This window comes from Scyliorhinus canicula, chromosome 19 (assembly GCF_902713615.1).
Source record: "Scyliorhinus canicula chromosome 19, sScyCan1.1, whole genome shotgun sequence".
In the NCBI taxonomy this organism is placed as follows: Eukaryota; Metazoa; Chordata; class Chondrichthyes; order Carcharhiniformes; family Scyliorhinidae; genus Scyliorhinus; species Scyliorhinus canicula.
In genome coordinates, this window is record NC_052164.1 from 74856543 (window position 1) to 75000721 (window position 144179).

General features: G+C 45.4%; 1 long non-coding RNA gene across 1 annotated transcript; it reads right to left on the reverse strand.

Moving 5' to 3' along the window:
- Window positions 1-38228: 38228 nt before the first annotated feature.
- On the reverse strand, window positions 38229-113028 carry LOC119954115. Its single transcript, XR_005458168.1, has 2 exons — window positions 112845-113028; window positions 38229-39099 (listed from the first exon to the last, which is right to left on the reverse strand). It is a non-coding gene; the product is annotated as an uncharacterized LOC119954115 (long non-coding RNA).
- Window positions 113029-144179: the final 31151 nt, after the last annotated feature.

Sequence of the window (144179 nt, forward strand, 5' to 3'; positions counted from 1 at the left end):
GGGCAGAGCTAGCCGGCAGGGGCTTACCGGAGGAATCTGTATTACAGGTACAGCCATACATCCCCCTACTGCAAGTACACATATCTACAGTGGTTATATCACCACAATAGTGACCGTTGATACTGTGCCATTGGTAACCTCAGTGAATTAATGCTCTTTGTAGACTCTGTGAGGGGTTAATTTACTATGCATTGATTTATATCTTATTGCAAACACAAGTCTGAAGGGAGCAGGAGTCTTGATGTATAATTGAGTTGTGCGACTTGAGAGAGCAGTTAATTATATGTCAAAGATTATTTTAACTGTATTATTCATTGGTAAGGTGGAGCATTGTGTGAAATGCCACACCACATTGCTTTCTAAAAATGCCGATTCATCGGCTAGAGTTCAGAGGTCAGGCAAGAATGACTAGAGTTTATGAAGCAAAATGCCCAAAGTTGAACTGATGGAAGACCAAGATTCATGTGTGAATGAATGCATAATTGTAACGTGGCAATGAAAGTGGCTTCTTGAATCTGAACTGTTGTTACTGAATTTTTAAAAATGTTAACAGGTCTTGACTGAATTGTGTTAATTGCTTTTGCTTCACATGGAGTAAGAGATATCAGCTGTGGATTGAACTGAAGCAATTCAGTCCTCAAAAAGAAGCTGGCTCAGCATTGTTTTGAGACTGGATTATGGGTGGAAAAGATAATCATGGAAGCAGATGGTCAAATGCCAGCTCCTGAACAGTTGGGAAAGCCTAGTTGCGCAATGGAGTTGGTCAGGATTCCATTAGGAATGCACTGTTTATTGGTTATCCTGGACTGTTTACCCTTGGGATCAGGAGGACATTTTACTGAGAGATATCCATCTGGACCTTTGGCCTTTGGTTATGCGTTTCTTTCAGGGGCTTGAATTGGGCAGAGTTCAGGTTGATCAAATTTACAGCATTTCCTCACAACATTTAAGAAGCATTTAGATGAGCACTTGAAACATCATACCATGTAAGACCAAGTTCTGGAAAATAGGATGAGGGCAGATAGGAGTTTGATGACCTGCGCAGACATGATGGGCCAAAATGCCTCATTCTGTGCTGTAAAATGGCAATGATACGTTCTATTGGAAGGGGTGGACTGAATGACTTCTTCCTCAAGATGCATATCATACTCAGCCATTCTTTGAGAGATGACCTGATGTAGCTGTACTCATTTTAACTGGATATTTCTGCCTGAGGTCTCTTTCTGATTCCTGATTAGGTCCATTAATGTTCATTATAAATCAATGAATCAGGTTCTAGCCACTGGAGTTCTGGCGTTTGCATCAAAAAGCTAGTTTTTCATTGTTTGTGCAGACGCCATTAACATGAAAGGATAAATATAGTTTCCAACATACTCGCTTATTGACTGTTACCCCATGAGCTGAACAAAATAAACTGCAGCAATAATTCACCAGTTTCACAGCAATCCATTCAACCAGTTCCCTAATTACGTCATCATTCGCCGTTCAAACAAACACATTTTACAAAAGGGAAAACAAGATGAAAGGATGTTAAAAATCAGACATGGTTCCTTTTCAGAGATAAAAAAAAACATAATTATAGGCTAAAGAATATCTTCTATAAAAGGCGCTTTGGAATATTCGGGACAAGTGCAGACTTTGGTCAGTGTTTCTCTTCCAGCACCTTCCTTGTGATACATTTTTTTCTAGAGGCAAATTAATGAATAAAACTGGTGTGAAGATAGATGAAGTGAGAAAATGAATAGTGACTGAAGAATTTAGTGCATTCAATATTGGGAAGATAAATGAATTTTGCGACTGGAATGTTGGCAAAAACGTGTCAATAAGGATGTAATAAAATAATTCAACAAGCAAAATATTCCATTTTTCTATCACCTTTGTCACAGAAAACATTTTCTTCACAAGTGTGATATCAAATAAACTGAGCCACATATAGATTTCTTAGGGTTGGTGACCAAATGCTTAGTCCAATTGGCAGGTTTCAACAAATTCCCGAATGGAGGAGAGAGAAGTAGGGCTGGATGACTCAGGAGTCCTTTAAAAATGGTGGGTGGGGGGGGGGGGGCTTCAGTGACGACATGTATTTAGAGGTTGCACGTTGGATGGCTAGAGTTTCTAGTTCTTGGCCCTTTATCCCCTGTTTTGGGGGGATTTTTTTGAATGATTAGGTGTTGTAATGTCTGAGGAGGTTGTGGAATATTGAAGTCCCAGAAGAAGAATCAGGAGTGGAAGGGAGCAAGAAAATGTCCATTGGCGAGTGTGGCTGTGAGTCCAGCAGCAGGAAAGATAGCGGGTGCTAGTTCTTTGGGAGGGGTTGCTCCCGTTACGGTGGAAAAGCTGACTGAAGTGGAGTCAGGAGAGATGGAGCGCTGTTCTTCAAGCACTTTGACATGCATCGGAAAGAGATGGTGGCCTTGCTAAAGGAGAAGGTGATAATAATAATTGCTTAGTGCCACAAGTAGGCTTCAATGAAGTTACTGTGAAAAGCTCTGGCAGAGGTCACCTTGCTAACCAACGCAGGTAGCGCCTGCCTCGTTGTTATTGGAGGAGATGCTTGCAATAATGGGTTGGAGGGTGGGATCTTCTCGGCGATTAATGGGATGATTTTCGAGGAGGATAAAGGGCGGGATTCTCCCGTACCCGGCGGGGCGGGGGGCCCCGGCGGGACGGAATTGCGTGAACCACTCCGGCGTTAGGCCGCCCCAAAGGTGCGGAATCCTCTGCACCTTCAGGGGCTAGGCCCACCCCGGAGTGGTTGGCGCCCCGCCGGCTGGCAGGATAGCGGCTTGGCACCACGCCAACTGGCGCCAAAGGTCCTCCGCTGGCCAGGGCGAGTCAACACATGCGCGGGAGCATCAGCGCGTGCTGGCGTCATCCCTGCGCATGCGCAGGACGGTTCGTCTCTGCATTGGCCATCGCGGAGGACCACAGCGGCCAATGTGGAGGAATAGAGTGCCCCCATGGCATAGGCCCGCCTGCAGATCGGTGAGCCCCGACCGCACAGGCCACCATGGGGCACCTCCCAGGGCCAGACTCCCCTCGACCCCCCAGGAACCCTGGAGCCCGCCCACGCCACCAGGTTCCACCGGTAAGGGACCTACTCTAATTTACGCCGGCAGGACCGACTACAGACGGGCGGGACTTTGGCCCATCGCGTGCCAGAGAATTCGGGCTGCCCCGGCGCCCATTGAGTCGCGCCGGATCCCACCATTCTCCGAGCCGGGCGGTGCGACTCATGCCGGGCTGGATTTTGGGGGGGGTGGAAGAATTGAGAGGACGGCAGGGGCGGGATTCACGCCGACCCCCGGCGATTCTCCCAACCGGTGGGCGGTTGGAGAATCCCGCCCAAGGTATCTATGGAGGCGGTTAAGGCAAAGTGGGAGGAGGAGTTGGGGATGGTGTTGGAGGAGGGATGTGGTATAAGGTTTTGGGGAGGGTGAATGCCTCAACCTCATGCTCTAGGCTAGGGTTGATACAGTTCAAGGTGGTGCACAGGGCGCATTTGAAAAAGTCAAGGATGAGCAGGCTGTTTGAGGGAGTAGAGGCTACTGACGAACGGTGTGGGAGAGGTCCGGCTAATCATGTGCACATGTTCTGGTCCTGCCAGAGTTGGAGAAATTTTGGAGGTGGTTTTTCAGCACCATGTCGACGATCCTGCATGTGGATTTGGAGCCAGGCTCCCTGGGGGCCATATTCGGGGGGTCGGACCTGCCGGAGTTGAAGACGGGGGGAGGGGGGCAGATGTTTTAGCCTTCATCTCATTGTTTGCTCGCAAGCAGGTTCTGTTGAGGTGCAGGTCAGCTTGTCCATCCTGTGCCTTGGTGTGGCTGGGGGATCTATTGGAGTTCTTACATCTTGAGAAGGTGAAATTTGCCATAAGGGGGGCAAATAAGGGGTTCCACAAGAGACATGGTTTGTTTATTTTGCATTTCGGAGAGCTAGTTACAATCAACGTTTAGGGGTGGTGGGTGTTGGGGGGGGGGGATTGTTGGTTCAGGGTTTATTATATTTGGGGTGCAATATATTTGTTTTGTTCTGTTTTGTAAAATGTCAAAATACTACAAATTTGAATACAAATGCTTTTCAAAAAAATGACGGGTGGGTTCCAATTCGGCGATTCCCGACCCCATTCCCAGGGCTTCTGATTTTCGGGAGTGCCTGTTAAGGATGTGGGCTAGTTCAAGATGCGAGGAAGTACCTTGCTGTCTTGATCTGGCAGGCTCAAATGTGGGTTAGGCATGTCCTGGTCCTTTGGGCCAGCTTTATAAAGAGTCGTGGCTCATGGCACCTCCGACTGGTTGTAAACCAGCTTCTGCAAGAGGGAATCTTTTGGAAGCCCCCAGATCACCCTATGTCCCCCCATCTACCACCTCTAGCTCTCAAGCATCCTGATGCCAAGATATGCCTCCAAACAACCCCTACAGCCTCTCATTATGTATCCTTGGTTGAGAACTAGGGCATAGCAGCCAATGGTGCTGCGATTGAGATTGCTAATGTACAAAACATCAGAAATGCAGGATCATTGTGACCTTCGAGAGATGCAGACTGGACATTTTTTTTCATCATAGAATCAGTAAAGTGCAGAAGGAGGCCATTCAGCCCATCGTATCACCACCCACCCAGTGGGAACCCGCGTAAACATGGGGAAAAGACTCCACACTGTAACCCAAGGCCTGAATTGAAGTCGGGTCCCTGGTGCTGTGAAGCAGCAGTGCTAACCATTGTTGAACCGTGTCACCCCTATATGCCATATTCATAGCACATTGACAAATTGTCAATAATATATACAACATCAACAAAAGAGTAAGAACGTTGAAATATACCATTGTGGCAGTTTTTCAGTAAACTGCAAGGATCCTTGTGGTTGAATTTCCAGGAGGCTGGTTCTCAGATGAACTTGATGTTGGCATGTGTTGGAGAAAGTCCTTTCTTTTAAGAATCTCCACTTTCCAGGTTATTACCTTGGCTATTTAGATGTTTCACAGCTGGTTGATGTCTTTAGTGGAATCTATCTGCAAAACAACTTCTTGCCGTTTTAAAAGCAAGGAACAAACATATTTCTCTCACCATATGGCCTATTAAAAGTCTAATTAAGGTGAGTGACAAGGTCGAACATATATTCTGTGTGATAACTTTCATACGTTACGGGCGCGATTCTTCGGTTTCAAAAGTGAGTGTTCCCGTCAGCAGTAAAATCGGAGTGATTCCTGTGGCACTAGCAGCGACCCCATCGTGCCATTCCATGGCACTTGGAAAAAGGTTTTTTTGGAAATCGGGTTTTCTGTGCCATTTGTTGCCTTTTTACCCTTTAGGTGAACCACAAGCTGTTTCTTATATTGACCAAATGACCACATAAGCAGTATGTTAGCGCAAAAACACAGTTTATTAATAACACAGGACTTGTATCGCTATGCAATAATACACACGGGTCAGTACTAAACTACACCTAATAACTAAGGTAAACTTAACTTCGAGTGACCGGCACTGTTTCAGATAAGGGGCAAAATTCTCCCCTACCCGGCGGGGCGGGTGGTCCCGACATAGCGGAGTAGCGCCAACCACTCCGGCGTCGGGCCTCCCAAAGGTGCAGACTTCTCTGCACCTTTAGGGGCTAGGCCTTCGCCGGAGTGGCTCCCGCTCCACCGACTGGCGCCAACGGCCTTTGACGCTACGCCAGCCGGCGTCGGGGCTGGCGGAAAGGCATTCGCCGGCCGGCGTGAGTCCCCCCATGCGCTGGCCGCTGACGCCACCACTGGCACATGTGCGGTAGGGGGGGGTCTCGTCCGCCTCCGCCATGGTGGAGGACGTGGTGGCGGCGGAAGAAAAAGAGTGCCCCCACGACACTGGCCCGCCTGCCGATCGGTGGGCCCCAATTGCGGGCCAGGCCACCGTGAGGGCACCCCCGGGGTCCGATCGCCTAGCGCCCCCCCAGGACCCCGGGGGCCCGCTTGCGCCGCCGGCACAGAGGTGGTTTAAGCCATGTCGGTGGGATTGGCCTGTCAGCAGCGGGACTTCGGCCCATCACAGGCCGGCGAATCGACGCGGGGGGCCCGTCGATCGGCGCGGGGGGCACGCCAACCGGTGGGGCGGGATTCCCATTCTCACCGATTCCCGGGTGGCGGAGAATTCCGGCCAGCACGGGGGCAGGATTTCGCCGGCCCCGGACGATTCCCCAACCTTGCGAGGGGTCGGAGAATTCCCCTCAAGGCCTTTGTCTGAGTCCACGTGGTCGGTTGGAAGTTGTTAGGTTCGTCTCAGCTGGGCTCATCCTTTAGGAAATGGTCGCGGGTCCTTAAACTTGGTTGTCCTGCTACAGTTGGTCGCACACAGGCCGGTTCCAAACGAGGCCGATCCCTATTGCGCAGGGCTTTTTATCCTTCGTCTATTTCGCATCCTTTTGGGCAGTCCTCACAGCAGCTCCAATGGATCGATAGGGTTTCGATCACCCTCATCGATCTTAGCCAATTAGGGGGCAGATACCTCGACGGCTGGGCGGATCCTAGCTATCATTGTCCCAGGCACATAGACCTTTCCAAATAAGGGGGGTGGCGCTGGTTAGTCTGCTATCGTTGATGGTCCTTAATGCAAATGCTATTGTTTTGGGGAAAATGGTGATCGATCTTTAATGAACTGGGAGTTTCTTACCAGGTCTGGTTTCTTTGCACAATACACAGAGGATGTGAACCTGTGTGTGTCCCAAATTGACCACAATTCCCATAGTCCTTTGCAGGTGGCCATTTTAAATGGCTACGTATTCCATGGCAGCCGCTGCAACTGAGAGGGATGGGACCATCACTCGAGAGCACTCCGATATTAATTATGTTCTGCAGACCCCCGCTATCCCCTAGATCACAGACACAGCAGCCCCCACCCTTATCTATGGCAAGCCTCTCCCCCCCCGCCCCCACAGAGCTACCCATTTAGCCCCCTCCACTACCCCCCCCCCCCCCCCCCCCCCCCATTTTCCCCACTCACTCTTATCCACACCACAAACTCATTGCCGTCATCAAGATGGCTCAGAGAAAACTTGCTCCCCGAGTTTGGGAGTCCAAGGTGGGCCCACAGCTCCATGCCAGTGAGGAGTGAAGGGGCATCCCATTCCCCAGTGTAGGCCGCAGACTCAAGCCTGCCATCCTGAACACTGCCTGGGAGGTGGTGGCACAGGCAGTTAACGCTGCCAGTCTCACCAGGAGGAGGCACCTGGTTATCCAGATGGCTGGGAGACACTGGTGAGTCCTCTGCCGGAGAGGGGCAGAGAACCTGGAGGCTTCTGTAGGCCACGCTGCAGGTATCCATTGGTTGGAGTGAACTCTGATGATCCCCTGCTTCCTCCGCAAAGGGGCAGTGCTTCTGAGGAGTGCCAACACCTGGTGGGTTCCTGATTGAGTCTGACCCTTGATGACATATCTGGCGTATTATGGTGCCTAGAGGGTGGCCTGGGTGGGCTCCCAGATGACCAGAGGCCTTTTGAGCATTTAAAGGACACAGGTAACACTCGGCAGTGTGAGTAGTCAGTAGCCTGTAAGTAGTACCAAAGAGGTGCATTTAAAAGTCAGACTGCGGCAATGAAGGTCTGAGCCTGGCCACCTCAATCCCAAGGGGTGCATCCCACATGGCAGCAAGTCACTACATAGATTACATAGAATTTACAGTGCAGAAGGAGGCCATTCGGCCCATTGAGTCTGCACCGGCTCTTGGAAAGAGCACCCTACCCCCTATCCAAGGTCAACACCTCCACCCTATCCCCATTACCCAGTAACCCCACCCAACACTAAGGGCAATTTTGGACACTAAGGGCAATTTATCATGGGCAATTCACCTAACCCGTACATCTTTGGACTGTGGGAGGAAACCGGAGCACCCGGAGGAAACCCACGCACACGGGGAGGATGTGCAGACTCCGCACAGACAGTGACCCAAGCCGGAATTGAACCTGGGACCCTGGAGCTGTGAAGCGATTGTGCTATCCACAAGGCTACCGTGCTACCGTACTACGCACTGGTCCGGGCAGCCATCCCCCATCAAACCAGGCAGTTTTCAATGGTTTTTCAGTGTTTTTCTAGCCTCCTGCTCCCCCTCCACAGCCATGGTGCCCAGATCATGTTTGTAAATTTTTGTAGTAATTCATGTCTGTGAAACCTCCACCTGAGTGGAGTGGGTCATCATGGAAGGGTGGATCATGGCACATTTAAATGCATACATCTGCCTGTTTTGCATGCCACCGCCGGTGCAGGATGCAAACTTTGTTATCGACACCAACGAGCGACATGGTGCCCGAATCGCCACTGGGCGGGGACGTCGATTTTGGCCAGACCGCTCAATTCTCCACCTGATCGCGGTTTGCATTAGCGGCGGGGCGGGGCGAAGAATTTTTGCCCATTATCTCAAAACACATCCCTCATAATAAAGTGAAGGTGTTCTTATCTCCACCCCAAATTCCTCTAAACAACAAGTCAGTATGTAAGAAATATAATGTTATCATAATAAAGTGAAAGTAATCCCATCTGTACCCCTAAGCTCTTTAAAAAGTCTGTCATTGTGCCAAGTTTAATGGACTGTGAGATGAAGGTGAAAGTTAAGTCTTTAAAGTGGTGGAAACATTGAAGTGGTTTTCACGCAGTCAATTTCAATTTCAAATATTGAAGGCAGTGTGTATGGCTAAGAGGCTGAATGCTTTGAACTGGATTGTTCACATTGAAATTCATACCTCATTGCCTGCTAAAAGCTTTGTGATTGACAGTTCATTGGAACTTCAAGGGATAGAATCAGATTGGTTATTTTTAGAGCTCTGCAATGATCCATTAAGTCAGGGGAGCAGTTGTTTCCCAAGCCACAATTTTTTTCTGAATCTATTTTTTTGTTCTCGAGGAAAGCACAGCTGTGGGGACTGCCACTCACTTTTTAGGAAGCACTGGGTTTAAAGCCTACAGATGGGGAGAGCAGCCAAATGAACCCCATCTCAAGGAAGACCATTGATCTGAGCCCCTGCAGCCAAGCACGTCTCCTTGACCCCCACCTTCCAGGAAGGACCCCCCCATGGCACTTGGTCAGGTAGTTGCCTGTGTTAAAATTCTATTGGGACAGCATGGCTTACGGTACCTCCACAATGACTAAAATGTTTGCAATTTGACGATCTGTTATATGAGGTTTTCATTTGATTGACAATTCAGTGTAAATACCTGCTTGTCCTGTTCATGGTAATTGATCCTTTAATTGACAGAGGTGTCACATTTTGTGATGCATCACAGATGGTATTTTACAGTGAAAACATTGAAGACTTCATCCTCTCCAAAAGCCTCAGCTAGGATTTGATATATTTGTCCAAAGCTGCAACACTGGGTGCTGAATTTAGATTCACATCATGTCAACATGTGCCATGTACCTAATTTCCCTGGACGCATCAGTATCATTCAGTCAGCTGAACTGATTGCATAATTGTCTTCAGTTGTCAGTACTGTCTGTGCAGTAACTTTTCTTCAAATCATTTTGAACAGCAGGATAAATTTCAAATGCATCACCAAGGTAAAATTGATCACATCTTTGTTTTAATAGCAGCAGTGAGGCAGTGTATTCGTGTGTGGGTGTAAAAGTATGTTCTTATGGCTCATCTGTTTTTGCTACATCCCTGTGTTAACAGAAAAGGTCACTGCTAATTGAAAATAATTGTAAGCTAGAAGTTCTAATTCCTGTCACCTCGGAGACAGAGAGATTCAATTTGACTGTCAGGCGATCAACTTGTATGTCAGTCATTCATCAAACTACAGAGAGAAACATCAACCATTAAATGCATGAGGCAACTAGTTTCAATTCAAAATGGCAGATTAACTCAAAATGGCACTGGTTGCATTGTCAGTGTCAATAGAACGATCGACCACATTGTGAGGCTGTCAATGCCTGGTCAACGTCAGGTGCAACAAGCTAAAATCACCCAATGAGAGAGAAAGAGATCCTTTCTTCATTCTAATTTGATTTTTTTAAACCCTGGGAGGGGGCAAGTGAGAGCAGGAGAACAGAGAGAAAAATACTGGTCAGGTAGACCTGGGCAAGAGGAGAATAGTTTCAAGGGCATGAGGTGAGACAACTGAGGGAGTCAGCGGGGGTCGTCATAAAAGGAGAAGGTAATGTGAATGTTGAATAGTAGGATCCACTGAGAGTTAGGGGCAGGGGCAAGTGGAGGCAGGAGAGATGCTCTGGCGGTTTACACATTCTCCACATTCCCACACCCCAAGTGGCCACTGCTCTTCCTTTTCCTGCTATACCACCCACCCAACTGAAACAGGGAGAAGATGAAAAGGAGAATGGAATGATGTTAGAAAGAAAAGTAGAGTTTGAGAGAAAAATAACATTAAAAATAAGGACAAGAGGAAAAGGGAAGAGTGTAAAACAGTAACAGAAGAAACTGGGGCAGCTAAGAGTGCTACTTTGTGCAAAGATACAGAGGTTTGATTAGTAGATAGCAGAATGTAGGACTCTCAAAGGAGAATTGAATTAGGTTAATTTAACGTTTGCTCGAACCCTGCTTCAGCCAAGGACCACATTTGGTCTTGATTACCCATTTGTGTTTGATTAGCATTTTTCTAAATGTATTTAAGTTGAAAAGGCCATAGAAAAAAACTTACGGTGTCATTGAATCTTTTTATCTTAAAGTGACAGATAATCAAGATAACCTGCAGTTAAGCTGAAGAACGATGAATGAATTCAAAGTTGATTTAGCAGATCTACACCCAGCTTTGGCATATTGTTATGGATCTGAGCTTGTTGTCCAGTTTTGGGAACCAATCTCTGGTTTTGCTATATATCCGACTTTGAATTAAATAGTAAGTCGGAAGAGGTCCACTCAAAGCATCGTTGAGGTGTATTGAAATGTTCCAGTAAAACCTGAGGAGCATTTGATTTTGAAGATGTTTCCCGAACAGGTAAATGCGTGCATCACATAGCACTAGATTGATTGACGGGAGGGCATGGATATTATTGTAGGTTAAGGGGCAGCATGGTTGCGCAGTGGTTATCACTGCTGTCTCACGGCGCGAGGTCCCAGGTTCAATCCCTGCTCTTGGTCACAGTTTGTGTGGAGTTTGCACATTCTCCCCATATCAATGATGAGGATGTTGAGGCAGCCAGCCATAATATGCATGCTGTGCCAGTGTAAGGTGCACCAAACTAGATAGTTGACCATGTTTGTCTCAACATCCCTGCCTAAGCTCCTGGGCACAGCTGATATCAAACTAATCTGGTCATCACAGCTGTTAGGCCCAAGCTCATGCAGTACAGGCAGAATACTCTAATTCAGTTTAATAACTCCTATGTTCAGCAGGCAATTAAATGATTCTTTAAGGAATGGCCGGGCTAGCATGGTGGCGCAGTGGTTAGCATTGCTGCCTACGGCGCCAAGGTCCCAGATTCGATCCCGGCTTTGGGTCATTGTCCGTGTTGAGTTTGTACATTCCCCCCGTGTTTACATGGGTTTCGCCCCCACAACTCAAAGATGTGTAGGCGAGGTGGATTGGCCACGCTAAATTTCCCCTTAATTGGAAAAAATGAATTGGGTACTCTAAAATACAAAAAAAAGGAATGGCCCACAGGCATCACAGTGCTGTAGGCAGGCATTCTGTTCATGGCACTTAAGGAAATAGTTGTGTGGGTGTATTAGAATCCACCATATCCAGCAATTTGCATGTTTAAATGGTACTATTAATTCTTCTACAATAATACTTCTGTGCTTCAGCATAACAAGGGGCTGTGAGTATTGACATAAATGGAGCACCAGATGGTTAATACCAGCTTTCAGTATGGGACGTATTACCGATCAATGTTGAATGTGCTCAAAAAAAAAAATCCCCAAATGTTGCAGTTCTTTAAAAATAGCTTAAGTTGCAAGACATTGCAAGATGCCATTTTTTGCTTCTGGAAAAAAAGTGTTAACCATTAATTTCCCTATTTTATCTTCCCATAAAAACATGGTCCCTGCAATCAAATCCCCAGAGACATAAGTATTACTTGAATCGAAAGTCACACATGTGCAAGTGCACGTTGACGGTGTGTCACAGAATCATAGAATTTACAGTGCAGAAGGAGGCCAGTCAGCCCATCGAGTCTGCACCGGCCCTTGGAAAGGGAACCCTACTTAAGTTCACGCCTCCACCATATCCCTGTTAGCTAGTAACCCCAACTAACCTTTTGGACAATAAGGGGCAATTTAGCATGGCCAATCCACCTAACTTGCACATCTTTGGACTGTGGGAGGAAACCGGAGCACCCGGAGGAAACCCATGCAGACACAGGGAGAAAGTGCAAACTCCATACAGACAGTGACCCGAGGCCGGAATTGAACCCGGGTCCCTGGAGCTGTGAGGCAGCAGTGCTAACCACTGTGCCACCCGTATTCTTTTGTACAGACTTACCGATTAGCCACATCATATGAGCCCATCCTCCTGTCAATTGACACAGAACATCAATACACTTCTGCCTCCTCCCAGAAGCTGCACATAGTGCTCATTTGTTGTTCAGTGCCATGGAACAAAGAACAAAGAAAAGTACAGCACAGGAACAGGCCCTTCAGCCCTCCAAGCCTGCGCTGACCATGCAGCCCTTCTAAACTAAAATCTTATATACTTCTGGCGTCCAAGCTGCCACTCACGGCAACAGTGAAACGACCCGAGTTATGGAACTGTTCCCATTGAAGGTTTGTGACATTGGGTACAAATCGATTTGGAGGATTCCGAATTATAACGCATTTGTTGAGTTTTGTTTGACTGCAAATGTGCTTCTTCAGCAAAGCAGCGAAGACCACACCATGCAAATTTGATTGAAGCAAATTGGACTGTCATATTGCTCCCTGGGTTTTTAAGTGCTTGGTTAGTATGTCAAATATGCAAATACTTATTGTGTCGGTCTAAAATTACAAATAATAGTTAACTCCTGGCTTGGAGCTGTTTATACTTATTAAAATTAGCCGCGGGTTGTAGATAAACTGCTTCTCTTCATGTTGTTGGCATATTAAGAAACATGAGTGTCTTTCTAAATCCCCTTCCCATTCTTATTTGCTTTGATATGAAATGTGAAAATGATAGTGTCTGAGTGAGGTTCAGGAGGCTTCACGTTGAAACCGCATTGCCATCCACCTGCATTTCCTGCATCAAGTTGTGTGTGCCCCCATCAATTGGAACAGAGACACAGCAGCCTTTTCAAACTCAGTTTGCTTTCATCAGTGTAATCTTTATTCATGTACTTTCTCATCTGTTTCAATCGTGCTGTTGGGCTGCTCATTTCTACTCTTGTCTGTTGTGTTATTACCACTTGTCTGTTTTCTGGCCTGCTGTCAGTCTTGGCTCGATTTCAGGCTTTGATAAATTTCAAACCTTCCTGTGCCCTTGGCGTGTGGAAGCTCTGCAACAGTGCTCTTTCCCAGTGCAGTGTGATTCATGTTTTTGAGGTGTGTCTCTTCAAAGTATCTTCTTTCTCCTTTGCTTTCATGCCTCATTCAGCACTTTCTGTAGAATGCGTGGGCAACTCGCTCCCTATGCATAAACAATGAATGTTGCTAAACATTACATTCTGTGGAAAAGCAACCCGTAGATGGACATGTGGGGGCAGCAGACGTGTGGGGTCTACTTGGCATTAGGAGCTTCATGGGTCCAAGTAGTGTTATTGGCAGATGCTGTTTTCTTAGTTTGCTCAAAATCTCCATGTGAGACTGATGGAAGCGCACTTGATCAAATTTAGGTTATCTGGCTTCAATTTGAGGGCAAATCACACTTGTGCACCTTCCAGCATGGTCATTCTACATTTCGATACTAACCTAGTTCAAGTAGCTGAAAATAGGAACTGTGTAAGGAACAGACATTCAAACCTGGCTTTCAGAAGGGAATTGGATAAGTGTCTGTAGAGAACAGAAATGCAGGGCTGTAGGGAAATGGGATTGGGGCAAGCACAAACATGATAGGCCAAATGGCCTCCTTCAGTACTGTGATCCAGAGACAGTGAAATGACCTTGTATTCATTCATACACATTCCACTGCAGCCTCCACTGATAGTAGCCCTACTTTTAGTGACAGTGCTGTGGGGTAAATGATGCACTTCAACCCCTGGAGTCCTCTGGCTGGTCTAAAAAGGTGGGTCTGGATTCTCCCAAAAAGGGACTATGTCCCCACGTCGGCGTAAAAATGCTGGTGTTTTACTCCAGAGATTCATATCAAAAAGATGAATGAATTCAATGCCCTGCAGGGGGCTAGAAGAGACCCAAATGATTCTTGCAGCTTTAGCATGCAGATACAGGACCCCGAACGTCCGGTTTGGTGTCTGCACATGCGCACAGCGGTGTCCTCCAGCGGCCGTGCCGAGCTCCATGGCGCTCGGACCGTGGAGGCAGACTCAGAAATTTGACCCTCCCGATCGGCCACGCAACCGATCATCGAACTGCGCGGATCTAACGCCTGGCTGCCTATAAGGCCCCCCCCTCCAGTGTCCGATCGCCCCCACCCCCAACCAGAGCTATTACGGACTGAGTCCACAGCCGCTAGGCCAACATCACGACCGGCGATAGGTGGTTAGTTCCACGGCGTTGGGAACTCGGCCAGTAGGGAGCGGAGTATCGCTGGGCGGACCTCTGTATGCATGCGGCGTACTCGTCGTCACACCGATTTCCGGGCCCCGGAGAATCGCCGGACCGGCACTGGGCCCGATTTAGGCATGAATGTGCATTCTCCGCCCCGCACCGAATGTGATTTTGGTGCGGGTCTGCGGAGAATCCAGCCCATGGTCTTTGCCAGTGTTTTCAGTGGTTGTTATCAGGAGCAAGGAATCACTATTTTTTGGTGCATGTGGTGGAGGCTCCATCTGCTTTCATTGGCCACCATTGCTTCTCTTGCCCCTCTCTCGCCCCTTCCAGCTTTGCAAACATGTTTCCACCTGGAAGCCAAAATTTGATGTTTGAAACTTCCAAACAGCTGTCCACACACAAGTTAGTTGTGTGCTCTAATGCAGTGGAGCCTGTTCCACAATTTAAATGGTCCATAGCAGCTGCAGCCTTTGGCTGCCGTACAGGATTACAGCTTCTTGCGTCTCCATGACATTGAAGGGACTATCACTTGAAAAGTATTGATCTCTGTGAGTGGAAAATTCTCCCTGCGTCCAGACGCAAATAGTGGTGATCATAGGGAGAACAAATTTTGTAGGATTGTCAAATATCCCAGATTGGCTGGGAGTCTGCCAACATCGTCATCCATCTCCCGGTGACTGCTAAAAGCAATCCAAGAGATGTTAATAAGATATTTTAAGAAAATTAATTAATACAGCATTTATATGTCTAGAAAGACATGCTGTTAGGTGAATTGGACATTCTGAATTCTCCCTCTGCGTACCCGAATAGGTGCCGGAATGTGGCAACTAGGGGTTTTTCACAGTAACTTCATTGCAGTGTTAATGTAAGCCTACTTGTGACAATAAAGATTATTGAAAAAAAAAATAATTATGATATAGCTGAGTAGCCAACCAATTCCCCTGGCTACGCCATTTTCATTTTCAGGTTTGGTTGTTGCTCGAACGATTGGAGTCGGCTTGAGGGTGTGCACGCAGCCAAGTTTGCGCAGCCATGTGATTGAACCTTGTGAACACTCTCTCGGACCAGCGGCACAAGTTGCAGCAGCAAGGATATGGCCTTTGATGACCAACAGTAGGTTGGGGTTTGTGTGATTGAATGAGTAATCCATTTATTCCAAGGGGTTGGTGTTCTGGGTAGATAATTTAGTGCATTTTAAAATTTTTATCTGGGGATGATCAAATTTTCTTCTGGTTGCACATACCTCAGAGTTTAACCTTCGTCCGGATTTCTGCCTGCTGTATGCTGAGGGGACAGGATGCTGTCTAGGGATGTAATCTCTTTCCATTTTCCTTTCTCCTCGGGCTCCCTGGCACTATTGATACTCTTAAAATCCAGTCCCAGCAGGGTAGGAAGGAGGGTTCCTTGCTAAAAGGTTGAATTAAGCTTCGGTGGGGTTCAGGTTTTGACTCCGAGGGAGTCCTGGGTGGCTGTTTGTTTCTCTGCCACTACCAAATTCCTGGGAGACTGTGAACAAATTGAAAAGCCTTGGGAAGGTGTTGCACGTTTTGGTATGTGGGCAAAACGCGTTTATTGGGGTGTATTAACTTCCAAGTGCTTAACACCACTAGGCTCTGTCTTATGTATTTATTCAGCTTAGGAGTCGCCAGTTGCCATATAGACAACGTCACGAGTATTCCAAGGTCAAGTTCAAAGTAATAAAGACGATACACCGATTAGTAAGGTCCAAACGATAATATTTATTATACAGTAATAATAAATATTCATGCACACACTAAGAGACTAAGCTATGACTAAACTAAAGTAATCAGAATACTTATCTAACAGGAACAGGCAAGGTCAGGGAGCGAGGCCTTCGTCCTGGTCTTGGGCTGCAACCTTCAGCAAGCGTTCTGGTCACTGGGGGTTCTAGCGGGCTTAGTTCGCGTAGCGAGCGTCGTACTGGCACTTACGGTTCGGCGGCTGGTGCTCAACGGCTGGAGTCAGAGTGGATCTTCAAGTTCTTGGTCAGGGCCGGAGCACGGAATAACAGACCGGACAACACGAGGTCCCTGTCTTTTATAGGGATCCCATTGTCCTTCCCTCTTCTTGGGCAGGCTTTAACCTTCGGATATCTATTGGGTCAATTCCTCATCGATACTGTTTTAATTCCCCAATGCGAGGGGGTCTCCGTGATGGGGGGGGGCGTTTCTTATGCCCTTTTGTTTGGAGGTTTCTGGTGCCTCGATGTCTGGGCCTTGATTCAAATGTGTCCATTCAGAATCAAATGTATCTATTGTGTGGGTGTTCAGGTCTGATTGCCTCATTAGCATGCAAAGCGTTTTGCCATTTGCACCTAGCTAAGGTCTTCTCACCTGAGCCCAAACTAGTTTCTGTTACTTGCAGAATGCAAAATGCTCTCTTTGCAGACTGCTGGTCTGGCTAAACTGCCTGTTTCCCTGCAGACTTAGCGCTTGGCTTATTTTGTAGCTCAGCGTCCATTTTAGGTGGCTACAAAGGCAGGGCTCTGTGATGATGCACATGTTGGGTGAACAATAGCAGGAGTCTGGGGAGAGCCCTGTCGGAATATGCACAGTTAGAATTGGCAACCTTAAACACACTCCATTTCAAACGAGTGGTCGCACTTTAGCCTACCATTAATTGGTAGAAGAAACGTGTCAATGGCGGTTGAGCATTTTCTGATTCTGTGCAGTGAGGAAGGAGTTAAACAAATTAAAAATACACTTTCCATGAAACTTATGTTTTTAGTTAAAAAACCCTTGATAGCTGCTGATTGTGTCTAGTCTTCCAGTTTTACTTACATTGGGAAAGATACAATAGATTGAATGTTGAATGGACCCAATGGCAGCACTTAACACTTGTGAAAGTACACTTAACTTTTTTTAAATGACCTGGTACTAGTACTTAAATTTATCAAAACATCTATGGAGGCACTGCTTAGCAACTGGGCACTTGATATTATAGAAGTGGTGCATTTTTTTTCTCTAATGCTGGTTCTTGGTTTTTGCAGACTGATAATGGAAACATTGATACTCAGTTTCATTCAAATTCCAATTTATTGCATAATTGCAGTTATTAAATCAGCAGTCATGGCCTTAGAATAACAGTGTGGGTTATTATCTATTTACTTGTCGGAAGTCAGAAAATATGAAGCATAAATTGTAAAGGAAATGTATCCTTGCGGGAATGCAATGCCAAAACAGTGCTAGATGCAGGAGTTATCGCCGTCCATTATCAATCCTGTACTGTCCTTGTTACAGTCCTATGTATAATGAAGTATTCGGTACTCACTGGCATGTTAATGTTGTTTCTGTTTTCATTCTTTATTAATCTTTGTGTGGGAGTGATCTCAGCAGTAACTGGCCTCAACACAGAGCTGGCTTCATTAATAATCATTCCTCTTGATTTCTTTCTCAAGAGGGTTCCAGCTCCCAATCTGTCCCAATCTATCACGGCATTGACTTCAATTCCCGCATGTCTACTTGGCCATAACCAGCATACATCAAACACTGGCTTAATGTCATTTAGCCTTGTTTATGTTCAGACTGGCAAGGTTAAAGACAGTGCACAAAGGTGAAAGGCTTTTTGCTTCATTTTTGATCGGGCATTGATGTGGGATCACTATTGTAGGTGAATCACTTTGAACCATTGACAGTTCTTATTTTTCCCAAAGGCTGTTAAGTCATTAAAAATGAATGTCATCTGGCTTTGTGCTCATGTATCTGACTGGATTCAAAATGTGAAGAACCCGAATGACTGAAGAAAATAGTAATGTTGCAGCATGTTAATCCAGATGGTAGTTACTGTACGTGGGTTTGTGCTGCAGTCTGCAAACTGCTCTGGGAAATTTATGTAAAAAAAACATTTCCGTGAGCGCCTGTTAGAGCTGAACTGAGATGTGAAATTCTTTCAACAAAAGCTAGAAATTTTAACTGCTTAAAATGGAAGTGAACAATTATGTAATCTTAATACCTCATGTAAGGCACCATTTTAATACCAACATGCCTTCTTGCTTAGATTGAAGCTCCAGACAACGGTGGAGTTTACAGGTCAAGGCCTGGCCACTGAGCACAGCATCGGGTGTAGTCATCGTGTTTTGCCAAGTAGTGGGTGGTGGGTTGTGGCTGCGGAAGCGCTGACCGAGATTTCTGGAACTTTCCATAATTATGGTTGCATCTGCTCAATAAGATTAATATTCCACACACTGACAGGTAACAAAATCCTAAGCAGCAAGTTCTCAACTGTAAGTGACTCTTGGGATTGTTGTGTTATTTTATAAATTGGTTCAGCATTGCTTTACTGATTTAAGAGGTGGAATTTTGCAGCTGATTTGTAACACAATAAGGAAAAACAGCAAGCGCCATATCAACTCCATTCCTTGATAAGTAATTAGCATTCCTCACATGATGCTGGAGCTAAACCATTTTAGTAGAATGGGAGCAAATAACAGGGATTCTCCTGCTAAAGTATAGTGGTATGTCAACCTCTGTCTCTTGAAAGCCACATAATTAAATCGCTGTGCCTTTCTGAGGTCATTTGGAGGCTAATTGCTGTTGAGCAGGTTCTGAAACAAATTAGGGACCAGATGAAGCCAACGGGTTTTTGAGGAAAAGTGACACCTCGGATCAATTAAAATGATTTTCTGATCCTGGCTAACTTATTCTATGGGTTGAAATTGATTGGCTTTTTTTCCTTTGAGCCCTTTAATATTCATCTCCAGTAGCTTCTCGTGTAACACAGCAACAACTTGCATTTTTTCATGAATGATGACATGTTCCATAAGGAGGTCATAGGAGAGGTAACCAAAAGTGTGGTCAAAGAGCTAGGTTTTAACGAGTGAGGAGAGATAGAGAGCCAAAGAGCTTTTTGGGAGCAATTTCCTAATCTTGGGCCTCAGAAACTGAAGTGTAAGGCACGTCTGGTGGACGAATTAAAATTTACGATGCTCAGAATGACAGAATTAGTGGAGCACGGCTATCTCGGAGAGATGTAGGGCTGCAGGAGATTCATGAGAAAAGGAGGAATGAAACCATGATGTGATTTTGAGATTGAGGGTAGGAACTTTAGAATGGAGGCATTGCTTACCAGTGCGGTAATGTTGGTCAGTGAGATCTGGAGAAATAGGCGAATAGGACTTTGTGCAAGCTAGGAAATGGAAAGCAGGGTTTTTGGATGATCTCAATGTAAACTGTGGAGCCAGTCAGGTGTGCATTCAAATGGCTAATACAGAGGATTTCACCAGCAGATGAGCTGTGCCAGTGACAGAACAGGTGATATGACACAGGTGGAAATAGATAGTGATCATGTGACTATATGGTCAGAAACTCATCCCGGGGTTAAGTATGACACCACGGTTGGAACAAATTGGTTTAGCCCTGGAGAGTTGCCAGAATGAATGATGGGGTCAGTGACTAGGGAATGGAGTTTATGATCACGGACAATGGCCTCGATATTCCAAATATTCAATTGGGGGTAATTTCTGCTCAACCATTACCTGACAATTTAAGGAGAGTGAACAGATTGAGAGAGGTGATGGTGAGGAAATCATCCACATGCATGTAACAACTCATGCTATGCTTTTGGGTGATGTCGCTGTGGGGCTACATGTGTGTGAGAAATAGGAGTGGATCTACGATAGATCCTTGCAGGGACTCAGAGGTAACAGTGCAGGAGCAGGAAGAGAAGTCATTGCAGGTGATTCTCTTGCAATGGTTAGATCGATAAAAATGTAGCCCTGTTTAGCCCATAAACATTCTTAATGTTTAGCTTTTATAAATATGTTTAAAATGCAAATAAAATGAAAGGGAGATATATTTTTATTTTTGTTAACTTTGGGTTGTCATGAGGCTGTTAATTCCATTAAAAGGGTACTTTAATGTATAAATTGAGTTTGAAGTCACAGAAGGTGAAATAATAATTTTTTAATGCCTGGTTTGTCATGAGGATGTTAAGTCTATTAAAGTAACTATAACAGATAGAATGCCCTGATCACTTGCTAACGGGTATGATTGTCCATCTTAGATACCGAGAGTTACTTGTCATTGGTTCTGTGGGTCATTGCACGGCTGGTGAGTCCGATCCGCATCTTCAATCAATCATTTGGCAGAGGTTTCAAAAAGGTGGCATTGGTCCTTGGAAGCTAAGTCATGGGTATTCTTTTCTCAGGCTCCTTTTCCAGGCCTCCTCTTGCTATCGGGTATTGTCGAAGAATTGTGACCTTCAATCAGGAGGTTCCTCAAAGTAAGTCTATTCTGAGAAAAGGTCTCCCCGGCATTGATATCTATGTTCAATTTCTACAAGGTTCAAGGTTTCTTTGAAGAGCTTCCATTGTCCTCCTCTTGTTCGGGATCCTTCCTTGAGCTAGGTGAAGAAGATTTGCTTTGGCAGTTGGGACTCTGACATCCGAAGCATATGGGTGGCCCAGCGGATTGGTTTTGGATGATCATGGCCTCGATAGTGATGCTATTGACTCCTTCAAGGACACTAATTTTCGAATGCCTGTCCTCCCAGCTGACTCAGAGCTAAAGTACATTTGGATTTTACAATGTATCTTAAATTGGGTTGTTTATGAATCTCCCTGATGTAATGTTCATTCTTAAAAACCTCAGTGATGAATTCAAATGGATTAACAAAGTTTAATGCCTTAGTTGCTATATGCAAGCCGCCTGTAAGCTAATGTAAACTATCTGTCTGACAGGTGTTGCAGTGAATTACCCACCCCTAAGAGTGTACTGCCAAAAGACATCACAAAATGATGTCAGAGGAAATGTGTGCCAGTGTGAAGAGAAATGTCGAGAGGGTCAGTGAAAACTAATCTACTGACAGTCCACAAGGATCAGTGCTGGGAAAAGTGGTGAGGGACAGTATTGAACACACTTCAAAAACATGTCCTTAACATTTTGTAACAGTCCTTGTCCTCTGATTACAATGAAAGTGACAATGTAAATCTTTGGCCAAATTCATGCTTATGATCTTCTACATGTACATATGCGGATGACTCTTGTATCTATTCGAAAAACTCCCCACATTTAAAACATAGAAAACAGCTGGCTTTTAAATTACGTTTCCTTTTGCAAAAACTGATGCGGCAACCCACTTGGTCCTGGCATGACAAGCCATTGCTCTGTTAGTATGAACATTGATCTTATTTTTGCTCAAAGTGAGTCCTTGAACCATTTGTGTTGACCATCTCTCACTTTGGCTCTCATGTACATTGCTTGCAGTATACTTATTAATGAGGAAACTATATGAAGCACACTCTGAGCAATATGTCCAACAGTATATTATGCCAACAGACGTAAAATGATAGAGTGGGCCCAGTAAACATTAATCATACATAGGCCCCAGATAAGTGTGCATTCAGCATGTAGTGGGGAAGAATATGAATTACATACTTGCCAGGTTACAGATGTGCACCATCAAACAAGTAATTTTTTGCAAAGGTTATCGTAACTGGAAACATTTATCATGAGCACAGTTTGGGGACAGCAAGATTGCTTCCTCCCACACAGGTCAGCAGGTTTCAGCACTCATTATATTCATCCATAGTCACTCGGCCTGAAATGTCCTCATCTGAGTGAATAATTAACTTCAATAGGACACTTGCAATGTAATTGACTGACTGATTCACTAACATTTCAATAAAGTTGTGAACTTGAAATAATCTCTCAGTATCAAATCTGCAATCTATTCCCTTGATGTGTTCGCATTTCAGTTAACAGTTTCTACCAGTTTTGTTGGGGGAATAGAAGAGAATCATTTCTCCAAGATATTCCACCTTCTTACATTTATTCAAACGTAAAAGGTTGAAAGTTTCTGTATTTTGCGACTGGCCCATGCAATATTCATAACATTGATATTTGCAATGTTTGTAAAATGATGCAGAGATAGTTTCTGAATTTAAATGCTTCTTGATTCCAGAGATACCTATGACTTTTGGACCAAGGTTAGAATCATTGCTGCTCTTGAGCAATACGAAGGTTTACTTGACAAATTCCTAAAGTGATTTCAGATTCTGCTTGTGAGACAATCAGCATATTGCAGGTTTTGTAGGAATATAAAAGAAGGCATGGGTGGCACAGTGGTTTGCATGGCTGCCCCCCACGCCAGGGACCCTGGTTCGATTCCGGCCTTGGTGACTGTCTGTGTGGAGTTTGCACGTTCTCCCCATATCTGCGTGGCTTTCCTCCGGGTGCTCCATTTCCCTCCCAGAGTCCAAAGATGCGCAGATTAGGTGGATTAGCCATGATAAATTGCTCCTTAGTGTCCAAATATGTGTTGCCAAGATAGGGCAGGGGAGTGGGCCGAGGTATGGTGCTCTTTTGGAGGGTCAGTGCAGACTCAATGGGCCTCCTTCTGCACTGTAGGGCTTCTATGATTCTAAGTCAAGCCATCATTCCAGGCCAAACGTTTGGCTGACATTTTACAATCCTCACCTCCCACTGGTTGGATTTCTCATGGCAGAGATGACTCAGCATGGTGAGAGGACATTGGAGCACCCGGAGGAAACCAATGCGGACACAGTGAGAACGTGCAGACTCTGCACAGACAGTGACCCAAGCCGGGAATCGAACCTGGGATCCTGGCGCTGTGAAGTAACAGTGCTAACCACTGTACTACCATGCCACCCACACTACTGTGCCGCCCACAATCTCTTTAATCGGACAGAACATACAAAAGCTTGATAACACACACCAATAGATTCAAAAACAGCTTTTTCCACTCTGTTATCAGACTCCTGAATGGCCCACTTATGGATTGAACTGATCTGTCTATGGATCTTCACTACAGTTGTGGCTCTATATTCCATATGCCTCACCCGATGTCTATGCTTGTGTATTTACATCATGTATTTATGATACGTTCTATGTTTCCATGTATGGAGCGATCTGCCTGGACTGGACGCAGAACTATTCTTTTCACTGTATCTCGGTACACGTGGCAATAAATCTAAATCTGAATCTAAATTCCAATTTCCTGACTCCCCATATCACTCCATTAGTGTTTAAATATCTGCGACCATAGTCATAAGTATACTTAAGGACGCATTCACAGATATCTGGGATAGAAACTTCCAAAGGTTAACAATAAGGAAATTTCTCCTCAGCACAGACCTAAAAAAGATGGGCCCCTTATTATGAGACAATGACTCCTAATCTGGGCCTTTAACTAGGGAAAATAGCCTTTGTCAATCTAACCTGTCAAAAATCTCTAAGAAACAAATCTCTTGTCAAATATCTATCCAGTTTCTCCGTAAATGTGCCAATGGTATCTACCTGCACTGGTGCCCTGGGCTATATGTCCCATACATTCAGTGTTTTTGGTGTTGATCAGTCAATATTAAATTATCCATTCAGTTGCCCTCTTCAAAGGTTGAGGAACAAGAATGATTAATTATATAGTCCATTCCAATGTATAATGTTCCATTACAAATGAACATTTTACGCAAATATTTAACACTGGCCAACAGAAGTAGATAGCACGCACTAATAGATTCAAAAACAGCTTTTTCCCCTCCGTTATCAGATTCCTTAATGGCCCTCTTATGGATTGAACTGATCTGTCTATGGATCTTCTCTACAGTTGTAGCACTATATTCCGTATGCATCACTAAGTGTCTATGTTTGTGTATTTACATGGGTGGATGACCAAAAGATTGTCTGTGGAGGTAGTTTGTTGATAGAGTGGTAGTTAGCAAAGATGGAGGGGTCAGGGTTGTTTTTACTTGAGGAAGCGGGCACGGACCGCAGATTTGAAGAAGATGACAACTTTACTGAAGAGAAAAGAATTGTTAACAATATCAGCCAAATTGGCAGCCAAGAAGGGAATTTGTGGTACACCCTGGTTCAGTTTGACAGTGAGAGCCCACAATGCCATAGAGTTGAGGAATATAGTGGAAGATTTTCATCTGCACCATGATGCCGATACAATCATAACTCGTGGATGTGAGCAAGTGAACAGAAATATTGGAGAAAGATCCTAGAGGGCCAGAAACATAATCCACTGGAAAAATTCACAGGGTCAGCATTGGAAGGGATGGTTTTGAATGGGAGGGGGAGGGAATTGTGGGAGAGTGTTCAATATTGCTTTGGTTGTTTAGGAGATAGAATTGAACTGTCTTAACCAACATAAAGTTTTTTTTTTTTTAAATTTAGATTAGCCAATTATTTTTTCCAATTAAGGGGCAATTTAGCGTGGCCAATCCACCTACTCTGCACATTTTTGGGTTGTGGGGGCGAAACCCACGCAGACACGGGGAGAACGTGCAAACTCCACACGGACAGTGACCCAGAGCCGGGATCGAACCTGGGACCTCAGCGCCGTGAGGCGGTTGTGCTAACCACTAGGTTAACCAACATAAAGTTGATGGCAACCATTGTGTTGCTCTCCACCTGCAGATTTCTGATGACTATTACCTTTGTGCCATTGGAAATCCAGTTATTTTAAAGAGGACAGAATTGAAAGTTGCTGAGGCACAGGGCATAAAGAACTTTCAGGCCCCACCTTCACACTCCCTTTCACCCCGTCAGTTAATTAAAATGCAAAGATGTAATAGAATGCATGAAGAAATAGGCCTGTAGAATATTTAAAGATTGCAATAATAATATAGCAAACCCTATCACACTATGCTACTCTTATGTTGGGTACAGTAAGAAGTCTTACAACACCAGGTTAAAGTCCAACAGGTTTGTTTCAAACACGAGCTTTCGGAGCGCTGCTCCTTCCTCAGGTGAATGAAGAGGTATATTCCAGAAACATTTATATAGACAAAGTCAGAGATGCCAGACAATGCTTGGAATGCGAGCATTTGCGGGTAATCAATTCATTACAGATCCAGAGATAGGGGTAACCCCAGGTTAAAGAGGTGTGAATTGTCCCAAGCCAGGACAGTTGGTAGGATTCTGCAAGTCCAGGCCAGATGGTGGGGGATGAATGTAATACGAATGTAATTCACCCCCCACTATCTGGCCTGGACTTGCAGAATCCTACCAACTGTCCTGGCGTGAGACAATTCACACCTCTTTAACCTGGGGTTACCCCTATCTCGGGATCTGTAATGAATTGATTACCCGCAAATGCTCGCATTCCAAGCATTGTCTGGCATCTCTGACTTTGCTATATAAATGTTTCTGGAATATACCTCTTCATTCACCTGAGGAAGGAGCCGCGCTCCGAAAGCTCGTGTTTGAAACAAACCTGTTGGACTTTAACCTGGTGTTGTAAGACTTTTTACTGTGCTTTCCCCAGTCCAACGCCGGCATCTCCACATCACTCTTAAGTTGAACTGTTTAATTTCAACCTATGTACACAAAGACATAAAACTTTGCTTTAGAATGGTTGCAAAATATGCTTGTGATTTAATGCATTAAAATAAATATAAATGTCTTGTTCTTGTTAAATTCAATACCACAGTCATTCCAAGGGACAGGTGTTTCAATAATCTTTCCTCTGACATTTTGTACTTTTATTATTTGACGCAGTATTGGGAACCATTTATCACCACCGATAAAACTTAAGAGTGCTGCATGGTGTATTTCTAATTAAAAGCAAGAATCTGACCTTAGGAAATGTACCTTTTAGATTGGAAAATTACAACAGTAACTCTATTATTTAAGAAAGGTGAACAAGAGAAACCAGGAAATTATGGACCTGTTAGTTCAACATCTGTTGTGGAGAAGTTAATGCAATCTATAATTAAGGACAGAGTGACTGAGCACTTGAAGATATTTGAGCTGATTAGAGGCACCTGATAAAAGGTAGGCCATATCTCATGAAGTTAATTAATTTTTTTGAGGAAGTAATTTTTTTTGAGGAAAGTTCATGGATGTAGTTCACATGTAAGATAAAATATGGACCTGACCTGGTTCGTGTAATAAGTCCCTTCACTCGAATTATTTTTATTAACAAAACCAACAGCAGTACAGCCATGTGCATTCAGCTTGCTGTCGACACTGTGAGTGCAGAAGATCTGACACTCCCTGTTATATAAAAATTCGTATTCCAAATGGCCAATCTCAAAGGCCTGGTCTGAGTCATTACAGTTAGGCAGGTTCAACCAAAAACGAATAGATCCAAGTATTCTGAAAATAATGAAAAGCCTTTAACAATGGAGCTTCAAAGAAATTTGGGAATCCATGTACACAATCATTAAAATACAGTGGCCAGATAAAAGCCTCCCTGAACAGGCGCCGGAATGTGGCGACTAGGGGCTTTTCAAAGTAACTTCATTTGAAGCCTGCTTGTGACAATAAGCGATTTTCATTTCATTTTCATTTCATTTCAAGAAGATAATCAAATTGGCGAACAAAATGTTGGTTTTATTGGTGGATGGTTTGTATAGAATAAATAGAGAAGAGTGTTTTGCTAGAGATGTACAATTATCTGGGCACCACACCTTAGAATCTTGGAAGCAGTGGCTTAATGGTATTGTCATTGGCCTAGTCATCCAGAAATGGAGGGTTGCTCCAGGGATCCAGGTTTGAATCCCACCTCGGCAGTTGGTGGAATTTTAACACAATAAGACACTTGAATTAAAAGTCTGGTGGTGGTCAGAAAGCCAATGTTGATTGTAGTAAAAACCCATCTGGTTCACTCATGTCTGTTTAGAGAAGGAAATCTGTAGCCCTTACCTGGTCTGGCCTACATGTGACTCTAGACCTACAGAATGTGGTTGACTCTTAAATACCCTCTGAAATGGCCTGAGAAGCCATTCAGTTCAGGGGCAATTAGGGTTGGGCAGTAAATGCTGACCTTGCCAGTGATACCCACATCCACTGAAATAATTTAAAAAAACAATAGATTTACCATTACCAGGCTTCGCTTGTTAAAGTTTGAGGCGAGATTATTTGTATTGTAAACTGGACTTGTATTCCCTGAAGTTTAGAAGCTGAAGGCTAATTTTATTGAAGGTTATAGGATGTTTAAAGGAATTTGTGAGAAGACAGAAACATTTTATTCCAGTGAGAAGTCTAGGACAAGGGGGCACAATCTTAAATAAGAGCCAGCCTGATCAGAAAAGTGGTGGAAGTACATAACGTCTCCGACAAAAATTAAAAGGGGCTCGATCAATTAGCAATTTTAACTCTGCAATCAATCAATTTTTGCTAGCCAAGGGCACAAAGTGATGTGGACCCAAGGTGGATGGAGTTAGGACACAGGTCAGCCATTCAGCTCTTTGAATGGTGGAACTGAGTCAAGGGACTGAATGGTCTAATGCTGTTCCGACATTCCTTATTTGCCACCTTCCAATGATTCCACTGATCCTCCTGCACTGGTGACAACCTGGAGCATCTTCTTTGATCATCTTTTTACCTGCCATGACTCATGTGCAACAGGTCACTGAAGAAATCCCCTTATTCACCAGGTTAGGGAGTTGTATCACGCGTCAGCGCTTGCAAGCATTAATCCAGCAGCGCATCTTAATTGAACAGACCCTCAGAAATTGTGTTTATCGGGACCCTTAAGTGGAATATAATGCCCTCTCCTGAGGTGTGTTTGGTGGTGGGAGCATTTAATCAGAAGGGATATTGGTGGTAGGGGCCCCGCTACCTTCCTGCCTCTTCCCAGATTAATTCTGGAGCAGGAAGGCTCAAAGATGGCCTACCTGTTGAACCACCAATTTTGCATGAAGGCTCCTGGGGCTTTGCTGGTTCAAAGGTACTCAGTCACCTGGAAAGAGCTGGTGGGGGAAGTGGGGGAGGATGGGTTGGGTAGGCAGATAGGGGTTATGCAGGGGGAGGGGAAGTGAGAGACATCTTTTGCTGTTGATTCCCCTTTCCTCCTCCACTGTTACGGACACCAGACAAGATCCAACAGTGGCTCAGGTACTGGACCAGAACCACAACGTTTTTTCATTTTGAAGACTGTGCAGAAAGACCGATTCACTCCAGGAGTGATTGCATGAGAAATAGAGCTTGGCTACTTTATTACAACAAAAAAAACAGTATTTAAACATTTAAACTTCGAACATAACAAGAACATCTTACATGTACCTCTTAACTCTAACATACCATTTCCATTAAACAGCACATAAAATGAACAAACAGCTCTCAACTCCACCTACACAGACATGCAGGTTTGAATCTCCCAGTCATCACATCCAAGTCGGCGACCTCCATTCCAGCCATCATACATCTTTGGCTTAGGTCCCTCCTGATCCTAAACCTCTACTTGTGTACATTGCCCACAGCTGCTTCGCTCCCATGGTGGCAATGCCTGCAAAGACATTTCTTATCTCTAATTAGCTGGCAGCTCTCAGGAGGAAGGATTTAATCATAATCCTGGATTCCAGGGAAAGTCTACCACTACCCAATTAAGTGTCAGACAGTCTTAATATAGCAGGCTTTCCTAAAGGGTGGCAACATGGGGCCTTCCTGCCACTTTAGCCAACCTGCCTCCTCTATTAAACACGGTGCCTTGTGTGAGTCTACTGTATGGCCAGAGTTCCTGGTCAATTGCCCCACAGCTAGTCTCACAGTGAAGCCCTGATTGTAAATGAAGGGCAGCTCAGTAGCACAGTGCTTAGCACAGTTGGTTCACAGCTCCAGGGTTCCAGGTTCAATTCCAGATGGGTCACCGTCTGTACGGAGTCTGCACGTTCTCCCCGTGTCTGCATGGGTTTCCTCTGGGTGCTCCGGTTTCCTCCCACAGTCCAATAATGTGCAGGTTAGGTGGATTGCTGTGCTAAATTGCCCTTCGTGTCCAAGAAAGGTTAGGTAGGGTTACAGGGATAGGGTGGAGGTGTGAGGATAGGGTGGAAGTGTGGGCTTAGGTAGGGTGCTTTTTCCAAGGGCCGGTGCAGACTCGATGGGCCGAATGGCCTCCTGCATTGTAAATTCTATGATTCTATGATTATCGGTGTTAAAATCTGAAATAATCTCCGAGAAGATTTTAGACTCTCTCCCCACCTTCTCCCTGCACTTTCTCCCTGACCACTATTTGGTAAATGGGATGTATAGAAAGACGATGTTGATCAGAGCAGTTACATGACCTCAGCTCACACCACATAGTTGTATTTCAGTGGAAATCAGAAAAATCAACCACATTTTTCTATTCTGGTTAGCTATTTACTGACTCCTAGTGGAAAGTATGGTATCACCAGCATGATACAAGGGGCCTATTATGCTGCTAAATAGCCTCACTGTCTTGGCCCACTTATCTAAAGCTGGTGTGTAATCATGTTTGTTCCTAGTTGGAACAAGGTCACTTAACGAGTCCGATCATTTGAAGCATTGGAGATGTCATCAGCCGTTTGCATGGGAAAACGGGCAGTCTACCCAACAGCCTAAGGGGTAACTACCTTTCCAATACAGCTCCTGTTTCTTTATACCTTCATGGTCTGTAAGCCTATCCTTTAAAAACACCACAAAGAAAACTTGCAACGAGGAGGTTGGAACTACGTTGACAGACTCCTGGAGAAGTAGAAATATATAGAGAGTAATCATCGATAATTTAGTGTTGGGGGGTGGCGGGGGTGGGGGGGGGGACTGGTTCCAAAACCAGGAATATTCAACCTGCTGCAAAGTCTGGTACAGAGAGAAAAATCAGGCTTGAACACAGATGATGAGCTTATGAGATTTGTAGGGCCATTTCTCACCTAAGCCTTTGGTCATCACTGAGAGGTTTAGGTTCCATTAAGAGAGCTGGTGTGTAATCATGTTTGTTCCTAGTTACACCATACACAGCCACTTTGAAATTGTTCTGTGAAATTGGGGATGTCTTGAATGACACCATTAGAGACAGACTAGTGTGTGGGTTAAGAAGTGAAGCTATTCACAAAAGGCTGTTAACAGAAAGCAACTTAAACCAAAAGGAGTTTTTAGGAGTCACATCCCCACGAAACTTCCTGCCCTTTCCCTTAAATCTATGCCGCCTGATCATTGATCCCTTTGCCATGGGAAATAGTTACTTCCTATCAACACAATCTATACCCATCACACTTTTATACATCTTAACAAAGTGCCCCCTCAGTCTCCTCTGTTCCAAAGAAAACTACCCCAGTATATCCAATCTCTCTTCAAAACTAAAACTCTCCAGCCCAGACAACATCCTGGCAAATCGCCTCTGCACCCTTTCCAGTGTTTTCATAAATGTCCTATAATGTGGATTGCAGAACTACACAAAATGCTCTCGACGTGACCTCCTAACCATTTTCCAGCATAACCTCCCTGCTCCTTACCTCTATGCCTCGGCTAATAAAGGCAAGTCCCATATGCCTTCTTAATCACTTTAGCCACCTGCCTTGCTATCTTAAGGGACCAGTGTACGTGCATACCAAGATCCCTCTGATCCTCGGTGCCTCCCAGATCCTTCCACTCATCATGTATTCCCTTGCCTTTTTTGCCTTGCCCAAGTGCATCGTCTCACAATTATCCGGATTGAATTCTATTTGCCACTGATCAGCCCATCTGATTTGATTTGACTTGATTTATTGTCACGTGTACTGAAGTACAGTGAAAAGTATTTTTCTGCGGCCGTGGGAACGTACACAGTACATACATAGCAAACAAAAAGAATAATCAACAGAGAACATTGACAAATGGTACATTGACAAACAGTGATTGGTTACGGTGCGGAACAAGCATCCAAACAAAGCAAATACATGAGCAAGAGCAGCATAGGGCATCGTGAATATTGTTCTTGCAGGGAACAGATCAGTCTGAGGGGGAATCATTGAGGAGTCTTGCAGCTGTGGGGAGGAAGCTGTTCCTATGTCTGGATGTGAAGGTCTTCAGACTTCTGTACCTTCCGCCTGATGGAAGGGCCTGGAAGAAGGCAATGCCTGGGGTCTCTGATGATGCTGTCTGCCTTCCTGAGGCAGTGGGAGGTGTAGACAGAATCAACGTGGGGGTGGCAAGCTTGTGTGATACGTTGGGCTGCATTCACCACACTCTGCAGTTTCTTGCGATCTTGGACCAAGCAATTGCCATACCAAGCTGTGATGCAGCCGGATAGGATGCTCTCTATCACACATTTGTAGAAGTTTGTGAGAGTCGATGCAGACAAGCCAAATTTCTTTTGCTTCCATAGGAAGTAGAGACGTTGTTGGGCTTTCTTGACTGCTGCATAAACGCGAGTTGACCAGGACAGACTGTTGGTGATGGTGACCCCAGGAACTTAAAGCTATCGCCCATCTCCATCTCGGAACCATTGATGCAGATGGGAGTGTGTGTCGTGCTACGATTCCTGAAGTCGATGATCAGTTCCTTAGTTTTTCCGACATTTTGAGAGAGGTTGTTTTTGGTACACCATGCAACCAATTGATTTATTTCCCTCCTGTCAGCTGATTCATCGTTGTTTGAGATACGGCCCACCGCAGTCGTATCATCCGCAAACTTATAGATTGAGTTGGAGTTAAATCTTGCCACACAGTCATATGTGTAAAGCGAGCACACACCCTTGCGGGGCCCCGGTGTTGAGGACTATTGTGGAGGAGGTGCTGTTGCCGATCCTGACAGATTGCAGTCTGTTGGTGAGGAAGTCAAGGATCCAGCTGCACAGGGAAGGGCCAAGTCCAAGATTGCAGAGTTTGGTTATTAGTCTTGTTGGGATAATGGTGTTGAAGGCGGAGCTGTAGTTGATGAACAGCAGTCTGACATAGTTATCCCTGTTGTCGAGGTGTTCAAGTGTTGATTGTAGAGCCAGGGAGATAGCATCTGCTGGGGACCGGTTGCATTGATACGCAAACTGCAGTGCATCGAGACCGTCTGGGAGGTTGGCAGTCATCCGTCTCATGAATAGCCGCTCGAAGCATTTTATGATAACAGACGTCAGGGCCACCGCTTAGTAATCGTTGAGGCAGGCTACCTTGTTCTTCTTTGGTACTGATATTATGGTGGTCTTCTTGAAGGAGCTGGGGACCTCAGAGTAGAGGAGTGAGATGGTGAAGATATCTGCAAATATACTCGCCAGCTGGTCTGCGCAGGCTCTGAGTGCTCGCTCCAGGACTCTGTTGGGGCTTGTCGCTTTCCAGATTCACTTTCAAGAAGGCAACTCCTACCTCTGAAGCTGTAATAGTGGGAATGGGTATGTCCAGGGCTGTTGGGGCGGGTGGCACTGATGCATTGGTTGACTGCTCAAAGCGGGCCTAGAGCGTGTTCTGATCAATGGGTAGGGATATTCCGCCTGGCCTTGCTTTATAGTCTGAAATTGTGTGCAGGCCTGCCATAATCATCGTGGGTCAGTACCATTGGTCTGGGACTCGGGTTTGATGCGGTATTGCCTTTTTGCATCCCTGATGGTTTTCCGTATATCGTACCTGGATTTCTTACATTGGTCAGGGTCGTCTGACCAGCCTATCTATATCCTCCTGTAATTTAAGGCTATCCTCACTATTTACAACCCACCAATTTTCGTATCATCCACGAGCTTACTGATCAACCCCCCTACATTCAAGTCCATAGCATTTATATAAACCCCAAACAGCAACGGCCCCAACACTGATCCCTATGGGATCGACCCCACTTAACACAGGCTTCCAGTCAGAAAATGGCCCTCGACCATTACCCTCTGCTTTCTGCCACTGAGCCAATTCTGGATCCAATTTGACAAATTTATTTGGATCCCATGGGCCTTACCTTCACTATCAGTCTTCCATGTGGGAGTTTATCAAGAGCCTTGCTGAAGTCCAAAAGAGTGTAAGAAGGCCTTTATACAAGCTGAAGATGCATTACTAAAGTCAGAAATCCTGAAATACTTTGAACTGAATTTACCCTTGCAACTGTGTTGCAACAAATTGCCTTATTGGGTGGGAACAGTGGTTTCTCATATAATGCCCCATGGTGAAGAGAAACCAATAGTGTTTGTGTCAAGATTCTTGAACAAAGCAGAAATGAACTACGCACAGTTAGAGAAAGGCACCATTTTTGGAATGAAATGTTTTTAACAATTCTTATATGGAAGGATATTTTCTTTACTAATGGATCATCAACCACTGACAACCACATTTGGGTTGCACACTGTATTCCACCTCCAGCAGCTAGCCGGGTGCAGAGACGGGCATTGTTGTTGTCTGCACATACATACGTGATAAAATATCTTCAATCAAATCTCCACGGAAACACTGATGGACTCTCTAGATTACTTTTACCTCACGTCAATGAATAGTTTGAGTGGTCATATTTTCAATTTCAAAGTAGTCGATAATGCTCCTGTAACCATAGGACAAGTTTAGAAGTACACCAGAAATAATCCGGTCCTGTCAGAAGTTATGGTCATGCTACTTTGTGGCAAGACCGCAGGACGAAACCGGGAGTTGAAGCCACATGTTACCCGAAGACTTGAACTATCTTTTTAGGCTGCTTGTCTCATCCAGGGAATGAGGGTCATCATTCCACTACTGTTAAGGAAACACATCCTAAACCAACTTCATGAAGGTCATTGTGGGATGGTACGAATGCAGGAGATATCCAGAAGCTATTTTTGATGGACAGATCTCGATAGCGAAATCGCGAAGAAGGTGAGTATGTGAGTTTGGCTTGTACAAATTTTTTGAAACCTGCTGACATGAGCACCATTCCACCCATGGGAATGGCCAGAAGGGCCATGTAAAGTGATCATCTAGATTATGCCGGACCATTCAAAGAATGAATGTTCTCCATTATGGTCAACGCATGCTTGAAATGGCTAGAAGTGGTCATTATGAAGATTCAGTGGACAAAAGTATAAGTCCACTTTTGGGTGCATTTGACAGAATATTTCTTGACGGCTGCAGCACCGAGAATCGGCCACTATTCAACAACACTTTACCAGTCTTTCTGGCCTCGTGGAGTTTGCCCTCACCGAGGCCACACTTAGAGAAATTTCCTGCTAGCGAGTAACCGCTGTTTGCATATGGGACGCCATTTTGAACGGCAGCACCGACCGTACCCACATTCATCCACCCCTCCCCCCCCCCACACTTTCTGGACTCTGCCCTCTCAACCTCCAACCTTGTCGAGGTCCCTGGGAACCCCTCCCCCTCCAATTGGCAAGGCCCCCCAACCCCTGGCAGTGCCCAAAGTTCTCCAGCATTACTTGTGGTAAAACCTCAGTTACGCACAGCATTTGATTTGCTGAAGTTACCTCAGACAAGAGAAAATGTTGGAACGAAACAGCAAAGTCAGGTCTTGCGAAGTGAGAACAGGGTTAAATGCCGTGTTTTCACAATGGTTAGGAAGTATTAGCGAGGAACTATGCCACCAGGAAGAAGAGGATACCTGCCATCGCCTGAGCACAGACAGGTCCGGTCTCCGACATTGTTAAAACAACAGGATGATGTAGTGTGGAGGAGACACGCTAATCAACTATTAGTAACGAGAACTTGTTTGCCAGAGACAGTCAACTGGAAGTCTGCAACAAACTGTGCCAAGTGTAAACTAGACATTCCTGAGAACCTAATGGTACCGTAAACAACTGTGGAAGACAGTACCCCAGCTGAGGCAATGCAACACCAAGTTAACCTCCGAACATGACATTGACTTCATTTGAGACAATTACGGACGATGTCCAAACTGAACCTAAAACATCAGAGGATGCGGTCAATACGAAAAAGTTGGCATCTGAGGCTGGCCAGCAACCACACAGAAATAGAAACCTCAGAAACCTCTAACCTATTGTCTGCTTTGATTATTAATTGTACATATTGTAAATTTTTATAATGTTAAATTGTGTTTCATTGCAGGAACCTCTAATGTAAAGGGGTAACATATTGGTGATGTCATTGGCCGTTTGTGCGGGCAAACTGGCAGCCTATCCCAACAGTCTGTAGAGTAAATACTCTCCAATACAGCTCTTGTTTGTTTGTACCTTTGTGGTCTGCAAGTCTATCCTTTAAAAATACCAAAAGAGTGACTACATGTGAGAGCTAAGCAAGATATTTGCCAAATATCGAAAACGTGTTTTTATCCTGCACCCTGGCAAAAATGCCTGCTGCGGAATTCTCCGTGGACAACATCCTCCAATTCACCGGCAGCACAACCATGCTCGCGTGTTTCTCAACGGTGAGGGGTGGCCACAATGGGATATGCCATTGGCTGGCTGCGGGAATGGAAAATTCCTCTGCCGGCTGGGACACGCCGTTCCGGAAAACAGGGCTGACGGGATGGAGAATCCCACCCCAGATTCATTGGATTGGGACTTCTGAACCACTTCAGTTTTTGAATTCCCCACTCTTGGCAGGAACCCCTGACGTAGTACATCGGTTGTCACGATTGGATAAATGTGGCCAATCCACAGGCAGTGTAGAGGAGAGAATGCCAACTGACAGCAAAATATAATGTGGATGCAAGGCTGATATTTACACTTTGGCTCACTTAAGTATTTGTGTTAATTGTGGCGAAGAGGACAGGATTTAAATTTTTCCAATTAAAGGGCAATTAAACATGGCCAATCCACCAAATCTGCAAATCTTTGGGTTGTAGGGGTGAGACCCAGGCAGACATTGGAAGAATATGCAAACTCCACAAGAACAGTGACCTGGGGCCGGGATCAAACCCGGGTCCTCAGCGGCATGAGGCAGTAGTGCTAACCACTGCACCACTGTGCCGCCCTGAGGACAGGACGAATTGGCTGATGCTGAGCCAACAGTGTAATGTGGGCAAACCTGAACATTGTATAACCTGCCCGCCCCAACCTTGCAGCACAGGATCTATTTGGAGAACTATTTTCTTAATCTTTTTGTAATATCTTTTATTTTAATAATTTTACTTTTCCCAATTAAGGGGCAATTTAACGTGGCCAATCCACCTAACCTGCACATATTTGGGTTGTGGGGGTGAAACCCATGCAGACTATGTGGAGAATGTGCAAACTCCACATGGACAGTTACCCAGGGCCGGGATTTGTACCTGGATCCTCAGCATCGTACTTCCAGTGCAAACCAGTGCACCACGTGCTGCCCTGTTGTTTATTTTTTTAAATGCTAAGTCATAATAAATGCTAAGGCATTTTAAATGCTAATACCTGGTAAATATATATGGCAATATTGATAGTCTGCCAGCTGTATACATTAAATCGATCATTATCAAACTCATAATGAAGGAAGTATCTTGTTGTACATTGCTTTTCTGCTTCCTATGTTTGAAAAAATACTGGCCGGGTTTCTCATTGCAAATCCACCCCGCTACCATTGCTCGCGAGGACGGAGAACTTTCCGCTCAGCCAAATCTCCCATTCACCGCAGTGGGACTGGAGAATCCCTGTGCTGTGAACGGATGGAGAATCCCGCACACTATCTGTGGGTGACCCGCTATTGTTATTTTTCAGTCAAGTTGTTAGGCCGAGTGCAAAGAAACCCCAAGATAAGTTAAGGGCATGGAAATTAGTTGAAGACATTTTTATTTTATTTTCTCGGGATTTTGCGGAAAGCACGGGCGCAATTCTCCGCTGCCCAGGCCGGGTGGGAGAATTGCGGGAAGGCCGCACTGCCCCCCCCCCCCCCCCCCCCCCCCGTGATTCTCCCACCCCCCCAAGATGGCATGTCGCGTTTTGCGACACGCCGCTCGGAGAATCGCGGGTCGCCGTTTTTCACGGCGACCCGCGATTCTCCGGCCCAGATGGGCTGAGTGGCCTGCCGTTCCCAACCTGTTCATGCCGGCGGTAACCACACCTGGTCGCTGCCGGTGTGAACATGGCGCTAAAGGTGAGTTTGTGGCTTGTGGGGGCAGAGAGGGGATTGAGCACCACGGCCGTGCTCGGGAGGGGACTGGCCCGCGATCGGTGCCCACCGATTGTCGGGGCGGCGTTTCCAAGGGCCGCACTCTTTCCCCTCCGCCGCCCCGCAAGATCAAGCCGCCACGTCTTGCGGGGCAGCGGAGGGGAAGACGGCAACCGCGCATGCGCAGGTTGGCGCCGGCCAACCTGCGCATGCGCGGCTGACGTCATTAGGCGCTGCTGGCCGCGTCATTCTCGGCAGCCGAGATTGACGGAACACCACTCCTAACCCCCCGGGTGGGGGGAGAATAGGGGGCGAGGAGCGGCCTCCGATGCCATCGTGAAACACTCCGGGTTTCACGACGGCGTAGGGCGTCGCGGAGAATTCCGCCCCACCTGTCCAGGCAGACTTCCACATTACCGTGCAGATGCCAGTGTTGTAGCTGTACGAGACCAGCTTGGATAAGGTTACAGCTAGTTCTGTAGCACAAGTCTTCGGTACTCTTGCTGGTATGTGTCAGGGATCATGGCCATCGCAGTATCCAAAGTCTTCAGCCATTTCTTGATATCACGTGGAGTGAATTGAATCGGCTGAAGACTGACATCTTTCATACTGGGATCTTAGGAGTAGGCTTTAGGTCGGTTTGTGTTCAACCAACTGTAAATGGCAGAAGCGATGGTTACTATGAAAAAGATCACAGTCCCCCCTGCCCCCTCCGCCACATACCCTATCAGAATCTAATGTGTTGACCTCAGAAGGCAAATACTAAAGTACAATTTATTATGAAACAAATTAAACAATATTGTGCATCACCTTGGCAATAAAAAAAAAATCTTCAGTGGCAGTTATAATTCCTTTATTGAATGTAGCAAGACCATACAAAGACCCACCTGTCACCTCAATGGGCTGGCCATATTCAACAGCGATTTTGCCACAACTGGAATTGTACTTTCAAGCCAGCCATGAGTATAATTATGCTTTGCATTGATTTTCCACTTGAAAAGTCCTCTGATCTTAAATTCATTAAACAAACAAAAAAAATTGACACTCCAAATGATAATTTATTGTGATTTTATTTGCGTGTATGTTCTGCTGACAATTTCATTTGCAGATGCAGTGAATCACTAAAATGCTGGTAACTTTGACCTGACAGTTGAGAATGGCCCAGGAAATTGCATGATCATGAGCAGGTTCGACGAGAGCTTTCTTTATTGGGTCAGTGCATGTTTGGTTTTGAACACCTCCACCAGTTCTTTGCAGTCCTCAGTAAATGTCAGGTTTTAATGAGATTTTAAATCTTGACAAAGAGCATATCGTTTAGACAGTGTATTTCCACTAAGAGCGCTGACATTTAATTAGAGGATGTACAGCCAATGATTTTAATGCTGAATTTGGTAGGTTTTTAATTAGTTGCCAAGTCAATGATACGGAAAAATGTTGAGACTAGAAGAGTTATCTGCATATTGAATGGAATACTTAATAATTAAACCAAGGATACCCAGTGTTTAAGGATTAATATTTCTTCATGCACAAAAAGCATTCGTCAATGCAGTTCGTCAACATTTGCGACCTGAATAATCAAGGAAAATGTTTTTTTGAAACTTGAACTAAAATGGAATAAATCTCGTGACTCGCCCCTGGTTTTTTTATAAATATGCAAAACTCTGTCAATTTTACATATAAACTGAATCACCAGACAATCAACAAAAGTGATATTCTTTTCATGGCTGGGTGTGACTGACTCCGGCGACATTGATGAAGAAAGAAAATGCAGAGAAGATCCATTCTTTGTGGTTCAGGCCACATTTGGAATGGGTAGAGAATGAAACCCAAATGTCTCTTTATTGTTGGATATCTTCTGTATTATATGGCGGATTGTTGTTGTGGTCGACAGTGTGAAAACAGTTGATACCTGTAATGGAAAGGAAAAACAAGTGGGGTCACTAAACAGAAATTACAATTATATAAAAAGACAGTTGTGGCTTTCATTTGAATTGTAATTTATCTTTGTCGCTCACATTTTGATTATTACAAAGTCTGTTACTGTTGGGTTTTGAGCTAAAGGAGAGAGCATCACTCCTGAGAAACTGCTGATGAATGACATATGATAGAAGAACACACTAACTATATCAACTCGATTGGGAAGATTGGATCCAATTGCAAAACAATTTCTTTGGGAAGGGACATGACGGGCTTATGAAGAAGCAAGTCCCTTTCATAAAATTTCTTTGAAAAAAGGTGGCACAGTGGTTAGAACTGCTGCCCCAAAGTGCCAGTGACCCAGGTTGAATTCCAGCCTCAGCTGACTGTCTGCGTGAGTTTGCACCTTCTCCCCATGTCTGCATGGGTTTCTTCCGGGTGCTCTGGTTTCCTCCCGCAGACCAAAGACGTGCAGGTTAGGTGGATTGGCCTTGCTAAATTGCCCATTAATGTCCAGAGATGTATAGGTTAGGTTAAGGGATTATTGAGAGAGGGTGGCGAAGCGAGTTTGGATGGAGTTCTGTGTCAGAGGATCAGTGCAGACTCGATAGGCCGAATGTCCACCTCCTGCCCTGTGGGGAATTCTATTAAAAACTGGTTGACGATGTATGAGATCAAGTCCCACCGTTAAAATTTTGGAAGCTTGTGCATTGTCAGCACGTAAAAACCCTTGTGTAATTAACAATTAATATTTTAATTTCAAATAAATGATATTTTTCATTGAAGAAATAAACTTTGGTGTGCCCTGTACTATAAGGCATAGCAAGGGTAATGTTGGATTAAGAAACAGTACTGTCAAGAGACAAACCCCTGTGACTAGAGACAGTTGTGGACTGAACAGAGACCTGTACAGAAGCAAGCATGGAGTTTGTGCATTTTTAAATCTGAAGTTTGAGTGCCACTGAAAAAGGCAAGCTAACACCAAGTACAAAATGTACTATGATCATTAATCTCAAACCTGGTTCAGAATGTAGAGCAACGTTTAAGAACATAAGTTGTGTGGATGCAGCAGGTATAATAAATATTCAAGTTGAAGTAGAAATAACTATTGTCCGAAGAGGATGAGGAAGTTCACTAATCTCCCACCATTTCTGCGGCAGGATTGCTGGAAAAGCTAAACTGGTCCTCTCTAATTCCCTGCCAAACTTACGGCAATTGGAAGTTGTATAGATGTTAATGCCAAATATATTTTAAGACTCAGAAGTTGATATGAAAGTGAATTATGCCTTGCTCCAAAAATCAAGATCAGTGACGCTGCTAATGTTGTTGAATAAAAGCGAATCTATTATTTGGCTTTTCTATTTCTGCCCTTACTGGTCAGATTTTTAAAAAAAATCAAACTGATAGCAAAATTAGAGAATATGAAAAAAGATAAATCTAGTAGTGCCAATATGTGCTCTGGATTTAAAACATTGATACCCTATACCTACAACAAACACCTCTCATGAGCAGTTGAGACAAACCTTTATCCCGGGTTATTGTAAACGGCCATGAATCATTGTACGTCAGAGAACATGGAAGAAGGTTGAGATTTAACGATGAGCTGCTTTTGGATTCACCTCCAGAAATGTAAACCAGCACAAAAGGCAGAATGGATTTATTTTGCTATGGATGCATATAAATTATGACGTGTAGCATAGGTCTTCTGGGGTTTTACTCAATCAGATGATGTGGGGTAGGATTGTAGTGCTATGTAATGAACAATGTTTACTCTGCAGAGGTGGAGCTATGTCTTTTGAGCATGAAACAGTCTAATTGTTAAACATACACGATGCAAATCACTCATCTTCAACTGTTTGATAAATTAACTTGAATTGACAGGTGCTCTGGAGTCTACATCTTTTTAAAAGATGATTTTACATGTGCATTTAAGCGTGATGTCTGGCATGTGCTGACATTAATTTGTTACTCTATTATAATTGGAAGGTAGGGTGGTACGGTGGCGCAGTGGTTAACACTGCTGCTTCACGGCGCCGAGGACCCGAATTCGACCCCGGCCCTAGGTCACTGTCCGCGTGGAGTTTGCACATTCTTCGCATGACTGCATGGGTTAAACCCCCACAACCCCACAACCCAAAGATGTTCAGGATAGGGGGATTGGCCGCACTAAATTGCCCCTTAATTGGGACTTTTTTTAAAAAAGTAGCTGGAAGGTAGAATGCAAAGCCAAGATGAAAGACCGCATCTGCCCGGCAACCGGAGAATCCTGTCCGAAGTCAATGGGGTTCTCCATTCTACGCAGCTCACCCATGGCGTTCTTGCGGCAGGCAGGGCCAAAGTATACAGCCCCAAAATACACAAGCAAGGCAACGTTTCAGTTTGAAATAGTAAGAAGGAAACTGAGATGTATAGAAAATGTTTATTTGGCTTGTTTGCTTTTGAGGAATAGGCCAATTATTTGTGATGGGGTGGTGGTCCCTTTAAGGAATACATTTTCCTTGGATCTAATTTCTGGTAAAGCACTTGGCCTCAAGTAAATGATTATGTGAACAGGTTGCCTGGGAGACAAACAATAGAGGGAAAAAAGTCAATGTAAATTAATTCCAGGGGTGTGAATCTGTGTTCAAGTATTTTTGGTTTGGGCGGAGAACATGCTGCAGAAGAGAAGCCAATTTCTCTCAAACAGATTTCACTTGAAATTTTATATTTTAGTTAATAGTTTATAAACCTATTAACTGAAGTACTCCGAACAGTGGATTTAACTTCTGGGATAGTCAAGCTGAGGGAAAGATCTGAATTTTCATCAAAGAATAAGAACAAAGAACGATACAGCACAGGAACATGCCCTTCTGCCCTCCAAGCCTACGCCAATCACGTGTTTGATCTAGACCAATCGCCTATATCCTTCCATACCCCATTTATTCATGTGCCTATCCAGATAAGTCTTAAAGGTCGCTAACATATCTGCCTCAAGCACCTCAGTTGGCAGTGCATTCTAGGCTAACATCACCCTCTGTGTAAAAAACTTTCCCCGCACATCTCCACTGAACCTTTCCCCCCTCACCTCGAACTTGTGCCCCCTTGTATTTTTCAATTCTGCCCTGGGAAAAAGCCTCCAACTGTTCACCCTATCTATCTCCCTAATAATTTTATTAACTTCTATCCGGTCGCCCCTCAGCCTCCGTCTCTCTCGGGAGAACAGTCCCCGTTTATTCAATCTCTCCTCATAGCTAATACCCGCCATACCAGGCAACATCCTGGTAAACCTTTTCTGTACTCTCTCCAAAGCCTCCACGTCCTTCTGATAATGCGTTGACCAGAATTGGACAAAAGTATTCCAAATGTGGCCCAACCAATGTTCTATATAACTGCTATACCCTGTCCTATGCTTTCTTTACCATCATTTCCACCTGTGATGCCACTTTTAAGGATCTATGGATTTGCACACCCAAATGTCTCTGTGTCTCTATGCTCCTGATGGTTCTGCCATTTATTTATATCTCCCATCTGAATTGGATCTACCAAAATGCATCACCTCACATTTGTCCAGGTTAAATTCCATCTGCCATTTTCCCGCCCAATTTTACAGACTGTTGTATTCTCTGACAATCTTCACTACCTGCAATCTTCTTATCAACCGCAAACTTGCTAATCAGACCTGCTACATTTTTTTCCAAGTTGTTTGTATATATTACAAACTGCAAAGGTCCCAGTACTGATCCCTGCGGAACACCACTAGTTATGGACCTCCAATCGGAAAAACACCCTTCCACTGCTACCCTCTGTCTTCTATGGCCAAGCCAGTTCTGAATCCATCCAGCTAGTTCACCCCTGACCCCATGTGATTTAATCCTTTGCACCAGCCTGTCATGAGGGACCTTATCAAATGCTTTACTAAAGTCCATGTAGAAAACATCCACAGCCCTTCCCTCATCAATCATCATTGTCACCTCCTCAAAAACTCAATTAAATTATCCTTGAGGCACCTATCGGGAGTCAATTTCAGGCTTGGCTCGCCCGCCTTGGGAGAAAGTTGCTGCAAGGATGGAACTTTCATTGTGAGAGGGTTGGTGTGGACTGGAAGTGGTTCTACACACTCGACAAAATGTTGAAAGGAGCTGCTGGTGCTAATGTAGGCTTCTCAAAGGCCCACCTCAGAGCTGTGGGACTTCACCCAGTTAAAACGAAAACAAAGGCCATTCAGTCCACACACCTAAACACTCCCCATGCCCCATCCAAGCTGCCTCATTCTCTCCTCCAACCCCCTATTGCCCTCCAGACCAAGGCATGTCCCCATACCATCCTATTGGCTCCTCATGCTTCCCAGGTCTTTTAGTGCTCTAATGGATGCTTGGGCTGTTGGCCCAGAGTACATAATGAGGCCTGGCTGTGAGCCAGAAATCTATTAGTCTATTGAAACACATGAGCCCCAGAGAAAGCATTGTTTAATTGACTGCTTTGGCTCTCCCATCTTTGCCATCAATTGCACAATGATTATTTATACAAGGTTAAGATATTTCAAACACTTTCAATTTCAGTTAATGAAACTTAACCATGACCCATGACATTGACAAAGGGTTGTCCATTGACAACCCAGCCCATCTCCTTGAAAGTTGTGGTGAATTAGGAACTTACCACGTTGGAGCTAGCAAGGCTGGGAGTACAAGGTGCATACCTTTGACCCAAACCAGCCCACATTTTGAAAAGGCATTGCCAAAAATTGGAAGCCCCCGGAATGGGGTCAGGAATCCTGAAATTGGATCCCAGCCACCATTTTTAAAGGGCTCCCGAATCATTCCAACTTGGTGTAAATCCAGGCCAGAGAAAGAGGTCGGACTTTTCCCATGGCAGAGGTGCCTTGGCATTTCCCGCCTGAATGCTCTTCCAGTCCACCAAAGTCCACGATGTTTTGCACGGATCACCTGTCCCGCCACAGCAGTGATCACCTTTCCCGGATCCAGAAGATCCCGCCAATGGGAAGGGCCTTATCTTGCCCAGAGAGTGAGTTTTAGGTGTGACTCGAGGTGGCCATGCTTAAGGCACTAGAAATGTCTATGCTGAACAGGGAGATTGCAACCATAGGATGTTTGGAGGAGATTAGAAGGGAAAACCTTGTGGGAAGTAAGCAGAAGTCCAAAGAAATCTCAACATCATATCAATCTTTGAAGCAGTATTCAAACCAAGTGGTTAAACTTCCAATTTTGCTAAGTATTTGATTTGAATTTATTGGGGGTGTAACAAAAGTGGGCTCTAACTGTGAGTAGCAATCCACGGTGGGGTTACAAAATTAAATTTTGAGGCTGCAAACTCCAAGATATAGAAACCAATGTGATTTAAAGGATTTGGTTTAGATTATAATAACTGAGTGCATTGTACTTTCATTATCTTTAACGGGCAGAATCTAACAAATTTGGCAAAGTTTCAGGCTCATAAAACTGGCCTGAAACTCTCCAGTTGCACAAGCCAGTTTACTCAGCAAATCTTGAGCGTCTCAGACAAAAATAAAATGTCCGTGTTTACGGGACGTTGCCTCATAGAGTCTCATAGAGCCATCAACCCCCTCCCAAAGCGATCAGGGCGCCTTCTTTAACAGACGCCCCAATTATTACTACTGCCTAATGTCTCCCATTGCTGAGATATTTGTGGTTTCCCCCCACCAACCCCGACAATCCCCACCAGCATTCTGCTCCCTCTCTACCCCCCACCCTACTCTCCCTCCCTCTCCACCACCTTTTCCTGATCTCCTCATCACCCCCTCACTCCCCTCCTCCACTTAGCCCCTTTACGTTGGCACAGAGGTGAAGGTATGCAGTCTCTCTAGCAGAGAGTTTGGAGGGTGTACAGTTTGTATTTGTGCAACCATATTGGTTACTGTTTTAATAATCAGAATATTCCTTCTCCAACTCCCCCCCCCCCTTACATTTGTACAGAGACGAGAGTACCCAGTTTCTCCAGCCCAAAAGTTAGTGCTTGTAATGTTTGGCCTTGCACAACTGTAATGTTTACTGTTTTAACAAACAAAATATTCCTCACTGGCATCAGCTCCCTCTCTACCCCCACCAACACCACCGCCCCCCCCCCCCCCCCCCCCAAACATTCACCATCAGCATTGAACCATCCCACCAACACCGTGGAAGTATAGCCGACAGTCCCCCGCACCAGGCATCAATTCATCCCTCATGGGGCTTCCCATGATTCAAACAGTGAAACTTGTGGCTTTATTATGTGAGTAAATACCTGGGTTTTCCGATTGTAAAAATAATTAAAATATTCCTGACCTCTACCAAGATCATAACAAATAAATGACACATCCGGGATTGTAACAAAAGGGGGCTGCAAGTGGGAGTGGCTACCCCCAGTGGGGTTACAATATTAAATTTAGGAATTGCAAACTCCGACGAAGCATTGGCCGCTGTAGAGCTCTGACCTATTGTTAACAGCTGCAAGGTTCCTTTAAAAATCTTTGCAGCTATTCTTTTTAGTGGTCAGGGCCTAACTGGCCAAACTTTGAGCCCTTCCGAAAAAGAAGCCAGTAAAATGGTAGGTGCCTTTTAGTGAAAAATCATGAAGTGTAAAAAGGCCCCCTCCCAACTCACGCACCTCTCCCAGCGCCTCCTCATCATCTGCTCTCGCAGCACCCCCACCTCCTTCCCCGCACTCACAGCCTTATTTCCCCCTCCCAACACTTTATTGACTCTCAGGTTAAGCAGGAGTTCATGTTGCATTTTCCTATGAAGTGCGCAATTGAACGACTGTGCCAATTCCGTGAACATTTCTGGAAAGGGAATATTTATCCCCGAGTGCCTTGCAACAATTTGGCAAAGTCGGGCAAACAGAATTAGCAGGCAAGACGGAGTTAGAGTTAAAAGCAGGGCCTGAAAAAAGCGGAGACATTTGATGTAGTCGCACAGCATTTGGAACTGGAACAAGAAAAGGCTGACCCAGGTTCAACGCAGCGTGAGGTAGCCGGGATTCAGTTGCAGTTGAAGCAGCTTGAAATCACAAAAAAGGGAACTGAAAACGTTCAAACTAGAAAGAGAAGAACAACAGATGAAAGAGAGACTTTGAGCTCGAAAAAGAAATGGAAATGTGAAAGATTAAATTTGAATTGCCAAGAGAGAAATTAGTGAGGGTGGAATAGGACAGAGACAGAGATTTTCAAAGAGAGAAGAGCAGGGTAGAATGAATCGGCTGTGTCATAATATCCACTCATGTATATAATGAGATGCAGAAAGGCAGTGATTGGCACATAGGATGACCAGTAAGCATACAACACAGTACAGCCAATCACCACACAGGGCATTACCACTATAAAGCCAGAGGGCAATCGGTTTCCCTCTCTCTCGGGACCTAGCTACTGAGACAGTCAGAGTCCACAAGCTAGCAAGTGCAAACACCATGCGGTAGCTAGTAAGTCTGGTCAGGCTACTACAAGGTCACCAGTCAGATCAGTATAGTGTCGACCCACAGCTGAATATGTATAGCAGTTCTATAGTTGAATAAAACTGTTGGATCTTCTCTAGTGTTAGACGTTTGTTTCTAACTTCCCTGCATCGAGTGCAGTCCACATCGAACCAACCTGCCAACACATCAGGCTGGACATAAGCTTATGTTATAGGGGTCTAGGATCATAGCAATATTAATTCGTGTGATGACAAATGCGGGGTTTAAACAGCTGTAATTGTTTAAAAACCAGGGTAGCTTAAGGGTGAAGAAAAGTTTTAAGCAGCTAGAAAATAAATATCTGAAGTAGGAAATATGGCTTAGCTTAATTTAAACTCTGGTGAAGTAAAGGGCGGAGTCACCGGCTGTTCACACCAATCCTGCCAGCGGGCCACCTCCGCCGCTGAAGAACACGCGGCAGGGTGGTCAGTAAATCTGCCCAAAGTTTGCGGGCGGAGTCACACATTCGACATTCAGCAAAAATAGAAGGATGTATGAGAGTTGTTGTGTCAATATCAATTTCTAAACTTAAAATTAAGATCACAGAATCATAGAATCCCTATAGTGCAGAAGGAGGCCATTTGGCACACTGAATCTGCACCGACTCTTTGAAAGAGAACTCCACCCAATCTTAGTCACCCGCCTTGTCACAATAATCCCTTAACCTAACGTACACATCTTTTTTGAACACAAAGGGGCAGGGTATCAGCATCAGTCCACCTAACTTGCACATCTTTGGACTGGTGGGAGGAAATTGGAGCACCTGGAGAAAGCCCACGCAGACCTGGGAAGGTGTAAACTCCAGACAGTGACCCAAGGCTGGAATTGAATCCTTGTCCTTAGCATTGGGAGGCAACAGTGCTGACCACTGTGCCACTGTGCGACCCCCTTTTTTAATTAAATGAGTATTTCAATTATAGCTTTAGTAGTATATTAGGGCTGTATCTTTGAACTGAAAGCCATGAATTTCTTTGAATTCCACTTTTAGCGGGCTATTGGTTATAATATGGTCTAATTAGGGAAATTAAATGATAGTGGTATTGTAACTCACTGTGATTTACCAGGATCCAGCATGGTGTTTTGGTAAAAGTTCCAGGGTAATTGAGAAGGCACACAGGACAAGTCTTTATCAGTCATAGCATAGACTATAAGAGTAGGGAGGTCATGTTGCCGCTGTACAGGACTTTGGTTCAGCCACAGCTGGAATACAGTGTTCGGTTCTGGTCACCGCACCATAGGAAGGATGTGATTGCACTAGAGGGCATGCAGAGGAGAGTCAGCAGGATGTTGCTTGGGGTGGAGCATTTTAGCTATGAAGAGAGACTGGATAAACTCGGGCTGTTTTTTTTGGAGCAGAGAAGGCTGAGAGGGGCTCGGATTGACGGGTATAAGATTATGAGGGGCATGGACAGGATGTATGGAAAGCAGCTGTTCCCCTCAGTTGAAGGATCAATAACAAGGGGCCATTATTTTTAAGTGAAGGGCAGGAAGTTTAGAGGGGATTTGAGAGAAATTTGTTTTCACACAGAGGGTGATGGGAACCCAGAATGCACTGCCTGGATGGTAATTGAGGAAGGAAACCTCATAACTTTTTTAAAGTACTTGGATGAGCACTTGAAATGCATTCAAGTCCAAGTGCTGGGAAGTGGGATTAGTGTAGATTTAGAGTATTTTTGACGGTGCTGTCGTGATGGGCTGAAGGGTCTCTTCTGTTCTGTATGGTTCTATGATTGAAATCAAACAAGTCTGTTAGTTGCAGTAACGGTTTACAAGCGTGCTTGGGCCACAAAACCTGTTGCTACAGGGCGTCTCCTTTATATAAAGGCTGTGTAACCCATTTATATGTTCGAGCTATGAGACTTCATGGGGTCCAGAGCTGATGTTGAGGACTTCCTGCTGGGGATGGTGCCACCAGCTGTGCTGGGTCTCTCCTGTTGGTGGAACAGGACATACCCAGAGATGATGATGGTGGTGTCTTGGACATTATTTGTGAGGTATGATTGCGTGTGCATGATTATGTCAGGCTGTTACTTGACTAGTCTGTGGGGCAACTCTCCCAATTTTTGCACGTTTCCGCCATCTAGGTTCCTGCCTTGTGATCCATCCAGTTTCATTCCTTCTTGACTTTCTAACAGTTGGATACAACTGAATGGCTTGCACGGCTATTTCAGAGGGAATCTAAAGATTAATCACCTTGCTGTGGGTCTGGAGGGGACCAGTTTATCTCAGTTAGCTGTACAGCTGGTTTGTGATGCTGGGTCCCTCAATATGGCTGGTTTGTGATACAGAGTAAGGCCAACAGCGTAAGTTCAATCCTCGTACCGGCTGAGGTTGTTCCTGAAGGCCCCGCCTTCTCAGCCTTGCCCCTTGTCTGAGGTGTGGTGATCCTCAGGTTAAAGAGGGAGAGCAGCCGATTGTCCTCTGAAACTGTGGTTTACTTTTACTATTTGTGGGTCTGTAGACACATGTAGGCCAGGCTGGTTAAGCATGCCGGATTTCCTTCCCGAGAGGGCATTAGTGAACCACATGAGGTTTTTATTTAACAGCAATTGACCATGTTTTAATAGTCACCTTTTAATTCCAGATTTTATTGAATTCAGATTCCACCATCCCTGCCAGCATGTTGTCCAGTGACAATACCACTACGCCATTGCCGCTCCAATATCCCCATGAAAATTTCCAAATTGGCTGTGTAAATGTTGGATAAGGATGACAGTGAGATTTCATGGGTGTAGTCCAACATTTGGGAGAGGACCTCCCCCTTTGCCACGGCCATTTAGGCAAGGCAATATTTGACAGTTCATGAAAGATTAGCCTGAGAAAACGGTTTGCATATTCAGGGGTTAGGACAATTCTGCTCAAGGTTATGGAAAATATCCTCGCTGATCTTAGAGGGCGAATGCCCAAGGGCCGGATTCTCCATTCCTGAGACTAAGTGTTGATGCCGGGGCATGATTTGTGGCCTTCCATGACAGCAGAACTGGCACTGAACCTGGACCGATTCAGCGGCTGCGGAAGGGCTAGCACCGGCGCCATGTGGGACACAATCGATTCCAATGAGAAATGGTGTGGGATTCGTTGGGTCCGTGATTGACACTCAGCGAGGCTGACAAGCTGCAACTGCATATACACATTACAATCCCCACACACATTCATCCCAGCCAACAAGATGTCACTGGTTGCACCAGAGCGGCCCATCCCACTGACGGGTCGGCTGGGGCCAGAGGGCACCTAGGGGGATGCCCTGGGGGGGACACCCATATGACCTGTGGCACTAGGTGTTCAGTCAACAGCGTGCATTGAATGGCTGCCTTGCAGGCCGTGGCAATGGTGCTCCAAGCACATCCATCCTGACCCTGTAGCCCAACTCCTGGCGAACCCCTGCTTCTCCCCCGGCCCTGGCAGAAGCCTCCCTGCCAGCGGCACAACTGTCAGCAAACGATGGCAATGTTGGACATTTTCCGTACCCCCTCTCCCTCAGCAGCCACGATGCCTGTTTCAGGATTGTAAAAAGCATGAGTGAACCTCGCTGTTGAGAATTCACCCCGATTGAGGCGGGGAATTGCGGAGGCCCAGGAGAATACCGGGTCAGGACCGCGAATGAGATGCCAATAGTGTTTACTGAACGTGCATTTTGGAATGCATTGACGCCGTTGTCGAAGTGACAGAGAATTACAATTTGGTGTCAAATCGACACCTGCCGCGATTTCGACATTGGGAGCAATTCTCCACCCAATCGCGTTCCGTGATTCCGGCTTCGGCAGATGGAGAATCCCAGCACAAATCATTGTTCTTTGGAATACTATCAAATTTGTTTTTAATTTCTCTTCATCTTGCCTGAACGGAGAGCAGGGTTATTGAATATTACATGCATTCTATTAAGCATGACAAATCAAGACACACTACATTGCATTTATTAACACATTCACGTGATGAAGGAGTTGCGCTCCAAAAGCTAGTAATTCAAAACAAACCTGTTGGACCTTAACCTTGTGTTATAAGACTTCTTACTGTGCCCACCCCTGTCCAATACCGGCATCTGCACATCATTTTATTACCACTCCTCACGTAACTGATTCAACGTATGAAGTGCTTTTTTTTTCCAACAATGGTACATTCCCTTGCCTTAATGCATTATTTGAGCACATCGGGAATGTGCCTGCAACATTGTTCATTATGTGTGGTATGAAACATTTTCCCAATGCTGCAAAGTCAATAACAAGTGCAGTTCCTCTTTATTTTGAGGGCTCTGCGACAACTGAAGATGAATTACAGAACAGCTTCTGTGCACTTAGTTGTAATTCTCTGCTTTGGCCATCAATTCAGCGATGCAATTTGTAATCCTCCACATTTCACGTTCAAGGTAAAGGGGAAATCGCAAAAGATGTATGACCCTTGGACATTTGCACGAAGCAGAAGTGCTGCTTCCTTTTATTTTTTTCAATTACAGCAACAACCTTAACCTGGTGTTGTAAGACTTCTTACTGTGCCCACCCCTGTCATATTATGGGCCGTAACTTCCTCGGAGTAGTAATCAGCATTGGAATGCCGCCTCGTGCCCAATTAACTTAGTGGATTTTCATCTGTTTCTGCCTCGCTTGAGCTTTTGATTAATGCCAGGCGAGCTCCAGACAGTAAAACTTGTCTTCGAGGCCCAGCGTTGTAGTTCAGCTCCGTTAAAGTGACCAATGACACGCTGCCTATTTTACAGCATTAGCTGCCATGAACTAGGTAAGTTCGAGGTCCCATTGAAATTGATGGGCCAGGGAGAAGGTAAGGGCCCATGGTAAATGGATAGAATTTGGGAGTGGAGGGAGGTCAGAGGTCAAGGGGGTCAGACTAACGGGGTAAGGCCTCAGAGCGGGGTGTGATGGATCTGGGATGTGGGGAGACAGGTCGACTATGGTGGTGTCAACAAAGGGGGGTTGGGAGAAGCCATGTTGCCTTGAGGGAATTGCATGGGGTGTCAAGGGGATTGGGACACCATTGAGGGTGAGGGTGTGGTGGGTGTCCTGTGGGGAGGTTGGTCTGGGTCTTTACACTAATTACCCAGAAGTTAGAAGGGGTTATAATTTTTCTTAACTGAGTAACTATCGAGTGCCAGGGGCCTGGGTGGCATTGCTAGTGCCAGGGTACACTATGCACTTAAATATGCAGATTTGGATACCACCCATTGAGGGCAAGATCCAGATCGCGAAATCTCCCAAGATCTAAAGAAGTCTTTCAAGGCGTCCCAATTGTCATAAATCATCGGAAATGAGATCTTGTGAGATTTACCGGCCTCATGGGCAGCACGGTAGCATGGTGGTTAGCATAAATGCTTCACAGCTCCAGGGTCCCAGGTTCAGTTCCCGGCTGGGTCACTGTCTGTGTGGAGTCTGCACGTCCTCCCCGTGTGTGCGTGGGTTTCCTCCGGGTGCTCCGGTTTCCTCCCACAGTCCAAAGATGTGCGGGTTAGGTGGATTGGCCATGCTAAATTGCCCGTAGTGTCCTAAAAAGTAAGGTTAAGGGGGGGGTTGTTGGGTTACGGGTATAGGGTGGATACGTGGGTTTGAGTAGGGTGATCATTGCTCGGCACAATATCGAGGGCCGAAGGGCCTGTTCTGTGCTGTACTGTTCTATGTTCTATGTTCTATGTTCATCGCGTCAACGAGTTGATCGAGGCCATAATCTATACAGTGATGGCAGTAGAGAAGATGCCGAACTCTGGGAATGTAAGGGTCTCAATATTAATAGACGGGGCAGAGGGAGGGGGGGGGGGGGGGGGGGGCGGTGTTGGCTTACTTAGAATGATCCCTCTCAGTAAACGCCTGCAATGACCTTTCTAAATAGATGCTGACGTACTGGATGTGATTCAGTGATTTCACTTATTACTTCAGTTGCTGCTAGCTGGCACAACATTACACATGAGTCGGGCTTTTAATTTGAAAAACGACATTCCTGTGGAAACCAGTAATTTGATTGAAAAAGTGCATATGGAGAAATGATTTGACCTGGCCCATCCTATTGTGAGACATCTGTTACATGATTTCTTCAGCAGAAAAGGCTAATGCAAGCTAAAGGAGAACTGCCATCAAGATCTGCCTTGCATGCCAGGAATGTCATTATAAAGGAGGCCTAAAAATGTACACCTTTAAGTTTTTCATTTGAAGGATACGATCCCAAATAGTTATTGCTCACGTTAACAATAGTTCAACGTTAACCAGTAGCAGGACTATTATTCTTACTATTCAAGCAGGAAAGTTCACTTTCCCATTTTTTTGATTTTAAAAAACAGGCAGCAGAGTGCTCCAACAGCGGGATCCTCCTGTCCGCCGGCAGTGCACCCATGCCCGCGGGTTTCCCAATGGCGTGAGGTGGCCACAATTGGAAACCCCATTGACCGGCGGTGGGAACGGAGAATCCCGCTGCCAGTGGGGGGAAACACGGCTGGCAGACCGGAGAATCCTGCCCAGGTTTTTTTTCTTAATTTGTAATTTGGGTGCAGGTGACATGTTGAGCCAAAACCAGAAAATATCGTCCAGGCGCAGCACGTCTGACAGCATCTGCGGAGAGAGAAGAGAGCCAATGTTTCGAGGCTGGATGACTCTTTGCCAAAGCTTGTTGCGTCTGGATTAGTCTGAGATTGCCCAGTATTTTCTGTTTTGGTTTCAGCTTGCAGCATCCGCAGTAATTTTCTTTTATCTACTATGTTGAACCTCTGGAAGCGAAACTAAAGTTTGAACTTCAATCTTTTTTTTTTAAAATTTAGATTAGCCAATTATTTTTTCCAATTAAGGGGCAATTTAGCGTGGCCAATCCACCTACTCTGCACATTTTTGGGTTGTGGGGGCGAAACCCACGCAGACACGGGGAGAACGTGCAAACTCCACACGGACAGTGACCCAGAGCCGGGATCGAACCTGGGACCTCAGCGCCGTGAGGCGGTTGTGCTAACCACTAGGCCACCGTGCTGCCCTTGAACTTCAATCTTGACGAATAATTGCAGTTAAATTTTACATGAGAGAGCAGATTTTACTTTTACACAACTGTAACAGTTTAAAAAGAAACATGGGCCTTCCAGTCGTAGGCCGAACAGACTGCAGCTGTCAGTACCAGTTGGAAACTTTGACTCGTTTCTCGGAGGAGAACAAGGATTATACAAACATGAGAAGGTGTTGAGATTTGGATTTTCCTGAGAATGGTGAAGCAGATTGATGCAGACCTGGTTTGTAAATGTTTCGACCACATTTATTCAGCAGCCTTTCCTTTTTGCAAACCATTTGGATTGAATGCCATTGTTGTGACAGGTCAGACTCTTCATTGGAGTTTTAAAATTTAATAATGAATTTAAATTTGACTGGAGAAACAGATTTCTATGAAAATACTTTGATACAGTTAAGAAGACATGTCTGTCACTGATGACATTGTTCCTACAACACACACATGAGGAATCAATGCACCACAGCGCAAGGTAAGCTTTTCCAGTGAAGGCTTTCGGCTGTGAATAAAGCATTGAAAATGTTTTTTATTATTGATTCACAGGATGGGAGTTTATTGCCCATCCCTAATTATCCTCCATTTCAGAAGATATTCAAGAGTCAACCACATTCCTGTGGATCTGGAGTCACATTTGGACATCTCAGCTCCAGGACATCAGTGCAGGAATTCCTCAGGGGAGTGTCCTAGGCCCAACCATCTTCAGCTGCTTCATCAATGACCTGCCTTCCATCAGAAGGTCAGAATTGGGATGTTTAGGGCAGCACGGTGGCGCAGTGGGTTTGCCCTGCTGCCTCACGGCGCCGAGGTCCCAGCTTCGATCCTGGCTCTGGGTCACTGTCCGTGTGGAGTTTGCACATTCCCTCTGTGTTTGCATCATTTAAGAGGCATCTAGACAGGTATATGAATGGGCGGCAACAGAGGGAAGTAGACCTTGGAAAATAGGAGACAGGTTTAGATAAAGGATCTGGATCGGTGCAGGCTGGGAGGGCCGAAGGGCCTGTTCCTGTGCTGTAATTTTCTTTGTTCTTTGTTCTAAATTGCCCCTTCATTGGAAAAAAATTAATTGGGTACACTACATTTATACAAAAAAAAGAAATGGGGATGTTTCACGGCGCCGAGGTCCCAGGTTCGATCCTGGCTCTGGGTTACTGTCCATGTGGAATTTGCACATTCCCCCCCGTGGGTTTCGCTCCCACAACCCAAAGATGTGTAGGCAAGGTGGATTGGCCACTCTAAATTGCCCCTATATGAAGAAAAAATGAATTGGGTACTCTAAATTTATTGAAAAAAAGAAATCGTGCTGTTTGCGGAGGACAGCACAATGTTCAGCAACATTCGCGACTCCTCAGTTTATGAAGCAGTCCATGTCCAAATGCAGCAAGACCTGGACAATATCCAGGGTTGGGCTGACAAGTGGCAAGTTACATTCGCGCCACACAAGTGTCAGGCAATGACCATCTCCGACAAAGGAGGATCTAACGATTCCCGTACCAGCCTCCCCGAACAGGCGCCGGAATGTGGCGACTAGGGGCTTTTCACAGTAGCTTCATTTGAAGCCTACTTGCGACAATAAGCGATTTTCATTTCATTTCATTTTCATTGGCATTCAATGGCATTACCATCGTTGAAGTCCCACAATCGACATCCTGGGGGTTAAGATTGATCAGAAATTGAACTGGACTAGCCACATTAATACTGTGGCTACTAGGGCAGGTCAAAGACTACGAATCCTATGGCGAGTAGCTCACTTCCTGACCCCCCCCCCCCCCAAAGCCTGTCCACCATCTGCAAGACACAAGTCAGGAGTGTAATGAAATACTCTCCATTTGCCTGGATGAGTGCAGCTCCAACAACACTCAAGAAGCTCGACACCACCCAGGACAAAGCAGACCGCTTGATTGTTCCTCCTTCCAAAAACAATCAAACCCTCCACCACCGACGAACAGTGGCAGCCGTGTGCACCATCTACAAGATGCACTGCATTAACTCACCAAAGTTCCTTAGACAGCACCTTCCAAACCCACAACCACTACCGTTTAGAAGGTCAAGAGCAGCCAATAACTTGAAACCCAACCACTGGAGGTTTCCCTCCAAGTCATTCACCACCCTGACTTGGAAATATATCACCATTCCTTCACTGTCGCTGGGGAAAAATCCTGGAACTCCCTCCCTAACAGCACAGTGGGTATACCTACACCCGAAGGACTGCAGCAGTTCAAGAAGGCAACTCAGCACCACCTTCTGAAGGGCAACTAGGGATGGGCAATAAATGCAGACCTAACCAGCGAAGCCTACATCTCGTGAATGAATTTTTTTAAAAACCAGGTAAGGATGGTGGATTTCCTTCCTTAAAGGACATTAGTGAACCAGATAGGTTCTTAGGACAATCGACAATGGTTTAATGGTCATCATTAGACTTTTAATTTTGGGTATTTTTTTACTTGAATTCAAATTTCACTTTCTGCTGTGGATTTTGAACTAGGGTCCCACGATCCTGCCCTCGGACTCCGAATGGCCATTGCCCCAGCCGCATGTTTCCCGACGGCGCACCGTTCACTGGCAGCAGGATTCTCTACTTCTGTCACTTGTCAATGGGGGATCCCAGTGAACCCACCCCGCACCACCAGGAAACTAGGGCATGGATCCATTGCCAGCAGAGAATCTCAATGGCTGGAGAATTCAAGTGATGACCTCTCTACCTAGCCGGGGGAGGGGGTGTTGTCATCTCCAACCATCCCCGACATGCCCAACAGCACGTTAAAATACCTATGTGCTCCAGATACCCGTGATCTTAATGGCCCCTTTCCCAGCCCAAATCCCAAAGGCTGCTAAAATACTGGTCAATGTTTCTCTCTGAGATGCTGACCTGGACACTCAAATTCTAATTGATAGCGTATTGATGCGAGAAACATTGGTTGATTGCTAATGGTGCTGCCCAAGGAACCAACCAAATGCTTTGAGAATGCCCACTCTATGAGAATGCTCTCTTTGCCATGGAAAATCAGGCCGGACAACTTAGAATATCATAGATTGCAAATGCTGCTACTTTTCCAATTTTGGTTCTGAATGACAGTTATATTGGTGCAAATCTCCGCCGCGTTGGGCACTCGCTTGAGCGCAACGCAGACAGTGAATACCAGGAAACCTACAGTGATCCTCCCAACAACCTTCGCACCTCTCGAGATTCTGCGATGCCCCGCAAAGCATCGGAGTCGGAAGCCCGCCATGAATGGGCGGGACCGAATTACGATAGCGGAGGTAGCTTGAAAGTAGGGTTACAACCTACCTGTGTGGGATCCACCGGCTACCAGAGATCCCACGGAGGTCAGGGTCAGTGCAGGGTGGCTCCCTGGCCCTCGGCCTGGAACATGGGCACATTGGTACTGTCACCCTGGCACTTCCATGGTGCCCGGGAGACACTGCCAAACTGGCAGGAGCTGTGCCTGGGTGCCAGGGTGGCAATGCCAAGGGCCAGGGAGTGACGGGGGCCTTGCCCATAAAATGAGTCCGGAGGGTGGCTTTGAAGGGTGGGATAGTGCAGAGTAGGTAAGTAGGGGCCTCTGGGAAGTTGGGGGGGGCGGTGATGGGTGGGGGTCCTGGAAGTTAGGGAGTGCTATAAGAGGGGACCACCAGGGACCCCATCGCGGGGCGTCCTCACTTGGGGGATGTGGGGTAGTGTCCATGTGAAGGGGGTGATATTACCCATGGGTGGGGAGTGTGGAGGACCTTCAAGCTCACAGAGATTGGGGCACCCTTTCAAAATGGTGGCCCGATCTCTGATTTTAGTTTCCAAATGCTAAAAGAAAATTATAAGTGTGGCCTAAACTGATGAGAAACTCCCCCGGGCCTAAAAAAGTGACTAAGTGTCATTGAATAGCACTAGGGAACTCGCTGGCAGAGCAGCAGGAAACTCACTGAAAAACCCGCCGGAAATTAATACAGAAATTCTTTGGGAGAATCGGGCCCAACTTGTGTCAGAAGCAAAACAGTGGTTTCTATGAATGGGTCACGTTTCCAATGGATCAAAACATAGACTTCCTATTTGCCGAAAGTGAACTGGAATACCATTGGGCAAACACTGAGCCTTATTCGGTAAGTCATTGTTGGGATATCAACTTCAAAAACCAAATTATTTTGCTCAGATTAAATCTGATAGTGAAAATCGTTTATTGTCACAAGTAGGCTTCAAATGAAGTTACTGTGAAAAGCCCCTAGTCGCCACATTCCGGTGCCTGTTTGGGGAGGCTGGTATGGGAATTGAACAGTGCTGCTGGCCTGCCTTGGTCTGCTTTAAAAGCCAGCTATTTAGCCCTGTGCTAAACCAGCCCCAGTGCCTGATAGTCATATTTATTCCAATTTACTTAATTTTTAAAAATTGCTAAGTTAACAAAAGGCTAAGTATCTTTTTCTGACACTGTCAGATGTTGGCTCCTGCGACTCCCCACTGTTAAAGCAATATCCTTGTAACTGCATGATTGCCAAATGTCAATTCCTTTTTTCTATAAATTTAGAGTACCCAATTCAATTTTTTCAATTAAGGGACAATTTAGCGTGGCCAGCACACCCACCCTGCATATCTTTGGGTTGTGGGCGTGAAACCCATACAGACACAGGGAGAATGTGCAAACTCCACATGGACAGTGAGCCAGAGCCGGGATCGAACCTGGGACCTCGACACAGTGAGGTAGCAGTGCTAACCACTGCACCACCGTGCTGCCTCCCAATGTCAATTCCTGATACTGAGCTGAGCACTAAACATAAATCTGAGTTGAGCAATTATAGCTGAGCCTTTATGTGAAAACAAGCCTTTCACATCACGTGTATTCAAGTTGGTCTATTAATTATCTTAATATATCCCCTTGTGGATCAGATATTATAAATTATAAATTTACTTACTCCCCTCATCCCCCAAAAAATGTGCAGACATTAATACTTCAAAGGAGGAACCTCCCAGCTACCAATAAACCTAACCTAATTAGAATCTGAATACAACTGTTGTCATTACAAAGGAAAATTAGTTAACGCTCAATGAAAATGCTCTGATCAGCAATTTTGGATATTAGCTATTCACCTGACACGGAGAGAAATAAACTGTTCTGAAACTATAGATTATGTGAAGCTAACTTTTGAAACACACTGACTTTATCTGAAAACATATATACTTTTTTTTGTTCCATTTCCAGCTGTGAAGAGATTCTCAGTTAAATGAGGATTTTAATAAAAATAGGTTGAGATTTTCCACCTCCAATGGCGTGTTTTGCAGAGTTGGGGGCAGCTTGCCATCTGACAGCGGCCAGATCTCCCGGTCCCCCTCCTGTCAGTGGAATTTCCCGACTAACCGATCAGGCACCATAGTGTGGCGAATCGGGAATTTTCACAGAATGGGCAACGTGGTAGCACAGTGTTTAGCACTGCTGCTTCACAGCGCCAATGACCCCGCTTCGTATTCCCAGCTTGACTGTGCGGAGTGTGCACGTTCTCCCAGGTCTGCCGGCGTTTCCTCCAGGTGCTCCGGTTTTCTCCCACAAGTTCCGAAAGGCGTGTTTGTTAGGTGATTTGGACATTCTGAATTCTCCCTCGTTGTACAGGTAACTTCATTGCAGTGTTAATGTAAGCCGTGACACTAATAAAGATTGTTATTATTATGTTCGCACCCTCCACTGCTGGGAAACCCGCGACGGGGGGATGGCCGTCCGATGGACCTGAAGATCCCACTGACGGAAGCCGCTGGAAAATTCCGCCAATAGTTGTTTTGATTTTTTTAGCACGGGTGTCATTGTGATCTGAAATAATGCCAGCTCTGTTGAAAACAAATGGGTTAATATCCATGTTAGAAAATGTGTTGGGAAATTTAGCACAAAGGTGATAATATGTCAAATGGAATGTAAACTGTAAGCTATAGTCCATTGTGTTTACTATGATGATGTCCAGATCATCAAATGTCTGTTATTTAGACAAATGAGTAACAAAGACCAAGGTTTTTCCTATCACATTCCACCATTGTGCCAGGGGCATAGTGGAAAGGCCCAAAATGGATTTTGCGCCAGCGCTGAACCGAGCTACACCCAGCGCGATCTGGATCCTATCCTCACTGATTGTGATCCAGATAATCATGTTTAAATTAGCTATTCACCTCATTTAAATATGCTCAGCCCATTTGAGGCCGCATTTTCCCAGCTCCCGATATTAGGCCTCACATCAGCGCAAATTAGAACTGGTTTCCAAAAACAGAGGCAAGAAACGATGGCCATGCTGAGGTGCTCAGAGGCCATTGCAACCCCCAAGGGTGGTCGGTGACAGGGCAAGCCAGTGCTCTGGAATTGACCCTAGTACCCAGACAATGCCAGCCTGACACAACAGGGGTGCCAAGTTGGCACTGTCAGGGTGTCCGGGCAGTGCCCAACTGCCAGCTTGTCACTGCCAGGGTGCCAGGTTGGCAGTGCCAAGTGGAAGGGCCTGAGGGGGCCAAGCTCAAAGTGGAGGGTATCAAAGAGCGTTATGAAGAGTGAGGTGTGAAGGACGGGCCCTAAAGGTGAACGTTTCTAAAGGTGGGGGCCCACAGCGACCCCTTAGTGGCATATTCTCAATTGGGGGGGGGGGGTGGGGGGACAATGCTCCAATGCCGACGAGGATGGGTGGGTGTGGGGCTGGGTCACTCTCATGCCAGGGTGTGGGGGAGGGACAGGAAGTGTCACATGGACATTTAATGATACTAGGAAGTAGCCCTTCAGCGGATCGAGGAGTGGGGGTGTTGCCCATTGTCTGTGGGGCTGTGATGTCCGTGGGTGGGGGGTGTGGGGGACCCTCAATCTCACTTTGTGAGCGTGGTACCCTGTAGAAATGGTGCACTGAGCTCTTAGAAGCCGATCTTGCCGATGACTTTTCTTCCCTGCTCCAGAATATAATTCCCGGGGGGCTACCTACCATCCACGTTGCGCCCGAAAGGTGGCGCTGCACGGTTGGTCGATGGTGGGCGATCCCTGTTCCGGGATCTGATCAGCTTGCCACTCGTTTGGTCTCAAGAGACATCACAATCTGAATCCTGCACATTGCTGGGCGAGCGCCATTCAGTGCTGGTCTCCACAAACAGGGACCAGATGGATTGGCACTCACGGGGGGTCACCCAGTTATCCAGAGGCACCAGGTGCTTATCCTCTGGGCAGGGTTGCCCTATCACTGCTAGTGCCACCTGGGCACCCAGGCATTGCAAGCCTGGCACTACCAAGGTGCCCAGGTGGCACTGCCATGGTGCCAGGCTGGCATTGTTCCCACAACGGGGATCAGGCCCGAGATCCCCCTAATAGGTGAGTTGGGGTTTCGGGTCACATTGGGAGGCCGCGATCCGGCGAGTGGAGCTGTTCAGCACAGGAAACAGGACTAAATGCGGCCTCGTCGGGGAATTTTCCGCTGAGGCTCCGAATTGAATTGAGTCCCAATAGATTACGCGGTGTTTCTAGGCGCACGTGCTCGTTAGGGGATTCTGTTCCAATTTGGTTGGATCGGGCCCCAAGTTTGGGATTTTCAATTGAGAAATTCCCCATCCTCCAAAAAATGACTAAGTGTGGGTTAAATAATTGGCTGGATCACAGCCAATCACCCTGAAAACCCGCCCAAAATTACGCTTTGTGGCGCGATTCACCTAATAGGGAACAAATAGGGAACAAAGTCCCATAACGACTACGTTTAGCCAAGTGTTTCCAGGCGCTCACAGCTATGTAACGCGACTCACATTGTATAAGGGTCCTCAGCAGGCAACGCGCGTCCTTGGCCGCACATAGCCCCATTTTGCACACGAAGGCGCTCGCCGCTTGCTAGAATTCTCTGGTTTAGCAAGAGATCGGGACGCCATTTTTAAATGTCATCCCGCTCTCTGAAGCACGCAAAGTGATCCCCAACCTCCCCTTAGACTAACCACACTGTGGGAGGATCCCCGGTCTCCCCCAACACCCATGCTTCCCCAGCCTTATGGCAATGGCCATGCCTGCACCACCTGGGCAGTGTCAGGCTGACACGCAGATGGCACTGCTGGGGTGCCCAGGTGGCAACAGTACCACTTTGTTCAAAAAGCATGCAGCTGGAAGCCTCCAATCCCATGGGAGGCACTCACGAGTGCCATTCTGTCTGGTCCCTGTTTGTGGAGACCAGTGCTGAAGACCAGTGGAGACCAGCACCTGCCCAAGGCCTCCAAGGCGAAGGTATAAATCCCAAAGCCTCCGGTATCTCGGGAATCTGCACATTATAGTGAGGCTAACTGTATCGCTCTAATCTGCAGATTTGCCAAAAAGTGATCCCAACCACAATGGGTGGAATTTACACCGCAACATCTCGCGAGATCACGGTGGATCTTAGATATCATAGAATTTGCAGTGCAGAAGGAGGCCATTCGGCCCATCAAGTTTGCACCGGCTCTTGGAAAGAGCACCCTACCCAAGGTCAACACCTCCACCTTATCCCCATAACCCAGTAACCCCACCCAACACTAAGGGCAATTATGGACACTAAGGGCAATTTATCATGGCCAATCCACCTAACCTGCACGTCTTTGGACTGTGGGGGGAAACCGGAGCACCTGGAGGAAACCCACGCACACACGGGGAGGATGTGCAAACTCCACACAGACAGTGACCCAAGCTGGAATCGAACCTGGGACCCTGGAGCTGTGAAGCAATTGTGCTATCCACAATGCTACCGTGCTGCCCTTGTGAGGCGTTGCAAGCTGGGTAGATACCTGGAGTGGGGTCTCCTGGCTTTTACTGGCCATGCTGCACCGTGGCAAGCTGCTATTTAGGTGCAGCGTGGCCATTGAATTGCGCCCTTCGTCATTTTGGGGGAGAATATTGCCCCAAATATTTGGCAATATTAGCGAAAAACAAACTGATTCAGGTCAAATATTTAATGGTACACATCTTTTTTAAAAACGTTTTTTGAACAAATATTTAATTTGATTTTCAGTTGATGCGTTTGCATGATAGTCTCAAGCAGCCTTCCACCTTGATGTGGAATTGCTGAATAGACAGCATCAAGTTCTCTTGTCAATGTTTTCCGGTCACTATTCTTGACACTGAGCTAATGTTTAAAATTGAAGAATAGAGAGACTGGAGCTGGCACTTCTCTTCCAATCAATCAGTATGATTTTATTGAGAATTTCAGCTTCTCGGTGATTTATGTTTGCCAGATAGACCTTCTATCATATTAACAGTTTATAACCTTCTTGTTCTCAGTGAATTATTAGCAAGTTACTCATGAGATGTGATTCTGTATTTGATGCAATCCGTATAGATCTGCATTGTGATTGCTCAATTCTGAATCAGGATTAGTTTCCCCCGAGCAATGATGTCAGGCAAAGCCATTAAGTGGAAAACTATATCAAGACACAATCTGATGGGAAGAAGTAAAGAAAATAGTATATGGTCAGCACATAACATTGTATTTGCAAATAGAAACTCTATGAAACCTAAAAGTATATATTTTTTGAATAAACTGAAGTCTTAGCTGAGTAGCTTGTTCTGAAGTGTAATTATTGTTCTGTAGGGTGGCATTGTAGCAGACTGCTTATAATAATAATTATTTATAATAATCATTATTGTCACAAGTAGGCTTACATCAAAACTGCAATGAAGTTACCGTGAAAAGCCCCTTGTTGCCACATTCCGGCATCTGTTTGGGTACAATGAGGGAGAATTCAGAATGTCCAAATTACCTAATAGCACGTCTTTCAGGACTTGTGGGAGGAAACCAGAGCACCCGGAGGAAACCCACACAGACACGGACAGAACGTCGAGACTCCACACAGACAGTGACCCAAGCCATGAATCAAACCTGTGACCCGGGCGCCGTGAAGCTATAGTGCTGACCAGTATGCTACCGTGCTGCCCACAGCTGAGCACTGCTGCCTCACAGCGCCAAGTTTGATGCTGCCCTCGGGTGACTGTGGAGTTTGCACATTCTCCCCGTGTTTGTGTGTGGGCTTCCTCCGATTGCTCCGGTTTCCTCCCACAGTCTAAAGATGTGCAGATTAGCTGGATTGGCCATGCTAAATTGCCCCCAGGTGGGGTTACGGGGATAGGATGGGGGCATTGGGCCTAGATGGAATGCTCTTTCAGAGGGCCGGTGCAGACTTGATGGGCCGGATGGCCTGCTTCTGCGCTGTAGGGATTCTATATGGATTCTATGAGATAGAGATAGAAAAATACAGCACAGAACAGGCCCTTTGGCCCATGATGTTGCGCCGAACTTTTGTCCTAGGTTAATCATAGAATTTTGGACAATTTTTCATGGCCAATCCACCCAGCCTGCACATCTTTGGACTGTGGGAGGAAACCGAAGTACCCGGAGGAAACCCACGCAGTCACGGGGGAGGATGTGCAGACTCCACACAGACAGTGACCCAAGTCAAAATCGAACTTGGGACCCTGGAGCTGTGAAGCAATTGTGCTATCCACAATGCTACCGTGCTGCCCTTAAGAAGTTAACCTACACTCCATTATTCTACCCTAATCCATGTACCTATCCAATAGCCGCTTGAAGGTCCCTAACGTTTCCGACTCAACTACTTCCACAGGCAGTGCGTTCCATGCCCCCACTACTCTCTAGGTAAAGAACCTACCTCTGACATCCGCTCTATATCTTCCACCATTTATCTTAAATTTATGTCCCCTTGTAATGGTGTGTTCCACCGGGGAAAAAGTCTCTGACTGTCTACTCTATCTGTTCCCCTAATCATCTTATAAACCTCTATCAAGTCGCCCCTCATCCTTCTCCGTTCTAATGAGAAAAGGCCTAGCACCCTCAACCTTTCCTCGTATGACCTACTCTCCATTCCAGGCAACATCCTGGTAAATCTCCTTTGCACCTCTTATATGAATTCCTCTCAGCCTCAGATAGTCTGAGTGGAAGAGGTTAGGCGCTTCATTGTCTAAAGGGAATTCAGATCAAAACGCCAATTTATTAGGAAGCTAAGTTATTCTGAAGTGAATGTACTCTGGTCTATAAATAAATACCAATAATTATTCCTACCTCAAACATGTGATAATTTCCAGGCAACTATTGTATCTTTTAATTATAAACTCGCAATATGAAACCATCCTCTCTGTGCAGCACCAGCTTGTTCTAACCTAGCATTATCAGCATGTTGACATTTGCAATTGGCATCATATTATTGGCATCCCAGCTCATTGGCTTATTTGCAAGTCTGGTGACAGTCTTGGCATGTGAAAGGTATTATTGGGAAACTGAACTTCCCACTGTGAGACAATGAATAGGCCTGGGTCTGTTTTCATCTGACTGATGTCCGGAATGGATGAACTAGTATATTATCTCATTTCTAAAGTACCAAAAAAAAAAGGAGATTGAAACATTCTAGTTGCCAGTCTGATACAGCTGTACAATTCTCCCATTTTCTTTGGAGGGAATGAGAAACAAAACAATACCTGCTTGCGAGTAAAAGCAAGAGATTTTGCCATATCATAACCTCGGGTTGTTCATTTACATGTCCTTCTGGCTCAATTTTTCAAGCAAATTTTAAATGCTCAGTTTCCATTTGATGGCTGGTTTGGAGCAAGCAAACAAAAAACACACCATTGAAATATAATCACTCCAGGAAAGAAAGCCATCAGCTTTTGGCAGCTGATAAAATAATTCAGTTGATTTTACCTCCAATTTATCTGGAGATGAATCATGTCTATAAAACTGCTTGCAGCTTTCTTGTTGTTATCTGACCATGTTAACACTGTCAAACAGAAGAGATGTTTCAATCAGTGTTCACCCTCTCACATGCTTTGTTAAGACGTTTATGTCTGAGCTTAATTGTGCTGAATTATGTGTTAGGATAGTTTCATTTTGACATTCATCCTACTTTGAGCTGCATTGCTTGCTGATCTGCAGCTTACAAACTGGCTTTGTCTCAATAATTTCAAGCTGCAAAATAATCCATTTTCACTTCATATTTAAGGAAAATCTTTTGAGTGTTTCTGTGGAAACTTAAAAACATATAATAGTAACCAAAGTTAATATTATACAAGTGCTGAAAGATTGGATTTAGTTTAAATTCACATTAATTATCGCCACATAGAGCACTTCAGCTGTTAAATATTTCATCCTATTTTAATGCATTTTTTCACCTTGGTAAACGAAGTTCAACACGTTCATTCTTCCTTTCCCCATCCTGTATTGCTTCATGTTTGCATTATTCAAATCTGTTTCTCCAATCTGTGAGATATTTTTTGTGTTTAATCCTATTTTAGGGTCTACCTGGGCCAATAAATATTTCCCAAGTAAAAGTGCCTTTTCTGTCCTCTCCTACCGCCATGCCAAAAAGTAGATCATCTGGTTATTCTCTTATTTCTGTGAGTGGGATCTTGCTGCGCGAACATTGGCTCCCTTGTGTTACAACAGTAACTACACTTCAAGGATGGAATGCCCTGGTCATTCGCTGATGGTGCGATTCTCTGGTCCCACCATCAACGCACGGGTTTCCCAGCAGCGGGAACAGAGACTTCTGCTGCCTACCGCCACCTGGAAACACCTGACTGGGAAGCCGGAGAATCCCATCTCAAAAGTACTTAATTGCCATTGAAGAGCTTTATGACACCTATGGTATTATCATAACTATCAGCATTACAAAGATTAATGTAGTATCAAGATTAGCCACTAGAGGGAGCTGCAGTTACAATTGTATAAAGCAGTGATGCTGGACCTCAGGGGAGGCGTGTATGCAGGAGACAGCTCTTGAAGGTTATAAGAGCAGTTAGTGTGAGAAGGTTAGATAATAGTTTATACCAGTAGTGAGGTTAGAAGTAGATGAGTGTAGTTAGATGTTATTGATCAATTCTGTATTCTAAAAGGACTATGTGTCGAAACCCAGTTTAGTACTGTAAATAAAACCATAGCTTTTTGTTGTGGGCCAAGGTTTAGAGAACCCCAAAGTGTATCATGGAGTTCACCTGACCCACGACCTTTAAGAGTTTGTGGTATGGGGTGCACACGGCCCACTCTACAGGTGTGGTAGAGCAGAAATGGAAAAGTATTTTTAAAAACAAAACAACGTTTATTCTATGAACTCAAGTTAACCTTTTTAAAACATACAGTGAACATCTTAGCAACCATCAATTCAAATACAACCCCAAAGAATACAACACTGAGTAATCCTTAATAACTTCCCAAACAACATCCAGAAAACAAAATAAACAACTTTTAACATAAGCACATTAGGTTTACATTCACTGCTGAGAACATTTATAATTCTGAATTCACCAAATGATCAAGAGATAGTCTTTTTGTGGCAGAGAGATCAATAGTACACATACTCTGTCTGGCTTCAGCTCCAACACTGAAAACGAAACTAAAACACACCCTGCAGCAAACAGCCTAAAATGAAAGTAAAACGCTGACAGACAGCCCAGCTCCACCCACACTCTGACATCACTGTAGTAATATGAGCAACCAAACATTTCTTAAAGCGATATTCTCATGACACTTTGTTTAAGTAAAGACTATACTGTAGTATTCCTTGGGTTCTGCACAATTCAAGCCCCCTGCTTCCATCCAAGTGGGAGTGGTAGTTAAGTTTAATTCTTAAAAGGACGCCTCAGGGGCTGGATTCTCCACACCCCGACGTCAAAATCACGACCGGAGCCAGGGCAGAGAATCCAGTTGGATGCATAAATCGGGACCGGCGCCGGTTCGCCGATTCTCCGGGCACCGCAAGCGGTGTCACCGGGGATTACACCGTGCCGCCAGGGGCCATTGCCAGAGGCCCGCTCCGACATCCTCCGCCCCCAACCGGCCAAAGTCCCGACGGCTTGGATCTAACCTGGTCCAGCCGGTCGGGATACTCGCTTGGCGGCTGCGGACTCAGTCCGCACCCGTCCTTATCGGGTGCAGATGGATCAGAGGCCAGGGGGGCCTTATTGGCGGCCGGGGAATGTTTGTGTGGGTGTTGAGGGTCGGGCGCGGCCGATCGGGGACTCTCCTTTGTCGGTTTACCTCCGCGGTCCGAGTCCACCATGGAGCATGGCGTGGCCGCTGGAGGCCGCCGCTGTGCGCCTGCGTGGCCTCTGACCTGGAAGTGAGAGGGCCCGTATCTGCAGCAAAAGCTGTGAGATTTACTCTAGGTCCCTGCTAGCCCCCTGCAAGGCTGTGAATTTGTGTCCCTTTAATCCAGGATTTTCAGGAGTAAAGCTCCACCATTTTGACGCCGGCGTGGTGACATAGCCCCAATAATGGAGAATCCAGCCCCAGATACCTTTAATCACACAACTATTTTTGAAGTGCGGAGTTGGATCCTGACTGTCAACCAAAATGACTGGCAGAATATTAACCATCAAAGTTGATCCTAATCTCTTGACATCTCAATCATCGTTTCCTCCAAACTGCACATGTGTGCATGGCAATCTTAAAAGGACCATGCGGTGCCTGTTCCCGTGCTGTATTGCTCTTTGTTCTTTGCAACAAATAGGCCACATACAGCAAGGGGAAGCTAGAGGGACCATTGGCCCCCATCATTGCTGTTCCCAGTAGAGTCACTGGATAACAGTCAGAAGTGGGAAGTGCGGCTATTCCCTTCGATAATCACGAGCTACATTGATAGTTTATCGAGGTGAACTGGCTGTTCAATGAACAGGTGGAAAATCCACACAGACATCTTTATCTGTTGCACTGCCTGCCAGACCACATGATGCAGTTTGCCAACAGGATCATTGGAATCGAGCAATGAAAATTTTTGGCGAAGGAAATTTAATTGGGGTTGGATTAGCCCTATTCAAAGAAAAATCAGCATTTTAATTGCTTAACCAAGCTTACCTCCAACAGCTGACAGATACTGGGCCTTCGATTACCTGCACGACAAGGTCAGAATGTTGTGCATTTTAGTATCAATGCTGAGGAATATCCAACAGTTTAATCTCATGAGTGACTGTAGGTGGCAGCAGTATTTAAAATGAAAAGCTCCTTGTAAGTTTTCTATGTACCTTGCAATACTTACAATCTCCAATATAAGAGTCCACTTAAACATTCCTCCATATGGTCTGCCTTCTGCTGAAGAACTCACAGTCTGCATAAAGGCAGATGGTTGACTTGATGGTGTTTGTCTAAAGACCACATGACTTGGTGCCTGATTCCAATTGCACCTGTGAATTCTCGAGGATCTCATCCTCGTGGGTAGCTGTTGATGGAACCCAGCAAGCTGTCGAAGTGTTCACTGTGTGGGGCGCAGCGCAATGGCCATTCAGCATGTCAGCAAAATGAGAACATCTCCTTCCCAGTGACCTTTGAGAAGATTCCCTCCATTAACACTTCAGCCACAACAGTCGGGCTTACCGTTTATCGCAGAGAAAAATAAATAGCACTTTGAAGAACATGCTTCAGTTTCAAGACCATTCGGGATTTTTAAAATGGCAATGCTTCCGACTGTTAACCCTTGCTTCGCGATAGCATTATCGCCTTCCAGTCAGCAGGTTCAAACCCATTTCAGAGAAATCAAAACTGGTAGTTGTGTGCAGTACTGAGTGAATGAAGTACTGTTGGGGGTGTGGACTTTCAGTTCTGCCCTCTCAGAACTAAAAGATCCCACAGCACTATTTGAAGATGGGCATGAGAATTCTTCAAGGTCCTGATCAATATAATCAACACTGAAAACAGTGAATTCAGTGCTGCTTGTGAGAGCGTTCTGTATGCAAATTGCCACCATTTTTCTTAACTGTCACTACATTTCACAACCACTTTTTTCCCATCTGTTTCTTGGATGGGAGCATCACTGACAAGAGCATAATTTGTTGTCAATCCCTATTGCCCTTGAGAACGTGGCAAAGAGCCACTTTTTTGAACAGCAGCAGTATACCAACAGGACTTTTAGGAAGAGAAGTCAGAACAGTGCATGGTTTGGAGAGAAACTTTCATGTGGTGATGTTCCAATGCATTTGCTTCCCTTGTTCTCATAGAGGTCATGGGTTTGGAAGGTTTGTCAAGGGAGCCTTGGTGAATTAATGCCGCATGTCTTAGAGATGGTCCACACTGCAGTCATGGTGTACTGAGAGGAGAGGGTATGAATGTTTAAGGTGATGGATGTGGTACTGATCAGATGGGGCACTTTGCCCTGGATGATGTTGAGCTTCTTGATTGTTGTTGGGCTGTGCTCATCAAGGCAAGTGGAGACTATTCCATCGCACGCCTGACTTGTGTCTTGAAGATCGTAAACAGGTTTTTGAGGAATAATAATAATAGCTTATTGTCATGAGTAGGCTTCAATGAAGTTACTGTGAAAAGCCCCTAGTCGCCACATTTTGGCGCCTCTTCGGGAAGGCCGGTACGGGAATTGAACCCGTGCTGCTGGTCTTATTCTGCATTACAAGCCAGCTGTTTAACCTACTGTGCTAAACCAACTGTCTGTGCAGAGTCTGCACGTTCTCCCCATGTGTGCGTGGGTTTCATCCGGGTGCTCCGGTTTCCTCCCACAGTTCAAAGATGTGCAGGTTAGGTGGATTGGTCATGCTAAACTGCCACTGTGCTAAACCAACTGTCTGTGCAGAGTCTGCACGTTCTCCCCGTGTGTGCGTGGGTTTCCTCCGGGTGCTCCGGTTTCCTCCCACAGTCCAAAGATGTGCAGGTTAGGTGGATTGGTCATGCTAAACTGCCCTTAGTATCCAAAATAGCTCAGTGTTGGGTGGGCTTACTGGATTATTGGATAGGGTGGAGGTATGGACCTTGGGTAGGGTGCTCTTTCCAAGAGCCGGTGCGGATTCGAAGGGCCAAATGGCCTCCTTCTGCACTGTAAAAGTCTATGATCACATTTTGGACTCTCCACGTTTGGACCAAGGCTGTAAGGAGGTCAGGAGTTAAGAGGCCCTGGCATAACCCAAAATGAGCATTCATGAACAGTTTATTGCTGAGTAAGTGCCATTTCATAGCACTGTTGATGACACCTTCCACCACTTTGCTGATCATGGAGAGAAAACTGATGACAAGGTAGTTGACTGAATTAGATGTGCCCTGATTTTTCTGAACAGGACAAACATGGGAAGTTTCCCACATTGTTGATTAGATGCCATTGTTACAGCTGTGCTAGAATGACTAGATGGATCATCCACGTGATACTTTTGGCAGAAGAGAGTTGTAAATGCTTCAGCCTCATCTTTTACACCATTGTGCTGGAATGCCCATCATTGAGGATGGGGCTGTTTGTGGATCCTGCTCCTTCAGTTTACTGTTCAATTGCCCACCACCATTCATGACTGGATATGCAGGAATGCCAAGCTTTGACCTGATGCATTGGTTGTGCAGTTGCTTTACTCTGTCTATCCCAAGCTGCTTCCAGTATTCAGCCTGCATTCAGCTCAGTGTTGTAGCTTCACAACTTTGGCACATAATTTTTAGGTATACTTGGTGCTGCTGTTGGCTCTTCTATGGTCTCTGTTGAACCAAGTTGGCTCTCTAGGCTTCATCGTAAATGTAAAGTGAGGGATGTGCGAGACAAAGAGAGATTTAAAAATACAATTCTGCTACTGATGATGGCCCACTGTGTCTCAGTTTTGAGCTGATATTAAATGTATGATGCATCGTGGCACAGTGGGTAGCACTGCTTCTTCATAGTGCCAGCGACCTGGGTTGAATTCCGACATTGGGTGACTATGTGGAGTTGCACGTTCTCCTCGTGGCTGCATGGGTTACCATTTGGTGGTCTGGTTTCCTCCCACAGTCCAAAGTTGTGCAGATTAGGGGGGGTTGCGAGATGGGGAAGGCGGGTGGGCCGAGGTTGGGTGCTCTTTTGGAGGGCCAGTGCAGAATCAATGAGCCATATGGCCTCTTTCTGCACTGTAGACATAGAACATAGAACATTACAGCGCAGTACAGGCCCTTCGGCCCTCGATGTTGCGCCAACCTGTGAAACCCCTCTAAAGCCCATCTACACTATTCCCTTATCATCCATATGTCTATCCAATGACCATTTGAATGCGTTTAGTGTTGGCGAGTCCACTACTGTTGCAGGCAGGGCATCCCACGCCCCTACTACTCGTTGAGTAAAGAACCTACCTCTGACATCTGTCCTATATCTATCTCCCTCAATTTAAAGCTATGTCCCCTCGTGCTGGACATCACCATCCGAGGAAAAAGGCTCTCACTGTCCACCCTATCTAATTCTCTGACCATCTTGTAATCCTCAATTAAGTCACCTCTTAACCTTCTTCTCTCTAAAGAAAACAGCCTTAAGTCCCTCAGCCTTTCCTCATAAGATCTTCCCTCCATACCAGGCAACATCCTGGTAAATCTCCTCTGCACCCTTTCCAATGCTTCCACATCCTTCCTATAATGCGGCGACCAGAACTGCACGCAATAGGAATTCTATAGATCACCTTGAAGGTGGAACTTTGTCTCCACAATAACTGTGCAGTGGTCACTTCTACCAATATTGTAACGGACAAATACATTTGTGACAGGTGGAGTGGTGAGGGCCAAGTAAAGATAATTTATTCTCTAGTGTTGGTTCTTTCGCCATATGTTGTAGACCTAGTTCGGCAGATATGCCTTCCGGACTCAGTCAGCTCAATCAGTAATGCTGCTACTGATCCATGTGTAGTGATGCACAATAAAGTCTTCCAACAAGGAATTTGTTCTTGCTACACTTAGTGCTTCCTCCAAATGGTGTTCAACATGAGTATGAATTCATCAGCTACGGGATGGTGGCAGATGACAATCAGTAGGAACAATACTTCATCAAAAATACTTAATTGGCTGCAAGGTACTTTGGGACATCTTGAAAAAGCACGATATAAATTCAATGTTTATTTTGTTTTTCTCTCTCTCTCTCTCTCTCTTTCTGCGTGTATCCTTTCCTCACCTGTTTCTTTGACCAGAAAGAGACAATTGGCCAGATGTTGCACACTCCCCCTGGCGTCTTTTGCAGAGGTGGCATGCCATTGGCCAGTGGGGATACTTTCTGGTCCCGTTGCCGCTGTCAATGGGGTTTCCCGCTGTTTGAACCTTTGTTCATCATCACCGGGATGAAAAATCCCTCAAGCAGGAAGGTCCGAAAAATTCCAGCCAATATCAGTCAGTGTCTGTGTTCATTAATGAAAAACAAGCCAAGGACAGGAACTGGGTTAGTTGTGCTGCCATTAATGTTAGAATGGCCAACAAATACTAACTTTATTTGAAAACAAAGCAAAGGCGGTGAGCAAAGAATCGGATGGGAGAGAACTTGAAGGTTTGTAGTGGTGTTCCCCAGGGGTCAATGTTGGGACAATAGCACAGTGCCTAGCACAGTTGCTTCACAGCTCCAGGATCCCAGGTTCGATTCCTGGTTTGGGTCACTGTCTGTGCGGAGTCTGCACGTTCTCCCCGTGTCTGGCTGGGTTTCCGCCGGGTGCTCCGGTTTCCTCCCAAAGATGTGCAGGTTAGGTGGATTTGCCATGATAAATTTCCCTTAGGTTACATGGGGTTGCTGGGTTATGGGGATAGGTTAGAGGTGTGGGCTTAATTAGGGTGCTCTTTCCAAGAGCCGGTGCAAACTCAATGGACTGAATGGCCTCCTTCTGCACTGTATATTCTATGATTCTATGACCCTTACTTTTCCTGATATATATTGATAGCCTAGATCTTGGTGTACAGGGCATCATTTCAAATTTTGCAGATTATATGAAACTTGGAAGAACTGTGCGGAAGATAGTATAGAAATCCAACAGATATAGACAAGTTGGTGGAATGCGCAGGCAGGTGGCAGGGTGAAATTCAATGTGGAGAACTGTGGAGTGATTCATTTTGGTCGGAAGAACATGGAGAGATAATGTAAAATAAAGAGTACAACTCGAAAGTGGGAACAGGGGCAGAGGGATCTGGGTGGACATGCATTGAAGGTGGCAGGACAGGTTAGGGAGTGGTTAATAAAGTAGACAGTATGCTAGCCTGTATTAATAGGGGCATAGATTACTGAAGAGAAGATGTTATAGTGAACTTGAACAAGACATTAGTTCAGCCTCAGCTGCAGTAATGCATCCAGTTCTGGTTTGTACTCCGGGAAAGACGTGTAGGCATTGTAGAGATCCACATGAAAGATTCATGAGAATGTATCCAGGGATGAGGAACCTGTGTTATGATGAGAGAACAAAGTAGTTGGGACTGTTCCCCTTGGAAGAAAGAAGGCTGAGCGGAGACCTGATAGAGGTTTTTCAAATTACAATGTGTCTGGATGGAGTAGATAGGGAGAAACTGTCCCCACTGATGAAAGGATCGAAAATGAGAAGGCACAGATTTAAAATAATTGGCCTAAGAAGCAAAAGCGATTTAAGGAAATAACTTTTTTCACACAGTGAGTGGTTAAGGTCTGGAATGCACTGCCTGAGAGTGTGGTGGAAGCAGGTTCAATTAAAGCATTCAAAATGGAATTAATCGGTTATCTGAAAAGGGAAGAAATTACAGGGTTATGGCGCAAATCTGGGAGAATGGCATTTAGTGAATCGTTGATTCACCAGAGAGCTGGTGCAAACACAATGGGCCGAACAGCATAATGTATCAATTCTGTGATATGTGGGAAAATGGGTCTTGTGTGTTTCTTGAATCGTTCCAGAATTCATGAGCCATTATAAATCATGATTTATACCCGAAAATAGCCTTTAACTGATAACTTCTCAATGACAAAGTTGAAAATTTGTTTTAATTCTAGTCAGTGTCATGGTTGAGAGGTCAGGAGTAAATCCTAATTATAACATATTTGGGCATTTAAATTTAAAATTTAAACTTGAGATGAATTAATCTGGTTGAGATATGCCATTGGTAAATTATTTCCTGTATGGCTATTGGCTTTCAGTTTTGATCATACATCTGTGCAAAATATATGTTAAGACGTTGACACGCTTGATGTAAATATTCATCTTTCACATTTGAAACTTTGTGAAAAAAAGAAATCAGTGCACACTTCTAACAACTGAAAATTGATGTGAAAGGAGGTATGCAATTTTATAACTTTTGAACGGACTGAGAATCTTTGTGCCAAATGTCACCTTTCTTTCCCCGCGTCTTCCTGAGCCATGTGCCAAGCAACTATTTTCAAAGTGTTGTTGAAATGGCTGATCCAACTGCCAGCTCAGAAAAACTTGTGATCGGTACAGTGAACCTCCCTTTGAAACACATGGAAGAAATTGGAAATCCAAGTGAGGCCTGAAAGTCTTCACCACTGCTCTTCATATCAGGCTTCTTGTAGTTGCAGCAGTGGCTACAGCTCCTGGTGGTACTGCAGGGTCTGAAGAGGTGCTAGCCCTCTGATTGGCTGGCATCTCTTAAGAGGTGATATCTTCATCCGAAAAGTCCCAAGAACTCAAATGATAGAGAGACAGGTGTCTTCTTGGGACTTAATCACTTGGAAATGATCACAACTTCGAGTCTTGATTGTGATGAACATAGCCACATGGCAATACTAGATTTCCCAAAAGCCTTGAACATACCAAACCAGGAAAAGCTCTTGTCCAAACATAATTACAATAGAATATGGAGGACTTTGTTAATTGTGTGGTATTATCATAACTTATCAGCATTGCAAGAGTTAATGTAGTGTCGAGAGTAGCCACTAGAGGGAGCTACAGTTACAAATATATAAGGCAGTGATGTTAATACTTAGGGCAGGAGTGTATGCAGGAGTTAGCTAGTGAAGGTCAGAAGAGCAGATAGTGCAAGTAAGGTTAGATCATAGTTTAAACATTGAACATAGAACGATACAGCGCAGTACAGGCCCTTCGGCCCTCGATGTTGCACCGACATGGAAAAAAACTAAAGGCCATCTAACCTACACTATGCCCTTATTATCCATATGCTTATCCAATAAACTTTAAATGCCCTCAGTAGTAAAAAAACCAGTAGTGAGATGAGCAGTAGATGAGTGTAGTTAGATGTTATTGATCAATTGTGTATTCTTAAGGAGTACATGTTGAATCCAAGTTAGTAGTGTGAATAAAATCATAGCTTTGTTTAAGTTAAAGCTATTTTGTGGTCTTTGAGAACACTACGCCAGCCATCCTGAAATAAGCAACACAAAGAACACCACAAACTGGACTCAACGTTTCATTACCAACAGACGGGAAAGTGATGGGGGAAATCATTCACTCTAGGGATTTCTCGCCTGGAAAGCCCGAGGGAAGTTTGTCAGGACCTTTCCATTTCCTGACATACGTAAAGGAACTTCCCAACAAATTAAAAAGCAGTGTACAATCGTTTGTAAATGACTGTGTGGTTTACTCATCAGACAAAATGCATAATCATATCAATTCACTGCAAGTTATTCTGGAATTTCAAAAATGGCAGGGTCAATATGAGATGCTAGTCAATGCCAAAAAATGCTATATCATGTAGGTTGCCAACAAAGAGGATCTACCAACAGATAGCTTAAAGTTTTGTCACCAAATTGTCCAATAGCTAGGTATACAACCAAACCTGGGGTCCATTTTAAAAACAAGTGGGAATTGCATATTCAGCAAAAACAAAAACGGGTTCTTGGATTTCTGAAGAGGAATTTAATATAATTATCAGGGTTATAGGTGATCAAACACTGTTAGTCCAATTCCAGAGTAGGCACATTAAGTGTGGGATCCTTCTGTGTCATGTGACATAAATAAGATTGAAGCGATCCACCAATGTGTAGACTGACTATGTCTTATGAAATATGGACAAACTGGTGGTAATTAACATAAACAAAGACCTGGTGCCCTCTGGCATTGACAAAACATGAGGTAGCCACCCACACAAACGATTTGTTTCCAAGATGGTGGGTGGGATCTACCGGTCCCACCGTTGTCAATGGGAATTCCCATTGTCCATACATGTTCAAGTTTCCATCCTTTGGATTCAGTACAGCAATGATGCGGACTGAATGGAGAATAGAACTAGGATCTGAGAGAATGATGGTGTTATTGGGGGTCAAAGGCAAAAGAGAAGCTTGGGCGCGATTCTCCGCAAATGCGGCGAGTCATAAAGGCTGCCGTGAAACTGGCCGTGTTTCACAGCAGCCTCCGAGCCCCCTCCCGGGACCCGATACTCCCCCCAGGCAGGGCTAGCAGCGGGGCCCCGTGAAGCACGTCATCGCGGGCTTAGCGACCGTTGCTAAGTCCGCGCGCCAAGCGTCACACCGGCTGTCGCGCACGATGACGTCAGCCGCGCATGCGCTATTGGGCGGCTCCAACCCGTGCATCCGTGGGGCCGTCATCTCCCTCGGCGGAGGGAGAAAGAGTGCGTCCGTTACGGACGCACTGCCTGCGATCGGTGGGCACCAATCGCGGGCCCATGCCCCCCTTGGCACAGCCGTGGTACTGCCGTACCAATCGGGGTCCTGGATGCCCAGAAAGGGCATGTTACGGCCGCTTTTACGACGGCAGTAAGCAGGTGTGTTTGCTGCCGTAAAAATGGCCGTAAAGGCCTGGGAACTCGGCCCATCGGCCTGGGGAGAATCGCTGTTCGCCGTAAAAAACGGCGAGCAGCGATTCGTGTCGTGGGGCGGCCGTGGGGGGGGGGAGAATAGCGGGAGGGCGTGAAAAATGTTGGGGACACCCTCCCGCTATTCTCCGACCAGTCATGGGCAGCGGAGAATCGCACCCCAAGATCTGCTTGAGTCGATTGGCAGCTGCAGAAATGTCATGGCAGATGGTCAGCCAAAGGCAAAGCAGTTGGGATTTTGAAAGTGCAGTTGTAAGTGGATTTTGTTGTGTTTTACTTTCAGGGATGGAAACAGCAGGAGGAAGGGCTGGGATAAAGGGGGATGCAATGTCATGCTATCAATAGCATGAAGGACCCGCCTGCTCAACCTTGGCCCTTGCCTGAGGTGTGGTGATCCTCAGGTTAAATCACCATCAATCAGCTCTCCCACTGAAAGGGGGAAGCAGCCAATGGTCATCTGGGACTATGGCGACTTTACATTAATATCAAATCAAATGTACATTAATTATGTGGCACCCTGTTCCACTTCAAAATAAATTAATTTGCAGTTCCTAGTGCAGTACATATATTGAGGAACACTGGGCGGGATTCTCCGACCCCCTGGGGGTTCGGAGAATCGCCCGGGGCCGGCATCAATCCCACCCCCGCCGTGTCCTGAATTCTCCGCACCCCGAGATTCGGCAGGGGCGGGAATCGCGCCACGCTGGTCGGCGGGCCCCCCGCGCCGGTCGATGGGCCCCCTGTGGCGATTCTCCTGCCTGCGACGAGCCAAAGTGCCACCGCTGACAGGCTTCTCCTGCCAGTGTGGATTAAACCACCTACCTGACCGGTGGGATTGGCGGCGCGGGCGGGCTCCGGGGTCCTGGGGAGGGGGGCGCGCAGGGCGATCTAACCCCGGGGGGTGCCCCCACTGTGGCTTGGCCCGCGATCGGGGCCCACCGATCGGCGGGCAGGCCTGTGCCGTGGGGGCACTCTTTTTTTTCCGCCTTCACCATGGTCTTCACTATTGCGGAGGCGGAAGAGACCCCCTCCTTTGCGCATGCGTCGGTATGACATCAGCAGCCACTGACGCTCCCGCGCATGCGCGGACTTACGCCGGCCGACGAAGTCCTTTCGGCCCCGGCTAGCGTGGTGCCAAAGGCCGTTCACGCCAGCCAGCGGAGTGGGAACCACTCCGGCGCGGGCCTAGCCCCTCAATGTGAGGGCTTGGCCCCTCAAGGTGCGGAGAATTCCGACATACCGGGACCGCCCACCCCGCTGGGTAGGGGAGAATCCCGGCAACTAATACAAAAGATGCTTGAGAAAGTTTATGGTAAAGGTTTGCCATGACAGTTGTTCGTGTGGAATGAACAGGTTGCTCCATTTGTTTAGCAATTGAGTTATCTAGTGAGCATGAAGTAAAATAATATTGACGGGAATAGATGCACTTCCACTTTCTTTGCCAAATCAAACTTCAATCGTATTTGGTATAATTGCTAAAGTCCATTTCAATAAACATGTCTAACTTTGGTGTATATATTGAGGAGCTGTTTCCATACTTGAATAAAAGTTGTCCTTCCAGGTGTTTCTGCTTTCCACTCCTTTTTTTTCACATAACCTGAGAATAATAATAAATGCAGCCATTGCGATACCACACAATCAAAAATAAACATCAAGCTTGGCAGAGGTTCAGGCACAGAGGTCTGAAAAATATCAGCAGCCAACCAAACCAAAGCAGCCTCCAGAATAGGCAGGACGTTATAGCCTCAGAACCCTGAGAGAGCAGTACTCTGAGGGAAATCACTGATCCAACTTTCCAGGTTGAGATGGCATGGGTATCGGTGACCCGGCTCCTTGAGTGGCTCATGAACAATCTGGACGTGAATTAGAATAATTAAAAAATACGTTTACATCCCATTTATTCTTCGACAAGCACAATACAGATTACGTGTTTACCTCAAAAAGGCTGTGCAAAACTAACACGGAAAATTTAAGTCATTCTGCATGATCTAGCATCTCACTGGGTTTGAGTGACTTGCTGGGACATTTGCATTGAATATGAGGAGCAGACGAGCTGTAATTGCAAAAGTGTGCTTATGGTGTTGCTTGGGTTAATCTGGGTCCAGTGGTGGCAGGTGGTAGGTTGTTATTTTAAGGCCTGTACCAGATGGGTAGGTGCTCTGACGACACTTCCAGATTGATCTCTCCAGTACTGGAAGCATAATTCTCCTTCCCTGTGGTTTTCAATATTACATTTGCTGATTTTTATGTTATCTCAGATGCGTTTTTTTCACAGGTACGATTGTAGTTGCCAAAACACGTCCGTCTGTACCTTTACAGCTAATTTCCATTGTGAAAGTCAGAGCCTGCTAATGGAATTTCTCTTAAAACATTAATCGACAATTCAGATGATGTGGCACCTTGGCTCAATTGTTTGTCTCCTATTTGCCTGAGTTCATTGTGGTTTCAAACCATGCTTCAGCACTTAAGTGCAGTGTGTACATAATTGAGGGAATAATACATTGTTAGAGGTGCTGTCTTTACATTATGGGCGGGATTCTCTGACCCTGAGGCTAAGTGTTGAAGCCGTCGTAAATGCCGTCGCGTTTCCCGACGGCGTCAACATAGCCTCAGGAGCAGCAATTCTGACCCCTACGGGGGGCCAGCACGGGACTGAAGTGACCCACGCCGCTCCAGCTGCCGATCCCGGTGTCAGATGGGTTCCACAGGTCGTTATAGCCTCGTTATAGTTATAGTGGGACTGGCACGATTGCCGCATATGCGCGGTGGCTCCCTTCTCTGCGCCGGCCCCAACGCAACATGGCGTAGCGCTACAGGGGCCGGCGCGGAGCAAAGGAGGACCCCAGCCCAAGAGGCCGGCCCACCGATCGGTAGGCCCCGATCGTGGGTCAGGCCACAGCGGATGGTCCCCGCAGGGGTCGCACCCCCCCCCCAACCCCCAACAACCAGGCCGCCCCCAGATCCATTCACGCCGAGGTCCCACCGGGTAAGACCAGGTCAGAATGGCGCTGGCAAGACTCGGGCTTTTTTGTATGACCGCTCGGCCCATTCAGGGCCGAGAATCGGTTGGGGGAGGGGGGGCTGTGCTCTATGCGCCCCCTGACCGGCGCCCCGCCGACCGCGCCGGCTCCAATGCTGCCGATTCTTCACTCTCCGGAGAATCGCGTATTGGTGCCGGAGCGGCATGGCGTGATTCGCGCGGTCCCCTGGGGATCCTCCGACCAGGAGCGGGTTCGGAGAATCCCGCCCTATATGTTCCTGTCGGTTTGATTCTATGGCTTAGGTTGGTGCGAAACATCCCATCTGGAGAGAATTCCAGTAGTGTCCTGGCCAATGTTGCTCCCTTAGTTGGGCTGGCACGTTATATTAATCTGAATTGCTGCTAACATTTTTGGAGATATGCTGCAGCTTCTCTCTCATTGTGAAAAAAATAAGTAATTAACAGGCCTTAGTATTGTAGCTGCTTATTAGTTTCTGAGACTGACTTTTACAAAGGGAATTAAGGCAAAACGCACAGACGGAAGAGTGCTGGCAGGTCTCAATGGTCCCGGTGATAAAAGCACTTCTGAGATGCATGAAAATCAGAAAAATGTAATATTGAACACCACAGGGAAGAAAAATCAGTAATCTGTGTGCAAACTGGCTACGGAACAAATGTAACTCTGGAATTGATATGTATCCGTGAGATGTGATGAGGTGCAAGTAATTGCGAGTATTTTTCTCATTATTCTGCAAGGTTGAAATTAATTTTCTGATTGCAAACTTCAGCTTGGAGGTGCACTGTCATCTTATTAACTTACACTGCCAGTTGCTGCAACATGGGTATGTATCAGAGCAGAACGGAATGTGAATATCAGTGAAGTCCACAATTTGAATGAATGCTGGTGTCATGATCGTGTTTCGAAGGCTAAACTTACCCCTGCCTATTTGTAAATTTATTGCCTCAAAGCTCCCCCTCAAGCCACGTTCCATCCTGACTTATACAGATTACGCTGTCCCTAATAATTTTGGGGTCAGTTTCCTGGAATTTCCTACCGAATGCTATTTTGGGAGCATCAGCACTACAATTACTGTACTAGATTAAGGATGAGGGCGACCACTATTACCGTCAGGCAACAAAGTATCAGTAATATTTATGGCCCTGCCAACATTCCCCACCCTGAAAGCGAATTTACAAACACTAATGGGGGTGGGGGGGGGGTGCGTAAACCAGCATCACTCACCAGCACGAAAGGGACATGCACCAAAATGAATGCTCTTTGAAGCAGAGTGTAGCACATGCACCTCTTTTCATCTTTGCGGAGGAAATAAGTTACACAAAAGTGTAGAAGTCGCACCATGCTGTTATCTTGCAAATGCTGAGTTTGCTTTCACAGTGTTGAACACCCTGGTTCAAGAGCATTTAAAGACCGGGTGAGTCCTATTTAATTCATCACAGAACCATAGAATCCCAACAGTGCAGAAGAATGTCATTCAGCCCATCGAGTGTGCACCGACCCTGTGAAAGAGCAACCCACCCAGCCCACTCCCCTGCCCCATCCCTGTAACCCCACTACCTGCACATCTTTGGACCACAGGAGGAAACCGGTTCACCCAGTGAAAACCCACACAGTCACGGAAGGGTGCATGAACTCCACACAGACAGTCGCCCAAAGCTGGAATTCAACCTGAATGTGAGACAGCAGTGCTAACCACTGTGCCACTCTGCAGCCCATGGTGGTCATGATGGTGTCAGAAAATCCAGCAGTTCACCACTGCTTGAGTTGTGATTTTATTCGATTTTGTTTGAAAAAAAAGGGAAGATAATATAATCAGTAGCTTGTAACTTTGGTATAATGCAGGGGAATAACTTGAAACCTTTTATCATTTCAGCCTTCCTCTTGCGAAGGATTTAACTCTCCATTAATGTTACAATTCCGTTAGGTACTTGCAGATCGTGTTCTCTTGATGGATATTTGTTGTATGGAAACCTGGAAAAATGATCATCAGGGGTGGTATCCAGGGGTGGAGCCTGCGAAGTGAAGCTAATTCCAGCACCACCCACATTGCCACCTTGGCAGAGATTGGCCAACATCAGGAGGCCCAGACCACGAAAGTTAAGACCCTCCCTGGTTTCTATGACTTCCTAGCTTGCTGCAGCATGTTCATTGATTGACAAAGTGGGAGCTCAAACAGTATTAGAGGTTAATTTTCTTTTTAATTGACTAATTCTGATCCTTTAAATCTTTTCTGTTGATTTTCCTTTGATCTTTTATATATCTGCAGAGAAGGATCATCAGGTTTTGAATGCTCAGGATGTGGTGCAAAGGAGTGCAATAGAACTTCAAATGAAGGACTCCATGCCGACTGGCACAGGCCCAGCTTGTTAGCAAATTAAAATTGATCCCATTCCTGCTGAGCTCATGCACCTTTCAAGATCAATAACCATGCATCCCAAATCCAAATAACAGTGTTATTGGTCCTTAAATAATCCAGGCATTTTCAGCAAATGGAACTGTACTTTTCTAAGTTGGAAAGGAGGAGGCAGAGATTTTGTTTTGTTTGCTCGTCTAATAGGATGATTGATCTGTTCTCTTCTGCTTCAGGAGGTTGAATCAATGTAGATTTAATTCCCAGCCTAACTGGATTAACTGAGAGTGTAAATGAAGAAGCAAACTCCAACTGAGTTATGAGCGCACAGTGGCGCTGGTCAGCACTGCTGCCTCACAGCGCCAGAGACCTGGGTTCAATTCCGGTCTTGGGTGGCTGTCTGTATGGAGTTTGCACTTTCTCTCCCTGGTCTCTGTGGGTTTCCTCCGGGTGCTCCGGTTTCCTTCCACAGTCCAAAGATGTGCAGGTTAGGTGGATTAGCCATTCTATATTTCCCCTTAATAGGGTTAGGGTGGGGTAAAAGGTTAGGTCGGGTACTGGGTTATGGGGATAGGGTGGGGGCATGGGCTAGGTAGGGTGTTCTTTCAAAGGGTTGGTGCAGACTCGATGGGCCGAACGGCCTCCTCTGCACTGTAGGAATTCTATGATTCTATGAAAAATTCCCGACCCCCAGTCGATAAACATAAAATAAACTGAACTGTCAATGTCTTCAGACCAGCATGAAAATATACATATAGCTGCATTAAATGGTTGAACTAACAGTTCCCTACCACCAAAACATCAACATGCCAGCATTTGGCCAGGTTTGAACTCCTGCCAATGGCATTCTTCAGGAACATTTTAATCTTTACTGGCTACCTAATTCTCAACTGCTGTAGTGAATTCCTCTCTTCCAAACCCCTTCCTCCTGAGGATCTTCTAATTTAACCTGCCCGTTAGGAAATCTGTGATGTTTCATCTCTTCATGCTCGCCCATTGCAGGTCACGGACCTTCACAGGTTCACTTGACAGGTGAAATAATTTCTTTAAACTGAGCACTGCACCTTCAGAACAACCAAAGTTCATCACAAATTCCAGTCACCATTTACACTGGATCACGTAAGTGGGTCCGATGCCAGCAACATTTTTTATCCTGCATCTAATTATAACAATTAGCTTTGCAGATATAAAAAATTAAGAAACTTTTTTAAGGCTGGTCACAGTCATGCTGAATGTTCACGCTACATCTTTGGTCTTCCACACAATCATGATTACAATTCAAAATTTCACATGTTCAGGGATTTACCAAGATGTGTTGAATATCAATTTACCACTTCAGACATGACAGAAACTTTGTATTTTTTTTTTTAATTTCTCACCACACCAACCCATTTCATCGTTGATTTGGATTGACATGTGGAGAATAATTTCATGATGAAATTCTTCTCATCCACAACCCCTCATTCCATTCTTCACTCCTAATGACCAGTCGGAATATTAAAGCTGAAACACAACACTACCCAGTGACTACACTAAACGCTTGTTGGGAGATTGACAGGGTAGATGCTGACAGAATGTTTCTCCACATGGAGGAATCTAGAAATTGGGGCGCATTTTCCGAACAAAGAATCTTCTGTTTAAGATGGAGATGAAGCGGAGTTTATTACTCAAATGATCATTGATCTTTGGAATTCTCTTTCTCAGAGAGCACTGGAGGCTGGGCCATTGAGGATATTTAATTCTGAGTTAGGCAGAGGTTCCATCAACAAGGGAGTCCAGGGCCATGGTGGCAGGCAGAATAAAGGAGTTACGGCGACAATCAGATCCACCATAATCTTATTGAATGGTAGAGCAGGCTCAAGGGGCTGAATGGCTTACTCCTCCTATTTCCTATGTTTGTACGTTCTGTCTGAGTCAATGTTTGTTTGTTTTTAATCGGAGATTAACCACTTGAAATTTAAACCGTTTGGATAGGTTTTATGATGAGAGTATTTTTCATTATCAAGTGTATAAATGAAAACTGCATTATATTGTTAGAAATCTTTTCCATCTCTACATGCTTTCTGAGGTATGTCCTGGTGAATATGTGTGAGTGGAATGGAGGTAGCATGGAGGATATCAGGGGGCCACGGGGAGTGGAGAGGATGGGGAAGGAGGGCAGGATTTGGCATTGAGTTTTCATGGAGGGCATGAGGGACTTTGGTGAGTGAATGGGGATGAGGGGAGATGAGAGCTAAAGTGTCGAACAGCTTGTAGAGTAACTGGGACAAAGCATTCTAACCAGCCCCACTCAGCACTTGCCTGCTCCCCTGTGGCTGCGTATGCTCTGCTTGTAGGGTCGATGTCCCGACGCCTTCCTGTATCCGCCCCCTCCCACCGTAAACAAAAATTGTGTGATGCGGAATACTTTTTACTGAGGCGCATCTAGCAAGTCAGCAAATTCTCTGACTCAAAGTATTCAAGAAGCAAATGCCCCGCCCAAGTCATTTTAACTTTATAAATATCCGACAAACAGTTAAGTGAACAATTTGCAATATGGTGCTCGACATGGAGTAGCCAGCAACCTGATACATTTTCGTTTTGAATTGGAGAAGAAGTCAACAAATATTTGAAGAAAAGAAAATGACTGGTAGACTGAAGGGTTGCTGGTTGTTGGAATGTTAAAAATGTGACAGATGACCAAAGCAGCGAAAGGTGACTGAAAGAACTACAATTCCACTGAATGGAGTTGGGAGATCGGCTGGCTCAATAGTTCTGTGCTTTAATCAACATTTCTAGAAGGGAAAGCAAGCATGTGGTGAAGTGTCTATCAGCAAACATAAACTGTAAATGGAGGTGATAAACCCTTGCTCCATAATAAAGCTCTGTCAAGTTAACAGAGTGGATGCTGTGAAATGTTTTGCAATTGGGAGCCATTGCCATAAGCATAATGCCATAACTATAGTACGCCTAAAAAATCATTAAATACATTTCTGTGTTTAAAATTCAATTAAGAAACATTGGACAACATATTGGGCATGGAACTTTCAGCTTGAATGTTCAAAAGCAATACCTGAGAAATGAAATAATGGGTGATTTATGCATAGTTTGTGCTCAATTCATTGGGAGTAATAGAAAATCAAAGTTACTTTTCCAAAAGGCATGGAAAGTTAATCATTTTTGAGAAGAAAGTGAATTATAGATGATGGTGATGTTTCAATAAATGGGTTGTAACACAGGGTAACTGTCTGCAAATCAAACTGTAGTCCTGTCAATTTTACAAGGAAATCTGTGCACAAATACAAGAACCAAATGCAACACGGTGGCACAGTGGTTCGCACGACTGCCTCACAGCTTCAGGGACCAGGGTTCAATTCCAGTTTTGGGTGACCGTGTGGAGTTTGCACTTTATTTTAAATTTACTATATGTAAGTGATTTGATCTATTCCATTTCCTGTATGTGACACTATTACAACCTGACCGTTAGGTGTGGGATTTTGCAGTTTCCAGTTAGTAGGTGCCGCACAGTGTGAGCTTCAGGTGCTCCGGTTTCCTCCTACAATCCAAAGATGTGCAGGTTAGGTGGATTGGCCATGCTAAATTGCCCCTTAGTGCCAAAAGGTTAGGTGGAGGGATGGGCTTAAGTAGGGTGCTCTTTCCAAAGGCCGATGCAGACTCGATGGGCCGAATGGTCTCCATCTGCACTATGGTGATTCTATGAACAAGGAGGAAGTGCAGATCATATGGTGTGTTGAGCTTGCTTTGCCATTCAATACGATCATGGCTGGCCCATTTTCCTGCCCACTCCCCATATCTCAGTCTTAAATACATTTAATGGAAGATTCACAACCCTTTAAGTGAAGTAATTTCTCTTTATCTCAGTCCTAAATGATTGGCTCCCCAACCCGAGACTGTTCCCATGTGTTTTAGAATCTCCAACTTGTGGAAACAATCTCTCAGCATCCAACCTACCAAACCCCTTCAGAATTCCATAGGTTTCTGTGATAGTGTCTCTCATTCTTCTGAACTCCAGAGAATAAAAGAGCAAATTTCTCAGCCTCTCGTCATAGGACAATCTACTCATCCCAGGGACCAAATTAGTGAACCTTCACTATACTGCCTCCAGTGCAGTGTATCCTTTCTTAAATGTGGAGACCAAAAATGCTCATAATATTTCAAATGTGGTCTGACCAAAACCCTCCACAATTCCAACAAGATTATGTTATCCTTGTATTCCAATCCCCTTATAATAAAGGCCAACATGCCATTTTCTTTCAGATAAAAGAACAACACAAACATGCAATTTACTCTCAGTTGTACTCTATTCCTTCTGAGCTGTTTGCTGCTGTGGTAAGGGGAGCCCCAGAATATAGTGCTGTTGTCCGTTTTTTTGCAATGCATTCCATGTGCAACAGTAAAAACAGCGGACAGAGGCTTCTTTGAGAAATCACGATGGTCATGCTCAACTGTTGCAATCCTCCATTTTATGAATAATACCTTGGAATTTTGATTCAGAAAACAACAGATCAATCGTAAGTATAATTACTAATGGTATGTTACCTGGTTGAGGACACTCACTTTAAGCTGATTGATTAAGTACCTTAAACACAGAGTAAGAAAAAGCTCTGGGACACTGGGCGTTGGTAGAGTGGAGGTTGGCATGTGTAATGCTGCATTCTGTAAATGAACCTATTATCAAGAAGATGATTTGTGTTTATTTTCATACTCCATCTAGCTTCAGATCCATTTCACAAATTACTTAGTTTAGATTGATGTAACCCATGTACCAAAGTACTGATGAGGCTTTCAAATAGGCAGGAATGTATGCACAAAGCGGTCAACACCTGTCTCCACAATTTATTTTAAATTTACTATATGTGAGGGACTTGATTTATTCCATGTTCTGTGTGGGACACCATTACAATCTGACCGTTAGGTGTGGGAGTGTGCATTTTCCAGTTAGTAGATGCCGCACAGTGTGAGCTATTTTAAAATAATACAAGGGTGTCTCTTCTCTCTGCAGAGGCATCAAGCAGAATGGGTGTGAAATCAAAGAAGGGCACTTGATGCTGATTTCCTCCACTACTCATTTTAACACAACTGTCTTCTTGTGTGGTTCGGTTGGGTGCCGAACAAACAAACAAATGAACATGAGCATGTGATGATGTTCAGCCTACAGTGTAATTTTAACAGCCCACTGGCAGCCACGCGGCTTAGTGAAACCTTGGAGAGATGCTGCAAAGAAAATGTAATCTTGACTTTGTAAGAGTGGGTGAAAGAGGGGTGCTCCTCTGCACGCCACAAATACATTTTGAGGCGCTTGACAGTGCAGGCCCCTCCCTTCTTGTAAAACCATCACGTTGACCATGTTTTTCCTCTCCATCCCCTTCTCCCTCCACCCACATTGTACGATTACCTGACTGCCCGCCTGGTGAAGCCCACAAGGAATTTATCCTGGATTCCCTGACATGGCCTATCAGTAACTATCTTATGTTCCTGACCCCGATAGGTATTAGGCTCACCCATAAATGAAAACATATTTGCTACGCCTACCCAATCAAATCCGTTCAGAATTTTAAAGACCTGCATTCAGCCACCCCTCCGTCGACTCCTTGCAAAATAAAAGCACCCCAAACCTTGTAGTTTCTTTTTTCTTTTCCGGATGATTCTAACCCCTACTTCAGAAGCAGTGCTGTAGAAATCAGGTATTTCGTTGTGAAGCGAAAACGGAACTCACGTCTTGAAAACGAATAATGAAGTACAGGGAAACTTGTTGCAAGACGGTGTGTTTTATAAAAACTGTCCTGAATGCATAGTTTTGCTCAGTTTAATTTTTTATTGCATGTTCCAGAAGATGTGTAATAAAGAGGCAACGGAATAGAAGTGCAGACAATATATCACAGGATCACTGTGAGGATGTTTATAAGCTAGCAATGAAATCAAGGTTGATAGGGATAGCTACATAATCAACATTTCCCAGCAACCTGCTTATGGCAGCAAATTGGATTTTTGATGGTTGCAAACTAACCGCAAAGAGCGTGCAAAAAAAAATCGAGCCGATGGATACGGATTTTTTCTTTTTGTTTCAAATTTTATTGGAGTAGTGCTGTCTGCCATTATTTCGAATTGCAGAGCTCTTGTATTGAAACTGCGACACTGGAATTGGGTGCAGCATCTTTTAACACATTAGTGGTGGGTGCTGGTGATAGGGGATGGGGGAGGGAGGGTGCCAGAATTGTGCTTGTCGAAAAGGAGAAAGAGGAAAAAAATATGGGGCGGGATTCTCCGTCGGCTGACGGCAAAATTGGGATCGGCGATTGGGCGGAGAATCGATTTTCATGTTGAAATCATGGCGGGTGCTGGGTTCGCGTCTAATCGCAATTCTCTGGTGCCTTGACAGCAGCGTCAATGCGTTCCACTCCGAGCGTACATTAAACGCCATTCGCATATCATTAAAGGGCCTGACCCGCTATTCTCCGGGGGTCTCCGCGATTCTCTGCCTGCACCGGGGGGGGGGGGGGGGGGGGGGATTCCTGATAGCAAGGTTCACTTGTGCTTTCAAAAATCGGGAAAGAAGCACTATGGCTGTTGAGGGGGTACGGAAAGTGTCCAATCTTGCCATAGTGTGCTGACAGTTGTGCCGCTGACCGGGGGGGGGGCTTTATTTTTATAAATTTAGAGTACCCAATTATTAAATTCTTTTCACATTCAGGGACAATTTAGCGTGGCCAATCCACCTAATCTGCACATCTTTGGGTTGTGGTGGTGAAACCCACGCAGACATCGGAGAATGTGCAAACTCCACATGGAGAGTGACCCAGGGCCAGGATTCGAACCTGGGTCCTCAGCGCCGTAGTCCCAGTGCTAACCACTGCATCACGTGCCGCCCTGACCGGGGGCTTCTGCCAGGGCTGGGGGAGTGGCCAGGATGTGGGCTGTGGGGTAGGGGCGGATGGGCATGGAACGCCATTGCTGCAGCCTGCCAGGCAGCCATGCGACTGCGCACACCGCTGACTGCCCACTGTGAACTTAGTGCCATGGGTCGTATGGGTGCCCCCTTGGCCATCCATCCTAGATATCCTCTGGACCCAGCCAATCCATCAACTGGATGGGGGCACTCCAGTGCAATCAGTGCCATCCTGTTGGCTGGGATGAGTGTGTGTGGGAAGTGGAGTGCTCATATGTGGCTGGAGCTTGTCAGTCTCTTGAGTGCTAATCCTGACCCCAGCGAGTTCAACACCATTTTCCATTGGAATCGATTGTCCCACGTGGGGCTGGTGCTAGCCCCTCAACGGTCGCTGAATCAGTCCAGGTGAGGTGCCAGTTTTGCTGTCGTAGAACAGCATTAATCCTGCCCCAGCTTCAACACTTAGTCTCAGCAATGGGGAACTGGTTGATGGATATTGGTGGAGAAATAACTATAGTTTCTGCTATGTTCCAATTTTATTTTATTCCTGTGGGTATTAGAAATCACATTTGCTGTCTATCACAGCTGCCCAGACCAGAGTAAGATTGCCAGTCTCTTTCAAAAGGCTGACATAGATATATCAGCATTCCGATGCCCTGATGTAGCTTTGCTGGCACAGCTCCTTCTTCACTGTAAAGTTCTTGTGAGTTGAAGTCAAGTTGCAGTCATCACAAAGGATTGTAAATAACATATCGCATGGAAACAGGCCATTTAACCCAACAGTTCATGTTGGTTTTAATGCTTCACTCGACACTCCTCACGCTTCCTGATCTAACTTTACCTCTTATTACCTGTTCCCTCATATACTTATTGTCCCTTTCCTTAAGTGTATCTGCACCATTGCCTCAAGTGCATCCTCTGGTTGCAATATCCATATTCTTATCACTGAGTAAAAATGTTTCTTCTTGAATTCCCTTTTTGATTTCTTGTTGACTCTCTTACATCTCTAGTTTTGCTCTATTCCAAAGATGGAAACTGTATTTCAGCAAAATCTATCATATTTTGTAAACCTCTGTTCATCACCCCTCAGTATTCTCCTTCCAAAAGAAACAGGTTCCAACATTGTTCATCTACTCCTGATTGGTATAACCTCACAGCTCCAGTATCATCCTTGTAAATCTTTTTGCCCCCTCTCCAATGCCTCTTGGTGGCAACCTTCCATCTCATGGTGGCACCACAGTGGTCAACTCTGTGTTCAGCATTATCTGGTGTGACTCAGGAGTCCCTCTCCGGCATGACAGTCTCTGCCCCATGTGCTGCAGAGGAAGACAGCATACTGAGAAACTGCACCATTCACTGGCCTTTGCTTTCTCTGGCTCTTCTTGGTCACTTGAGCTTTTAGTTTTTGTTGCCCTCTTCCAATGTCCTTCTAAACATTCAGCGTCCAGAGATCACAGCTGTCAGCAACTGGTACCCAGTTGTCAGTGGCAATGTCTGCTATTTTCATATCTTACTTGCAGGTGCCATTTTGGCAGCGATTCGGACACCCAGGAGGTTGTGACCCAGTGGCCAGTTCAATGATCAGAAGGTCTTTGGCCATCATCCACCCGATGAATATGGCTGAACCAGCATAGAAGTAACTGGTTTAGCAATGAATGTGTGTTGTTAGAATTAGCATACTTTAGGACTTCTGAGTTGGGAAGTTTGTCCTGCCAAGAGATGTGTCTGAGACAATGAAGATAGAAACTGTTTCAATCTTTTTTGCATATGTTACCTGAATCTCACCACTGTCAAGAAACATGCTGAGGATGCAGGCTTGGTAGACATTTATCTTCCTGATGCTGGTGGCTGAATCAAGCACTTGCATATGAAATCATAGAATCCCTACAGTGCGGAAGGAAGCCATTTGGCCCATCGAGTCTACACCAGCCTTTGGAAAGAGCACCGTACCTCAGCCCATGCCTCCACCCTATCACTGTAACCCATTACCCAACCTGACCTTTGGACACCAAGGGGAAATTTAGCATGGTCAATCCATCTAACCTGCACACCTTTGGACTGTGGGGGGAAACCGGAGCACCCGGAGGAAACCCATGCAGGCACGGGGAGAAAGTGCAACTCCATACAGACAGTCAACCAAGGTCAGAATTGAACCCAGGTCCCTGGCGCTGCGAAGCAGCAGTGCTAACCACTGAGCCACTGTGTCACGCTGGACTTGCCAGCGAAGGCCACATCCCATTAAAGAACAAAAGAATTAAGCAATGGGTGGGAAGTAAGTTACACTTTATAAAAAGAGAACTATAAAATTAACCATGTAAGTTCAAATTCATCAATTTGAAATGAGAAAGTCTCTAAAACAGGTAAAGACAACTTGCTTTATTTTGAAAACAACCAGTGTAAGTTAAGTCAATTGACACTGCAAAACAAAACAGAGAGGGGAGATCTTGAATATTGATGGACAGCACAATGAAGCCAGCAACAGTAGAGAAAGCTGCTTGATTGGCTGGAGAGCCAAGGGACAAAGCACACATCAAAGAGGTTGAAAATGACTATTTACCAGGTACTGGCTTGGTCACAGCTGGAGTACTGCGTACATTTATGGAAGTTATATAACAGTAACAATATCCCAGCATTGGCAGCAACACAGGAGAGGAACCCAACTAACACCTAGCTTCGGGCATTTGAGCTGTGAGATCTTGAGAGTTTGGGATTGTTTATTTCAAAGAAAGGCAGCCTCAAGGTACAGATATTTCATTACTTAGAATTAAATAGAAGTCATGGCATACAAACAAGCCAATCAATCATACTGGTCTAAACCGACGTTTATGATCCACATGTGTCTCCTCTCAGCCATCATCATCTAACCCCAACAGCATATAGACAAACAACACAAATCAGTGAAAGTCATTATAAGTATTATAAGTAAGCAAAGTAGGGTGAGGGAAGTCAAGTTAGCGTAAAGGTAATACGTTCAGAGTATTCTTTTATAGGCATAGTTTTGTGTTAAAAAAAAGGAGTAAATAAGGGGCTTAAGGGTAGTCGTGGCAGGAGAGCTCACGCCGGTGATATGTGCTCCTCCTGTGCTATGTGGGCAAATCATTGAAGTTTCAGTTGTCTCTGGTGACCAAATGTGCAGGAAGTGTGTCCAACTGCAGCTGCTGACTAACCACATTTCGGAACAAGAGCTGAGGGTGGATTCAGTGTGGAGCATCCACAATGCTGAGCAAATCATGAATAACACGTTAAGTGAGGTGATCATACCGCAGGTGAGGATTGAACAGGCAGAAAGGGCATGAGTCAGAACTAGGAAGTGTACAGGAAGGCAGGTAGTGCCATCTTGGGGCCATCCCACTTTCTAACAAATATTACATTTTGGACACTGATAGGGGTAATGACTGCAAGGGGAAGGCAGTGACAGCCGGCATTAGAACACCATGGCTGGGGCCGCACAAGACAGGAGGAGGAAGAAAGGCAGGACTATAGTGAAAGGGAATTCAAATGTAAGGGGAACAGACAAGTGTTTCTGTGGCCACAAAAGAGTCTCCAGCATGGTATGTTTCCTCCCTGGTTCCAGGGTCAGAGATGTCACTGAATGGCTGCAGGGCATGCTGAAGGGGGAGGGCAAAAGGACAGATATTGGGGTACTTACTGGTACAAAACATATAGGCAGAAAAAAGGATGAGATCCCGCAAGCAGAATTTAAGGAATAAGGAAGGAGATTAAAAAGGTAGTAATCTCTTTATTCCATCCAGTGCCATATGCTAATGAGTCTAAAAAATGGAGGTTAATCCAGGTGAATGTGTGGCTGGTGAGATGGTGCAAGAAGGAGAGCTTTAGATTTTGTGACATTGGGTCCATTTTTGGGGGTGGTGGGAACTGTACAAGGTGGGCGGCTTGCACCTTAACCAAAATGGGCCCACTGTCCTTGCAAGGAGGTTGTGCTCCCCAATAGTGCTGTTGGGGAGGATTGAAATTAACTTGGCAGAGGGTGGGGTCCTGAGGGAAGGTTCAGCAGGGAGAGATACACAACCAAACTTAGAAGAAACAGCAAGTGAGCCTGGAGGGCATAGAAGTTGTAGGCTGCTAAGTCATGCAGTAATACAGCACAGAAATAGGCCCTTCGGCCGACCATGTCTGTACAGACCATCAAGTACATAAGAATCAACAACATTGACTGTAGATCTGGAGTCACATGTAGGCCAGACCAGATAAGGCTGGTAGATTTTCTTCCCTAAAGGACATTGAGGAACCAGATGGTGTGTTACGACAATTAACAGTAGTTTCATAGTCATCATTAGACTTTTAATTCCAGATTTTTATTGAATTAAGATTTCACCATCTGCAGTGGTGGTATTTGAACCTGGGTCCCCAGATCCTTACTCTGGGTCTCTAGTTTACTGGTCCAGTGACAATACCACTACGCTACCATCCCCTCATGCAGATTACAGGTGGACATAGACATGTTGGTCAGATTGGGCAGAATGGCAAATGGAATTCAATCTAGATAAGTGTGAGGTGATGCGCTTGGGCAGGGCAAACAAGACAAGGGAACACATGATGAACGGCAGGACTCTGGGAAGCACCAAGGATCAGTGGGAGCTTGGTATGCATGGACAATGGTCCCTTAAGGTAGCAGTGCAGGTGGATGAAGTGGTTAAGAAGGCATATGGTATACTTGCCTTTGTTAGACGTGGCATTGAGTTTAAGGGCATGGAGGTTATGCTGGAACTGTATGAAACATTGATTAGGCCACAGCTAGAGTATTGTGTGCAGTTCGAGAATCCACAATATAGGAGGGATGTGAGAGCACTGGAAAGAGTGCAGAGGACATTTACCAGGAAGTTGCTGGATAATTTTGGTTATGAAGAGGGATTAGATAGACTGGGGTTGTTTTCCTTGGAGCAGAGGAGACTGAGGGGGGACATGATTGAGATGTATACATCTATGAGGGGCATAGATAGAGTAGACAAGAAGTATTTCACCTTGGTAGCAGGAACAGAGGGCATAGTTTTAACGTAACGGACAGGAAGTTTAGAGGGGATTGGAGGAAAAACCTTTTCACCTAGAGGGTGGTAGGAGTCTGGAACTCACTGCCTGAAAGGGTGGTGGAGGCAGAGACCCTCTTAACATTTAAGAAGTATTTAGGTGTGCACTTGTGATGCCAAGGCATACAAGGCTATGGGCCAAATGCTGGAAAATGGCATTAGAATGGTTAAGTGGTTGTTTTTGACGGGTGCATGTGTGATGGGCCAAGGGGCCTTTTCTGTGCTGTTGACCTCTATGACTCTTATATTCTATTCTCCCTCCTTTTCACCATTCTTCCCCAGAAATGGACACTTACTATTTGCCTCAACTATTCCTTGTGCAGGTGTGGTCCACATTCTTACTGATCTTTGGGTAAAGAACCTTCTCCTGAATGACCAGATGGACTGATTGGTGATAGTTTCAAGACCCTTAAGATACTTGAAAACTAAACTCTGCTGAATATATTCAAAATTACCACAAACACTAAATCAGTTGATAGCCCTGATACGTGCTGTATAGCTTTAAATATATTGGGCTGGATTCTCTTTGCAAGTTCACCTTGCTACCCTTGTCAGCAAAGATGGAAAATTTGGCGCTCAGTCAAATCTACATTCACTGCAGTGGGAACAGAGAATCCAGCCGGCGTGAAGAAATGGAGAATCAAAGCTACTGTTTGTTCTGGTAGAAAATTCATTGTAATTCATCAAAACTAAACCTGACTGTTGCAGCAATTAAAACAATATAAACAGACTACCCATCTACTCCTACAACCGTGACAATTGAATCAGCAAATCAAAACATTATTCCATAGAGGACAATGTCACAGACAACAATTGATTCCCAATACATTAACTCGGACCTGATGAGAGTTGTGTCTTGGAGAGAACTGATAAATGGGATCATTTCATTTCCAGTGGGGAATCACATCATGGGTAATAGGCTTCAACAGTAATTTATTCCGTATAAAATAGAAATTAGCGAGCTCTTGCCCTTTCAGAAAACTTCAAACACAACCTGTATAGACCAAACAAAATGGATTATTTACGATTATGACAGAATGCCTTCAAAATAAGGAGGTCACATATTACTTGGAAAATAAGAATCTAAATGAGTTAAAGGAGCAAAGGGATCTGGGAGCACAAATTACAAAAAGTTGTGACACAGGTCAATAGGGCTGTCACAAAAACAAACCAAGCAGCAAGAATTATTACTGCAGTCATAAATCTGAAAGTAGAGCAGTTAGCTAAACCTGTATCAAATCTTACATCACTCTCGAGAATGGTACAGTAAGTTCCGGTGGCCTTTTTATAAAAAGGGCAGAGAGAAATTGGCTGGAATATTCTGGCCGTCCATGCCGGCAGGATCTTCTGATCTGCCCCGGTTTCACAGTGGCGAGGGGTGTATTCAATGGGAAACCCTGTTGACAACCGCGGGGCCAGAAGATCCCCCCACTGGCCAATGGCTTGCCCCCAACGCAAAACATGTGACGGTTTGTGTGGAAAATCCCACCCACTGTATCAGCGAGTTGCTCTACGCTGCCGATGTTGTACCAGCATTCCATATTGAAAAAAAATTTTTCGGCCCAAATCAACACACACTCTCACAGCCGTGAAGAGATGGCACAAAAATAGATCAGAAAGTGTATTACAAAGAGGGCATAAGGAAGTAGTAGATGGATATAAATTGGTTGAGTGGGTGGGAAAAAATCTGGTACATAGAGTATAATGTGGTAAAATGTGAAACTGTCCACTTTGGGAGGAAGAATAAAAAAGCAGAATATTTTACTTAAACAGAGAACTTCTTCAGAATTCTAAGAGAGGGATCTAGTTGTTTTAGTGCATGGATCCCAAAAAGTTAGTATGCGGCTACAGCAAGTAATTAGGAAGGCTAATGGAATGCTATCTTTTATCATGAGAGGAATGAAGGATGTTATACTTTGGTGGGACCACATGTTCAATACTGTGTGCAGTTTTAGTCTCTTTATTTAAAGAAGGATATAAATGTATTGGAGGCAGTTTACAGAGGAGGTTTACAAGATTGATACCTGGAATGAGTGGGTTGTCTTGTGATGAAAGGTTAGGCAGACTTGGCTTGTTTTCACTGGAGTTTAAGAGAGTGATGGGTGACTTTATTGAGGTATATAAGATCCTGAATGGTATTTACAAGGTGAAATAGAAAGGATGTTTCCTCTTGTTGATGAGTTCAGGACTAGGGGGCACTGTTTAAAAATTAGCGGTTGTCCTTGAGATGGGGAGATTTTTTTTAATCTCAAAGTGTTGTACAACTTTGGAACCCTGCCTCAGAAGGTGGTGGAGATGGAGGCGGGCCATTGAATATATCTTGTTCAGCAAGGTTATTGAGAGTAGATGGGAACGTGGAATTTGAAACACGAACAGATCGACCATGATCTTATGAAATGGTGGAGCAGGGTCAAGGGGCCAAATAGCCTATGCCTGCACTGTGGTGGCATGGTGGCACAATGGTTAGCACTGCTGCCTCACAGCTTCACTCGGGTTCAATTCCCACCTCGGGTTACTGTCTGTGCGGAGTCCGCACTTTCTCCCCGTGTCTGCGTGGGTTTCGGTTTCCTCCCACAGTCCAAAGATATGCTGGTTAGGTGGATTGGCCATGTTGAATCGCCACTTAGTGTCCAAATGGCTGGGTGGGAATAGGTTGCGGACGTGTGCCCAGTGCTCTTTCGAAAGGTTAGTGCAGAATGGCCACCTTTCGAACCGTTGGGATTCTATTTCTCACCCATCGCTAAATGCCCTTGAGAATGTGCTGGTGAATGGCTTCTGGAACCGCTGCCCTCCATCCTACTGAATATCAAAGAGAACGTTGATGTTAACTTTGCAACACGTCTCACAAGGGAGCAAAGATAAAGGTCAAAACATTTTAAAAGATGAGGAGATTGGCATTTAGTTCCTGCCCCATACTTGTGTTTGTCCTCTCTGTTCTGGTTTTCTAAATTTGACAGTGAAAATTGTCGTAAAAGAGGTATTCCACTATGGCACCCAATGCTGAGACAACTCTTCCCTTGTCACGCCCTGCTTGAAAAGTTCACTGAGTCTCATTATTATAAATGTTGCTTAATGAACTATAGAATTTTAGAAAATGCAAATGTCAGAGCCAAGTCAATCACCATTTATTTGTGTAGCAGGGTATTTCGAACTAATATTAATGCCATGGCACTTTGAGGGATTTTTCAGTAATATCAGGCCTTTGTTGAAAAAAACCACAAATGCTAGTAATTATTAGTTGATGTGTTGTAGTTAAAGGTTCATGCTAGTGACTTCAGGTATCAATGTCATTATCCAAAGGCTGTATGTTCCCTTGATGCTGTTGCCAAATGGGTTGTAGGTGTGGTAAGAGGAGCAGAGGTTAATGCCAATGTGGAAAGGCTGAACAATTTTAAACTGCTTTATGAAGAATGTCTAATTGTATTATTTTAATCAGTGGAATGATGGTTGGTCCAGGGAAAGATAAGGCCAGCTACAAATGAAGAGACATGGTCTGCATCAACATGAGGATATGCCAAATCCTAAATTGTTGGCCAGAAAGGTTCCTTCCGAGGAAGATTTTTTCACCCCTGAGACATTGGTTTTCTGACTGAACTATGTTCAAATGTGGCCCAATTGTTAAGATTCAGAAAGCATTCAGCAACAAGAAAGCAATAGATGTATGTCTAAGAATGTCTGTGAGATGCAATATACCACCTGTAAGCAATGTAAAAGCAACCTGTCATGAATAATTTATTGAACTATTATAGGAACTGGAGTGATGTCAGACTGAAAGGGGAATAAGTGTCAATGACTGACTACAGAGAATTCAGATGAGAAAAATATTAGACTGTGCTAAAGATTATGGGTGCCAGTTATTAGAAATGAAACAGAGTCCAGTTTCGGGCGTATTCAGCGTGATGTTTCCCAGGGCTTGCAGCACCGAGACTGACCTCGCTATTAAATGGGACTCTGCTTCATTTTTGGTCCTGAGCGAGGAATGTCCTACCGAAGCAGCACTCTGGCTCCTTTTCTGCACTAATGTACTCAGCTCGCCAGTGCATGAAGAGATTGGCCGTCATTTAGAAATGGCGCCCTGATCTCTGGGCTTGCCACCGTGGCCTCTGGACCCTCCCCCCCCCTCTCCCCCAAATGCCCCAATTTACCAATTAGGGGGGTCCTCAAGCCCTTGCGCCCCACCTCATAAGGGCAGGACACCCGAGGCCCGACCCCTGGCATGTGAAAGATGCCACCCAGGAACCTTGGCACTGCCAGCCTGGAATCCTGGCAGTGCCCCGACAAGCCTTGCAGTGCAACCTGGGAACTCTAGCACTGCCAGAGTGCAATCCAGGTGGCACTGACAGCGTGCCAGGCTGGCAGTGCTACGATGCACAGGTGGCATCAGGAGTGCCAGGGTACCACCCTGCCCAGAACCCGACCACCCAGGGTCCCCTGATTGTCAAGGAGACCCCCATATGAACATTAGATTTAGAGTAGGGTAAGGGTTAGAACTGAGGGAACACAAGTGTATTAACTTGATTCTAATTTTGAAAAAATTAGACAGAAGAAAACAATACACAAAAAATTTGTGTTTAGTTTTGCAAGAAAAACTTCTATCTCTTGTGTCAAGTGTAGTTTCAATCCAACCTTGCTCAAACAAGCTCCAGAAAGCAGAATTAATAAGCTTTTTTACAACAGAGTTTGATTGTGCAGTTAAATCTCAATGCAATTACTAACTTGAACCATTTTGTACATTTGTCAAGTGGATAAATAGTGTAATCCTCAGCCATACATAGCAGGAGATTCTTAATTTTAAACTTTTTCTGATCGTGGTGGCATTATCGCAGTTTTTTTTGTTTTGTTTTATAAATTTAGAGTACCCAATTCATTTTTTCCAATTAAGGGGCGTGTTCAATCCACCTACTTGCACATCTTTGTGTTGTGGGGGCGAAACCCACGCAAAGAGGGGGAGAACGTGCAAACTCCACACAGACAGTGACCCAGAGCTGAGATCGAACCTGGGACCTTGGTGCCGTGAGACTGCAGTGCGACCACTGCGCCACCGTGCTGCCCTGTTTATCACAGTTTGAGGTTTTACATTGCAAAGGAAAGTGAACATTGGCTGTGTTCCTGCTTTGGATTCTCCCCCCCCCCCCCCCCCCCCCCCCCCCGAACAGCACCTGTGCAGGGCACCCCCAGTCAGATCACCACCATGCAAGAAATGCCAGTTTGACACCACCAACCTGGCACCCTGGCATTGCCACCTGGCCACTTTGGCCATTCCAGGCTGGCACCCAAGTGGCACTGCCAGGGTGCACAGATAGCACCAGCAGTGCTAGTGTGCCACCCTGGCCAAAGGGACATGCACTTGGGGGCCTCTGATCCCCTGGGAAGACTACCACCCCCCCCAGAATGACATTCCATCTGGTCCCTGTTTGTGGAGACCAATACTGAACAGCACTAACCCAAGGTCTCCAAGGCAAAGGAGATAGATCCCATGCCTCGTGTACCTCGGGAATCTGCAGATTAAAGTGAGACTAGCTATCAATGGGCAGGATTTACATCGCAAACCAAGTGTTGCAAACCAGGTAGACCCTGGGACCAGGGTCTCCCGGCTTCTATCAGCCACGCTAGGCCACAGCGACCTGCTTTCTGGGTGCAGCCTGGCCGTAAAATCTTGCCCATACTAAGCAGATTTATTGAATTCAGCTTTACATGGCATGGCAGGATTTCAGCTCAGAGGCTCTGGGATAATTTAGGATCATAGTCACAAGTTTACCATCGGTACTTCAGGTTAAAACTAATATTGAAAAATTCTAAAAACTGACATGCAGAATTTTGAACCTTAAAATTGAATCTCATAGACCTTTCCTGCATTAACTCTAGCATACAAATAATATCAGTATGTTTGAGAGAATTTGCTTATTTAAATAAAGCAATTGCATCCTTCGTTTCAGTAGGATTTCTTTGTCCCGTCCCTACCACGGCTGGTAAATTCCTACTGATAGGAACAGGAGGAACCCATTCAGGCCCTTGAGGTTGTCCTCCCATTCAGTTAGGTCTGCTTCTTAATTATCTGTTTCTTCATTATTTTATCTTTTTGTTTATTTCACCTCAGTTCCTTAAATCTTAGATTTTTATTAGACAAAGTTTTATCAGTCTCGGGTATGACATTTTTCATGGATCTAAGGTAAACAACTCTCTGGAGGAGAGAATTCTTGAACTATATTTTCCTTTGTATGAAGGAATGCTCTGACATCATCCCCTGAACGTCTCATCTCTAAATTAAAGTTTAATCCCTCTTGCTCTGGTCTTCACTACCAGAGGAATTAGTTTCATTCACAGAATCATAGAATGTATAGTGCAGAAGGAGGCCATACGGCCCATCGAGTCTGCATTGGCCCTTGGAAAGAACACTCTACTTAAGCCCTCACCTCCACCGTATCCCCGTAACCCAGTGACCACGCCTAACCTTTTTGGACACCAAGGGCAATTTAGCACGACCAATCCACCTAACCTGCACATCTCTGGACTGTGGGAGGAAACCGGAGCACCTGGAGAAAACCCACACAGAGACGGGGAGAAAGTGCAAACTCTACACAGACAGTCAGCCGAGGCCGGAATTGAACCCGGGTCTCTGGAGCTGTGAGGCAGCAGTGCTAACCACTGTGCCACCATGTTGCCCATCCATTTATCCCCTCCTCGAATCAATTTAAGAGCATGAAATCAGAAGACGTAGAAGCAGAAGTTGGCCTTTCAGTCCCTTCAGCCTGCCCCACCTCTCAGTAGGGTCATTGCCACTTTAATTGCGGCCGCCTTTTTCTGCCTGATGCCCATGACCCTGAACTCAGTTGTCAATCAAAAATCTCTCTAAGCCAGCTTTGACTATATTCAAACACCTTTTCAACATCTCAGTTAGAGCACTTCTTTATACTCTGGATTCATGGGAATGCAAGTTTAGTTGAGAACAGAAATTTCAACTAAACCAAGGCAATTTTAGATGTGATGCTCAGACGTTCTTCAGCAGAAACTAATCAGAACTTGGAATGGACTTCCAGTTGGATAGCTTCAGCAAAAACCTCGCAAGCATTTGAGGAACAAGTGTTTGCTGTGAGGAAGAAACTGGGATTTATTTTACCCGAGGAATGTTTCCCTGGGATAGAACATAGAACATACAGTGCAGAAGGAAGCCATTTGGCCCATCGAGTCTGCACCATCCCACTTAAGCTCTCACTTCCACCCTATTCCTGTAACCCATTAACCCCTCCTATCCTTTTATTGGACACAAAGGGCAACTTATTGTGGCCAATCTACCTAACCTGCACGTCTTTGGACTGTGGGAGGAAACCGGAGCACCAGGAGGAAACCCACACAGACATGGGGAGAATGTGCAGACTCCGCACAGACAGTGACCCAGCGGGGAATCGAACCTGGGACCCTGACACTGTGAAGTCACAGCACTAGCCACTTGTGCTACCGTGCTGCCCTTCAGGGCTTTGTCTTATTTTATGACACAGATCGGGGATGGTGGATCCTTGGCACTTACTGCAACCAAATGATAGAGACATGTGCAACATGCATATTCCCAGATTTAAAAAAAATTTGGACAGTGTTCTCCTCCTTTTGGTGATGGCCGCTGAGTACTCAGAAATTGTTATTTCGTATTTTGGACCATGCTCTGCACTTTATTGATTTGTTGCTAGAGTCTGGCCCCACCCAGCATACACTTGGAAGTTAGATACTACATTGTTAGCTGATAAAAAAACTCGGTGAGCGCATGACCACTGCCATAGATGACTATGTAAAATCCAATAGTTCTGAATCAATGTCACCTTCCATGTTGTGGGGGGCACTTAAGGCGGTCCTCTGGGGGGATGTTATCTCTTACAGGGCCTCTATGTTGAAGACAGCTAGGTTGGGGCAGCAGAGGCTGGTGGACTCCATTCCAGAGGTGGATCACCAGTACTCACTTTATCCTACTCCGGAGCTATAGGCAAATAGGAAACAATTACAGACCCAGTTTGAACTATATTCTGTGGGTAGGGTGGTATGTCAGCTACAGCACTCCAGGGACACATTCTATGAGTATAGGGAGAAGGCCAGTCATCTTCTGGCTCACCAACTCAAACGGCAGGTGGCTTCCCAGGAGATTCCCAGGGGCAGCACGGTAGCATTGTGGATAGCACAATCGCTTCACAGATCCAGGGTCCCAGGTTCGATTCCGGCTTGGGTCACTGTCTGTGCGGAGTCTGCACATCCTCCCCGTGTGTGCGTGGGTTTCCTCCGGGTGCTCCGGTTTCCTCCCACAGTCCAAAGATGTGCAGGTTAGGTGGATTGGCCATAATAAATTGCCCTTAGTGTCCAAAATTGCCCTTGGTGTTGGGTGGGGTTAATGGGTTATGGGGATAGGGTGGAGGTGTTGACCTTGGGTAGGGTGCTCTTTCCAAGAGCCGGTGCAGACTCAATGGGCCGAATGGCCTCCTTCTGCACTGTAAATTCTATGATATAGATTACTCAGATACGTAATTCGGGCGGCAGCCTCGTTTCCGCCCCTCCCCAGGTCAATGTGGTTTTTAAATCCTTTTACCACGATCATTATAAATCTAAACCCTCTGCAGATAAATCAGCCATGTATGACTTTCTGGACGGTCTCCCAATCCCAATGGTTGAGGTGGATATGAGCAATGAGTTGGACTCCCCGTTATTCCCAGATGTGATTTTAAAATGCATTGGGCTGATGCAATCTGGCAAGGCCCCTGGTCCGGTTGACTTTCCAATTGAATGTTACAAGAAGTTCTCGAAACAGCTTATGCCATTATTATCGGAGATGTTTAATGATTCCCTAGCCCAGGGGTCTCTGCCTCCAACCCTCACTCAAGCCTGCATTGCCTGCTTTTTAAGTAGACAAAATCCGATGGAATGTGGTTTGTGCCACCCTATATCACTCTTGAATGTGGGCGTCAAGCTACTAGCTAAGGTATTGGCTCTGTGTTGGAGCCCTGCCTCCCAAATATAATTTCAGAGGATCAAAGAGGCTTTGTGAAACGCCAACAATTGTCGACCAATATACGCTGCCTGTTAAGTGTTATCCATTCCCCCTCCTTAGTACTTGAGCCGGAGGTGTTAGTTTCTCTAGATACTGAAAAGACATTTGACATAGTGGAATGAGAGCATTCATTTGAGATTCTTAGAAGGTTTGCATTCGGGAATAAATTTGCACCCTGGATTCCCCGGTTATATAATGCCCCTACTGCCAGTGTTCGTACGAATGCTCTGAACTCTGACTATTTTCCATTGAATAGGGGCAGAAAGTAGGGCTTCCCACTTTCTCCAATCTTGTTTGCTCTGACAATAGAGCCGCTGTCTTTAGCGCTGAGGTCCACAAGTTAGTCGAAGGGCAATTGTCGGGTTGGGATGGAGCATCAGCTGTCTCAATATGCGGAGGACCTACTTCTTTATATTACGGATCCAATCCCCTGATAGAAGCCATAATGAAGTTGCACCTTAGGCTCCTTCTCGGGTTTTAAATTGAATTTCTGCAAAAGTGAATGATTTGCAGTTAACCCCCCGGGAAGGCGAGCCCAATTGGGGACATTAACATTTTGTCTTTGTAAGACAAGGTTTCGCTATCTGGTGGCCTGGGTGGCCCAGAACTGGGCCTCACTTTAAAAGTTGAATTACACACGTCTGGTTAATAGTGTCAAAGCAGATTTGCAGAGGTGGGGGTAGCCTTCCTCTATCCTTGGCAGGTAGAGTTCAGACTATTATAATGTGCTCCCAAGGTTTTTCTTTTTCTTTCAGTGTCTTCCCATTTTTCTCCCCAAATCCACTTTTATCAAGGTCGATAAAATGATATCTTCTTTTATTTTAGCAGGTATAAATCCTAGAATCCATGCCGTTCTGCTCGAAAGGGACAAACAGTCAAGGGCTTGACTGTCCCCAATCTTTTGTTCTATTACTGGGCTGCTAAGATTCAAAAAATTCTGTTGTGGATTTGTGATCTGGAGTCTATGTGGGGACAGATCGAGGCTCGTTCCCGCTCTACTTCTATTCTTCTGGCCATAATCACTCCACCATTACCTTGTTCTTCCATCAGAATTTCTTCAAACCCATTCGTGGTCTCCTCTCTTAGGATTTAGAAACAGTTTAGACAGCATTTTAAGCTCCTTTTCCTTTCTTCACTAGCCTTATTTTCAACAATTATCTTTTCCAGCTGTCTGGGTTGGACCCAACTTTTAAATCTTGGGAAGTGAAGGGACTGGAAAAAAGTGAACCCCCAATCGGCCGCACGCCTGAGCACCTAACCCTGCATATTTGATTGCTAGCCGCCCACAAGGCCCCCCCTGGTATCCGATTCACCCGCCCCCGACCAGGGTGGCCGCGAGCTGAGTCCACAACAGCTACGCCAGCATCCCGACCAGCAGTAGATGGTTAGTTCCACGCCAACGGGAGCTCGGCCGGTCAAAAGCAGAGGATTGCTGGGCAGGCCTCTGGCAATGGGCTCCCGGCGGCACGGCGTACTCCACGATGACGCCAATTTCCGGGGCCCAGAGAATCGCCGAACCAGGCCCGATTACGGCATGAAACTGGATTCTTCTTCACCGTGCCGGCTGCAATTTTGGTGCGGGACTGCAGAGAATCCAGCCCTGGAATTAAACTTGGATCTTCCTATTCTGCATATCTCCACTATGGGACTGCACTTAACCAGCTGAACCATGTTGTGGGGAGTGGAGAATTTATTTTTGTGGAGGTGGTAACATCATTGGGGGCTTGCGTGGTCTCCAGTCTCTGTTGTCCTGTAGGAGATTTTACTGGACTTCTTAACTCTTGTCATGTTGCAAAGTCCTCAAACGACCCTAATTTAATTTGTGAAGGGAGTGTGTTACATCGGTCAGTTTTGTCAGTCTCAGCAATTGAGAAATAAGGATTACCATCAGTACAAATGACCTTGTAAAGAGTAAAATGCAGATTGGGGACTTTCAGTCATTTACCTTATCTTTCTTAAAAACCCTGCAATCCTCCATCACTTTTGCAAGATGATGTCTGTCAGAAAAAAGTTAAACCTTTATCCCAGAAAAATCATCTTTCCTGAAGGAGTAACCAAATGAGTGAGATCGGAAAGGCCTGCTCAATATAGGTCCTTAAGTGCATTCACTGATGTGTCCACATTTTGTTTGGTTTCTAATTGTTTTATCCTTGTTTCCTGCCATCGTTCTTCTGCTGAAGGATAGATATGGACTATTTTGCATCTTTACCATTACTTGTCATCTAATTTGTCATATTTTAATTTATGAATTCTTGAACCATTAGAAATTTGCAATAATTATAGACATTGCGCAGTTTCAAATACATTCTATCCAGTTATCAGAAAACAGAGTTTTATTTGTAAATAATCTGTCATGGAATCACTGAAGAGTGCATGTTCCTGTGTCCTTCCCAATTAAAGAAAAGTGGCATGATCCATTGCTGGTTCTGACACGCAATCAAAACACAAGATATATTGGCCTGGATTTTGTGGTGGTAATGACAGCAGAACTGTAAGCATTCACCGACATTACTGCACTGAAACTGACAGTGATTTCTGAAGTTTCCACATGCGCAGAATAACCTGGATTAAGTTTCTGTACGTGACTCTATCTTTCTTCAGAGGCTGGGCTGCTGAGGCAATCTTAGATTTCAGTTAATGGGAGATCTATGAATTGACAACAACTTGCACTTTCATGATGTTATTCTTGTTGCAAATTGCCTATTAAAAAATTGCATCTTATTAGGTAAGGTGTAACTTGATTTCAAATGGCACACTAACTTCAGAATTACATCCAAACACCTTCACTAGCCTTAAGAAGCTAATTTTAAATTTGTGGAATGTCAAATTTCTCATGCAAAGAAACATAATTTGTCTTTATTTTATCTTCCATCGTAATCCAATCCTGATCATTTATTTTTCAAGCCGAACATTTAACTTAAAAGTGAAGGATGTTAGGTGCTTTTGACTTTCTCATTTGCTGTCTGTGAGAATACTTCAATGTAATTGCTGCTGCACTCCAAGAGCTCCCATTAACTTGACGCCATATTTAAACTGTCGGGAAACGGGAAGCCTGGTCACCGAGCTCTTTATGTCCAGCTTTTCTTCAAGGTCAGCAGTGAGCACAGCTGCTTCATCAGTGAATCTCGTCCATTATTCACATCTGAACTTAAACAGCTAATGTTGACTGGCCATTATAACGCAGGTAGTATTACGATTGAGTCAGATACAACCCTTAACCAATCGTCACATTGAATAATGAACAGTGTTGGGATACTTTGTAATTTTCCCCCTTGACCTGTCGAAGGTTGTTGGGATAACTTCTAACCCTATTACAACTCTCCTGGGTGAGATCCATGAGTTTGACACAGAATTTAAGCATGGACATCTCTGCTCTTCCAACATTGGTAAATTTACCAAGTGAATCAATAGAGTGGCTTGTAATTTTTAGGTTTAAGTACAGTGGGTGGAATTCTACCCCCCCCCCCCCCCCCACACGCCGGGTGGGAGAATCACCGGGGAGCCGGGCGAGTCCCGCCACGCCGCCCCGGCACCCGCACGCGATTCTCCCACCCCCCCCCAAACCGGCGCGGCGAGATTCACGGCTGGCCGCTGGGAGAATCGCAGCTCGCCGTTTGTAACGGGCGAGCGGTGATTCTCTGGTCCGGATAGGCCGAGCAGCCTGCCCAACATGACAGGTTCCCGCCTACACCGTCCACACCTGGTCACTGTCGGCGGGAACAGCGCGGGAATGCTGGGGGAGGGGGCGTGGCCTGTGGGGGGGGCAGGTTCTTGCACCAGGGAGGGCTTCAAAAGGGGTCTGGCCCGTGATCGGTGCCCACCTCTCTTCTTTCCTCCGCCGCCCCGCAAGATCCATCTGACATCTTCTTGCGGGGCGGCCGCGGGGAGGACGGCAACTGCGCATGCGCGGGTTGGTGCCGGCCAACCTGTGCATGCGCGGGTGACATCATTTAAAAGCCGCGTTATTTACGCGGCGCCGCTTTTACATGGCGCCAAGGCCCGGCGAGCGTAAATTACACGGCGCCGCTCCTAGCCCCCCGGGGGCGGAAGAATAGGGGGCTGGGAGCGGCCTCCAACGCCGGAGTGAAACACTCCGGTTTTCACTCTGCCGTCGGGACCCTCCTGATGGTAGAATTGCGCCCAATGTTTGTATTTAATTGCACAAAATCATATTCACTTATTAGTTTTGTGCTGGCTGAAAAATCACAGAATTGTTACAGTGCAGAATGAGGCCATTTGGCCCATCGTGTCTGCAGCGGTCTCCAAACGAGTGTATTGGTTTAGTGCCATTCCCCTGCCTTTCCCCCGTGTACACGTGCACAATATCTTCTAGTCCTTCAATACCTCAGCTTGAAAATTCTCGTTCTTGTTTTAAAATCCCTCCCTTTCCAGCACTATAATTCTCCAAAGGTTTCATTGCTACACTATTGGTGACCTTGCCTTTAAATGTCTAAGATCAGGCTTCCTAAACCTTCCTGCCTCTGTATCTCTCCTCCATAAAACCTACTTATTTGACCCATTTTATCACCTAACGGTTTCTTATGCAGCTTAGTGTCAAATGAAGTTTTATAATCAATCCTGTAAAGTGTCTTGGACATTTAACTATTTACTGTGCTATATAAATGAAACTTGTTGCCGTTCTGATTTACATGTATTTTTTTTACGTGTATCTTCCCACGTTTCTTTCCATCTGGGGAATAGTGGGGAAGCGGTGGAAGGATTCCCGAGTTAGTTATCAGGTCGTTGAACTGTGTTATGAATGCTCCTTTCATGACCAATGCGTCCTGGCATTGAACCCGGAGCTTTTGCTCCAGAGGTATGGGCGTGACTATGATGTCACAATGCCCCCTAGTTCTTATTGTGTGCCCTTGTCTGAGCTAAGCTTAATATCTTGGTTAGCCCTTCCCTTATTCAGAATGCATAGAGATTCCACCATGATTCCTGTAGGATATAAAAATTAGTTGGGGCAATTCAGCCTTTAGAGCCTAATCACACAACATTCAATTAGACCATGTTTTATCTGAATCTTAACTTCTGTAAACTTTTATACCCTTGCCTAATTAAAATCTATTGATCTCAATTTTGCCATTTTCAGTTGACCCCTAGTGTTAACAGCTTTTATAGAGGCGAGAGTTCGCATTTTTATACCTGAAGAAATCCTTAACTGACATCAGCCCTGAATGCCATCGCCTTATTTCTAGACTCACCCATGATAGTTCCACTCTATTAACAATATCAATTTAATGAATCACATTAGAATAATAGAATCCCTACAGGACAGAAGGAGGCCATCCGGCACATCGAGTCTGCACCAACCCTCCGAATGGGCATTCTACCCGTGTCCAATCCCACACCCACCCTGCCTTATCACCATAACTCCATAAACTAACCTGCACATCCCTGGACACAAAGGGGCAATCTATCATGGCCCATCCGTTTAACCCACACATCTTTGGACTGTGGGGGGAAACCGGGGGAAGTGGAGGAGACTCATGAAGACATGGGGAGAACGTACAGACAGTGACCCAAGGCTGGAATTAAACCTACATCCCTGGCACTGTGAGGTTGCAGTGTTAACCACTGGGCCGCATCAATGAGATCGCTCTTTAGCCTCCTATATTCAAGTGAAAAAAGGTGTCTAATCTTTGTGCAACCTATTCTCCGAATTACATTTTTTGAGCACTAACATTCTGTGGCATTTGGACTGCGCACCACCCTTCCTCAATATAGAATGGAAAAACCTGAAGGAAAATAAACTTTGAAAAAACCTTTTCTAATGTTTCAGAGTAGAATTGAAGACTTTTTCTAAAAACAAAGTTAAAGTAAAGGGAAGAGAAAGATTACTTTTTCAGGTTGTACACTTCTGCCGGAATGTTTTTGACCTTGGAATGAACAGGTCAGACAGATAAATCCCTTTCCTCATTTTAAACCACTCAACTATGATGCACTGTAGCTTAGCATAAGCCATTATAAATTGATAGGATGTGACTTTGGTGTGAATGCTCTGTGACCATACAGAAATGAATAGCCTCATTTAATCTACTCATTATTCCCACAGCGTAACTGAGAAATATTAATAATTATTAACATCCATCTGCGTTCAAAAGTGGAAAATAGATATTATGGGATGGTACTTGATCATCATCAAAACGGGTAAAACCTTATTGGTTCACTGGCTTGGGAATTCTCATTGAGATTATTAAGAGATTTGTAGCATCATAAATTCATATAACAACTTGTTAATTTTGATTTAGCCAAATCATACAGGATAAATGGACAACGTAAGGGGGAAAGTGAATATTTTCATTAAATGGTAGATTTACATTGACATGGAGGGTTTGCTAATGTATGACATTATCCTGTGCCTTACTGAAATGGCATGTTTTACAGCACATAAGGGCAATAGCGTTCAGTGAATGGGTTTGACTGGATGCTATGGTCAACTTCCTCTGAACTGCAAATTAAGCAGGGCCTTTGTTGCAGTGAGTTTAATTGATGATTGAAAAGAAAATCACTGCACTTCCATATTGTGCGTGATGAGATGCTGAGCTTAACCAGAGATAAATAGATCTATTCATTTCACTATTATGGACTACCACTGTTATCCCATAAGTCAGTTAAATAGTGTAATGTGTGACTAATGATTAAAATTGAGTTTAAAATGCTTTTCTCTTGGGTCACATAAAACCCAATACAGTATTAGGCAGAAACGAATAGGAAACTCTGATTGTGGGAAATCTGAATGAAGGATTCAAACTCAAAGTTTGTTACATCTTTCTCACCCTGATGTTGGCTTTTCAGCTATGTATTTTATTTGAACTGCAAGTTGAAAAAAATAATGGATTAGTTTTATATCGAAAATATTAAGCCCCACTAAGCAGCTGACCGATTATGTGACTGCAGTTATCCAACTTTATGGACCAGATTTTTTCAGACTCAGACTGACTCCGGACACCTTGAAAATTAGCTGGCAGGACCTGGATGTAGACATCCTCCTTTCTAACAGATACCATTTTTAGTGACAGGGAAAAGGAGCTGTATGTGAATCACACAGGGGAAACCCAAACTTAGCAGCGCCATTTGAACTTTGTGCTGAGTTTGAACAGACCACATTTGGTTATTCTGAGGGCTTTAACCCAGAGTCTGGGAGTCATAAGTTGATTAACTAAACATAAACACTCTTAAAGGGAAGATAAGGTCTGAATCACTATCATGATCTAAAGATTTCTAAATTCTTTAAGAATGAATAAAACGGGCTGAATCTGGCAGTTACAGTTAGAATAGGTGGATTGGTGATGCAAAATTGCCCCTTAGCGTTCAAAGGTTAGGTGGTTTTATGGGAATAGAGCGGGTAGTGGGCGGGTTGGGGTGCCCTTTCAGGGGGTCGGGGTAGGCTCAATGGGCCGAATTGCCACCTCTGCACTGTTGGGATTCTATGATTCTGCAAAAGACCCTCTGCCATACCATGGTTATTTGTTCTGAAGTTAAATGTTTACATTTCTCAAAGGCTTAACGACAGCTGAAATCATTATGAATGCTTCGATGAATTTTCAAATTTAGAAAAGCACTTTTCTTCGCAGGGGGCTCAGTCACATTTTGACTGACAGTTTAAACAGGTCATTAAAGGATTAGCAAGGTGTGGTTACTGAAGGTTTTTTTTAGAATAGATTGAACATTTGAGGGGATAGAAAATCTTTCTGTGGGTTTCATGAATGTAAGTTTTCTTTTATATTAAGTTTGTATGAAGGTGAATTTTATTAGATTGCTTTATGTTTATGCTTTTTTTCTATTTCTGCATGGTCCCTGAAGGCTGTTCATGGTCTTACTGGGTGAGTGGCTATGGAGTTAGCTAAATTATAGAGATGCATAGAGGGTGAGGGTTATGGGCATATCAGCTTCAAAACAATATGTACAAGGTCTCAGAGAACCAAGGCGGGCCTTCTAACCAGCATGCCCTGGCACTTCACCAGACCTGCCACTACCTACAATCTGTTTCTGATGCCAGCAGGTCAATTCTATTCTACCCCCGCCCCCATTTCCTCAGAGCGAAAATTGGGTTGAACGTGGCCTTTAAATCAAGGTAGGCCCACCGAGCCGGGAAATTTCCTGGCACAAGTTATCTTCCTCGGTGACCAAAATTCACCCCATGTCTTCATGATTCAATGACTGAAGTCTAATACACCTTTTCCCTTACAAAGATTCTGTGGACCTTGTTTCATGTGGTGTCTTCTAATTTGGGATTGTTTATCATCATCCACAGCATTAAAAATTGGAAATTAAATATTCAAATTATATTTGTAAATATTTGTTCTAATTTAGTTGCATAACTTCCTCCAACAGTTTCTATTTACAAAAATATTGCATTTTTGGAGCACAAATGCCAAAACTGATTTCACCCAATTCCCCACAGTAATCAAGAGCTGTTGGGATAGAGGGGGGATTGATAGTACATCTGAGATATGTTAACTGCAGAATAGCACATTTTATTAAATCCAATTAATTAAATTTGCCTCAAGATCAAAAACGCAGCAAATTATTAAAGGTTGATCTGCTCCTAGTTTAACATAAACATTCTCAATTAATTAGTGAAAAAGACCTTAATGTCTTCAAAATGCTTGTTGCATTTCCATCAAATTTCCATTGCAGATTCAGAAAGCGAGAGTGCAGCGCTTGTTCACATGGACCTCATTGTATGTGCTTTAAATATTTGGGGCACTGAGTTCAAATCAGATCATTGATTTAAATTGGGTCATGATTTCTGAAGAAAACTAATGAACAGGGAGTCCGTGGACCCTGGTCTCAAAACCTCATTGGCTCAAGTTCTCTTGATTCAAAAAATATTTCTTGGAAGCTGAACATAGCAAACACAGCATAAAAAGCACATACTCATCCTGCAACTCAGGAATTAATTCATATGTTGGAATCATACGGAACACAAAGAGACTATTTTGTCCACCCTGCCTATAAAAGAACTTGAGAAGTTATCCCGCTGCCCTCTTTTTTCCCGAAACCCTGTATTTTTCCAAAAACCTGCATTTTTCCTTTCCAAGTATTCATCCAATTCCCTTTTGAAAGTAATCATTGAATCTGCTTTCACTAGTTTTTTTTTTCAGGCAGTGCATCATAGATCACTGTGTAAGCAATTTCCGCTGATCTCCACTCTGGTGCTCCTGCACAAATTCTTTAGAGAGGGAAATTTCTCCTTATTTAATTCAGCAAAACACAGTAGTGACTATATTTTTCAATTAAAAAAACAAATTTTATATAAGATCAGGTTGGACACAATTCCTCGAAAATGAGCCAATCTTTAAAACGTGCATAGGCATGAAATAGGAGATTGTCGCTAACTGATGCCAACCAACTTCATTTTGTTGGAATGTAGTGCCAGGAATATTAACAAGCTTCTAGTATCCCTCATAGAAGCTTCCGATTTGAGCCTGGAGAATGAGTTTCAGCAAAGCTATTTGTCTTTCAAGGTTGTTAAAGCAAATTGCCATCCTATTCGCATTCACTGGTCACATCAACACCCACCCCTTTCAGGATGAATCAGGGAGTAGAAATTGGGAGCAGAAACTTAATTGTTTTTAACGCCCTCTACTTACCAAGATGCTTCTGAGGCCAGTTCCAAGACCCTAACAGTTGCTCTGGTTGAGGTCAACTAACGTTTCACATCTGCGACCTTCTGAGCCCTGAACTAATTTGTTCTAATTGTCCACGGGCACGCTTGGGAACCTGACTTCCTGTGTGTGTTTCACTTGGGTCTGAAACAGCTGGCTAAGTTTCAGTGATCGGACTGTCCTTTTAATCCCACAAGCCTGTCATGTCATTCAATGAGCTCATGGCTGATCTTCTCTCGGCACACTAGTTAAGCAATTACAGTTGGAATTGAGCGAGGCGGAAGGGTCATCATGCCTCATGGCCTTGATTTAATTACCATTGAGTTGAGTCAATGACCAGCTATAAAAGAGGACAAACGATGGCTGTGGAACTCAACCCCTCCAGCTAGTCAACATTTACAGAAGAGGTATCAAAATGGGAGAACATTTTTAATGGCGAATAACGACTTGTGCAATAAAGTAGAATTGTCCCTCTACTATTGTACTTGGTTACTTGCCAAAGCTTATCAATGGCATTCACAAATGAAGAAAGATACTTGATCAAAGCACTTTCTGGATGATCTCTGAGCACCTGTTCAGATCCCCCTTAACACCTTGCATGAAGCTATTATTTGATTTGATTTGGGTTTATTGCCATGTGTACCGAGGTACAGTGGAAAGCCTTCAGTCCATACAGATCGTTCCATACATGAAAAACATAGGACATACGATAAAAAAGCAATGTAAATACACAAACACAGATATCGGGTGAAGCATATGGAGTTTAGTCCTACTCAGTCGAGAAGATGCGTGGAGAGATCAATTGAGTCCATAAGGTGGTCATTCCGGAGTCTGGTAACAGCGGGGAAGAAGCTGTTTTTGAATCTATTAGTGCGTGTTCTCCGACTTTTGTATCTCCTGGCCGATGGAAGAGGTTGTAAGAGAGAATAACCCAGGTGGGAGGGGTCTTTGATTATGTAGCCAGCTTTCCTAAGGCAGCGGGAGGTGTAGACAGAGTCAATGGATGGGAGGCGGGTTCGGGTGATGGACTGGGAAGTGTTCACCACTCTTTATTTTCTTACGGTCTTGGGTTGAGCAGTTGCCATACCAGGCTGTAATGCAGCCAGATAGGGTACTTTCTATGATGCCTCTGGAAAAATTGGTACAAGTCAATGTGACCATCCCGAATTTCCTTAGTTTGCTGATGAAGTACAGGCCCTGTTGTGCTTTCTTGGTCGTAGCATCAACGTGGGTCGCCCAGGGCAGATTGTTACTGATATGTACACCTAGGAATTTGAAGTTGTTTACCATCTCCACCATGGCACCATTGATGCAGTCAAGTGTGTGTATGACACTTCACTTGCTGAAGTCAATGACCAGCTCCTCAGTTTTGCTCACATTGAGCAATTACTGAAAAGTTTCTCTCAAAAGTTAGATTCGGAAGAAGATTTTCACATTCCACAGCTTCCTGCCTCTCACTTTTGGGCTTTTAATGATTACACACTGTATCCAGTTTTATTCCTGCGTCTGTATAAAAGGCTGTAACGCAGCAACATGTTAGATAATGAGTCGAGCAAGCAATAAATTGAAATCTAATCCCGGTTCAGTATTACCCATTAAATTGCAGTAATCACGGATGTAGGATTTGGAGGCCTCACTTGTCTATTTCTGGTACATTTACTGGGGGACCAATAGGCACGAAATGACCAATGTAATGGCAATTACAATTTAAGATAGTTTATTAGCTATCATTAACTCATCACCAGACAGTTCGAGTGACAGAGGTGCTCAGCAGACAGCAGATGACAAAGGTCAATGCTGGCCCCTGACAAACATTAGCATAGTTCGCAGCTTTATTGCTGAACGCAAGCAGATGTGTTGCACATTAATAAAATCCTCAAAGCGTTCCTGTTAAAGAGCATCATCACTCAGTAATCCTGCTGTATTCGTACATGTTTTCCCAGAGAGCAAATACTTTCCAAAACCAAGCATGGGAATGAAAAATAAGTTCATTGCTTTTGTTCTTACATCTTCTCCTTGGCACAGTTGCTTGTTCCTCTGTGTCTTTTGGCCAAGATTCCTGTTAACATAAAATGTGAAGTAATGGACTTGGTGGATCTTGACATGCACTGCAAATGGAAATAGCCAGTATAGAGCTAGCAAGAAATGAAGTCTGCATCAAAGATGGGACTGGCTTGAAAAGCAGTGTGGCGCACTAAGTTCTAAACTCCCGGTGCAGCAATGTGGGGCACCTAAAGATGAATGCGCTTGTTGCCACGGTGTGCCAATTTTGAATAAGATGGTAGCTCCTTTTGCAGTTGCCAAGTGGCCATTCTTCATCTGCTAGCCAGCGCACTGAGTCTCCCAAAGCTTGTTACTTAATCATATCAGTGAGAGTACTGTTCCTGTCTCCACCACCACCCCAAAACTGGACATTTCCCAACACACAGATAAAGGTTGTTCAAAATCATGAACAGTTTGGTTACGTCAATAAAGAGAAATTGCTTCCAGTGACAGGGAGGTGAAAAATATTGCAGCACGGCAGCAGGGTCTTTCGGTGGAGTGGGCGGGAGTGTGGGAGGGGATGGCGGGGTGCAATGTCCTGCAGTGTTGCTCGTTGAAACAAGGCCTTGAAATGCAAACAGAATTGCAGTCATCACCAGTCAGAAGCCTCCCTCCTCCCTCCCCTTCCTGATCCCTGGAAAGAAGGGGAGGCTGGTCCCCGACTGCCTGCTCGACATGGGGCTCAGAAACAGAGTGAACGGCTTTCAGCAGGCATCGTGTCTCGTGCAGATACATATTCTGCGCACGCATGGCCAAGTTCACATGTACAGACAAGTACCAGTATCCACCTTGCCCAGCCATCTTGAGTTACCAGGTGACAGAGTGCTAAGGGCTAGCAGCATGTGACCACTAGAAGGGAAGTGTGTCACGTAATTCAGCCTCAGTTTCACTTTGGTCTGTGAACAAAACACAGCACAAACGGCCCCGTTGCTGATGCCTTCAAGCTTTCTACGTTTGTATATATGTTCTCACGTGCCTAGTCTCAATAAATGACCTCACAACATGTTTACCAAATCCTTTATATGCGATTGGTGTCTCCAAAAATCATCTTTCCTGAGCTTATGTACCAGCTCGTCAATTAGTGTTTATTGTCCAAATGTCGCATGAGGTTAGGAGCTTGCCCACCAGGGAATCCAGATACTGCCTGTCCCATTTGAACACGACAGTTTTTTGGTTGCATTCTCAAAAGGATGCCATTTAAGAGAGAAAGAGCAAACATTCCTGAGCTATAAGGAAATCAAGTAGAGTGAACACAGAATGCTAATTAATGCTGCGGGCTTGATTTTAAAGGTGAAGAAAATGATGAGCATTGTATGAGGATGCAGTGAAATGGAAAGTGCAGCTGGCAGGCTGGCTGCTGTTAGCAGGTTGATTGGTTTTAAATCTAAAATTATTCACAGACAGAACAATGAAGTGGATGCCTGTGCAAATTTGGGGACATTTCATTTCACACTAATTTCTGTGCAAGAAGAGTCAGACTCAGCTAAGCCAACATTATCATGCACCCAGGGATGTTACAGCACAGAAACAGGACAACAGAAACATAGAAAATAGGAGCAGTAGAAGGCCATTTGGCCCTTCAAACTTGCTCCCCCATTCATTATGATCATGGCAAATCATTCAACTCAGTAGTCTGATCCCACCTCCCCCCATAACCTTTAATCCCCTTTTCCACAAGTGCTATATCTTAACTGCCTCTCTAAAACATTCAGACTAGAATTGTCCGGTCGTTGCGATTGACTTTTCCCTTCGGCAACGCAACCATGCCAGCGGTGTTCCCGGTAGCATCGGGTGGTTACAATGGGGAATCCCATTAACAAGTGGCAGGAAGACAGAATTGATCCACCGCGAACGACATGCCGCCGGGAGACACGCACCTGAGGAAACCAGAGAATCCCGCCCACAATGTCTTGGCCACAACTAGTTTCTGTGGTAACAAATTCCACAGGCCGACCACTCTCTGAAGAAATTTCTCCTCATCGCTGTCCTAAATGCTCTACCCCATATCCACAGACTGTGAACCCTGGCTCTTAGCACCCCCGCCATCAGAAGATCCTTCTTGTATCTACCCCGTCTAGTCCTGTTGGAATTTTATAGGTTTCTTTGAGATTGCCCCACTCAAGCCTATAACTGTAATTTTCCTTACACACAAGTTAGAGATCTCAGTTAATTAAGCCTGGTTGACTCAAGTTTCTAATCCAGAGACCTAAGAAATCCTCTGGGAGGGCAGCACGGTGGCGCAGTGGGTTAGCCCTGTTGCCTCATGACGCCGAGATCCCAGGTTCGATCCCGGCTCGGGTCACTGTCCGTGTGGAGTTTGCACATTCTCCCTGTGTTTGCATGGGTTTCGCCCCCACAACCCAAAGATGTGCAAGGTAGGTGGATTGAACATGCTAAATTGCCCCTTAATTGGAAATAAATGAATTGGGTACACTAAAATTTATTTTTAAAAATAAATCTTCTGTGCACCCGGGTTCGGATCCCACCAGAGCACACAGTGAACTTTTAATTCAATAAAAATATCTTGAATGAAATGTCTAATGATGACCATGAAACCATTGTCAATTGTCTTAAAAACCCATCTGGTTCACTAATGTCCTTCAGGGAAGGAAATCTGTCATCCTTACCTGGCCTGGTCTACATGTGACTCCAGACCCATAGCAATGTGCTTGACTCTTACATGCCCTCAGGGATGGGCAATAAATGTTGGCCCAGCCAGCGATGTCCACACCCTATGAACGAATAAAAAAAAAAAAACCTCCTTAAATTAATTGGCATGAAATTGTGAACAGTGAGCCTGCGATTTTCCACTTTGCATGGCTATTGAGAAACGTTCCCACCTGCAGAGCCAACGTGGAAAGTTGTTCTTCAGCTGTGAAACCAACCGCTATCTTGATCATTAAAGTGTAAGGAAAATGAATATAGTTGATAGCTGATCTGACAGCTTGCATCCTAGAGTCTTAAATCAAGTGTCTGCAGAGATAGTGGTTGTAACCTTCCAAAATACCTTAGGTACATGTAATGTCCCGCATGGGACTTACGAGCTAGGAATGATTATCGTCCCATTAACCCTTGTAAAGTACGAGCGCACCCGCTGTGGGACATGGGAACTCTATTAACCATTGTCTAGAAGATTGGCCAGTAAGGCATCGACAGGGAGAAGGAACCATTAGAGATGCCAAATCAGTTTTGGAGAGATGAGAAAAAGGAAAGTAAGAGGTCATTTGCGGGATAAAAACAGAAGACGCTGGATAAACTCAGCACAGCTGGCAGTATCTGTGGAGAAAGAAACAGAATTAACATTTCGAATCCGTATGATACTTCTTCATTTGTGAGTGTAGATTAAAAAGTTCCCCAACAGCAGTTACACTCGAGGTCAGTGTATACAGAAATAAATGATTGGGACATGTAGAAAATTACTGTCATCATTTAATATACACATTGGGCAAATCAGATTGACAAAGGTAGCCTGTAGAATGAGTTCACAAGGGTGTATTCAGTACAACATCTTTGGGCAATACGTATAAAATTCCCCTTCGTGTCCAGGGATGTGCAGGATAGGTGCAGTTGCATTGATAGGGCAGAGAGTGGGCCTAGGTGGGGTTTTCATTCGGAGGGTCAGTGCAGACTCAATACGCCGAATGGCCTCCTTCTGCACTGGAAGCGGATTATCCGAGAGTTGATGATGTGCAGTGAGACAGGATTAATCAATAACCTGATTGTATTGGACTGGATTGGATTTGTTTATTGTCACGTGTACCGAGGTACATTGAAAAGTATTTTTCTGCAAGCAGCTCAACAGATCATTCAGTACATAGGAAGAAAAGGGAATTAAACAGAATTCAAGAAAATACATGAGAATACATAATAGGGCAACACAATATATACAATGTACTACATAAGCATTGGCATCGGATGAAGCAGACATGGGTGTAGTGTTAATGAGGTCAGTCCATAAGAAGGTCATTTAGGAGTCTGGTGACAGTGGGGAAGAAGCTTTTTTTTAGTCTGTTCGTCCGTGTTCTCAGACTTCTGAATCTCCTGCCCGATGGAAGAAGTTGGAAAAGTGAGTAAGCCGGGTGGGAGGGATCCTTGATTATGCTGCCTGCTTTCCCCCGGCAGCGGGAGGTGTAGATGGAATCAATGGATGGGAGGCAGGTTCATGTGATGGACTGGGCGGTATTCACGACTCTCTGAAGTTCCTTGCGGCCCTGGGCCGAGCAGTTGCCATACCAGGCTGTGATGCAGCCTGATAGGATGCTCTCTATAGTGCATCTGTAAAAGTTGGTAAGGGTTAATGTGGACATGCCGAATTTCCTTAGTTTCCTGAGGAAGTATAGGCGCTGTTGTGCTTGCAAAGGAGCCTCAAGGTGACAGCAATCATAACACGGTAGAATTCCTTATTCAATCAGGAGAGCAGTGTGGGTCTACAGCTAGTGTTTTAAACCTGAGTAAAGAATCTGAAGGCAGAACTAGCCAGATTTAACCAGGAAACTAGCTAAAAATGGAGGAAAGTACATCATTATTAAGGAGAACATTATTAACTCTCAGTAAAGATTTATTTCAGTGAGGATTTGTCAACAGTTGCTGAATAGGAAGGCTTAAGAAGCATCAGGTTGAAAGATAAACTGCGCAAAACTGCAAAGTTTTGTGATAGGAAGGAGATTGGTTACATTTTATGTAACAAAAAAAGAATTACTCAACAAAAGGAAGAAAAAAGTAGAATATGAGTGAAAGCTATCTAATAATATAAAAAAAGAGAGTAAGAGTTTCTGCAAGTATTTAAATCGAAAAATACACCCAACAGCAGCTACCCAATAAGTCAGAGTATGCAGAAATAAATAAATGGGACATGCAGAAAAGTGCTGTCATAGTTTAATGTACACATTCGATAAATCAGGTTTGCAAAGGCGATTAAAGCTAGTGTTGGTTCACTAGAAAGTGAGTCTGGGAAATTAATCATGGAAAACAATGAAATTGAGTGTTGAACAGGTATTTTCTTACTGTCTTCACTGTAAAACACCTAGGAAAGTTCCCACGGATACATGAAAACCAAGAAGTAAAAAGGAGGGAGGAAAGTAAAACAGTCATCATTATCAGGGAAAATATGCTGGAAAATAATATTGGGCGGGATTCTCCGAGCCTACGCGCTGCAATTGCGATCGGCACGGGGGCGGAGAATGGGCGTCAAATCCATGATTGCGTCCGACGCAGCTTCCGTGATTCTCTGGTCCTCGGTTATCGGTTGACGGGGCGTCAGTCGGGGGCCATTGAAAGAGGCCTCCGTGGCGATTCACCGAGTGCAGCTGGCCGAGTTCTCTCATGGTTCCATCCGGTGGGAACTCGGCGTGGCGGCTGTGGACTTAGTCCGCGGCTGCCCTGGTGGGGGGGCAGGGGGATCATTCCCGGGGGGAGTCTCCAGGATTCCCAGGCTACCGATCGGGGGCCACCGATCTGCGGGTGCGCGTAATCTGGGGGGGGGGGCCATCTTCTTGGTGGCGGTCCGCGATGTGGGGCAGCCATGTCTCACAGGGCGGTCAACACAAGCTGCCGCCATGCACATGCGAGGACCTCTGACCAGAGGTGCAGGGCCTCGTATTGGCAGCCGGAGCTGCAAGGTCTACTCCGGTGCCCTGCTAGCCCCCTGCAAATTTGAGAATCACCAGGTAAGTCCAGAGTGATTCACGCGTGTAGTTTCGTGGGCGTGGGGCCAACTATTCTTGCCCATTATACCTAAAGACTGACAAGTCCCCAGGGCCAGATTGTCTGCATCCCAGGATCCTAAAACAAATGGTTGCGGAGATAGTAGAGGCCTTGGTTGTAATTTTCCAATTATTAAAAAATCCTGAAGAGTCCAAGCAAATTAAAATATAGTAAATTTCTCATCTTTATTCAAGAAAGAGGGAGACAAAAACAGGAAACTATCAGCCGGTTAGCCAAAGATCTGTAACAGGGAAATTGCTAGAATCCATTATTAAGGAGGTGAAAGGGGGGCAGCACGGTGGTGCAGTGGTTAGCATTGCTGCTTCATGGCACTGAGGTCCCAGGTTTGATCCCGGATCTGGGTCACTGTCCGTGTGAAGTTTGCACATTCGCTCCGTGTTGCGTGGGTTTCCCCCCACATACCAAAGATGTGCAGGGTTGGTGGATTGATCACGCCAAATTTCCCCGTAATTGGAAAAAGTGAATTGGGTATTCTAAATTTAAAAAAGAAAATTAAGGATGTTATAGCAAGATGTTTAGAACATCATAACGGGACCAGGCAGAATCAGCATGGTTTTGTGAAAGGAAAATTTTGTTTAGCAAAGATATGATATTTCTTTGAGGAAGTAAGAAGCAAGGTGGATAAAGGGGAACCTGTTGATGTGGTGCACTTTGATTTCCAAAAGGCATTTGACAATCATAGGTTACTACATAAGATACGAGTACATGGTGATTGTGTACCATGGGGGAAGGATGGTTAGCTCACAGGAAGCAGAGAATCAGTGTTAATGGGTTTTTTGTGGTGACAGCCTGGATCTAGTGGAGTGCCATGGAGTTTTGGGGCCTTGACTACTTAAGTGGCTTGGACGAAGCGCCCAAATGGAATGTGGCTAAAATTGCTGATGACACCGAGATAGGTAGGAACGCAATTGGTCAAGAGGAGATTACATGTCTACAAAGGGATACAGATACGGCAAGTGACAGGGCAGAATTTTGGCAGATGGAGCATCGTGTGGGAAAATATGAACTTATCAGTTTTGACAGGAAGAATAGGAGAGCAGGATATTATTTGAATAGAGAGAGATTGCAAAACTCACTGGTACAAGTCGATCTGGGTGTCCTGGAACATGACTCATAAAAAGGGAGGTTTCTGCACAGGTTGTTGGTGAGACCACATCTGGAGTACTCAATACAGTTTTGATCTCCCCTTATATGAAGAAGGATGTTAGAAGAAACAGCCCAGAGAAGGTTCACTCAACTCATTCCTGGGATGAAGGGTGTATCTTATGGAGTCAGGTTGAACAGGTTGGGCCTATTCCCATTGGTATTTAGGAGAATGAGCAGTGACACTGTTAAAACATACAAGATCTCGAGGGGACTTATAATAGGGTGGGTACTGGGAGGATGTTTCCTGTTATGGGGGAGATTAGAATTCGGCGACACAATTTAAAATTAATGAGTCTCCCTTTTAAGATTGAAATGAGAATTAATGAGAGGGTTATTAGTCTGTGGAATTGTTTTCGGATGGAAGCAAATGGAGGCTGGGCTTTTGGTAATCCAAGTATACCACATCAATAGTGTTACGTTCTGGTGCTTAGCTGGTTGGAATAATTGCGCTGTTCTTAGACAAATTAAAATGCTATTATTTAACAAATACATGGTAAAGATAACTATAAGAATACCATCAAAAACTATTAACTATAATAAATTAATTCCGAGCTACTACAAACTATGACCATCCACGACGAAGGCTCGCTGACCGCTTCTTGAGATAGCAGTGTCACGTGGTTGCTCACTACTGCCATCTGCTGGTCGGAGGTCTTGTTTGTCACTATATACAGAACTGCTTATGCATATCATCACAAACAGGTTCCCATTTATCCACCTTGCTTCTTACTTTCTCAAAGAAATCTCATAAATTCATGAAATAAAATTTTCCTTTCACAAAACCGCGCTTGAATTTATTCAAGATAGTGTCAGATAGAGATTTTTGATAGACAAGAGAGTTGAAAGTTAAGGGGAGCAGTCACTAGATCAGCCATGATCTTATGGTGGAGCAGGCTTTAAAGGCCAAAAGGACTACTCCTACACCTAAGTCCTATGTTCCTACTTGAAAGGGACATTTTTCTTCATGTTCTTTGAGGGTGCCACAGATGCGTTATATAAAGAATGCTATGTATTTGAATTCCCAAAAGGCATTTGATAAGTCTACACATGAAAGGTTTCTGCATAAGATAAGATTACAGGGTGTTGGGGTGATAGAGGATTGGCTAACCAGCAGGAAACAGAGAACATGGATAAAAAGGTTATTTTCAAATTGGAAAACTGTAACCAGTGGAGTAGTCCAGAAATCGGTGCTGGAGGTCTCAATTATTTATAATATATTCTATATTAATGAGTTAAGTGCCTGAATGTGTTGATTTAGCACAGTGGGATAAACAGCTGGCTTGTAATGCCGAACAATGCCAGCTTCAATTCCCATACCAGCCTCCCTGAACAGGCGCCGGAATATGGCGACTCGGGGCTTTTCACAGTAACGTCATTGAAGCCTACTTGTGACAATAAACAATTATTATTATAAGTTTGTGTGCCTCAATTCATTCTCCTCACTCTCTGTTTAATAAAAGATTGGTGGTAAAATTTACTTTGAATGCCTTCCTCTAAGGTTGGATAATTTGTTCATCCAGCGCAAACTAACAGGACAAATACATTTAATAGAAATGTAATTCTGTGAATTTTTAATGAAGTCAACTGAAATCCTAATCCAACCATAACATTTGAAATAGAAACAGACTTCATATATTGATTTTCAGCTTTGTGATGTATGTTATGGCACTAAAATAATATGTGATTTATCATTGCTTATCACAGTATGAGAGAACACAATGGTATTACTTTTGTAGGTTACAAATAAGTGTGAACCGAGTTAGTGAAAAGGAAACTTGGTTTATTGCAAAGCAATTAAATGTACAATATACTTCAGATCCCAGCCAGGTCTGCTCTGTCAGTTCCATACCTGGCCAACTTTATACAGATCTTAATCATGAATATTCTGGGACACCCGCCCCCTTAGCGGAGGAGCTCATATTCTCAGATCGCTCAAAACCCTATAGATTTCATGCGGGCTTTAACATCACTCCCCGCCCCCCCCCCCCCCCCCCCCCCCCCACCCCCACTTTGGTCCGAAGTCTCTTCTGACGACTGCGGAGTAGAAGAGCACCGGACTCTCTTCGTACTTGGCTGTGCTTCCTGCACTCGCGGTGCTGGATCTGAACGTCATTTCTGGGCCGGGATTCTCCCCAACCCGGTGGGGCGGGGGGTCCCGGCAGGATGGAGTGGTATGAACCACTCCGGCGTCGGGCCGCACCCTTCGGGGCCAAGCCCTAACCTTGAGGGGCTAGGCCCGCGCCGGAGTGATTGGCGCTCCGCCGGCCGGCGGGAAAGGCCTTTGGCGCCACGCCAGCCGGGGCCGAAGGGACTTCGCCGGCTGGCGGAAGTCCGCGCATGCGCCGGAGCGTAAGCGGCTGCTGACGCCATCCCCACGCATGCGCAGGGGAGGGGGTCACTTCTGCGTCCGCCATCGTGAAAGCTATGGCGAACGTGGAAAGAAAAGAGTGTCCCCACGGCACAGGCCCGCCCGCCAATCGATGGGCCCCGATCGCGGGCAAGGCCACCGTGGGGGCACCCCCCCCGGGGCCAGACAGCCCCGTGCCCCCCCCCCCCCCCGCCCCCAGGACCCCAGAGCCCGCTCACGCCTCCTGGTCCTGCCGGTAAGGTAGGTGGTTTGATTCCCGCCGGTGGGACCGGCATGACAGCAACGGGACTTCGGCCCATCGCGGGCCGGAGAATCGCCGGGGGGGTCCCTCCCACCCCCGCCGAATCTCTGGTTCCGGAGACTTCAGGAGGTGGCGGGGGCGGGATTCACACTGGGCTCCGGCGATTCTCCGACCCGGCAGGGGGTCGGGGAATCCCCCCCCTGATCAGATTGCCGTGGTGGATGCACTGTCTGAAGCTGCCACACCATCAGAGTCCTCCAATACCTGAGTTTCCATATCAGGATCTGTATATGCGACCTCACTCATTTTGGCATCTTTTTTAAAAATAAATTTAGAGTATCCAATTATTTTTTCCAATTAAGGGGCAATTTAGAGTGGCCAATCTACCTATCCTGCACATCTTTGGGTTGTGGGGGTGAAACCCATGCAGACACGGGGAGAATGTGCAAACTCCACACGGACAGTGACCCAGGGCCGGGATTCGAACCTGGGTCCTCAGCGCCGTAGGCAGCAATGCTAACCAGTGTGCCACCGTGCTGCCCCATTTTGGCATCTTGACCGCTTGAGATTATGCCTCTTTGGGCATCGGATTTTGTGTGACTGTAACTTTTCTCTCCTGAGGAATTTTGCGTAACACTGGTTGGTCTTCTGGACAATATATGATCAAAGTGAGTTTTTATGATACGACCTTGTGCCTGAACTTGATAAGATACCAACCTGGTCTGGTGGACGATTGTCCCAGAGAACCACAGGATTCCATCTGCAAAGTTTCGAACATAGACTGCGTCACCTGGTACAAATAATCTAAGCAGTTTTTGTCGAACAGGGCAACGCCCTTACAACTTCTTGCTGTGGCATACTTTCCTGCCTCAATCACGGAAAACCAGACTAAGACAGGTTCAAAGCCTTTGGGCCATTAGAAATTCAGCCGATGCCACCCCGGTCGCTACATGCAGAGGGTCCGATAGCAGAACATGAACTTGGCCAGTCTCGTGTCCATTGACCCAGAAATCTGGGGCGAAATTCTCCGTCCCCCACGACGGGTGGGAGAATAGCGGGAGGGCCTTCCCAACATTTTTGCCGCCCTCCTGCTATTCTCCCCCCCCCCCCCCCGCCGAAGTCCCGACCCGAATCGCTGCCGCCGTTTTTTTTACGGCCGGCAGCGATTCTCAGCTGTTAGATGGGCCGAAGTCCCAGCCCTTTCCGCCGTTTTTACGAACGGCAAACACACCTGGTCTTGCCGTTCGTAAAAACGGCGTCACAAACTCGCTATTAATAACCATGGCACCGATTGGCACGGCCGTACCACGGCCATGCCAAGGGTGCCATGGGCCCGCGATCGGTGGGCACCGATCGCGGGCAGTGGGCCCGATGCCCGCGCACTACTTGTCCTTCCGCCGCCCCGCAGTATCCATTCGCGGGGCGGCTGAGGGGCAACCCGGCCCGCGCATGCGCGGGTTTCGCGCAAAAACGCGATGACGTCACCCGCGCATGCGCGGGTTGGAGTCTTCCAAACTGCGCATGCGCGGCTGACGTCATATGACGCGTCAGCCGGCGCTAACTCCGGCAAGCGGGCTTAACGATTTTCGTTAAGCCCGTCTTGCCGGAGCCTACGGCGTCGGGCTGCTAGCCCCGACCGGGGACCAGAATCGGTCCCCGGTCGGGAAGGGGCGCGCTGCCGTAAAACCCGCCCGGGTTTTACGGCAGCTTTACGATTTCTCCCGTTTTGGGAGAATCGCGCCCCTGATTTTATAGCCCTTGTTTCAACATTTGTACATCCTTTTCTGCCAGCACGTTTGAAGCCGGGTGACATGGACCATACAGATGTGCCATATCCCATCAGCCTTAAGGAATCCTGCAAACTCCTCACTTATAAAAGGCGTACCATTGTCGGAAACCAACACTTCTGGGATACCGTGTGTATTGAAGGACAAACATTATTTTTCAATGGTCTTTCCAGAGGTAGTTGGCCACATTCTATGAACTTCCAGCAACTTATATTGGGCATCAATCAGGAGTAAGAACAAGTCTTGAAGAGGACAGGCAAAGTCAGCATGCAACCACATCCACTGTCGTAAATTACTGGAGTCATTGTGATTCCTGCAATGGCTGATGGTTCGCCGGTATATGTTGCTGATCTTGCCTCAGTGTTCCACAGATCCAACTGCAGCACCCTTGGCTTTATCCTGTCGAAAGTCTGCTTTGCAACAAGGGAAACAGCAGCTCCCATGTCTAGCTCCATGTCTAATGGAGTCCCGTTAATTTGCACAGTTGGCTTGATGGGGGCCACCTGGGATGCCGTAATACAATTCAGCTGCATACACACCCCCTCTGGTTGGTCCAGGTGGAAAGTTCGACGCCTTGGTTGGCGCCAGCCCCGAACGGGCTACCTGGATCTCTGGCTGACTTGTCCTTGTACTCCCTTCGGCCCCTATATCCACAAGCCCCACAATGTTTGAGCTCTCCTTCTATAGACTCTGGGAAGGTATCCCGTTGGGATGACTCGGTCCTTGACCAATGGACTTGGCCCTTACAGTACTTGTTCCAGGGTGAGACATCAGTCTTGTGGGAGGCGCTCGCTGGGAGGCAGCATTTGTTTACCTCCATCCGCTGGATCTCTTGCACTCCTCTCTCGGAGCTTTCACGGGAAGCAAAATTTGTACCGCCTGCTGAAGATCTAGGGATGGTTCAGCTAGCAACTTCCTTAGAGTAGCCATATTATTTACGCCATAGACCAAATGGTGGCACAGCATTTCGGAAAGGGAAGTTCCCAATTCACAATATTGAGCTGCTTTTTGTAGCCTTGTCAAAAACTCGGTTATGGACCCTCTATTGGGTCCTCTCTGTTGTATTAAAATGGTATCTCTGCACCATAATGGACAGTTTAGGGTTGAAGTGTTGCAGGATGAGTGTTACCAATTGCTCAAAGGTTTTAGTGTATGGAGTTGCAGGATATGTAAGGCTTATTATCACTCCATAAGTATGTGCTCTGCAGGCAGTCAGCAATATTACTGTCCATCAATCAGCATCTGTGACAGTGTTTGCCTGGAAAAAAATAATACATGTGTTCTAAGTACTGTGCCCAAACCTCTAAGCTTGTGTCTTCCGAACAAAGGCATATTCGTAAAAAAAAAATCAATTGTCCAAATTTGGTCCATCAGAGTAAAGAAGGTGGTTCACTTGATGGGGTAGCAGCATTAACAGTAATCCAATTGTATCCTCATCGCCAATTTTGTAGGCACAAATGAGTCCGAACCGAGTTTGTAAAAAGAAAACTTTGTTTATTGCAAAGCAGTTAAATGTACAATATACTTCAGATCTCAGCCAGGTCTGAGCTGTCATTTCCATACCTGGCCAACTTTATACTGATCTTAATCATGAGTGATCTAGGACACCCCGCTCCCTTAGCATGGGAGCTTATATTCGGTGAGAGTCACTGGTAGACTGAATGCTCCAGCCCTGCAAGTCTGGTGCGGGTAACAGTAACCAATGAGTTAACATCCACAGGCCCAGTATTTTAATCAGTTAGACATGATGGAAAGTGACTTTAAAAAAATCAGAATGTGTTAGTTTTATTTCTAATAAAGGCATTCACTTTCCCGTTTGGATATTTTTGAAATTTGATGTTTTCAATAAATATGCGTTTGAATGCAAGGTGTTAACTTAAGCCATGAATGTTAAATGGTGCACTCTAAAGACATATTCGATGTTAAAATAGCATTTGCATATTGCTGTTACAGTTATGCCCTGGATATTTTGCATAAGGCAGATTGCAGCCCTATAACATGCCACAATGAAGACATGTTCAACGTTATTCTATGCGTTCAGTAATGTCAATCTAACCATTAGTGTTCAGAGATGACATGATGGACAAAATCAAGCCTCCTACATCTTATTTTTAGATACTGGTGCTTTCATTCAAAGTTTGGAAGCTGGAGAATGCAGTATAATTAGGAGGCCGATGTAGAAGTTGGGTGCTCTTTGATAATGCGAAAATTCTAATTGTTTGCCGTGCTAAAGTTAGTCCAATAGAGATTGTACCCTTTAAAACAAAAGCTATAATTAAGAAGTTGGGATAGGAAACAATCTAGAGATGAGAAGTGGTTTGAATAAAATGTCGCAGCATTATAATTACATGACAATTAAATTGTATTTAAACAAGGTCTAACTTGTTCGGACTCTATCTGATTTCCTTCATCAGGACACTAATGAATTTTAAAGCATTAATAATAGAGATTTATATCAATGGTTTAATTACATAAGGCCTTGATTTCTTTAATATTCTCTTTGCTGGTCTTTCCAGTTCCACTGTGATGGAACTCCAATTCTGGCAATCATATCCTGTCCCTTATTTATTCCCCTGCATCCATCATCGCTGTCCTTGCTGACATCTATTTATGCCAACCATGAGTCAACGGTAGAACTCATATCTCTCAGTCAGAAAATTGTGGATTCAAGTTGCACACCAGACATTTGAGCACACAAGCTTGGCTGACACTCTGGTACAGTACTTCTGCGACATTTGTCTTTGAATGCCTAATCAAAACTTAATTCTTCACTCACCTTCGGCAAGTTGTCCACCATTCATGGCAGTCTTCCAATGACCTGCAAAACATCTCCAAACATCTTGTCCATGAAGAATGACAGGCAAGTTTGAGTTGTAGGTGTAGTTGAAACAATATATAGCACAGACCACTTGGGACCTGTTATGAAGTTTTACATGTCAGTTTTTGTCCCACATGATGAATGTGAATTGAGGAGAAATAGGCACTCCTGTCTTGTGATGCACACTTTGCTAAGTGGATCTTGCCTCAGTTTTTGTTAATTGAACAGGCTGCACAATTGATTCAAATTCTTTGCAAAACAGCCAAATTCTATCAAACGTCAATTGCTTTCCAATCCTGTTCACGTCTGTGACAAAATCATTGGGAATAAAGTTGTTAGGGTTTTTTTCTGGACACTGGTTGGCCCCTTATTATTATGTCCTCAGCTTGCTGATGCCCGTCTGTAAATAGTCTAATATTGGTAGATGTGTAATTTCAAAATAATTTTGAATACCAAATTTTCTTTTCCAATTGAGGGGCAATTTAGAGCGGCCAATCCACCTACCCTGCATGTCTTTCAGGTTGTGTGGGTGAGACCCACGCAGACATGGGGAGAATGTGCAAACTCCATACGGACAGTGACCCGGGGCCGAGATCGAATCCAAGTCCTCCGTCGTGTGGCGGCAGTGCTAACCACTGTGCCACCCTTACGATGTGTTAATTTTGAGGGAGAAAACAGGACTTCACACTGCCTGTTTTTCGATTTATTAAGAAGATAAGTAGTATACAGCTCATATTTTCTCCTGGGACCACCTGATTTCGTCAGCTCAGATATATCTCCGGATGTTGAAGGTGAACATTTTGCTGAATTAAGCACAAGTGAGAATGCTAGTTTCGTGCAGGATTATACTTGTTGTCGTTCGCCATCTGCCATCTATAGAATATATAGAATCTTTGGAATCCCTACAGTGCAAAAGGAGGTCATTTGGCCAATCAAGTCTGCACCAATCTTTCAGAACACCCGACCCAGGCTCACTCCCCCACTCTAACCCCATAAATCCAGCTAACCTGTACATCTTTGGAAATGTGCCATCCATAACCAGTCTGGCCTACATCTGTTTCACGGCCCTCTGGAATGGCCTGGCACAAGGCTCCATTGACAATAACCCTGGTCTCGTCAACAACACCCACATCCCATGGATGAATAATTTTTAAAAAGCAAAGGAATTGGGAAAACTAGGTGGTGTTCATGGGCCAGAGTTCAAATTAAGGTCAGACTGTTAGTAAATACAGTCTCCTCAGACTGCTGGTTGCAACGGCCTACCGTACAAATGGTAAGTGAAGCCAGGTGTGAGGAATGGAATTTGGATATTAAAACACATCACTGCACTTTACAGGAATGTAACCAGATAAAATAAATACATCAAGACGGGTGTCTAAAATTTGAAACAAAGAAGTACATTTGAAGGAGGGTCAGAAGTGATGCCAGAGCCAAGGGGGCAGGATTCTCCGATTTTGAGGCTATGTCCCCAGGCCGGCGTGGGAACGGTGGTGTTTTACGACAGACAGAATGGCGTAAAACGGCCACCGATCCTCCGTTTGGCTGGAGGCTAGCATCAAGGCAGCGTAGTGCACCTAGCACCAGCTGCCGATACAGCCTGGAGAATTGCCAGGTCAGTGGCCGCGCATGCACATGGCAGTGGCCTGCAGCGACCGCGTCGTGCAACATGGTGTCAGCCGCTTGCAGACCCGGCCTGCGGGGGCCATCCTGGTGGGGGGGAGGGAGGATCTAATTCCAGGGGGCGCTCCACGGTGGCCAGACCCGCGATTAGGGGCTACCAATCGGCCGGCGGGCTAATTCCGTGGGGGGGGGGTCCTATGTTCCTCCACCCCAGGCTGCTGTTGGGCTCCGCCAGATTGCCCGGGGGCCGGCGCGGAGATGGCAACCATCACGCATGCGCGGACTCACGCCGGCCTTGCTGGCACCTGTATTGGCAGCTGGAGCTGCAGAAGCGTTCCAGTGCCATGCTGGCCCCTGTGCAGCGCAGAATCGCTGCTCCTAGCAGCCAGGTGACGCCGTCTTAAAAACTCCGGCGTTTACGACGGCATCAACACCTAGCCCCATTATTGGAGAATACCGCCCCAGGAGCTTGAACATAAGAAGAGCTCTGTTTTCATAGTGACATCACTTATTCACTATTTCAGCCCAAAAGAAGCCATAACAAAAGTTATGGAAGAGTTCCTATCACAATTCAAACTACTGTGCTTGATAAAATAATTCAACCATAATTGGCCATGCTAAATTTCAAAGTATCCAAAGGGTAAATGGGTTGGGGGAGTGGGCCTGGGTGAGATGCTCTTTCAGAGGGCCAGTGCAGACTTGATGGACCAAATGGCTTCCTTCTGCACTGGGATTCTATTTTTCAAGCTCATCCCCATAATATGATGTGGACAGTCAGGTAACGTAGCCCGACGGCAGTGCATTATATGGCTACATGTCAGACTTCTTACAGTCTGTAAAAGCAATTAAAATGCCTGCCCTTGAAGATTTGTTTCCACCTGTTAGTCGGCAAGGCCGTTTGATAGTTTTGCAGGGACCCAGGAAGGTTCACTGTGTCTGGGCAGAGTCAGCAATTAGTGTCTGCAATCGGACACTTTCCTCATCAGAGGTCAGTGATACTGATTCTAACCTTGGATGACCTTACCGGTGAGGTAGCAGAGCTGGAAGATGGTTAGTTAAGGCTGCACTGCACTCAAATGTCACCTTGCTTTTATTCTGCCAGTCAGACTGTGCTGAAATCTCTAGGCAGTGAATCGGGCTGCCTCAGGGGGAATCTGCTCATACAACTGCAGTGGGACAAATGTCATAAATCTAATTCATCAAAATCATACTCAAGTCGCTGTGCACAAGGAGGCTCCCTCCTAAACCTCGACAAAACCACGTTTTTTCCACTTGCCTCATCATGTCGTTGAATAGGTGAATTTTCATTGGATGAACTATTTTCGTCTTGACTTTTTTAACTGCATCTTGTCCATTGAGAAATATGTTACCACTGGACAGCTTTGTTGCTTTTAAACTTCGGCAAGGCATTCCATCATCCATTGGAGCACCCGCTCACCCCTGTCAAGGAAACGATGGAAGAGATTCACACCACTCAACAATTCAGAACTGGTTGAGAACTCTGAGAAAGCTTGGATGTAACAAGTTGAAATGGCCCCCGAAAGGCATTGGGATCAATTGTATGTGTCAGTACAACACACAATGTAAATCAAGATGACATCTAATCACTCCTCAAAATCTCTAACTTCTTCATCATCTCAGCAGTCCTTTACATCCCCCTTCTCTCATCTCTGCTACTATCTCAAGTACTTCTTCCACTTTGTCCAGCCATAATACATACTGTTATTATCTGTGCGCAGCTCGTAACCTTTATAATATCAGGTTTTTTAAGCATCTCTCTTGCCATCAATAACTTCCAGACAACATCAAAGAGATAGGTCATTTAACTTTTTTTCTTTAATTTCGCATCTGTTTTTTCACGATGACCTTAGTCATCATGTCACCTTAGTCTCTTTCAAATCCACAGCAAGGGTGTCGGACATTTTCTACTTGACTACATGGACTCAGAGGGAGAATTTCACTCCCAGATGTGAAGCATTCTGCACAGCATCAGTTTGATTTTTCAGAGTTTTGTGACCCTGGCTGGCCACTAATTTTTATTAATGAGGTATCAGGAGAAAATTGATGCTAGCTTCTGCATGGGAGATGGTAGCATAATAGTCACTCGACTAGCAATCCAGAGGCCTGGGCTAATGCTCTAGGAACATCCCACTGTGGGAATTGTTTCAAATTAATAAAAAATCTGGAACTGAAAGCAATGGTGAACCCCCCGCCCCCCAAACATTATTGATTGTTGTCGGGGCTGGTTTAGCACAGTGGGCTTAACAGCTGGCATGTAATGCAGAACAAGGCCAGCAGCGCGGGTTCAATTCCCGTACCGGCCTCCCCGAACTGGTGCTGGAATGTGGCGACTAGGGGCTTTTCACAGTAACTTCATTGAACCCTACTTGTGACAATAAGCGATTATTATGATTATTACATCACTTCTTCCAACCTCACCTGGTCTGACCTACATATGCCTCCAGACCCCCACAGCAATGTGGTTGAAACTTAACTGCAAACCAATCAGTTCAAGGGAAGTTAGGGATTGGCAATAAATGTTGGCCTTTTCAGCGGCGCCTAAATCCACAAAAGGAAAAAGAGAAAAATGCCTCCACAATGATTACATATTTCAATTGCTTTTCTTCACAATGTACCTTATTGGAAAATGCTGGTGCTTGTGGTCTGATTTTAAGTGGCTGCCATTTCTAAAGTATCAACCAGATATCACAAAACTGTAAATGATGGATAAACTCTGCATGTCTGTCAGCATCTGTGGAGGGAGAAACACAGTTAACATTTCGAGTCCGTGAGACATGTATACAGAACCATAGAGGGATGGAAAAACAGACTCGAAACATAAATTATTTGTTTCTTTCTCCACATGTGCTGCCAAACCTGCTGTGTTTATCCAGTATTTTCAATTTTTAATTCAGATTTCCAGCGTCCGTAGCGTTTAGCTGTATTTCCACTCTGTCCTGTGATGTGAGTGTATTTTTAAGCTTTGAGAAGATCCTGGGTCAGCAGGAACTAACATTCTGGAGGTTAAGTCAGAACACGTCTGTTTCATTTCTCCAGTCGTGTTTTGGACTTGAGGAAAAGATAGACACCCAACCTTCAAATATTGAATTGAAATGAACAGAATAAAATAGAGACAGTCATTTCTATTAATTCCAAAAAGAAAATGCTGGAAAATCTCAGCAGGTCTGGCAGCATCTGTAGGGAGTGAAAAGAGCTAGGGCGCAATTCTCCCAAAACGAGAAATCGTAAGGTTGGCGTCAAACCCGGGCATCACGGGCTTAACGAAATTCGTTAAGCCCGCTTGCCGGAGTTAGCGCCGGCTGACACGCATATGACGTCAGCCGCGCATGCGCGGATTGGAAGACTCCAACCCGCGCATGCGCGGATGACGTCATCGCGCATTTGCGCGAAACCCGCGCATGCGCGGGCCGGGTTGCCCCTCAGCCGCCCCGCGAATGGATACTGCGGGGCGGCGGAAGGAGAAATAGTGCGCGGGCATCGGGCCTGCTGCCCGCGATCAGTGGGCACCGATCGCGGGCCCATGGCACCCTTGGCACGGCCGTGGTACTGCCGTGCCAATCGGTGCCATGGTTATAAAATGCGAGCGTTTACGGCCGTTTTTACGAACGCCCAGATCAGGTGTGTTTGCCGTTCGTAAAAACAGCCGTAAAGGGCTGGGAACTCGGCCCATCTATCAGCTGTGAATCGCTGCCGGCTGTAAAAAAACGGCGGCAGCGATTCGTGTCGGGAGTTGGGCGTGGGGGGGGGGGGGGAGAATAGCGGGAGGGCGTCGGAACAGCGTGGCTGTAAAATTTTACAAGCCACGCTATTCTCCGCACCGTCGAGAGTGCGGAGAATCTCGCCCCTAATGTTTCGCGTCCAATGACTCTTTGTCATTTCCATTAATTCATTGGCATGACCCCATTTGCAATTGTTACGATCCCAGTTCATGCTATAACTGGACAGGAAGATCCCAGAATGGAACCCTGGCTCAAGAGACCGTAATTTTTACTTTTTATTAGAGACATGGAAGAACAGAATCACAGGACCGCAAATTAGTTTTAACAACAGGAAAATAAAATTTATTAGACACGAAAAATTGGATTATATACAATACTCCTTTACTTCCTCTCCTTAGCTTTACAAATACACTTTGATTTAATGATTAACATTAATTACACAGTATACCTTAAGCTACAAAAGTCTCATTCACACAAAAAGTTCCTTGTAATCATACAGGATGACTGTGGTCAAATACACCTCCACTCTGAACCCATGTTAGTGTCTGTGGTTTTCTCCTCAGAGTCCTCCAGATGGTTGTCACATGAGAGTTTCCAAACTCCACTCCTAGAAGCCTGAAACCCGTCTGGACAGCAGCTAGTCCCTGGGGTTGGCCCGTCTTCTGACTGTCCGAGCCCTTGGGAGTTCCTACTTCAACCTGATGCACCACCAGAGCATTTGTATGATGAGCACCAGATAGAGTCCCAGAAGCCTTTTCACTTAATCAAGACACAAGACAAGGCACATGATTAGACTATAGGATGGGGGGGTCGTGGGGGTGTAGGAGTGGTGTGAGGGTGGTGTGGAGTTGAGGGTGGTGCGGGCTGAGGGTAGTTTGAAGGTGGTGTGGGGTGAGGGTAGTGTGGAGGTGAGTGTGGTGTGGGGTGTTGTTGCGGGGCGTTGACACACGTGTCACAGGAACCGCAATTCAGCAGGGTCTCACTTCCTCGCCAAAGGCCAATCTCCACCTAGGTGACTGCCCTTTCCTCGACCCCGTCGACCATGTCCAGGGCCCAATGCTCTGCCTTGGTGAGGAGCTGCAGGTCCGGTGGGCCCCCTCCAGTTTTCTCATGCTGCCTGTGGTTATGAGCGGGATTCTTCTGTGGGTGTGGGTGGGGAGGGGACAGAAAATGCACTTTGTTAGACAGTGTGATGCCTACTACCCCGGGGATGGGAAGCTGGTGGCTTTAGTGGCCATGGCGGCCGGTATGGGTGCCAGCATGTGGTGGAAGTTGGGGGTTTGGACATCCTCCGGATTGGGCGGGGGGGGGGGGGGATTAACGAGTGTGTGGGGCGGGGGTTGGTGCCAGGGGCACAGTGCTGCCTATTCACTCTGGCTGCCCTGAGGAGGTCATGCAATTTTTTCCTGCACTACAGGCTGATCCGGACAGTGATGCCCACGGCGCTCACCTCCTCTGCCACCTGCGCCCAGGCACAGCGAATGGCAGCAGCTTGCAGCCTTCTTCCCGGGCCGGGGCACAGGGTGGCCTGCCTCTCCTCCAAGGCGTCAAGCTCGGCATTGGAGAATCTTGGGGCTGCTCTCCTCGTTGCCATCTTGTAAGCTGGGATGGTGTGTGTGGGGAGTGAAGTGTGTATTTGCAGCTGCACCTTGTCAACCTCCTGAGTGTCAATTGTGAATCCGGCAAATTCAGCACCATTTCTCATTGGAATCGATTGTGATCTACGTGGTGCCGGTGCTTGTCCCTCAACAGTCGCTGAATCGGCCCAGATATGGCGCCAGTTTTGATGTTGTGTAAGTCCACAAATCCTGCCCCGGCGTCAACACTTATTCTCAGGAACGGAGAATCCAGCCCTAGGTGTTTACCTTTCATAGTTGTACATTAATGGCCTTTCTGTAAGGGAGCAGGAAACCATTAACAAGTCCATGGAGGTGTGCATGTCAGATCACAAGCGCTGATTTGATTTTAGAGTTCCATGTGGCATGTTGGTCTTTCCGCAGTCTGAGTTGTTGCCCAACACTGTTAGCAGATGCTGTTCGTTTCAATTTAGTGAGCTGTGAAAATGTAATCACTGCCACTGAGCAGTAAATAAAGTGAATTGTTTCAGCTACACGTTTAGATACTCAGTGCTTTGCTAAAAAGGAACCCTTTGATTTCCACAATCTCATCTTCTACTCAATATTGAAAAGGTATTTATTATCGATCAGGATAATTTTATTATTGATCCATCTCACTATCATCAATCTGTTTGAATTTTGTATTGTTCTACTACACTCCTCCCCCCCAGCTGGTTTGGCATTTTCATCCTGGTTTTGTTTAGAATTTGGGCCATTTGGGATTCGCAATTGGAGATGTATCCTCGTTCAGCCACCTGCCAGCTATCAGAGAATCCCTACAGCACAGAAGAAGGCTATTCAGCCCATCGAGCCTACACTGACCCTCTAAAAGAGAACACCTTACCTAGGTTCACTCCCTGGGGCTATTCTGTAAACCCATAACCCCACCTAATCTTTGGACGCTAAGGGAAAATTTTAGAATGGCCAATCAACCTAACCTGCATATTTTTGAACTGTGGGAGGAAACCGGATCATCCGAAGGAAGCCCATGCAGACACGGGAGAATGTACAAACTCCACACAGAAAGCAATCCAAGGTTGGAATTGAATCCGGGTCCCAGACACTGCGAGGCAGCAGTGTTAACCTCTGTGCCATTGTGCCATCATGGCGTGTATGGTTATTTGTAAACGTTGCTTCTCTGTGGGACAATTCTCTCACAAGTCCCAAACGTCAGTGAGTACAGATTTGCAACATTGATTAGACTTGGGCTGGGATTCTCTTTTCCCACCGGTAGCGGATCCCCGCTCCCGGTTTTCCCGGCAGCATGGGGTGAGCTCAATGGGAAACCCCACTGATAAGGGGCAGTAACAGAGAATCCCGGCACCAGTGAATGGCGTGCCACCGAGATACACATTGCTGGGGAAATTGGAGAATCCTGCCCAGAGTGTGCTTTTGTGATTTCCATTGCCTTGGTTGATGCTAGTGGATCTGTCAGTTATATTCCTTGCAACGTCTCTGTAGCATTTATTTCCACAACTCAGTGACTTGCCAGGCCATTTCAAGGAACAGTCAAGCAGCAGTCACATTGCAACAGGTCAGGGGTTGCATGGAGACCAAACTTGATAAGGGCTGCAGATTTTCAACCTGAAAGGACATGAGTGAATCAGGTGGATTTTTATGACAATACGTCATGTGGCAGAATTTAATCGAGGTTATGGGGCCCTGCCTGCCAGTTGGAGAGCTAGTGGAGCCTCATGCTGCCTACCTCTCGGAAGGTCAATCAAATTAAGTTTCAACAGTTAACTGGGCTGATGCGGGCATGTCCGAGGATCACAGACCGTGGAGGTAGAAATTTATCCCCCCACCCCCAGCTCATGAGATCTCCTGGCTAATCAGAGACTGGCAACTGTGCACTGCTTGGCATCACCACCAGGGACGTAGCAACTTCTTCCAGTAAGGTACCCACCTGAGATCCAGGATCGCAAAGGGATCCAGGCTGTAGGTGAGTTACGGCGAGACTGGAATGGCCATAGTGGAAGTATATCAGCAGCCAGTCCTGGCAATGAGGAACTCTCTCACCCCTGCCTGCAAGTCTGCAAGCCACACTAACTCTCCGGCTCTTCATTAAAATAGTGCCATTTTTACATTGGCCTGAGAGTGCTGGAATGGGTCAGCTTGAATACTCATCTGAAACACGGCTGCTTCAATAGTGCAGCACTCCTTCGATACTGTACTGCTGTATCAGACTAGATTATATAGTTTAGGCTCCGGAATGTGGCTTGAACTCTGAAACTTCTGACTCTCAGAAAATAGGGTGCGTTTGTGATTTGTTTTTGAACTGTGGGAGGAAACCGGGTGGTAAGGTAATTATCATATGTGTGGTGGGTGACATTACCCATGGGTGGGGGTTGTGGGGACCCACAAGCTGACTTAGAGATCGGGGCACCCTTTGAAAATGGCAGCCCGATCTCTGAGTTCAGCTCCCCAGTGATGAAAATAATTTGAAGTGTGGGCTAAACCGGTGGGAAACTCCCCAGGGCCCAAAAAAGGAACCAAGTGCCGGATTTACTGGCTGCTCACGTCGGCAGGAAATTCCAGTCCCATGCCGGTGCACCGGTTTCCCAGCGACAAGGGATATTGTCAACGGGAATATAAACACCCTTATATAAACACCCGGTGTAAATGCTTGGAGAGTGAAGACTCCAACTCATATTTTCATAAGAGTTGATATGAATGTAGGGTTAATTAAAAGCATATCATTACAACCATCAATATTCATTCATAACATGGATTTAGGGTGTGATCTATTGGCCACGTTGCCCTCCCATTCGGCCTGTAGATCACGTGTAAAGCCTCCGCGGGCTTTTCGACAGACACAATGCCTTGTGGGATCAGGAACCCAGCCACAATGGGCAGCACCAAGCCACGCTTGCATAAGTAGGCCTTAAGCCTATTTAAGGCCTACTTACCCAGCCACTATCAGCTCTACTCTACCGGAAACACGAGATCTACCAACCTCCCCAGAGAGGCCACAGCTGGGTACCATTCACTGGTCCGCACAAACATGGACCGGGTGGAACAGCACCTGAGGAGGTTCCCAGGCCATCGCAGGTCCCTGATTGGTCATGGATAGTACCGGGTGGTCCCCTGCCCTTCGACCGGAACATGGGTGTGGTGATATAACCACTGTAGATATGTGTACTTGCAGTAGGGGGATGTATGGCTGAACCTGTAATACAGGTTCCTCCAGTAAGCCCCTGCCGGCTAGCTCCGCCCACAGAGAGCTTGTGTATAAATATGCGTGTGAGTCACTGAGATCCTATTCTACAGCTGCCGCCGGAGGAATAGCATCACACAGCAATAAAGCCTCGATTGTACATGTCTCGAGCCTTTGTGTGCAATTGTTAGCGCCACAATGGGCATGTAGGCACTGCCACTCTGGTGCTGCCAAGGTGCCAAGCTGGCATTGCCAAGCTTGCAAGGGCACTGCGAGGGTGCCAAGGTGGCAGTGCAAGGGTTTCCAGTGCCAAACTGGCACTGCCAGGTGTCAGGATCTGAGGGAGGGCATGCCCATGAAAGGAAGGTTGTGGAGTTATGAAGAGTAGGAGGGGTGCAAGGCAGGTAAGAAAGGGCCTCTGGGAGATGGAGGGGTGGGCGGTGACGGGTGAGTGTCCTGGAAAGGGGGTGGGGCTGTAAGGGGTGTGAGAGTGCATGGAAATGGACGACCTCAGGGACTCTGTAGTGAGCTGTTCTCACTTGTGAGTGGGGGTGGGAGTAAGGTAATGATCATATGTGTGGTGGGTGACATTGCCCATGGGTGGGGGGTGTGGGGACCCACAAGCTGACTTAGAGATCGGGGCACCCTTTGAAAATGGCAGCCCGATCTCTGAGTTCAGCTCCCCAGTGATGAAAATAATTCTAAGTGTGGGCTAAACCGGTGGGAAACTCCCCAGGGCCCAAAAAAGGAACCAAGTGCCGGATTTACTGGCTGCTCACGCCGGCAGGAAATTCCAGTCCCATGCCGGTGCACCGGTTCCTCACCGACAAGGGATATTGTCAACGGGAAATTCAGCTGAGAACGGTGGGACCAGCTAGATCCGCTGGCTGGCCGCCACCCCTGCAGAAAAACACGCGGCGGTGTGGTCGGTAAATCCCGCCCTCAATGTCGTTAGATTGTGCTGGGGAACCTGCCGACCCCAGCAAAACCTGTCACAAATGACAGTTCGAAACATTTCCGTCAAATCGCCGACTTAATCTTTTCCTCAGGAAAATATTTTAGGCTGGTACACTGGCATGTCAAATAATCAACCACATCAAACTACAAATGTTAAACCAAATGGGCTCAAATTAACATTTGAAAGGAATAAAATGCTTGGGCTGAGATGCCAGTCAAGATACATTTTGACTCTGATCAATGATTTCCAATACTTATGCCCTTTGGGTTTACTTCATTCTGGTTCTAAAGACTTTTGAGATCATTTCCAAAACAAGAATGCTTTCAATGTACTGCTGAGGATCATTGTACTTCAAAACAAAAACAACAGGGAAGGAGTCTGGATGGTCAACAACATTGCCCGGACTGTTGAATGATCATTATTGCTTATTTTCTGAACATCGCTGATTATTTATTCAAAGCAATTGATTTAGCTAGTATTTCAAACCATCGCCAATTTATTGCCTGTGCGGTATATTAAGAAAGGATTTTTCCTCACAATGCTGCTGAGCATTGGGGATAGCAAATTAAATGATTTTTCACAGTACCCTCCAATGCTCCTGGCAAAGGCATTGCGCATATCTTTATGTGTAACTTGAGCGCCAGATAATCAGTCAATTGCATTATTAATAAGGATTCCTTGCAGATTTACTCCAGTTATTTTTAAATTCTGAATAAAGTGCTGTTGGCACGCAATCAAGTCTGACAAAGTTTCAAGAGTCGGCAATTCCACAACCTTTATCTTTCACCACAGCAAGCTTTCAGAGATCGCGACTGATATTGCCACTGTTGACCACCAGTCAGAGAACCTTAAAGGGCGCTGATCAACAACCGTCAATGGCAATTCATTGCCCCTTTGAGCTTTTCGTTGGGTTTTAGTTTTTATCATATCTTCAAACAACAATATTGTCACATTTGTGGCAGCATTAATACATTGATACTTTAGGAGATCTTGTGGTACAATGTATAGTGCCCCTGCCTCTGCGCCAGAAGTTGTGAGTTCGGGCCTCATGGTAGCATGGTGGTTAGCATCAATGCTTCACAGCTCCAGGGTCCCAGGTTCGATTCCCGGCTGGGTCACTGTCTGTGTGGAGTCTGCACGTCCTCCCCGTGTGTGTGTGGGTTTCCTCCGGGTGCTCCGGTTTCCTCCCACAGTCCAAAGATGTGCGGGTTAGGTGGATTGGCCATGCTAAATTGCCCGTAGTGTAAGGTTAATGGGGGGATTGTTGGGTTACGGGTATACGGGTTACGTGGGTTTAAGCAGGGTGATCATTGCTCGGCACAACATCGAGGGCCGAAGGGCCTGTTCTGTGCTGTACTGTTCTATGTTCTATGTTCTAAATCCCACCCCAGGACTTGATGGCCAAGGAAGGTGCATTCATAATGTGGTCAGACTGGTTGAATTTTTCAACCTACAAATCCTTCCAACACCCCAATGGCTGGCACTAAGAGCTGGAGAGACTCCTGGTCAGGCATGCTTGATATGTTGTGATGCCCCTCAAGCTGTAAGCCCCTGGCTACAGACTAGTGAACTGCTCCAGGAGTTACTCGCCATGGAAACAGACACAGGTCTACTTTAGTGTACCACTAGATGCGGGAAGAGAATGAGAGAAAATTGATACTTTACTGATGTGTTGTGTTGTGCTGCCTGATTTATTGCAGCAGGTTGAATCTTGGTGAAATTATTTTACAAGAGCACTGACTTTCTCTTCAAGGGGGATTCTGTACGCGTACCAGAAATTAGTGCCTTAAACAAGAATGGAGGCACCAAAGTAATGTGCACGGCTGATGGAAGCCAAAAATAGAGCAGGGGACATAGGTATTTAGAAAAGATGATTGATTAATGATTCCAAAAACTGATATTGTATAGGACAGTGTTCCCTCTTCCTCAAATAAGATAAATATATCAGAAGATTGAAGCCATTGTCTTTGGTCCCCAATCCAAACTTCATTCCCTAGCGACCCTCCCTGGCAGCAGACCGAGATTAAAACAAATCTGTTCGTAACCATGGTGACATATTTGACCACAGGTTGAGCCTTCGACCACATATTTGTCCCGCTACTCAGGCCAGATATTTCCACTTGTGTACTATTGCTTGCCTTCATTCCATCACAACTTGTCTGCTGCTGAAACCCACATTCATAACCTCGTTACCTATAGACTTGACAATTCCCCAGCAATCCTGGCTGGTCGCTACCCTGCAGAAAGTTAAGGCAATCCAAAACTCTGCTTCCAGTGTCTTATCTCGCAGCAAGTTCCATTCCCCTATTAGTCCTCTTCTCGCTGACCTGCAGTGCAACCTGGTCAAGAAATGCCTTGATTTTAACATTGTTCATCTTTTTTTCAATTTCTCTGTCCCTCCATAACTCTGTAAGTTCCTCCAGCACTACAACCCTTCCAAAAGGAAAAGTAAAATGGTAAAACCTGGAAAAGACAGTAATTGGTCCAAATATGAATTCCATTTTAAGTTACACAAGGCCAGTTCAGACCATTGGCAGGCATTTCCCATGTTTGAACTGCTTTTCCTTCTGGGCTCAGATATCTGCACTCATCGAATTCTGGCTTCTTGAATGTCCCCAATTTTACTCTTTCACGTTGCCAAAACCTTAAGTTACAGAATGCCTTCCTGGTACCTTTCTGACTGTCCAACTCACGTTCCTCCTTTCAAACACACCCCTTAAGACGTGCCTCTCTGACCAAGCTATTGGCCCTCCAACCTAATATCTCCTTATGTGGAGTAGTGTCATATTTTGTTCTATAATGCGGCTGTGAAGCACCACAGGACACTGTTTTACATTAAAAACGCCATATAAATATATTTGTCCTTGTCAGGTTGCATCTTTATGGTAAGATATCAAATTGAAACCTTTCCAAAATACTAATTATTTGGAGAAATCAGATTCTAAATTGCTACAGTTCACGAACACTCAGGTAATATTTTAATTAATAATAATATTTCATTTATAAGTTGCATATTCTAAAATTTCAAAACTGGAAAATTGCTTTTTAAAACAGCTTAAGTTATGTCTGTCTGTGACCTTTGAACAATAGGTGCTACTCTGGTAGTATCAGATCAATTTGTACCTCGCTAGTATTGAAGAGACCCTAATGACCCTTGTGGGCTGCAGAGACTAAATTCAAAGGGAAGTATACCAAGGACATTTGCATTTCGGAGCCCAGGTTGTCAATCCGAGTCTATTAGCCTGCTATGACAAAGAGCCCTGCAACATTCCGTTCAGATTCTTAATGGTTGGAACATTAACAATCTCAGGAACCCATACAGAGGTATATGCCCCTTTGTCAAAGCCAAAGTGGAGAAGTGGGAGTGATATAATGTGCCCCCTCCAGCTGGTGGAACCTGTAATACTGGCTTGTGGAGTTGCAAAGCTGAGTTTGACACTCTCCCATCTACCAAACAGAAGCACAGAAAAAGGTTTATTTCCCGGTTCATACGCCTGACCCATCTACACTGTTTCTAATGGGACTCTGTATCATCACCGACAAGACTAATTCATCTCCGTGTGCCTATCTCATCGTGGAAGTCAACTCTACTGGAAAAGTGAATTATCCAGCATCAGTTCAGCCCACCCGCCTCTGTGAAAGAATCACCACTGGACTTTTGGTTCTGGCTCGGAGCAGACGTGAAACAACAATTCTTTTTCCATTGTTTTTGACCTGTAAATCTTTCTTTCGGTATGCCTCGTTCATTGTATGAGCACACAAGGAGCATGCTATGTTGCCACTTTTCCTCTGCACTTGAGTGTGTACAAATAACCAAACCCACTGAGTTCATCCTATCTCAAATTTACTATTAATAGAAATTGGATCAGATCAAAACCGAGAGGTTTCAAAGTACCACATCACTTATAAAAGGAGAAATCAAAACATCTGACTGTTTACAGACAGGTGGTGAGAGGGGAAATCAGGGCGGTTTAAATTAAACACTCCTCTGATCCATAACAACAGATATTTGAAGCTTGAGTGTTCTGTTGAAATGTTTTTAAAATTTCTACTGCACTAAATAAAAATCCCCTTGTGTTGGATATTTTTGTGGCTTTCTCAA